Genomic DNA, 121,896 nt, shown 5'->3' on the forward strand with positions numbered 1-121,896 from the left:
TCCCATAGTTTCGTCCCAGACCCTTGGGTCATTTTCAAGTCCTCCCCTGCCAACCCTAAATCATGCTCTGTGGTCCATGGAGTTCCTGAGTTTCCTGAAAACTCAACAGTGAGTTCCCCCAGGATCTGTGCTCTGCTCCCACTGAGGAAACTAAAGGAGATGATCCTAAGCCTGATTACTTCTGGGAGAGGTCATTTGGGGGCTTCTGTGGACTTGCAGCATCTGCTTCCTACATTCCCAAGCAAACACACAGCAATGACGTAGTTCCTTTCAGAGAACAAGGCACAGGCAAGAGGTTCTGGAGAAGTCTTCATCTCCCAGAAGGATGAGGCCACATACCCCAAGCTGCTAGCCAGCACCTGAACCAAGAACAGAATTCAGGTCCCAGTGCCAGTGCTCTGACCGTTCAACCATAACGTGCCCTTTTGGACAGCAAAACTAGCACAGGAAGGAGGGGGCATTCCCAGATCACAGCCCCAACACCAGAACGGGCCACACCCCCGTGCTCTCTGTTGCTTGGTAAACAGCATAGAAATAGACATGGTCCCGCCCTGGAGCTTTCTAAAATAAATATGCATATCGTGCATTTGCATTTCCACAGCAAACAGAAGCAATAAGAAGAAATAACTTTCAGCTAGAGTGGGAACAGAGCAGGGTGAAAATCAGTCATGCAAAAGAATATATTGGTTTAGGGGAGTGGTTCTCAACCCTGAATTCATGTTAAAATCTCTGGGGCTTGGGACAGAGTGGCACTTTTTTTCTTAAAGACCAAAGTAAACCTGTAGAATGAGGTCCAAAAAGTAATACATAAAAAAGATCCAAGGCATTACCAAGGTATAGCCAAAGTTACTAACCTCTGGCTTAAAATAGTGATTTCTGGCCAGGTACCTGGTGGCTTACACCTGTAATCCTAGCCTCTCTGCTGAGGATCCTGGTTTGAAGCCAGCTTGTGCAGGAAAGTTAATGACACTCAATGCCAAATAACAAGACAAATTGGAGCTGTGACTCAAGTGGTATTAACACCAGCCTTGAATGAAAAAAGCTAAGAGACAGCACCTGAGCCCTGAGTTCAAGCCACAGTAGTATTGGCTGGCACACGCATGCATGTACACGCACACACCCGCACCCACCCACCCACCCACCCACCCACACACACACACACACACACACACACCTAATTTCTGAAACTCCCACCCTTCCTACCATTGTTACAATGGTGCCTGGTAATTGTTCAGTTGTTTCTATAAACCAAATCACTTTTTGGGGGGAGGGAGGAGAAGAGTAGTAATGAGGTTTGAACTCAGGGCCTTGCACTTGCCAATCAGACATCCTACCACCGGAGCCACATGCCCAGCCCAACTCACACGTTTACTTCAGCTTAACTCTACATGATGCTGAGAGATCCTCAGGTTGATTTGTTCATGATATGTTTTCTGCTATAAAGTCAGCAGCCTGGTTATTCATAATATTGAACTGCCATTATCTCTCCCTCCAATCGTCACAAGAAACACCCACAATGCCTCTTCTGATTTGGGGGGCATTATTTACCAATAGGCAGAGAAACAACTGTAATGGAAATGAACAAAAACAAGAATCAACATGGTCTCAGGATTCTTTAAAAGTCCTCCTGATAGTACCCTGGCCTTCACGGAGTCCTACTCATATGAGGCAGTCTGACTGCCATGGTCCTCCTATTCTATCGGCTGATCAACCCTATATCTTCCACGCACTGTGGCCAAGCACTGAGGGTGACACCCAGGGTACAGAAAAGGCGTAGGCCAGGTCTCTGCTGATCTTATGACCTAGAAGAGTCAGAAAGTACAAGCAGTAGAAGCTCAGAGAGATGTGGGCTTCAAAATGAAGTCTGGTTTACCCAGTACTTTGTGGGGCTGGGGGGTTATGGGGGTCCTGGGGCTTGACCTCAGGGCCTGGGCACTGTTCTTGAGCTTTTTTGCTCAAAGATAGCACTCTACCATTTGCGCCATAGTGCCATTTCTAGCTTTTTGTAATTAACTGGAGATGAGTCTCATGGGCTTTCCTACCTAGGTTAGCTTCCACTGCGATTCTCAGATCTCAATCTCAGCCTCCTGAGTAGCTAGGATTACAGGAGTGAGCCACTAGCACCCAGAACAGTGTCTTCTTTCTGCCAGCTCTGAACTCTCCAGCATTTTGCCATACCCCATCCCCCACTCATCCCCAGATGTGCCCAACTCCTCCATGTCCACCATCTCTCAGGGTACTGACCCCTGCTCTGGAGACATTGGACATAGAGCTCTCTGTAATTTCTCCTTGCTATCTAAACTCTATCATGATTCATTCAACCCAGAGAGCATACCAACAGCCATCTGCTTAGTTAGCCCTTGATAGAGCATTATTCAATACAAAGAAACAGTTCCGACAAAATTAAAAATAATCCCAGCAGCAGTCTCAATATTACCTCTTCCTGCCAGAACATAAATCCTACTGATCATTAACAGAGTCTTACTTTGCCCAAATGTTGAGTCATGCAACCGATCCAATTCTCTCAAATTATCATATAATTTATTTATCTGGAAACAAAATTCCTCACTTCACATTTCCTAGTTTGCTTCACTAGATCCAACCTTCTGTTGAAGGCCACCAAAATCTGTTTATATTGTTTTCAACCACAGCTTCATCACTAGCTGTGAGTAACCTTTGGTACAGATGCCCTTCAGTTTTGTTTCATCTTTCCTTTGCTGCTTAAAATTCCCTTTGAGAGCTCCAAGTGTCAACAAGCATGATCATTATTGCAGTCACCTGATCCAATACAAGAAGAGATGTCACGCCACCTGCCAAATGGGACACATTAGTGCCAGCTTCTGTGCCCTAAGGGAGGGGTGTAGGGCAAGGCAAGCAGATGGCCTGTGAGCTCTGACAGTCAGAAGCTGTCACAGGGGCTTCGGGTGTCTGGAGTGAGCTGAATCCCCTATGCAAAAAACAAGGTGATGACAGCTACCCTGTTTGCTCAAGGTAAAATAAGGGCCTGAAGTGGCTTTAGATCTGTCCAAGGATAGTGAAAGTTTTGGGTAGCTGCCCAAGATTCAGCTCAGAGAGCCCCAAAAGTAGACATAATATGGCGATGGGCCTGATAACCCTTGTTGGAAGGGGTCCCCTGCCACCTTTCATACTCTCCAAAACATTTCCAGTCCAAAGAAGCTGGCACTAGGGCTGTTCAACAATGTACTGTGGCTCTCAAGTCCTTTCTAGTCCTGCATCCAGGATTGTGCCATCACGACCAGATGGGGCTCCTCTCTACACCCTGAAAAGGCCTTAGTAAAGAAAGCAAGGCCCCTGAGAAGGTAAGGCCTGAGGCCTGGCGAAGGGGAAGGCAGGGAAACACAGGAAGTACTAGGGCTTCAGAGGAAACTCCAAACATCCCAGAATGACAGACCCTGACCATCAGGCACAAGCCAGGCCCTGCTACATGAATTTGTTCTATGGCTTTGCCATTTGTCTCTTACATACCCAGCGTGGCCTCCATCCCCCTCCTTCCTGATCCTCCTCAAGGCTCCCATGGTGGTAACCTTTCAGTTGCTGCAGCCTCCTTAGGGCGACTTAAAACACCCACAGGTGCCTGCCATGAGTAGTCAGAGCAAGATTCCCCCTCCCTCCAACCAGGCGCCAACCTCTTATACAGCCCCTCCCCCATGATGGGTAGTGATCATTAAGGGATGGTTTCTAAAGCTCCAGGTTCTTACTGCATATTCATCTTTACCAGCTTAGCAACATGAAGCTACCTCTGGGCTCTACCTTTCACTGACGTTTCCTCCCCTCCTGTTCTAAGGAAGCCATCCTAACCCACCTGTCAGGACTCATACCCCTTGTTTCTCACTGTGCGGTTGAGGAACTCCCACTCTTCTCAGCTACTGGCTGAAACACAAATGATTGACAGAGCTGTGCCAGTGAAGGGTCAATTCTTCCAGGTTTATGGTGTATGTGGGGGGAAGGGAGAAGGGGTGGAATCCTTCTTAAGGGCCCTAGGAATTCCCAGACCAAACAAGAGTGCCCAGATTGCATCATGATCCAGGAGGAGCATCAGATCCAAGCTGTGGGAGAAAGTAGGGTTCCCACATGCAGGCACTCAGCCTAATCTGCCTGTGAGTGGATCCACCTTTGTGCTTTGCACATGTCCTATTTTCTAGGCTTTGCATTTGACCTTCACTCTGGTCCTTGGCAAAGCTGTTTTGAAATTCCACTTTGCCTTGGCCAATCTAAGGAAAAAGGGATTTTCATCCTCACATCAGCTATGCAAGTCGGCCCGTAGCCAGATGAAGTTAGGGACACTGTGGCGCCAGAGATCAAGGGAGCGGGGAGGATTATCATCAAGTGTCCTGGATGATAATCCGGGGCAGCTGGAAGGCTCAATTCTTCCTTAGGAACACAACAAACAGTCTCACTGTGGGTCCTAGACCAGCCTTGGGAAACTAGGTACAGCCCTGAACCCCTGGAAGTAAAAGAGCAAAAGTGTAAGGAGAATACAGGGGCCAGCTCTAGAGGGAATGGCCAATGTGGGGAGAGGGGTCCTCAACCCTGATGCTCAGCACTGCAGAGTTCCATGAATCTCCCTGACCCCCTGTCCCTCCAGGAGGAACTGAATGAGATCTAGTGGGGTTGCAGCAGATCCACCAGGTGGCAGCCTAACTCCTGCTCAGCTGGAATAGGACCTGCAGTATGCGAGAATGACCACCAGAGGGCCACACGGGGACAACAGCTGCTAGTTGCCTAGCAACCGTGAGGCAAGGGGCCGTTCCACCCTCCTCAAGGCCTCCCCAGGTTATTTCTGGCAAAACAGAGATGGTTGCACAAGGAGTAAGCTTCAGGAATCCCAGAACTGCTCTTAAGCCAGGAAAATCTAAGATGGTCCAAAGGGCCCCAAATCCAGCACTAACCCTGGCGTCTAGGAGACTGGGCTGCCAGGGAACAAGAAAAAAAGATAAGTGTTTTCCCTCCCTGCTGTAGCCCCACAAACCATGGAAGGTGAACTGATTTCTCTAGGGGCTAAAGTGGAACGAACGTTTCCCTCTCCTCTCCCTGCCCTTCCCCCCCACACACACACACTTTCAATGACCTTGAGCAGACTTTGAGCTCCTCCAGCTCCCCGCACTGGAGTGGATCTAAGAGGAAGGAGAATGATAAGATGCAGCTTTAACCTTATGTAGTATCGATTCTTTTCTCCCATCCCCACGGCCCCTCCTGGCCTCAAACCCCTCCTGGTTTTAGTGACCCTGATAGTGAAATTCTTCCAATTCTTCCAATTCCAGAAGGGCCAGGGTCCTGAGAAATCAGAGATGGAACCAAGAAAGTGAGGCAGACACAAGACAAGGAGTGTGGTTATAATGAGCTCAAAGCTTGTGTCGTCTGGTGTGTGAAAGGCCCAGCCCCAAGTCAGGGAGGCCATGGGCTAAGCATGAGCAGTAGCTCTGGACACATCCCTGGGCCATGAGGAGCCCCTGGCCCTGGTGCTGGACCCTGCCTGGGTCCTGGGGTCCGCCAGTCACTAAGGTGGGGTCTCCAAGGGGGGGTCACACGGGCATGTGAAGCTCGTTGTACTCATCCTGGCCATCCTCGTCGAAGTTTGGCTGCGCATCTTCCGAGTCCAGCTGTAGAACAGAGCACAGGGTTGGGGAGGACTCGTCCCCTCCTGCCTCCATGTTCTCCATCAGTCCTCCCTGCTCCCAGCCCTGCCTTGGGCTTCACTGTCCACAGGGACCAGGACCCCAGTGAAAGCATCGCCTGTGCCAAAAATCTTCAGGTCACCCACCCCCTCCTAATCCTATGAATAATGGTAGTGGCCACTACATAGGAGGTCTTTCCTGAGGCCACTGCTGGTTCCTGCAGTATCGCTGTATGCCATGTCTGAGTGTGGATGAGTGGCACAAAGACGTCCTTTCCGTAGCAGACAAAAACAGCCCAGGGTGGACGGCATGCACCACATCACCATACTCATCCTCAGCTAGGTGCCTTTGTTCAGGGCACAACCTGCCTAGCTGTTCACAACAGTCCTGTGCTGAGCTTCGTACCAAACAGTCACACAGAATGCTTCACTGGCCTGAGTATTTACTCCTTCCAGCATCCCTATCAAGGACAGAAACTATTACCAGCCCCATGAGACAGATGAGAATCGGATTTTAGATAGAAGGTTAGGTAACCTGCCTAAGGCCACACAAACCAACAGAAAGCCAAGCAGAGATTGCCAACTCCACCTGAATCCTGCCACCCCAAACTGTCACCCCTTACCGCCTGCAGCTCCCTGTCCTGGACCACCCCTTACCGCCTGCAGCTCCCTGTCCTGGAAGAGCCGAGGCAGAAGGCAACGCCTCAGAGGCACGGTGAGCAGCAGCAGGAAGGGAAAGGCCAACGAAGCTGCCGTGGACTTCACCACCCAGAGCAGAGCAATGCAGCCCAGCTGGATGCAGGTGAACAGGTGCATCCGCCACGTCTTCACCTGAGGGGGAGGGGCAGCAGGCCTCACCGCCCGGCAGCCACAGTCTGCACCTACCCACACCTTTGGGAATGTGGCTCCAACTCCCAACTCACCTTACTGATCCTGTCGGTCTCTGGCGACCTCTCTACCGCCCCCCCCACCTCCCCACCTTCATGCACCCCCCTCTCCACCTCCCCACCTTCATGCACCCCCCTCCCTCCACCTCCCCACCTTCATGCACCCCCCCACCTCCCCACCTTCATGCACCCCCCTCCCTCCACCTCCCCACCTTCATGCACCCCCCCACCTCCCCACCTTCATGCACCCCCCTCCACCTCCCCACCTTCATGCACCCTGGCCTGACCTTGGTCACATAAGGCTGCTCAGGATGGTGTTTTGCTGGCATGAGGATAAGCAACAGACGCTGGGACAACTGGATACCAGACAGTGATGTGACCCCCATGTAGAGGAAAATCCCAAAGAGCACAGCCAATGGGATCCGACGCAGCACAGCCCCCATGACGATGGACAAGCCTGGAGGAGGTGACACAGACCTACCTGACCCCTGAATGGCCCCTGTGAGGAGAGGCCTGGGGGATGGGAGGCTACGACTGACCGGAAATGGAGCAGGACAGAGAAGACCGGCCGACACTCAGTGTCAGCAGGCTGGAGGGAGGGCCGGACATGACACACCTGCAGATTCAGGAGGGACCTGGGCAGAACCTCAGGTGGAGAGGCTTTCAGCCACGGGGCTCCCCTGGGAAGGCAGGTCTGAGGGAGACCAGGCTCTCACCCACGAGGCAGGCGATGAGCACCCCGGTGACCCGCTGCTCCCGCACCTCCTGGATCTGGGGCTTGTCGCCCGGAGCTATGGCAGTGCGCATCACAGTCAGTGCGTTGACGTGGGTGACGGAGCGGACGGTGGCAGCGGTGAGCCAGGGCAACCCAAAGAGCCCACAGAGGCCACCCAGGGAGCCAATCAGCAACAGGTCGAGGTGGAAGCCGGAGCCCTTGAGCAGCCTCCGAGCTTTCTGACTGACGATGAGCCTGCAGAGGACAGGAAGTGAGGGGCCGCGGCGGGCACGGCACGGGCGCACACGGACGGGGGGGGGGTCCTCTTCCCGGACCTGCCAGCTTCCTCTTTCAGATTCCCAAATTGAAGTTCTCACATTGCAGCAAATCTGAGCCAAATTCTCATACTGTGAATATTTAAAAGCACCACAAAAGCCAGCTGTCAGATCTCACCGTGTTATTTTGGGTTAACCAAAATGAGATACAGGCGAGCATCTCTGGGTGCGAGAACACCCTGCCAGCGATCTGAGCACTGTCAAGTGCCGCTCTGCGAACGGTGGTGGTGACAGATGGGCATCGTGCCATTTCCTCACAAGGAAACCAAGCCTGGACCCTCAATGCCTCACCCCTGCCCCAGCTCCCCCCACCTCCTCACCCCTGCCAACTCCTCAAGGCCTGCTACAGCAGCCACGCACCTGGCACCCCAGACTGATAGCTATCCCCTCCTGAACCCTAAAACTCAGCCACAGAGCGAGCCCCGACCCTCCCCTTGCCCCCACACCTACACCCCAGCCCTCTCACGCGGTGATCTGTGTCTCCATGAATATCAGGATGAGGACGAGGAGGGCAGGGACGGCAGCTGCCACCATCATCCAGGGTGGAAAAGGGCGGGCACTGCCCAGAGGTGGAATGAACCACGTGCGCTTATGAGGGGACGTCACGGAGAGCCCTGTGGGCACTGTCAGCTTCTGCAGGGCACACAGGAAGACAGCGGTCAGGGACACCTGCCCACTGCTTCTGCCCGGGCCTCCCACATGCTGAAGGCCCGCGCAGGAGCTGCTCCCTCGAGCTCTGATTCCACAGGGCCAGAATTCTGGGGGGGAACAGGAGGAGAGGAAGAACTTGTTCTGCATTCCCCAAAGTCACTGTCCCTCCAGGGGTCATTTTTGGGGCAGGGAAATAAAACAGTTTATTCCTAAACTAAACTCGTGTCAAATCTGTCATCCCGCCCCAACTCACACCTGCTCCTCCAGATTCCTGTCTTCGGGTCACCCACGGCTCAGATGCTCTTGGCTGGACTTCACAGCGGCTCCCAGAGACCCAGTCCCACCCTCCCTCGCGTGGCCCCAGCAGGCCGCCTCCTCTAAGGAGAGTCAGGCTGCAACCCCAATCTTGACCCCAGGCGAACGCCAGCTCCTCCACGGCCAGGCGCACTCACCTGCGTGTAAGTGTCCGTAATGGAGTAGTCCACCAGGACCATTACCAGAATGGAGATGGGGATGCCAAAATCCCCAATGATACGGCGAGCCTGCAGAGGGTTGGGCCAGGGAGGAGGTAGACATGGAGGGAGGCTCAGCAGACTCCCTTGCACCCTTCCTCAGGCCAAGATGGAGCCAGATAGCCCCTAGCCTGTCTCCCGAGAGCCCCCCGCTCTGCCTGGAAGGCATTCCTGTATTAACTGAACTATGACCAGCTAGTAAGAAGATGCCCAAGGAGGAGGCCACTGGTGGGCAGGCGGGGCTGTCAGACTTGGTTGGCCTGAGAGGGAAAGAGGGACCGCCTCCCTCAGGAGCCAAGCTGGACAGTGACTGCAGGAATCAAGCACGGCACCGCTCCACACCCAGCAGCCACACACCTTGCCACCCAGGAAGCGGCTGTTCCTGAACTTTCGCAGGAAGAAGGCGATAAGGAAGGTCCCCAGCATGAGGATGAGGGACAGCAGGGCTGTATTGGGCTGGTTCCTCGGGCCTGGGGGTCCATCAGTGGGGGGCAGGGCACTGCCATTCAGTTCCAAGCCAGCCTCCAGGCCCCCCTCTAGATCCCCCTCAGGGGGATAGAATGGCAGCAGAGGGTGCTCTGTGAACACCTGTGAGTGGAAAGCAAGGATACCTTCTCATTCACCCTGAGAGGAAGAGGGGGGCACCTCACCTCTTCCTGCTCTATCTTCCTCCCCTTTTTATCTTCTCTCTCTTCTCCTCTCCCTCTGCCTCCTCTCCCCGCCCCCCCACACACACACACACACACATTCACTTCCAGGACACAGAGCCTCTTAGTGCTACCTACTCCATCACACACAAGTAAGTCCTCTCTGCTGAGTCTAGAACCTGAATTAACCTGCTCTGGGCTTAACTCCCTCTCCTTCAGCTCAGCAGGAGGCCACACCCTCATTAAACAGAGCCCCTTCTGTCCCCTTGCCCCCAGCGCTCCATACCTCCCCCCCTTCTGCCCTGCCTGGGGTTCGGCCCAGGCCCCAGCGCTATCTGTCCCTTGGACCCACTACCTTGTAGAGTTTGTGGAAGGTCTCGTAGATGAAAATGAGTGAGATGAGGAAGGCGAAGATCTCCTGGGTGAATGGAGAGATGTAGCGGACAAGGAAGCTGCCCTCCGCAGCCACCAGGGCCAGGACGAAAACCACCAGCCAGAGGCCGACCCACACCCGGCCCGTGAGATACTCCAGGTCCTGGGCTCGGCAGAACTAGGAGCAGGGGAAGAATGATTACTCCGACGCGGTCTGCCCTGGACATCAGTGCCCCAAGAGATGGGCAAAGGAGGAGAGTTCAGGGGTCATCACCTGGGCTAGAAGGGCACAGGGCTGGAGGGGGGGTGGGGAGGATTGAGGAGGGAGAAGAAGGCAGGCATCACCTTGAAGAAAGCTTCTTCGAAGACAAGCAGAGGCCCAGAAAAGCCAACCACAAGGAGCGGCTGGGCCCCCAGCAAGGAGAAGAGAACACCGAGGACAGCGGTGGACACGATCAGCTCAGACACACCCATCAGCCCCTCAGTCTTCTCTCCTGGGGCAGGGGAGTGGGTGGGGCAGGGGTGTTAGTCTGGCTTTCTACCTGACTCCCTCATCTATTCTGCAGGAACAGACAGACAAGGCTCCTGCCCACCCTCCTTCTTATCATTCCCTTCCCACCAGTCCCAAGGTAAAGACAGGGTCCCCCACCCCTCGCTCCCCTCCTACCCTTCTCGCCTGGTTTGCTTTTGCTTGTTTTCTGAAGCACCGTCTCACTGTGTAGACCTGAGTTCTAGGCTGACCTGGAACTCCAGCCTCCTGCGTGCTGGCATTACAGGCATACAATACTACATAAAGCCCCCGAAAGGAATCACTGGGGCCCCCCTGAACCAGCTGCTCCCTAAGACTCCCTAAATGTCCACGGGAGCCTCACTTCTCCCCTGCCCTCACCTAGCAGCCCCCCGAAAGTGATGGCAGGACTGAGGGCAGCAAAGTAGATGAAGAGCACAGCAGCCACACACTGCGAGTGCAGGGCGTCCCGCAGGTCGCTGGGGTAATGTGGGTACCGCCTTTTCACATCCCGGATGAGCCCCCCAAACACCGAGCCTGTCCGCCGCAGGGGGTCATCTTCAGGGGCTGCTTCCGAGCCCCCCATCTCTAAAGCAAGCTCTGTGGGGAAACAAGGGACCGCTGGAACAGACCATTCCCTCCTGCTTGGAGGCCCCAAAAGCTCAGTGCCCCCATGCAGCCTGGGACTTGGAGGTCAGAGACAGAAAGCCAATGTGGCACAAAGGACTGGGGGAGTCAGGACAAGGCTAGTGTCACCGCTTCAGGCCCCGGGAGGGGGGTGTATGTGTGTCAGGAAGACTCGGCCCCAACAGGTCTGACCTTTGCCAGGGGCCACGTAGCCCCCCCGAGTGGTCATCTCCACTTTGGTCTGCTCCCGCTCCCGCCTCTTCCTCAGGAGCTCGCGCTGGAAGGCAGCCACGGAGCGCAGCAGATCTCGGCCCTCCACTTCGGATGGGGGAATCACAATGCTGCCATCCAGGAACTCGCTGATGGCGCCCAGCAGATCCTGTCGATCATCGGCCTGATAGGCAGCTTCGTGAAACAGCTGGAAAGAAGAGGCAGTCATGTCCTCCTGGAAGGGCTGAGGCAGCTTGAGGACTTGAGAGAGGCAATGTGGGGTCACAGAGCTAGAGCAGGGTGGACAGTTGGCCACACAGGCCAGCGTGGTCTAGCAGTATCAGTTGTCAAAACACTGACACACTTCCCTGCAGGCCAGCAGGCAGCCACTGCCCTGACCTGCCCAGGTTTCCTCCCTTCCCCTCAGGGCTTCCTGACATTTCCACGGAAAACTAAAGTGGTGGAAGTGGTGCTGTGGCTCAAGTGGTAGAGCACTAGCCTTGAGCTGAAGGGCTCAGGGACAGGACCCAGGCCCAGAGTTCAAGCCCCACAACCGACAAAAATAATAATAATAGTAATAATAATTAAAAACTAAAGTGGTATTGCATGTGTAGTGGGGACCTATAGAACCATTCTGATTTGGCAGCGCCCACACCCTACAGGCTGACAGGTCTCCAGAAAATCACCCCTGGTAAGAGGACACTTCTGTGTCCACTTCAGCCCCAGGAGAAGCCTCAACAAAGGCCAGTACCACCAGCCCTCCCATTCACATCTCCTGCTATTTGGGGTCTGGGTCTGCAGCACCACCTGCTTCCCAAGCCCTGGCCCAGGGTTTCCATTTCTACCCTGGGCCAACAACTCCTCCAGTCATCTTCCAGAGCACAGCCTCCAGCCGGGAGGGCCTCTCACACCCTTGCTTTCATAGGAACACTGTTGGCAATGGGAAGGCCAGGGTACAAGCAGGGGCTAGGAGGCCTAGGCTAAGAACCCAGCATGGAGTGCAAGGCCCACCTTGTCAGACATCAGGGTAGCAATAGAGCGCCCAAGTTCATGATAGTCAGTGCTGGTGTGGCTGGGCCCCAGCATCACAAAGAGGAAGCGGACAGGCACAGGGACCTCAAGCACAGACTCCAAGAGCACAGCCTCGCTCAGCCGCACAAAGGCCGCTGCTGGCTGCTCCAAGAAAGGCACACAGCCTGGAGAAGAAGGCAGAAGAGGATGCTGGGTAAAAGGGAGCTGTCAAGGCAGATCCTAGAGGGGAGACTGGGGTGTTTATGCACAGGTTGTACACTGCACTAAGAAACATCAATCTATTGGAGTTCCTATTCATTTATGTATTTATATACTTATTATAATTTACTAATAGATGGCAATTAAAGGTAGTAATTAAAGGCTGCTTTTGTCTAAGTCTCACAATGGTGCCGAGTAAACCAGTGGCCATCAAGATGGCCTAGAACTGGATGGGAAGCAGGCAGGGAATGGGGAAAGAAGGGATTAGGGATCCAGCCTCTATAGTGGGGCACATGCTCTGCAGACCCCGCCTCCCACACCCAACCCTCCCTTCTCACCCACAAGCACAACAGTGGCTTCAGCATCTTCAGGGATCTTCTCCAGCAGCTTCAGGCTTTTCCCCCGATGACCATCTCCCCCGGGCATGTGGAGGGGCTTCTGAGGACGCAGAACTGGAATAGGGCTGGGACCCAGACCGGAGGCCATGGCAGGCCCTCCCACCTTGTGCTCCAGCCCTGGATTTGTGTCCTGCATACTCCCTCCCCACAACAGGAAGAGACCAGCCTAGGATCTGTACCCCACCCTCTAAACCCTATACCAGCCCAGCTTTCTCTTGTGTTCACAGCTCCCATGTGCCAGCAACCCCTTTGCATTGAAATCCTGTGCCTTCCTGGAAACACAACACCCATCACACATCACCCACAGATCCCCTGCATGCCTAGCGTGGTGCCAGCCAGCCAACCTTCCCTCTTCCCTACACACGCAACAAAGCCACTGAAGACCTCAACTCAAACTGCATGTCCTCTCAGGCTCAGGCCACAGCAAGGCCACTGACCTCCTTGGCATCAGGGTCGTGTGGCCAAAGTGGGGCTGGCTCTCCAAGGTCATCGGCTATGGTTGGCACTGGGCCATCAGGGCCATGGCTAGGGGTGGGGTGATGATTCCCCAGGACTGAGTTCACACTGGAGCTCGATGGGTTCCGGGGGAAGAAGCCACTGTCCTTGTCATCATTGGGATGGCTAGAGAAAGGAGTGAGGTGAGTTAGGAGGAGAGAAGGGGCAGGATCTAGGCCCCCACGCCTCTCGGCAGTGTAAGAACTTTCTAATGATTGGAGGTGTAGAAGGAAGGATGGGGTTTCTGTCTTCAAGTGGAGGCTGAAGGAGAGCCACGTGGCGGATCTGTACCTCTGGAAGGCAAGCTGAAGCAGATACTTCCTGGGCACCAGGTACACACCTGTGTTTGAGCAACAAGGTCCGCAGGACACTGGCCCTGTCCTCTGGCCGGATCTGGTCAGATACGATCATGGTCTCCACCACAAGGTGTGCGATGCCTGGTAGAGTTGTTTGCTCCAGGTCCAAGAGGGCCGCTCCTAGATCACGGGAAGAGCAGGAGTCATCTGTCACACAGCAGCCCCGGCCCCTGCTATGCTCCCAAGGGCAGGTACGTATACTGGAGAGGATGCACAACCAGTCACTCCAACAGACACACAGTCCATGCAGCCATGGGAAGAGGTGAACAAGAGCAAGCAGGCCCCTCCTCACCAAGGAAGGTGAGTCACAAGTTAATTTCCAGAGGGGTAAATTAAGACTCACTAAGTACCAAGGAGCCCAGGCCAGCCCTGCCTCTCAGAGTATATTATGGGCTGCTCAGACACTGGAACCCACAGCCCCAAAGTGGTGGTCAGGTGTGGCCTAGGTATAGGACTCCAGGAAGTAGTCCGAGAGCCCTGGGCAGCCTAGTACAGGTACAAGCTAAGCTCTGTGAACATGGGGAAGGCAGGCAGACCCAGGCCACCACGGAGGACCCCTACCATGGGCAATGGTCCTTCTGAGCTCCAAAAGGCTTCGGAAAGAAAGGGAGGCAACATGGGGCTTGCCCCAGCGCTCGGTCTCCTCCTCCACATCTTCCTCAAACTTGATCCAGCGGGCTGTCTCCCGCCAATGAGGCTCCTGGCTGCGGTCCAGCATCAGTTCATTCAGTTCCACGAACACCTGGGGTGTAAGTCCAAGGTGAGGGCCTGGAAGCTTCCAGGCCAGACGAGCTGGCATAGGGGAATGTCACCACCACAGAGCCGGCCCGGGAGGGGAAGGAAGGGCAAGGCTCAAAACTGCAGGCCCACACCTCTGGGATCCCGTACCTCATGAGGTCTCCGATCCAACTTCTTCTTCTTCTTCTTCCTGCGCAGCATGGGAGCCAGGCCACTTGGGCTGCTCCTCCCTCCCTGCGTCCGAGATGGCTTCTTCACCAAGTGTCGCCGAACACCGGGGTTGTCCTCCAGCCGGTGACCTATGTATAGAGATGGGGGGGAGGGGTTAGGGTTCCCAGGGGTCCAGCCTGAGGCCTCAGGTCATGACCCGAGCCCCTTGCCCTGCCCAACCAGTCCACTTGATGAGCACTAGGACCACAGACCCAGGGTGGCCCTTTTATGGATAACGACATTGATACTCAGGAAAGCCACCTAAGGGATCGAGTCCTAACAAGAAGACAGATCCCAACTCAGTTCACAGCCCAACTGGACCCTCTAACTTCATCCGTGGCCCACTCCCTATGGGGCCGCATGACTGACCAAATCTCCAAGAGTTCCATACCCCAGACTCAGGCAGGGCTGCTGGCCCCTCCTTCCACCAGCCCCCACCCAGTCCAGCTGTTAGGGAGAGGTCCTCGGCCCAGTTACTCACGAGCTGGTGTCCCTGCCATGGCGCTCAGCTGGCCCCTGTCAGACTCCCACAGGCCATAGTCCTCCAAATCCAGCACAAACATCTCTATGTCCTCGGAGGCCACCAAGTCACAAGGGCTGGGGGCTAGATCCCTCTCAGGACCCTGGCCCTCGGTGTCCCCATGTGCAGGGTTCACTACCCCATTGGGCTCCATGGCCTCATCCAGCCAGCTCATCATTCCCCTAGTGGCCAGGGTCTCAGGCCCTGTTCCCTCTCCGAATCCTGGCTATCCCAAGAGTTAGGAGTCCAGGCAAGAATGGTCTTTTGTCCACACGAAGCTGGACCTGACCCTGACTCCCCACGTCCCCAAAGTCTGCTCCTGGCTGCCACCAGCCTCCAGCCTGGGCCTGTAAACACGCCCTCCCCATGACCGCCCCCCCATTCCACTGCTGCTGCTGCTGCTGCTGCTGCTGCCATCGGATTGTTCCTGTCCCTGTCCTCAGGCCCTGGCAACTTTCCATGACGTACTGAGCTCAAAAGCCCTGCCCTCCTCTGACCCCCCCCTTTCTCCTACCCACACCCTGTAGTTCTGAGGACGAGGAGGGCGGGGCCAGTGATGCCCCTGGCCTGGGCACAGAGCCCTGTGGGTGATGACAGGTGGCACTGAAGCCAGGGCACTGATAAGATGGAAGGAATGTGCCGAGATCACAGCCAGGGCGGTGGGATGGATTGAGGGCAGCTGTGACGCTGGCCCAGGGAGAGGCAGGGGCCTGGCAGTATGGGAGCCAGTGAGAAAGAGAGTCAAGAGCTAGGGATAACAAGTTTGCTGAAAAGAGAGGCCCTGGGAGAAGAAGATACAGTGATGTCCTCAAATACCACGTAGGAGAGAGGGCTACCTTACACCACACTGACTCAGAGGACAGAATCAGAACCTGAGGTGTCACAAAGGGAAATCTCAGCTGTGTCCGTGGTGGTTTGGTGAGGTAATGAGCTCCCTGCCACTGGCCTCATTCCAGCAGACAGGGACACCGCAGAAGGGACTGGACCCTGGGTGGGGAAGAGCACGGGGACTTTTCAAGGTCCCCAGCAGGTTGGGAGCTTGTGGGTGGTGGGGCTGCCACTGGGTCTCACTCACTCTTCATGTCATCCAGGTCTGCAGAGCCCAGCATCCGGGCCTCTGCCTCATCAGTTGGCACCCGTTGCTCTGTCCCACCGGGGTTACCCAGGGCACTGCCTGGGCACAGTCGCTCCCTCAGGTCATAGCTGGCCGATGGACTCCACGGCCGGCTCTTCTCTGCAGCAATTCGGGAAGCCCGGGCCCGGGGGCTGGGAGAGCTAAGGAGGAAACATGCAGTCTTGGACTAGACAGGGAAAGATGGGGAGATAACCAGGCTAGCGGGTTCCCACACCTTCCCCCAGCCTGGGGGCCCGGAGTAGAAGCCTAGGCCCAAGACACAGGCCTTCCCTCCCTGCCATGTCTACCCTTCCCCTACTCACTGACCCTCCTCCTCCTTCCTGTACCCCAACCTCTTTACTCTGACACCTTGGTCCTGAAAAACTCTGGGCCTCTTGGCTCTGCTCCTCCCTCTTTCCACCCCTCTTATTCTCCCCCGCCCCTTGTAATGGATGGATGGAGGGCAGCTGGCCCAGGGATGCCTCCATCTCCCCTGCTCTCCAGGTCACCCCTGGGGACAGTTCTCAGGAACAAGGACTTTGGGCTAGCTATGCTGAACAGAGACCCACCAAATGAGGCCTGGGGATAGTACCTGATGGAGTGCTGGGGGCTCTGTTCAGAACGTGGGCCCACCGAGGGCAGAGGCTTGGTGCAGGAGGCCCTGCCAGAGAGGCCAGGGCTGTCATCTTCATCGCTGCCAATGGAGAACTACGGAAACATGGATATGCCTGGGCCTCTGCCTGTACCGCCCAGCCCTCTCCCACAGCTGCGTCCTCCTGTGTCCCCTCTGCACCTGTTCCCCACCCATGAGCCCCTCTTTCAGAGGCAGGTCCCTACCTTTGCTTTCTGTGGAGGCCCTGCGGGTGGAGGCTCCACAGGTTCTGCCTCAGATTCCCCTTCCTCCTCCTCCTCTTCCTCCTCCTCCGCTCCAGCTCCTCCCTCTTCCTGGATGGGAGGGGTCCCCTCCGAGGGGGGAGCTGAGGTTTTCTCCTTCTTCTTCTTCCTCTTGGTGTGCCGGGCAGAGGTGGGGGGCAGGCGTCGTAACTTGTGGGGTGGAGGCAGGCGGGCCGAGAGCGGGTGGTGGGTATGGTGGGATGTGTGCCGGTGAACTGGGGGTGCAGGAGAGCCAGTTGAGGCTCCCACAGGAGAAGGGGCCCTCCCCATTCCAAGGGGCACATGCCCTATTTTAGCTCAATGCTTCAAACAGGGGTCCCCTAATCCTTCCTCCAGGCCAGTCTTGCTCCACCCACCCCCCACACCTGTGTCCATGCTCCTGGCATTGGTGAGGCCTGGTAGAAGGAAAGCAGGAGTGGTGGAGGGAGAAAGTCATGAAAGGGGGAGGGGAGGCATGATGCGACAAGGAGGAGAAAGAGGAGCTGAGGGGGGACAAGATGGGGCCATGGCAGAGGAGACAGAACAGGACCAAAGGGGGAGATGAAGGTCACTGACACAGGCCGGGACTCATCTCCCTAGATCTCTCCTGGTTTGGGGCCCAGCTCTCCTGGCAGGTGAACAGGCAATAGACCAGGTAGGCAGGATGACTTAACATGGCATAGTGGCCCAGCACAGGGTCCAGCACAGGATGGCACTGGGTGATCAAGCCGGAGGTGAGCGCAGTGATGGTGGCGATGATGGTGATGGTGATGAAGGCAGCCGGCCACACTAGGTAGGGGTCCCCAAGCTACCCACACTCAAAGTCCCGCTCGCTGTAGCTGCGGCTGGGCTTCTCAGGGTCCCAGGCCGGAGGCTTGCTGATGAGGTCCCCAAACCTGCTCACAGCCAAGGTCTTGCCCAAGTCATCGTCGTCCTCCTCGACGTCCGGACTCAGAGGGGGCTCCTCCAAGGGCACCCGGACCTGCAGGCCCAGACAGCCCCTTCTGAGGACTTGGGCTCAGGAACACCCCATTCACCCACCTTAAGTAACTCCGTGCCCTACTTGGGGGCTAAGAAAACCAGTAGCTCTATCTCTTCCCTTTCCCCTTGAGCCCAGGCCTGGGTCAGCAGCCCGGAAAGCCTCTGCAGGTTCCCAGGCCTTGGTTTGGGGTGGGTGGGGGTCGTCACAGATCTGAAAAAATACCAAAGACACCCCCTTTCTCCATATCAACAGCCCAGCTCCACTCCTGGATCTGGGGGTCCCAGGGTCAGCCAGAGGACACTCGGCCCCACCCCAGGGTCCCTCCCATCTCTCCCCCCTCCCACCCCCGCGCGCATCAATCACCTGGGGGAGAGGGGAGGCGCCCCCGGGCGGCGGGATCACTCCGTTAGCCATGGCAGGGGGGAGCGGCTTTGGGGGTTCTCGCTCAGGAAGAAACCGGGGTCCGGGGAAAGAAGGGGGCGCTGCGGTGGCCTAGAGAGCAGCCTTGGGCGGGGGGCGGGGGGAAGCGGGTCAGGATCCCGGCGCTGACGGCCCCCGCCTCCGGGGCTGGGGTTCCCGCGCCCCGCCCGCGCGCCCCCCCTTCCCAGGCCCAGCCACGCCCGGGACAGCCCGGTGCCCCCCTCCCAGCCCCGGTGGCTTCGCCCCGCCCCGCAGTACCTCCGGGTTCTGCAGCCTGCGGGGCCCAAGCGGGTCGCCGCGCCCCCTGTCCCTCCCCGCCGGCTCCTGGGCGCGGCCTCTGGGCTCCGGTCCGGCCGCTCGGCGGGCGCGCACAGCCCGGCCCGGCGGACGCAGGCGCCGGAGCCCGAAGCCCGCGGCTCCACCTCCTCGCGCTCCGCGCCGCCGCCGCCGCCGCCGCCGCCGCCGGGCCGCACAATGGGAGCGGGCGGGCTGTGACTCACCCCGCCCCGGCCGGGCTCCGCGGGCCCCCGCAGGACCCCACCTGCCCGCACGCCCTCTCTCCTGGCGCCCCACGCTTTGCTGGGGCGGGTAGAGGGTCCTACAGCCCCACAATCCTCCGCCCCACCTTATTTTAGCCTCTCCTCCCTCCCCTGGGCTCTGGAGGCGACCCCCTTCCTATACACAAGCCCCTCTTGGAAACGGAGATCAATGTGGAGGTACCCACCACCTCGCTCTCAATGCCCTCTAAAGACCTACACTTGGCATCAACATTTGACCTTGGCACATTACCTCCCCGTCCTGGACCTCTGTTTCTCCATCTGTAGCTGGGGGGGGGGGGGGGGGGGGAGAAACAGGGCTATCCCAACGTTCCATCCAATTCTAAGACTCTGTGGTTCCGTTTCCCCATTTGCTCTCTCTCCACCCTCACTCCCGAAATCACATTTCATCTTTCAAGGACAAATGTCTTTGGAAGGAATGCTGGACCCCGGTCTGACCCTCCCTTGATATCTCTGAAACTGAGCACCTCGCACATCAAGTCCATAGATCTCTACAACCATCAGAAGCCCACCCTGGACTCTTAGGAAGAGGGAAGGGTGAGGGATAGGTGAGCCTGGATTTGAAATAGCCAGGGGGTCAGAAAGGTGAGGTAAAGAAGGGAAGACAGGACAGGCCCCATTGACCTTGAGCACGTTCTTTTGACCCCTGTTCTCTTAGGATCTCAGCCCAACTCAAGGACAGCGTTCCAGTACCCAAGGGAACTGAGGGAAAGCAGCTAGGATGCCCTGGATACCCACTTTGCTTTGTGATCTTGCAATGAACTGAGTCCCCTCCAAATTCCCTGCCACGTCTTGGTAGAACTGTTCTTGTTCCCAGTCGTGCCTTCAGGCACGTATCTTTGTAATTTTAGATGAGTGAGGACTCAGGGCAGCTTGTTAATCTGGTCACAGCTGGGAAACAGGCTGCCTGCTGACTTGGGCATCAGTGGTGAGTTGAAGGTGACTGTCCCAACCATAGCAATTTAACTGCTCCATACCTCCTCCTGTCCTCAGAGCTCACAGGATGGTGCAAAGATGAAACAAGATGCCAGTCATGGGAGTCAGCTGGGTATGGACAAAACATGTGACTTGTGTCCTAAAATTCAGACTGGGAGGCCCATCTGTTGGGGGTTGTAGTCCTCAAAATTTATATGTGAAATCTTAACCTCCAGTATTTCAGATATGCCCTTATTTGGGAATAAAGTCATTGTAGATGTTAAGATAAAGCCACAGTAGAACAGGGTGGGCTCCTTATCCAATATGGCATGTCCTTATTTAAAAAGAAATTTGGACACAGGCACACACAGAAAGAACACCATGTTAAGTTTGGAATTATGTTCCCACAAGCTCCTGGAAGTAAGCTGGGACTGAGGCCTGGAACAGGTCCTTCCCTAGCATCTCCAGGGGGAACTTGAGTTCTTCCATTTGTGGAGGAGCCAGAAGCCCTGGTAATCTAATCCACTATGTTCATGCTTTGTTTCTCTAAGCCAGGTAACTTGGTTCCAAGTCTCTGCTGAGTGTGTTGTTTCCAAGGGGCCTTCACTTCCTTGGAGCCTCCCCGTGTTGGGAAAATTTCAACAGAGCTCTTGGATCTTCAGTCTTCACAACCTTTATGATGCCAGGCCTTCTTTTATATCACTTTCATTCCAAGAGTGCCTATGGTGGGTCTTACCAACCTGGGAACCCTGGTGTTCTGGGCCACCTGTACACTGGAGGGTATCACACAACTGCTCTCCCCCCGAAGCCCCACCTAACCTTTGGGAGCTTCTGAGCTCAGGTTAGAACCAAGGTGAAGACCCTTATCCCACTCAGAGTCAGCAGTTTTCCATCTCTATCCTTGTAATCACCTTTTCCTATGGTCTGTACCTCTGGGATGATGGAGTAAAATCTCTCCTGGGAGGGACTGTAGAAATCTATGCTCATCTCTCATTCTGAAGCAGGATAGACCAGGGAAAATGAGGCATGGTAAACAGCAACCAGGAATTTTTTTTAAAAACTCAGCTTAAAGCAAATAAATACAAGAGACTGATCTACACCCATCAACTTCCCTTACGATTAAGGGACCACAGTCGTTCTAGAGGAAAATGAGGCAGGAGGCTACGGAAAATCAGGGTGAATGGCAGCCAGGAATTTAGAAACAGTGTATTTAGAAACATATCAATCTTCTTGGTTTTAACTCTTGCACTCCTTCTTAAGCTGCAGTATTAACAGAAGGGGAAAAATAGCAAGAGCAGCTTTCTCTAGCTGACCTTGCCTGCTGGCCCCAAGCAATTAGTGTGCTCTAAAAAGGACATCAGAAAAAAAAAGATATGTATCCTGGAGAAGCAAATGCTTGGAAAAATAGTTCCTCCTGGCACAAAGTGCTTATCTCAAAGGATAAACCTTTGTGTCAGGATGCATTCTATCTCAAGGATAAAATATATGGCAGAATGCATTCTTTCCTAAAAGGGATGTCCAAACATAATGGTCATATATTTAAAGTACAGGTCAGTCTCCAAGACCATGAGCCCATGTGGTACAAGTGTAATACCAAGAGTGATTAAGAGCAAAGATAAACACCTATCTGCATGACTTTAAGTCAGACCCTGCCCTCATCATATAAATATCCCTGATGTGAAAGAGCCCAGTATCTCTCTCCCTTTGAAAGTGCCTGTATAGAGTATGCCTCTGCTTTTGTCTGCTGCTTGTCTGCTTGTCTGCTTGCCTACTTAATAAAGTTCTGCCAAATTTTCTTAGCATTCTAAGTTGTCCAGATTCTTATTTATAACTGAAGTCAAGGATCCTAAGAGTCCCTACATTTAGAGGGAAACTTCACAAACCCTCACCTGCATCCAGTGACAGTTCTCTGACACCCACCTATTGTTCCCTATGTTTACATTATACTTGAAGATCTCCTGGGCCCTTTCAGTACACCTGTACTTGTCAGTCTCCTACAGTGTGTTCCTCCTGTGGTCTCCATTATTATGTCAAGGGTGCCTTGTGTATGCACCAAGAATGGCTGCTCTGAGTGTCAGCTCACATCTGAGAATCTGTAGATGCTCAAATAGGAACAGGAGAGGTGACCACAAAGGCAGAAGCCAGTGCCAGGCACGCTTGGAGTAGCAGCCATTCTTTGCATTCTTCCTGATAGCCTAGTCACCCTGAATGTTGATAAGGATGCTTCACTGGTACATATAGCACCACCCCAGCCCACCTCCTCTGTCTGTAATCCACATGTCCCTACTTAGTAGACAGGGACAAGGCTTAGATGCACATCCAGTCTGTAGACTACATTATGTACCAGATGGTTATCTTGACCCACAGAACCTAGCCTCCAATCCTGTTCTAGGTGGCATAAATGGCTAGGCTGGCAGTTTGAGGTACAAATCTGAGGAATTTCATACTCTTCTGTCACCCCTGAGCAAATACCCTGATGTTTTTGGGAAAATGAGTAGGGAAGAAAGCAGAAGCAGCCTACTAGCCTTTCTGTCATTTTGTTCATCAAGAGGATTGGGTTATGGGCCTAGTACACTTCCATTCTACCACTCTGCTTCATTAAGAGGTTTGGAGGGAAGAAAAAGGAAGAGGGTTAGGAAGAAAGGCAGTATCTTGGCCAGAAGGTGGGAAAGCATCAGGGAGTAGAGACTTTGCCCTCCCCTGTCAGCAAAGCACGAGGCTTCTCAATGTAGAGTGGGGAGACAATCAAGTTTGGGGGTTGAAGTCAGTTTCACTGTTTTCCCACATACATCTAACTGTATAAACAGACACATTCTCTCTCTACTCCATGCTAGGGGTTGTGTATACTTTGGTGGGTGAAAAAAGCAAGCCTGACATGGCCTCTAACCTTGGGCATCTTACAGACAATAAGCAAGCACATATTTTTAAAATTATGAAGCATGGCCAGGTATTGGTGGCTAATGCTGAAATCTGGAGCAAAGCCATTCTGGACAGAAAAACCTGTGAGACTCTATCTGAAAAATAATCAGCAAAAGTGATAGAGTACTCAAGTGATAGAGTACCAGCTCAGAAAGCAAACTCAGCAAGGGAAAGATTCCAGGTTCAAACTCCACTACTGGCAAAACAAAGTTACAAAACATACCAAGTATCATAAAGGGAAAGCATCATACTAGGCGCAGGAGTAGGAAGGAGGTGACAATTAAGCCATCTGAAGGATATACCATGTATCACCCATACAATGAAAGTGAGCTAGAGTGGGGAAGAGAAGGACATTCCAGCAGGAGGTAGAACCTGGAAAAAGTCCTGTGGCAGGCCCACATAGACATTTGGAAATTAATGATGACAGAGCACACATGAAAGGACCGGAGGGTAAGCCAGGCTGGATATACTGGACAGCCTAAAAGGCTATATTGTGTAAAGAGTACAAATTCTGTGGACAGTTTCCTCACTTGCAAAATCAAGATCGACTTCTCCTTCAGGGTAGTCATAATGAGTAATATCCAGGAAACAAGTGGGCAGATCAGCACTAAGTCCTCAAAAATCATCATTATTAGCCGGGTGCTGGTGGCTCACACCTATTATTCTAGCTACTTAGGAGATTTAAGGATCACGGTTCAAAGCAGGCAGGAAAGCCCTTGAGACTCTTATCTCCAATTAGCTACCAAAAAGCCAGCAGTGGAGGTAGGTAAGTGGTAGAGTGCTAGCCTTAAGCAAAAACCTCAGAGACAGTACTCAAGACCTGAGGTCAAGCCTCAGGATCTGCCCTCCCACCCCACCCCCAAAAACAAAAATACATCATTATGCCTAGTAGAATGGCACACACCTGTAGTTCTAGCACTCAAGAGACTGAGGAGGAAGATTAAGAGTTCAAGGCTGTTCAGTATCTTTAGCCGTAAAGGAGATGCAAATGAAAATTGGTGCTAAGATTTCATCTCAGCTCTGCAGACTACATCTTGTGCCAGCTGACAGTTCAGTTCTGCTAATAAACTCTCTCTTCTGCCTGAACCACCACATGGACGTCTCCTTTCTCCAAACCTTACATAATGGTGCCGAAACCTGGGAAGGGATAGGGTCAGGAGTCAACAGACCCTCTCCTTTCTCTCCTTCTGAGAGTTAGTCCACCTCTTGGCCTCCCTCCACAGACCCAAACTGCTGAAGGCGCTCCATGCCAGACCTCTCACCTTTACCATTGCCGGCCCACATTCACTATACCATCTTCTGTTTACAGGCCCCTCTGTTCCCGGCGCCCTCTCTCATTCTCTCTCACTCTTTCTCTCTCTCTGGCTCTTTCTCTTTCCACGCCAGAGGAATCCTCTACGCCTTTCAGCCATTACTTTCTACATCTTTCCCTAACTCCCTCTAAAGGACTCCATGAAACCCAAATGCCTGACTGTTTATTGTGACAGTTTCTGCCAATGCAATGGTAAATGCTCAGAGGTTCTATATGTCCAGGCTTTCTTTGCTCTCCTTGTTCATCCTTCTGTCTCTCTCCTGTCTTCCTCTGTCGACTTTTGCCCCTGTACCTGCTGGGCCTGTGTGGCTGACACACAGGATGGGTGTGGTCATTAAACCTCCCAGCTATCTTCTCTAGAAAGCCCATGAGGCCTGGGCTGGGAAGGTGGCTCAGTGGTAGAGTGCTTGCCTTGCATGGCTGGGAAGGTGGCTCAGTGGTAGAGTGCTTGCCTTGCATGTATAAGGCCCTGGGTTCAATTCCTCAGTATCACATAAGCAGAAAAAGCCAGAAGTAGCTGGCTCAAGTAGTAGAGCACTAGCCTAGAGCTGAAGAGCTGAGGGACAGTGCCCAGGCCCAGAGTTCAGGCCCCACGAAAGCCCATGAGACCATAAGATTTCTTTCAAATTTCATCCAAAGACACATAACTTGTTCATCACCTAGGAAAACTCGTACAGATGCCTTATCCTGGACCTGATAACATCTCTGCCTTGTCAACACCCCTTGCAAGCAGAAAGTAGCCAGAGAATCAGTGCCCCTTTAGAACTATCAAAAGGCTGGAATGTTAGATCTGCTGGGGAAAAAAGAGCCCCTTCTCCTCTGTTCTCCCTCCACGCACACATGGCCCTCTCTAGAAGTCCCCTGTAGCCCAGGTAACTGGCACACCTGGGGGGCAGTGGGCTGTCCCCCAGGCTCTGAAGCCATACCTCCTCTCACCTTCCCCCTATATAACCTTTCTCCCTGCCATAAGTTCTCTCTCTGCATACTATATCTCATACAAACTGGCAGTTTGTTTCTGCTAATAAACTCTTCTGCCTGAAGAAAAAAAAAATATTTCATTTCAGCCTAGTCAAAATATCATTCATCTTGAAAATAAACAACAAATGCTAGCAAGGATGTGGGGGAAAGGAACCCATATATACTGTTAGTGAGAATGTAAACTAGTGCAACCACTATGGAAATCAGTATGGAGGTTCCTCAAAGAAATTAAACTAGACCAATCTTATGACTCTTCCATACCACTATTGGGCATATATCCAAAAGAGTGCAAAACAATTCACAAAAAAGACATCCGCATGGCCACGTTTATTAGAGTGCTGTTCACAATAGCCAAAATGTGGAATCAGCTGAGATAGCCAACAACAGTTGAAAGGATAAAGAGGATATGAGATATAGTTATATTACGCATAATTAGTATATATGACATATGTGTCTATATGTATGAATATATATACAAATTTACACACTTATGTGGAGAACAACCTGTTGAACAAGCCAAGCTCAAAAAGCCAAATACAGGCTGTTTTCATTCATATATAGAAGCAAGACCCTGTCTCAAATAAGAAGAATGATGAACAGGTCAGTATTAGAATATTCTCCTACTATAATCTTTTCCATTCCTTAAGAGCAGATCCAGAGTACCATTTTCCACTCTGTCCAGGGGACTTCTAAGTTCCCTGAAAACAGGAGCAGTTTGATTCTTCCTATATTCCTCCCCCATCTCACACAGAACCTGTCACATTTGAAGAGCTCTGTAAGTATCTGTAGAGTTGAAAGCAAGTGCACAAAGTAATTATAGTAACTAATAAACTGAAGAATGTTTTTGTAGAGGACAGAGAAGTCACTGAGTCCAAAATGATCAAATGACAAAGGATGGGCCAAGGAAAAACATGCTGTGTGACTCACTCCAGGAGTGTCTGAGGCTTCCTCAGAAGCACTTTGGGGAAATATCCACTCATAAATACATGAGCAGTAAAAGGTGTTTGCTCTTCTGATCACATAGAGTATTCAATCTTAGGTGGCAAAGCAGCAAGTAGCAACTAGCAGGAATGCTTTAAAACAAGCACAGAATGCTTTATGCTTTGCACAGTACTTCAGGTATAACTGTAGTCAACAATTGAGAACTAGGTAGGTTGATTAGTTTCCTGCCCACGCTGAAGAATGAGAGAGCAAGAATAAGTTATTTGCCTGTGGTTAAATGTGAACTACAAAATTAAGGCACAATCTTGAGTCCTTTGGACCTAAATACTCTGTGCCTTTTCCTATACCACAACTACACCACCCCATACCTTATTAGATGGATGGGCACAGCATCATATGCAGAACTGTGCCTGAATTTCCAGCTGTCACTAAACAACAGGGGTAGGATCTTTTTTTTTTGGGGGGGGGGTCTGGTCATGGGACCTGAACTCTGGGCCTGGGCACTGTCCCTCAGCTCTTTAGCTCAAGGCTAGCGCTCTACCACTTGAGTCACAGCGCCACTTCCGGCTTTTTTTCTTTATGCTTATGTGGTGCTGGGGAATCAAACCCAGGGCCTCATGCATGCAAGGCAAGCGCTCTACCACTGAGCCACCTTCCCAGCCCCAGGGGATAGGATCTTTTACAAGCTACTGCAACATCCAAACAAAGGAGGACGGATGCCACCCCTCACTCCATCTGAAATGCCTCATCTGAAAAATGGACCATCTCTTGCCAAGACATAGCCAGGCTCTTCACTCAGTTCCGTTCCTCCTTGCTGGTATCTTGGGAATCAATGTTTATTGATAGTTGACTGCCCTAGACAAAGAGCTTCATGCAGACTTATGTGAGTGTGTGCGCCAGTCTGGGGGTTTGAACTCAGGGCCTGAGTGCTGTCCCTGAGCTTTACTGCTCAAAACTAACACTCCATCAGTTGAGCCACAACTCCACTTCCAGCTCTTTGGTAGTTAATGGGACATAAGAGTCTCATGGACTTTCCTGCCTGGTTGGCTTCAGACTTTGAACCTCAGACCTCAGCCTCCTGAGCAACTATGGTTACAGGCATGATCCACTGGTGCTTGGCTTAAATTTTTAAATATAAATTTTGAATCTATAATATATTCAAAGGCTTTCAATTTTAATCCTTTTTTTTGGGGGGGGGCTGGTCCTGGGAACTGTCTCTGAGCCTCTCTGTGCTCAAGGCTAGCACCCTACCACTTGAACCACAGAGCCACTTCTGGCTTTTTCTGCTTATGTGGTACTGAGGAATTGAACCCAGGGCTTCATGCATGCTAGGCAAACACTCTACCACTAAGGCACATTACCAGCCCTTTATGCCATTTTTAAGCCCTTCGTCATCACTCCATTCCCTACTGCCTTGTTCTTATTTTCATCTCATTCCACCCAGGTATCTCTCTAAGATTTAGAAGTAAGTATGCACACATACTCCTCCCACCTCCTTTCTACAGAAAATGTGGCTTGGTGTTGTGGTGTAGTTTCAGCAAAGAGAATCCCTCTCTCTAATGCTTTCCAGGAGCCACAAAGCCTCCACTGAGCATCCTTCATGCCAACCCAAGGCCAGACAGAGGCAAAGCAATCAATAAGCACTTGCTAGAGGGGAAAGACCAGACAAGGGACAATTGATCCCTGGAGGCAGTCCAGGGTGTGTGAGGCAAGTTCCTCCCATGTCTAGCATCTGCAACAAAGCCATCATTCCTGAGATCACAGGGTCTGGGGAAGAGTGCAACCACTCCAACCAGGACCCCTGTTCCGGGTGAGTCACAAAGCTAAAGCATCAAATTCCTCACTCCAGAGAACATTTCTGTTTTTTGGATCCCCAAAGACAGAGTAGCTTTGCACAAAGGCTGCTGATAACTGCTGCATTGTTCCAAGAAACAAGGACAGTCCCAGAGACCAGAAGCATGAATTAGAACCTTCTTTGACACCCTAGCATTATACTTCTTTGCAAATGACCAGATACTACTCTGGGCCCACTCTGGGCCATAATGCTCGTTTCTGGGAGCTAAGGGCTTCTGCTTGCACTGGGTCCTGTGATGAAAGGCAGTTTTTAGCTAAAGGTCGGGAAAGCCTACGTCATGGCCAGCATCGGCTCCTGTTCACAGATGGTGCAGTCACTAATGGGAAGGGGCTGTGCACATCACTGAAAGTAGACTAATGTTTTGGGGAAGTTTTAATTTGCTTCAATTAAAAATTCAGGGCAGCTCTAAGCAAGACAGAAGTAGGTGAATTTATTTTCTGAGCCTATGCACAGGCCTCTAGGCCTCCTGCCCTTTTCAGGCCTATCAACAAGGGACCTCAACCCCAGCCTAGCATCTCCCCACTGGCATATCTCCAGAGCAGGACACTGCCTGGGGAGAAACTAATCTTAGGAATCTGTCTCTTCTTAGGGAATTAAGTGGCTTAACTACCTGATTCTGGGAAAATGGGTACAAAAATTAATAGACAGGCATTCAAATTTCTGGAGAGATACAGGGAAAATTTTCTAACAAGTTTGATTCGAGAAGGGACTGGAGAGGTCAGCAATGACAACTCACTTTTTGTAATACGTCCTTAGTTCCACTGTAAACTTTTTCAAGTATGTTTATATTGTTCAAATATATTATAAAATAAAAGCTTGAAAAATATCCCATTACTTTTAAGTACTTCAACTCCAAGAATATAGAGGTAGGGATGGGCTGTTCAGGCCTAGAAGACAAAGATTCCAACAGTGAGTGACACAGTCCTAGTTCTGCAGTCCCATCAATCAGGCCACAAACTTGTCAAGACCTCAGGCTGGTGGCCTGACACAGTGACCTGGATTAAGTACACTGCCTCACTCAGGAACTGAAACCAGAGCCAGGGCCTCTCTGCACAAATCTGTGGGCCTCACTATACTTGCTATATTCACTCTTGGGTATAAAGAACAGCTATCCACCACCACTACCCCCCAGAATGGTTCAAGTCAGAAAAGGAGTCTACGCAGTCACAATTCCTTTAACAGCTCATGCTTGATTCAAAAACAAAAAAATGTTTCCTCTAGTTCACATAATCTAAAATCACAGAGCTATGTGCCTTCAGACACAACTTGACTGAGGCCCCAAAGACATCACCAGGATTACATCTGGCCCTTCCTACCTGAGTTCCATCTTCCTCTATGTGCACTGTCCCGTGGCCAGCAGCTCCACCTTGTCCTGCCAGCAACCTTCAGGAAGGAGACTTGCCCCTACGTTGGCCACTCCAGACAAAAGCCAGGGCTGGGACTCAGTGGGCCACACTAGATCACATGAGCATTCCTAAGACAATCGCCATGACCAGACATGGAGACAGGAGGACTGAAAGATACTAGGCTGAGTGAGGCAGTGCGGTGGGAAGGTGACAAGTGCAGAAGGCTCTAGATGCCACACTCTTCCTCCACACACCCTCTCCCAGACACCTTCTGCAATGGCCTGATTCCCAACTGAAATGTGAGCATAAGAATCTGAGAGACTCAGCGAACTGACTGGCAAGACATTCCATGGCCATGTAACAGGTCACTGCTGGCTAGCAGACTGGATGCCTATGGGTCAGGAGTCAGGAGTCCTACTTGGGCAGAGTAGTAAGAACAAGGATGCCAAGGGCTGCCCATTCAGGAAGAGGTTAGGGGAATGGCAAGCCTGCAAGCAACACATCTAAGTTACACCATGACATCTGGAATAGAAATAACTTTATTCATACCTGAGAAAAGTGTAGGAAAACCATTCTCACTGACCACTTAACCTTTCCCCTTAGGCCAAATCACCTGGGGACCAATTTCACTCACCCTTCCCTTATGTTATGGGTCATTTGGGGCCTCAATTGCCAGTGCCCATAGGCTGGAGGCCCACAGGCAGTCTGGAAGCCAGAGCCCAAGACCAGGAGGAGTGTCTGCAGCCTGACTCCTGAGTCAGAGTTGGGGTCAATGTGACCCATTATCAAAGTCCAGAGCCTCCTGGGTCACAGTCCGGAGTCCAATTGAAAACAACTCCTCCCAGGGGGGCCGGATCCAGGCCAGCAGGGCTGTCAGCTGCTCCCCACATACAACACGAAGAGCCCAGAAACTCTCTAGCCGAGATACCTGCAGGTCAAACAGTTAGCAAGGTGAGACACACAGGGGCTCCCCCAGGTAGGTACAGGAGGTGACTCATGAGAGGACTTACCACCCTCCTTGGCTCACTATCTTTTTCTCTCCCTAAGCCCGTCATCACTCTTCATAAAAGATGCTGACCCTGAGCCATGTACAGAGTTCAGCTGGCACTAACTGTAATCCTCTACAAGGCTCAGCCCATCTCTAGTCCTCCCAATGTGGCCACACAGGCTCTGGAGTCACCTCCAAGGAACTGCATCTGCATGGGTTCAATTCCTGATTGTACAACTAGTGACCTGGGAAAGTTGGTTATTGTCTCCAAGCCTCAGTTTTCTCATCTATAAAACAGGGCCAGTAACAGTACCTCCCCCCTCATGCTGTGGCTGTGAAGGTAAAATGGCTGTCACACAGTAACCAACCACACAAACTCACAGAAGCAGCTGCCTCACTACAGGCCTCCCAGCAAGAAAGTGGCTGGGCTCCAGGCCAGGGTGTTCCTACTGACAGCCCCGGCCTCCTGCTCAATCAACTACTCATCCAAACCCACCCTCACACCCCAATCTCATGTTCCCTCCACTATGCCGACCCACCCCTCAGCTTCATCCTGCCCCCAATCCTCAGCCTTCCTAGACAAAGATCCCCACTGTCCTCTCCACCCACTCCCCCTGGACTCACGCACCTCATCGTAGAAGACCAGGCGCATGTCTTCAGGGGCTGTGCGATAGAGCAGCACTGAGCTCAGGCTGCTGAGCGGCTGCTGCTCCCTGACCCGCAGGGAAGGGTTGGGCCTCAGGAAAGAGGCCTGCTCAGAGGCTTCACCAGATGATGCTAGGAGGTGTGTCTCCAGCTGGGACCCTGCAAGATCCTCGTCTAACATGTACAGGGTGGACAACGTCAACAACAGGGACACAGGGCAGGTAGAGAGGCCTGGCAGGTGAAAGACAGAGTAGGACTCAGAGTGGAAGGCCAAAGACAGTCCAGATGTTAGGTGTCCCAGTGCTGCTCCAAAGAAGAGCCAAACCCAGTCTGAGGGTGGGTTCACAAAGCAGCTTGGGCCTGTGGGAGCCAAGGCCCTATCTAGTCCAAATGCCAGCAATCTCTAGATTCTAAACCCTCTGATAGCCTACACCAGTCACCCTAAACCATGATCTACTCTCCCTCTGACTGGTTGAGGGGAGCAGACCAACCAACACACCCACTTCAAGGAAACCTGGACCTCATAGCAAAGGTCTCTGGGCAAATGAGAATCCAAGGTGTCTCCTGTCCCCACCTGGAACACCCAGACTGTAAGGGAAGTGAGTGTTACTACAAGGGCTCTGTGGAGGCACACCAAGGGGCTGGTCAGTGGTACTAGGGGGCTGGCTGGTGGTTCTAGAGGGCTAGCTAGAGGCTTGGGGATATAGACTGGTGACAGCTGCAGCACAGAGCCCTCACCTTCAACCAGGAACACCTGCAGGTAGAAGAATTGAGGAGCCTCTGAGGAAGTGTCTTTTTCCAGCAATGGCCTGGGATGCATGGAAGACACAGGAAAAGGGTCAGCCAGGGGTGAAAAGGGCTTCAAGGAAGGGAGGGAGGGAGGGAAGGTAGGATATGAAGTTAGGCAGCAGTCTCAGGGCCTGATCAGTCCAGAATCACGTTTTGGTTCTGTGAAGACTGGGCCTTTACCTCCCATTAACTCACCACAGTCGGTGCTTCGGCGTCACCTCCTCCTCCTTGGTGCAGATACAGTTCCTCTGAGGAGGGGGCAGAGACTGCAAGATACCTGGACAGAGCCAGCCGGAGACTGGAACCCTCAGAGGGTCCTGCCCTCCTTTATCCTAGCCCCTCCACCTCTCAACCCTGCCCAATTCTAGACTTAAGAAACTTGCATAAAAACAAGTCCCATGACCTCTGCTCACTCTGAGTTCTGGGGGCCCTGCCCAGCCCCCCCTTCTCCACCCTCCCTGAATCCTCCTCACCAACAAGCTCCTCAAGAAAGGCCTGGCACCGCCTGGCATCTCGAGGCAGCAGCACACAGCTGCCCAGCCCAGCCGCCCACTCCATCCGCAGGCTCTGGCCTGCCAGGCCCAGCTCCATGCCACTCAGATCCTGCAGGGGAATGGCCAAGGTAGGCTGGAGCCAGCTGGCTGGAGGCCCACTGTGGAGGGGGGCAGAGTTACCAAGAATAAGAGGAGGACAGGGTGAGACTGACAGGGAGGCACAACGCTGCTGCCCTGGCTACAAGTTTGGCTCACTCACCAGATTGGCCCTGCAACCTTCAACAGGTAAAGCCTGTGGTCAGACACAACCACAAGACACTGAAACTCCTCCCTGTGGCCTGCCAACACTACTGGCACCTAAGAGGAAAAAGAAGTAGATGAAGAACCAGAAAGTGATTACAGAGGCTGGAATAAATGCCGAGTTTTCCTCCCCATTGCTGATTATCAGTCAAGGTGACCCTGAGCTAAAGACCCTCTCCTCCTATGCTAGCACTCTCCTCCCTAGTCCCCACTCCCACTAAGACCCAGAATCTCTCAGTTGGATCCTCTCGCCTTCTCCAAGTGCCAGGATGACTATCCTAAATAATGAACACATCACCACTCTCCTGCTTCAAACTTCTCCGTGGCTCCAAGTGGCCCAAGTCCCATCCAAACTCCCTGGCAGACACACCAGACCCTCCTGAAACAGCCTGCCTGCCTCTCACACTCCCATCAAAGAGCTGCCCCTTATTCTGCACATTGGCTCCCAAGAAGCTACTCTCACTCCCCCATGCACTATTTATAGTACCCTTTCCCTGGAAGTTGACTTAGCAACACCTCCCATGAAGACTTCCTGACCCAGTCAAGCTGGAGTCAGTAGGATCTTACCCTGATTTCAGAACTTTCACGTTGTATGATCTGGCTCCCTTACACTCCTTACACCAAACTCTAAGGTCAAGGGCAAAACTGACTCCAGATCCCAGGGTCCCACATGCCAGGCTCCAACAGAGGGCCTAATGATGTGTTTGTTGTGACAAAAGGCCCAGGTACTGACTGCTGGGTGCTGTCCTGACCAGCTCCCAGACACTGACTCTCACTCAGTAAGGCAGGAAGGATTATCTACTGTGCTGGAGACAGCTAAGACTCAAGTATTAAGGTGTGTGTGCACAGCCACACAGCAAGTAACTGCTGCAGCTGAAACCCAAAGCCACAAGTGGTAGTTCCCAAGTGTTCAAACTAACTCATGCTGCCATGGTAGACAGCAGGCATCCTGGTGGTGGGAGGGGGTAGACAATGCCAGCTGGCACAGACCTTGATGCAGCACTGGAACTCCTCCTGAGCATCACTGAACACCTCAACATCCAGGAAGAGTCGGAGTCGGTGATCCACAGAGCGGAAGCCAGAGGGCTCAGGGGCTGGGAGCAACCAATGGACCATCAGCCTGCCCATGGCAGCTCATAGTGCCCATTCTTCCCCAAGCCCATCCCCATTTTTTTTTGGGGGGTCCGGTCGTGGGGCCTGAACTCTGGGCCTGGGCACTGTCCCTCAGCTCTTCAGCTCAAGGCTAGTGCTCTACCACTTGAGCCACAGCGCCACTTCCGGCTTTTTTCGTTTTGCTTATGTGGTGCTGAGGAATCGAACCCAGGGCCTCAGGCATGCAAGGCAAGCACTCTACCACTGAGCCACCTTCCCAGCCCCCCAGCCCCATCTTGTGTTGCCTATACCATACTCACGGGGACTAAGGCTCCAGCTGCTGCGGCCATGGGAGATGGTAACCTCAGGTAGGAGGCTATCAACCCTATTGGGATGGTGATCTTGTCCAGGCTGGTCACAGACAGGGGATTGGGAGACAGCTAGTGACTGCTCTCCGTGGTTCTGCTCCCTGTTGAGGGTTTCCCCAGACAGAGCCAGGAGAACCACATGGTCACTTCCACAGTCTGGACACACAGTAGGTGACTCTGGGGAGGGAGAGATATGGGTTCCATGACATAGGACATCCCCACCAAGTCACACACTTTCAAACGTCCAGTGGGCCATCTCCAGCTCCACACATGACAACCATTCCTGAACCTTGCCCCACGTCCATCTCCCTCTCCAGGCATGGTCACTGATGGATCCTTCCCCATCCCAGTGACAGCACAGCTAGGCTATGCTCCAGTCTCCTCAAAAATATACCCCACTTTCTAATTCCAGGCCCTGCTCTGATCCCCTCCCACAGCCTTGGGATGACCAATTCTTTAGTGCACTATCAGCACCAAAATTAATAGAATGAAAAAAGGTAGGAAGGGCACTGGTGCCAGATCTGGGTCCAATCCCAGGCTCTATCCATTAAAAGCTAGACTTCTGCATTCTCTGAGCCCGTAAATACAGTGCCTGACTTACAGGGTTGGCAGGACACAGACCAGCAAGGAGAAAAGAGCAGCTACAAGGTGAGAGGCATGTGCAAGCTCACATGCTAATATTATCCCACTTCCCACCAAAAGTCTATCTTATTTTGCAAATGAGGGAACAAAAGGTTAATCTACATTCCCTGCCCAAGACCACAGTTACAGTAACCCCAGAGGTAGGGTAGCTACTTTATATGGGCTAGCCACAATGCTTGGTTCCTTATTGTCATGTTTACATTTGTGTGTATGTATGTGTGTATGTGTTGTATGTTCTTTATATGTGTGTGTCTATGTCTGTGTCTGTGTGTCAACACCGGTACTGGGGCTTGAACACAGGGTCTGAGCACTGTCTCTTTGCCTTTTACCTCAAGACTGGCACTTTACCACTTGAGCCATAGCTCCACTTCTGGCTTTTTGGTGGTTAATTGAAGATAAGAGTCTTGACTTTTCTGTCCAGGCTGGCTTCAAACTGCAATCCTCAGATCTCAACCTCCTGAGTAGCTAATAGGTATGAGCCACCAGGGTGGTGTGAATGACCAGCTTGTTCAAATATCTTAAGAAAACCATTAGGGGGAGGCACTCATTTCCTTCTCAGTTCAGACGAGGTAACTGAGGCTCACAGGAGAATGTAGCATATGACAAAGTGCATTAATGCCACCACAGAAGGGACCCCAGAAACTGCAGGACCTATGGAATATAGCCAGGGAGGAACAGGTGTCTCAAGGTATTTCCACTCACACAATGTGTGTGCATGCTCCCCAGGCAGGCTCAGGGTGAGCAATGCAACATGGCACTATTTTAAAAATAAAATAAAAAATAATTTAAAAAAATAATAAAGCCCTGCTGCAAGTGCTGCCAAAAAAAAGAGGCTAATAAAATTCATACATTTCAACACAGTTGTTTTCCAGAGTATTCCTTTTTTCTCAATATCTTCAGAGACCTTGCTTTTTGATTGGTCTACAACAGAAAAACCCTTAAAGAGCAAAACATGAAGTGATGACATGAGGTGCTATTTGCTATCAAGCAGTTTCAAGGTCAGTCAATAAGGGACAAATTCCACCAACGCCCAAAGCATCTTACCCAACAGCTGCCTTGATACTGCAGGAAGAGCTCACTAGGTTTTATGTTATTCCTGAAAACTTTGCCAAAAATACTCAAAAAAGCCTTCAAGTTTTGAAAACATAATGAGTATGTTTAAACACAGTTATAGAATTGGCATCTCCTGACTTTGAGAGGAAAAAAAAAAAAGGATACCATTATATCATTTCCTCTGATATATGATACAGATGGCAGGTAGTTTTATTTCTCTTCTGTAGAACAGCTGGTCCCATACCCCTCGGCCTTCCTCCCTGGGGCTCCCCCACAGTCCCCCACTCAAAGCTGCTTTCCCTGAAGTAGGAAGCTGAGGTGCAGGGAGGTCAAGGGGAGGCTAGTACCTGTCTTTTGGAACAAAGGCCTCCAGCCTTCCTCACTGTCCAATTCCACCTTGGGCTTGAACTCACAGCCACAACGCAAGCACTGGAATCTGCCCCCCAGCAGCTCCCTTGCCTGCCCAAGCTGCTGCTGTGCCACAGTGGTAAATGGGGTCAGCACAGAAAGTAGCTCCTAAAAGAAGGCAGGGTGGAAGGCAGCTGTAAGCAGGTGGACCCAGATGAACACGCCTGGAAAACCTTTTTCCTGTAACCTGGAGCCCTCCTTCCACCTCTTCCCACCTCCCCCCACAGCTTGCTGAACCCCATTCACCTGGATGGCCACATGGGCATCAGGCTCCAATACCATGTAACGACGTAGTCGCCGGTCAGGGCAGATGTAGGAAAAGCGCAGCACAAGAACAGGGGCCCCTGGAAGCAGATCTGAGCCCTACACAATGAGAGGAGAGCAGGGGAGAAAGGAGTTGGGGATGGTACTAGCAAGAGGAAAACAATGACTCTGGACTCCATTCACATGCTGAGAACGTACCTCCCAGCCCAGCTTCCCAAGCCAACTGCAACTGCACTCTGCCCCAGATCATCCCTCCACCTGTCCATCAGAGGGGTTGGAAAATCAGCCGATGCCTTGTCCAGAAGCCCCATCCCCATCACTCACCCCGAGCACCGGTTCTCCCTGGGCTTGAGCCTCAGGCTCTAGTTCAGCTGCCACCAGACTCTGCAGCTCCAACCGCTCCATGGTTTGGGCTGCTTGGAGTTCCACCTCAAATAAGTGGGCCGAAGTGACCTGGAGAAAACACTCCCTGCCTCGCAGGCCTTCGGGCCCCTGCAGGGGACACACTAACATGGGCCGACAGAGCTCCGCTGTGGAGAGACCAGCAGAGGAGGCTCAGAGGAGGGAAAAGCACCCAGAGACTACCCTCCCATGAGGCAGCCCACCACAGCCCGGCTGTTCCAGCATCGCTCCACCTGACCCCGTTTCCCACATGCCTACAGGGTGCTCACCTTCTACTTCCTTTGGCTCCTGCTCCTCTTCCTCCTCCTGTTCCTCCCTTGTTTCTTTTTTCTGCTCCTCTCTCTCCTCTTCCTCCTGGCACTGTGGCACTACCCTGCTCTCCTCTGATCCCTTTGGTGGTGACTTTTCAGGGGTTCTAGCTTCCTTCTTTGGGACCAAAGGACTGGAGGGAGACTCAGGGCCCAGGGCACCCAGGGGAGGGACACTGATAGCAGGTGTCTTGGGGGCAGCCAGAGGGGGGTTCCCTGCGGTCTCCAGGTGGTTCCTATATTGCAGCCAGTCACAGCCAAAGCGCTCCCGGAAGCTGTTCAGGAGCTCTAGCTCCCGATGTTGTTGCACAAACCATCCTGGGGAGCAGAGGATATGGAGCTGAACAAGCCGCTAGTCCCACCCCATACGACAACCCTAGGCTCTTTCTATGGCGCCTCATCTTCAAGCAAGGAAAGGGCTACAGACCTTCAGGAGCATGTCCTATGGAACACTGTGGTCACATGCAACCCAGACCTCAACATCAAGTGCTACTTTGGGAGATTCACAAAATATGGATGCACACCTACGGGCCTGGAGTCTGCAGGGAAGAAAACCTACTCAACTTTGCACTGTTTAACTGCGCACTTCTCAGACTTATCTGGCCATCAAATCCTTTCTCTTAACACACCACAAAGTTAATGCTCCTTAAAAATCCCTAGAGACTGCTGCCCAGGAGCAGTTCTCCTCAACTAAAAGGAAAAACAAAGTATGGTGCCAGTGGTTCATTACTACTTTGGGGGCTGGAAATAGAAATATTGTGGTTCTAGGCCAGCCTGGGAAGAAAAAAACTCAAAAGACCTCTCAAAGGATATCCATAGCTGATTGTGGTGGTACACATCTGTCATCCTAAACTATGTGAAGGCTGAGACTGGGAGGCCTGTGGTTCTAGGCTAGCTTAGGCTGAGAGACCCACGAGACTCCATCTCAACCGAAAGAAGCTGGGTATGGTAGTGCACATCTGTCATCCCAGCTACAATACGAAGTCTAAAATAGGCAGACCACAATTCACGCAAACACATGGGTAGGAAACAAGATTCTATCTCAAAAATAACCAGCACAAAAAGGGTTGGAAGGCATAGCTCCATGGTAGAGCACATACATAGCAAGCACAAGGCCCTGAATTCAAGCTCCAGTACCACCAAAACAAAACAACAACAAAATAACAAAAAAGAACAACAGACTAAGAGACCCTCTACAAGATTCCATTCCTCCCAAGTTACTCCTCCCAGAACTGCATAAAAACATCATTAGAGAGAAATGGGAGGAGTGGGTGTGGTTAACTTACCAGCAGGAGAGGGGTCTAGAGTTCTGGGCTCTGGGTCTGTATCACTGGGCTCAGAGATGCTCGCCCGTCTCACACGAACTCGGCTCTAAGTTGGGTGGAAGGACAGAGCTCTATGAAAGCCAGGGGCATCTGTCTGCTACCCATGGTCTCCTACCCAACTGACAGAAAACCCCTGAGGATGAGGCCTTCTACCATCACTCCAACAAGAACTCAGCGCCCCAGGCAGCCAAGCACACCACTTACCTTAACCTTACGAAGTGGGGGCTGGGTCACAACACCCCCTGAGGAAAGACTATCACTCAGCTCAGGGCCACCTGAGGTTTCTGTGGTACTCCCCACTGGCCAGGACACAGGTGGGGCTATGGGGCTAGGTCCCGAGGATGCAGAGGTCTGGTGTGTGACAACAGGGAGAAGATGTAGTTCAGAGCCAGAGGAGCAGCTCTGCCCCGCCTGAGCTAGCTGAGAGCCGGCCCTTCCTTCCCTTAGCCAGGGAGATCTCTCCTGATCACTCCTATATCCCCAGCCAGTGCTGCTCTTCACTTCAGCCTCCATCAGTCCTTGCCATCCAGCCCCCACCACACTGACCTGAAGATCCTTCAGTGACAAGACCTTGCCGTCAAGAAGGAACTGCAGAGAGACAGAGGAGGAGGACCAGTGTTTGCAGTGGTGCTGGCCCCAGGGAGTGTCAGCATTAACAAAACAGAAGGAGCCTAGGTTTATGCTCTTCACCCAGGGGAAGGGGAGGCAAGAGAGTATAGAGATGGGGTAGGGCAGGAAAGAAAGGGAAAGCAAGTGGATACAAGATGATCACTCACTCCATGGGCAGCATTCCTGGCCTGGGGTGACAAGTACTGGGCAGTGGCCACACGGTGCTCAGGATGAAACCACAAAGGGTTCCCCTCCAGGTAGAGCTGCAGGGTGGGGAGAGGTGAATGAGGCCCCCCACCCCACTATGTGAAGAAGGCATTGCCCTCTGACACAGGAGAGCCAGGCTGGAAGGTGGCTCACCCATGTCTCACCTTGCGGAGTTCAGCCAGCAGCCACAGCGGTGACAGCTCCCTGTGTCCTTCCAGCAGGTTATAGGCCACATCCAGGTGTCGCAGGTTCCTCAGTTGCTCTAGGCCTGGGGCAGAGGCAAGAAGAGAGTGGGTCTGGTGGTACATGTGCTAGGTGCAAGGGTGAAATAGACAAATCAGAGAGCCAGCCCTGGCTGGAAACCCTCACAAAGCTTAAGAGGCACAGGTGTCTGTGTCACTCTGGGTCTCACGGTCCCCCAATTTCCTCCCATGTTTGCCCCACATGGTCCACTCACCTCGCAGGCTCTGAAGCTCATTGCCTCGCAGAATCAAGGTCCCCAGAGCAGCCCCAGAAGGTCCCATTCTTGGCACCAAGTGCAGGTGATTATAGGAGATGTCCAAGTGGTAAAGCTCAGATAAATCCTGACAGTGGGCGAGGAGGACAAAGATTCTCACCTTGACTAAGCTCTAGTCAAGGTCCTCCTCTGAGCCCTCTTCTTGACTCCACCTTGACCTATAAAAACTGCAGATTCTCAGCACAAATGATCTCATCCCCCTCCCCAATTAAAACACTTGAGCAAACAGTACTGTCATTCTTTTTTTTTTTTCTTTTGGGTCCTGTTGTGGGGCCTGAACTCTGGGCCTGGGCGCTGCCCCTCAGCTCTTCAGCTCAAGGCTAGCACTCTACCACTTGAGCCACAGAGCCACTTCCGGCTTTTTTCTTTTTGCTTATGTGGTGCTGAGGAATCGAACCCAGGGCCTCATGCATGCCAGGCAAGTGCTCTACCACTGAGCCACCTTCCCAGCCCAGTACTGTCATTCTTAACAGCTCTGAGCTACACTCAGGATGGTAATTCCCACTCTTTTAATTTCTAATCAGGAGAATGCAAGGCTACACAGTAATTTACTTTCTGTTCCTGTCAACACCTAAAAGTAGGATTGGTTTCAGTCTCAGAGGAAGGGAAGGAATTAACTTCACCATGTGCCAGTTAGTTTGCCAACCCAGATGGCTTTCCCATGAACCAACACCTCTCTTCTAGCTTTTCATAAATTTCTACTTCCCTGCCTGTGCCTAAACCTCCCAATACAGCTTTTCTTACTCTTCCTTTTCAATTTAAAATGCCCACTCACCTCAACACAAATTAGAGTTCAGTCTATACTGGACCATCTTCCTATTGATTAAAACCTTTCCTTACCACTTTAGGGAGTATCCAGCTTTATCTTTGATAGGGGATGGAAAGACACAGGGAAAAGGTTTGTCATTATCATTACAAAAATCTACCATTTTCTGAGTGAAGCACTGGGCTGAGGAATGCTGGGTATTCCTCACAACCAATGTACTATATAAAAGCAGGTACTCCAATAATTGCTATGTTATAGATGAACAAACCAAGAGGCTAACTCATTTGTCCTAATTAGAAGCTGAGGTTGGAACTCTGCCTTGTCTTATGCTAGAACCCAAACCCCCAAACAGTACTACTTCTTCAGATATGGCTTCCTCGCATGAGAAAAGAACAAGATGGACTACAAGCCGCCCAGGAAAGATAATAACAGAGTCACCCAAGGCCCAAGTGCACCAGTTGTTAGACTGCTCATGCTTACCATCAGGAAGCCTTTGCAGTCCTGGACTCGATTATGGCTCAGGTTCAGGAAACGCAGAGCTGACAAGAGACGCTGAGGACAGAAAAAGAGGCAGAGAATTTTTCATGAAGGGTACCCCCCTGCCAACTTTCCTTCCTTCCGAAAAACTCATCCTTACCCTTTCCCAATACTTCTGTCCCTCAGAGCACTCACCAGGGAGCTGTCTAAGGCGGTCAATGCATTGTAGCTGAAGTCAGCGGAAAGCAAAGCCAGCCAGGGGAGGGCAGAGCAGAAGTCCCCACCGCAGGCTGAGAGGAGCTCCTAAGCAAGGGACAGATTCATTACCCTCTCTCTACCAGTATTCCATTCTCATCTTCTTTTCATGCTCCATCCATTCTTTTTTTTTTGGTCAGTCGTGGGGCTTGAACTCTGGGCTTGGGCGCTGTCCGTGCACACTTCAGCTCAAGGCAGCACTCTACTGCTTGAGCCATAGTGCCACTTCTGGTTTTCTAGTGGTTTATTTGAGATAAGAGTCTCACGGACTTTCCTGTCCGGGCTGGCTTTGAACCACGGATCTTCAGATCTCAGCCTCCTGAGTAGCTAGGATTACAGGCATGAGCCACCAGCACCCGGCTATTTATTTATTTTTAATATATGTGGCTCCACCTGAGATTTAGCCTTAAAGAAAGTCCAAGTCCCTGTCCCCAAGGATTGCACCATCGGGAGAGGAAGAAAGCATACACTATACTATTTAATGGGGAATGACAGGTGTGACTATAAGTCCACAGACAGGCATAGAGTGCTGCAGGGTCACAGGGATGGAAGGGAAGGAGACCCTGAGCACTTGGGTTTTCTGTGTTTCTTGAGACAGAGCATGGAGCCCACCTCTTAAGCCTACCTCACCTCTAGAGCCTGAATGCTCCTGCTGCAAATCAGAGTCTCCAGTTGAGAGTAGATGCCACGGAGACCATGCAGGCAGTGGAGGGGAACACCTCGGAGCTGGTGTAAGGGAAGAAAGGGAATGAGAAAAAGCAGACCTTCCATAGCTGAGTCTCCCTGATGGGCTACAAGGAGATGACAAAGCCTACTTATGGTTCAAAGTGAAGTGTTCAATCAAAAACAGACTAAATACCACATTACTGCAAAGCAATAATACACTCAGGCCTGGCCTCCCCACCAAAAGTGCCCCTCTCCCTGTCCCCCATCCCCCAAATGGCTGCTTCATATTAGCTTTTGCGTACCAACATGCTCCAACAACCCCATACCTCCAGCTGCCGAAGGGACTTGAATGGGAAAATCTTGATGGGTCCTGGCAGACCAGGACCAGGGATGTGTACCAACTGAAAAACAAACACTCAGGTCAGAGGCCCAGCAGACCCCCTCTCACAGCACCCCTTCTTCAGCACAACCACCTGCACCTGACATTATGTGGATCGCAGCCCTGCACACTTCTTGTAGACCTAGCCTGTAGCCACCCTTCATCATTCCCTCAGTCCCGCTGCACACCTAGCCCGATCCCCACCCCTGGAACCTTGAGTGAAAGTGTTTTCTGTAGCACATCGAAGAGGAATTGAAGCTGGAGGATGACAGGTGAATCGGCAGGGTGAGAGGGCAGAGCCACAAAGCCTGTCTGGCCAGGACTCCATGGTCCTAGGTACAGCTCAAAGACACGGGTCAGCTGCTGCAGTGTTGTGGTCAGAAGGCTCAGTGTACTACAGCCAGATAGGACCCCATCCCCTAAAGAGAAAAGGACAGACAGGAGGATACAATGAAAGATCTTTTCCTTTAAGACTTTGTGACCCCAAACACACCCACTCTGATTATGGATCAGAGATACATATGGACCCTGTAGACCTTCCACTACATGACCAAATTTTTCTCCTCTCTTCCCTCTCTCACCTCTTTCTCTCTCTCTTTTTTCCTCTTTCCTCCCTCTTTCCCTCCCTCTCCTCTCTTGTCTCTATTTATGTATTTGTATCTAGCAGGACCAAACTTTCTATTTCCTCCCCAGCTTGAAAGTCTTCTATAGCTACCCATATTTTCAAAAAAAAAAAAAATACTCCTAACTCTTCAACCTGACACCTGAGACTACTCCACTGTGAGGCATCAACGCATTTTTCCAAGTTCTCTCACCTTCTGCTCAAAAAGTCCTGGTCTCCTTGCACCACTGGAACTGCAGCTACCCTAGCCCACAGCACTCTCATTTTTGATACATCCCCTTCTACTGCCTAGTTCAAGATCAATCTCACCCGGAAACCTTCTCAGTATTATTTAATACTGTTGAATTTCAACACTGCAATCGCTCATTTCTGCGCAAAAGTTAGCAGGTTATTTAATTTCTTTTTTTCTGATAGCAAAAATAATACCCACATATAAAAACTTTTGAACAACACTAAAACACATGGTACGGAAAGAATAACCATTCATGAAAGCACTATTGTATTGTTATTGCTATTTTAAACCTGCTCTCTCTAAAGACACCATCATCGATTTTCTGGTGGAAAAGGAGTTTGAAATCAGGATCTCCTCCTTATAGGCAATCACTCTACCACTCTACCACCTCCAACCCCAAGACTGTTATCCCCGAGGGCATCTTTTGGTCATCTTGGCACTTATTGCTCTACCTAAAAAAGTGCAGCTACAAATTAAGTATAAATAATTTTTTAATTTTTCCTAAAAATGTTTAATCTTTTTTTAATAGGCATGTGCTTGCAATCTCTTCTTGGGAAGCTGAGGCAGGAAGGTTGTGGCAGCTATATAGTGAGTTTGAGGTCAGCCTGAGCAATAGTGAGACAACTGCCCCCCCCAAAAATCCTCACACAATAAACAATAAATCTCCACAAACAATAAATCTTCTCACAATTTCCCCCACTTTATGTAACTGTAAGACAGTATCAAAATCAGGAAACTGACACTACTACATATACCAAAGGAACAGTGAGCTCTGGAGCTGTTTGTGTAGATTACTGGGCCCACCACTAAAACTGACATTACTATCCCATCACAAGAATCTCCCTCCTGCTGCTTCTTCATAATCACTCATTCACACATCCCATAAGCTCTAAACCTTGTGAGTCATATCAGATTTTTGCTGAATAGATTAACAAATCCTACAACCTTACATGAAGTATTTCCTATGTACTAGACACTGAGAGTAGAGACATGGTTCAGGGACTCACCACCTCAAAGGACTTCTCAGTATAGAAGAAGAAATAAGACATATGCTTAGTTATTAATTCAGGTCCAAAAATAAAACTGCTATATAAGAGAGATTCCAAAGATACCATCAATGGGAGTGCAGAGTAACAGAAGACAGCCAAAATTAACTGAGTGTGCCTGATTGGTACCCATTAAACTTCATCAGAATTAGAAAAGCACTATTAACCTCTTATCATAAACCAGGTACTAATAGGTCATGCCAGTAATCATAGCTACTCCAGAGGTTGAGATCTGAGGGTCGTGGTTTGAAGTCAGGTGGGGCTAGCCTGGGCATGAAAGTCCCTGAGACACATCTCCAATTAACCACCAAAAAGCTAGAAGTGGAGCTGTGGATCCAGTGATAGAGCATTAGCCTTGGGCAAAAGTTCAGGAACAGCTCCTAGGTCCACAGTTCAAGCTCCAAGACTGATGCATACGCACAAAGGACATTGTACGTGTGTGTGTACACACACACACACAAACATAAACACCTCCTATTACATATATGAAAACTGAAGCTCAAAGAAGTTAGAAATCTTGATGTGATCATATAGCATGGTAGGAAGTTGCTACTTCTGTCTTATCTCAAAGCCAAAGCTTGTTCTACTACAATTAATGCCAACCATCTATTAAGCAAATACTGGTTCCAGTGTGCCCAGGCACCAAAGGAAGCAATTAAATAATACTAGATACTAATTTTTGAGTACTTAATAGATGCACATACAATGTTAAATATGTCTATTAAAATTCTCTCAATTTGTTAAGTACAATCCCTATGGCCAATGTGCTGAACCCGGAAACCTGAGTTGGAAAGAGGGTTACGATTCCAACCTACGTGAGTCTGACTCCAGATCACGGGCTTTTTTTTTTTTTTTTTGTCCTAACTATACAGTGCTATACTCCGTGTCTCGCGACACGATGCTCGAGGTCCGTCCTTGGCCTTGAGGGGCTGGCAGTCATGACTGCAGCCTCTGAGGCTGTGTGGAGAAGGGGCGCTCGGGTTTGGTCTCTGAGTCTGGAGAGAGTTTAGACTGTCAGCGACACCGGGAGCTGAACAAACCCGCGGGGCGCGAGGAGATGAGTCAACTCTGACGCCTGGCGACCCCGAGGGTGGAATCCACAACTCCCGGGGCTCGTCTCCTGAAGGCAGGGGGCACTTCCAGCTCGCCAGAGGCCTGGGCAACCGGAAGTCCACTCACCGGACTCCCGCAGCAGCCCCGCCAGCTTCCACACCAGGGAGTCCCGCGGAACGGTCGTCATGGCCACAGGACGCTGGGGGCGGAGCCTGAGGAAAGAGGAAGCGGAAGAGCCTCATGAAGGGGGCGGGGTACCGAGAGCCCAGACGTTCGTGCAAATGGAGGTATAGCAAGGAAGGGGGGAAAGGCACGTAAGAGAAAGAAAAGACGTCCTTTCGGCTACCACCCTTTCGAGGAACGTGAGACCCGCCTGGCCGAACCAACCTGTGCGGACAGCCCTCCTACCACTTCTGAAGCCCGGTGCCTATGGACAGGAAGTCCCGCCCCGGAAGGAAGCAGAGTCAAGGGACTACCGGAAAGTAAAGGCTTTGCTGCCGGAAGCCACGCCCTAAACATGCACACGTGTCGATCGGGGCGGAGCATAGGCCACGCCCTGAAGGTCCAGTCGAGTCGGACTGGGGCGGGGCTTAGGCCAGACTGACGAATCCTCAGAGCTCCACCTCTTTCCAGCCCCAGCCCTCGCCCCCTGCAGGGCCCCTCCGTGCTCCTGCTGGGCTCTGCGCTGGAGAGGACTCGGGCTGGGCTCGCGGCAGCCCCTCGGGGCCACGAGGAAAACCTGATTGGCTGGTTGCACACGGGGCGGGGAAGCAAAGTTTGAAGAAAGGGAATTTTCTGGTGGTGAGAGAAAAATTCATCCAAATCCACCCTCGTTCTCCTTTAGTTGGAGAACGTGGCCGCCTTGGCAAGGAGTTTTTCACGGCGTGAAAGAGCCGAGGCTGAAGGGGTGCCACCCCCTGCCTCCCTGTGACTCAGTCTCCCGAATCCTCTGTGCTCTTTCCTTCAGCCATGCCAGGCCTCAGAGGACCCCCAGGCACCCTCCAGGCTTTGTTTTTACGGTGTTTCGGCTCAGCACACCGGCGTGCAGAAGTGGTCATCCCGGGTTCGTGTGGTCGTAAAGAAGGCAGGGTCGCAGAAGCGTAGCTTACTCCTGGAGGCTATTCAATCAGTGACCCATAGCGCCAACGGTGCCAGCGTTTTGGGGGTTCCAAGCTCCCCCTTGCAGGCTTTTACCGGGCTCCTGGTCCAATGCTGATGTCCACTGCTGGACTAGATTAAGAGAAAGAAAAGAAATACCTTGAAACAGGATTTCCTGGTTCTAAGAAGGGTTTGTTGTTGTTTATGAAGTGCCTCTTTGCTGCGCGGGAAAATCAAAGTAAGCCAGACCTGAGTAGGAATTAAGAGCTGTCATTAACTCAAAACTGTCAACTTTAAAGGATATTTTCTAAGGGAAAAAAATATTTGACATGGCATTGTATGCTCCTACACTATGTAGTTTAGCATTCATGGGATCCTATGTGTGTTCTGAGCCCAAAGCCTATGAAATGGTGATAAAGTGGGATTACACCCTGAACTGGAAAGCCCCATACAAATACAAAGTCGAGAGTAGGGGCTCAAACAATTCTTGTTAACTTGAGGATTAAGTCAGCCTCTCAAGAACCTTCTGAGTGCCAGGCATTGCAGTGCCTTGAAACATCTGTCTTTAAGCCTTAAAAATGACTGCCCCAGCCTGCAGTTGCTTTCTGAGAATGCTCCATCCAGATGGTGGTGGTCTCTATAGCTAGGTTTACTCTACAGCCCTTAACTTTCAGAAATGCAAAATGAGACAGAAGAAAGCTGAAACACTGGAGGAAAAAATAAATTACAAGAGAAGCAGCAGGAGACTTGAGTAGTTCTCCTTTCCATCCCCCTGCTCGTGAGGCCTACTCCCCTTTTCTGCCCTTGGCCTGAAGGCAAGGCCTTGGCTGTCTTCCAAAAATTCTACCTCATTTTTTTCTACATTAGTTTCAGTGTATTTCTCTAAATCACTACCATAAAAACCTTGACTAAGACAAAACCTTTATAAAAATTTAAAGTCAAAGAAAAAGTTCTATTTACTCCAGCAACAAAAAAGATTCACACACAGACACACACACACACACACACACACACACACACACACACAGACACAGACACACACACACACACACACACACACACAGACACACACACACACACACACACACACACACACACACATACCCCATTTTGAGAAATGTTCCAGAGCTACAAGAAGACAGGAGAATTTTAAATACATTGAAAGTGAGCTAAATAAAAAGAAATCATGTTGCTGATGGGAAGATTCGTGTTACATTGATGTCAGTTCAATACAATTTCAATTCTGATCCCAGTGGTTTTAGCACTTGAAAAGTTGATTTTAAAATTCATCTGGGAGACTAAACACATGTGCATAGCCAAGAAACTTTGACAGAAAGCAAAACAAGAGCCACAGAGACCTTGCCATACCAGACAGCAAAATGTCCTATAAAGTCATAGTGACCAAAGCAATGTGATAACAACAAAGACACAGACATATTAATAGATCAATGAAATGCACAACAGAAGTAGCCATGGTTGCCTGGTTATATTGTTTTATTATACATAATAAAACTGACTTTCAAATCCGAGTAAATAATGAGTTACTCAATAGTTTTGGAACTAACTGTTCATCTGGAAAGAACTACCTTCTTTCCCTTATAACCTGCACATTCAATCAAGAAAGATTTAAGAGCTAAACATTTTCTAAAAAATAAAATCTGTCTGGATGTGGTGGTAAGCACCTATAATCCTGCCACTGGGCAGGAAGAGACAAGAGGATCTCAGCTACACAGAAAGTTCCAGGCCAGCCTGAATGACACAGTGATAACCTGTTTTAAAGAAATCTAAACACACTAAAGTTTGAAGCTCAGATTCACTTGTTAAAGAATTACCTCTAAAAGGCATGTAAAGTCATTAAAAAATTGTCAGCAGTAACGTTGCAGTACGATGAATGAAATTGTGTGTTCAAAGAAATGCTATGACATCATGCTCCTATAAACACTCTTCTGAGTTTAGTCCCTAGAAACAACACACCATCTAAAATCAGACATGTAAAAATGGTTCTGTCAAACACAGCAGGACCACAGTGGATTTGATACTGAAATGCTTCAAGTTCCACTCCCTCATTACATGAAAAGAGAGCTGCTGTTGGTAGCTCTCTGCCACCCCTAAATTCCCTAGAGTAGCTTATATAAATGCTTACTTTCTTTTCTTTTCTTTTTTTTTTTTTTTTTCCGGTTGTGGGGCCTGAACTCTGGGCCTGGGCGCTGTCCCTCAGCTCTTCAGCTCAAGGCTAGCGCTCTACCACTTGAGCCACAGCGCCACTTCCGGCTTTTTTCTTTTTGCTTATGTGGTGCTGAGGAATCGAACCCAGGGCCTCGAGCATGCAAGGCAAGTGCTCTACCACTGAGCCACCTTCCCAGCCCACTTACTTTCTTTTTATTTATTCATTCATTTATGTTGTCGGCTGTGGGGTTTGAACTCAGGGCCTGTGCACTGTCCCTGAGCTCTTTTGCTCAAGGCTAGCATTCTACCACTGAGCTGTAGCACCACTTCCAGTTTTCTGGTGGTTAATTGGAGATAAGTCTCATGACTTTTGTGCCTGGGCTGCCTTTGAACTATGATCCTCAAATCTCAGCTTCCTGAGTGTCTAGGTTTACAGGAGTAAGCTGCCAGCACCCAGCTGATAATGTGTTGTAAAGCAAAGTTATATGTGTTACTAGTGTAGGTAGCAGGCATGAAAAGAAGAGAGAATAGGAAATCTTCATATCAAAATGACCAAATCGGCCACAGGAGACTACAGATCTCAGTTTCTGAGTAAAAGATTGATTGTTTTGGATAACTTAGAGCATGCAAGACCCAGAAACAACATTATAAAGCTGAGAGTCAGTGGCTAAAGCCAGTAATCCTAGCACCCTAGGTGAGATCTGAGAATCAAGGTTCAAAGCTCCAGGCAGGAAAGTCCATAAGGCTCATATCTCCAATTAATCACAAAAAGCCAGAAGTAGAGCTGTGTGTGGCTCAAGTGATAGAATGCTAACTAAGCCTTGAGCAAAATTAAAGTTCAGGAACTGCACCTAGACCCTGAGTTCAAGCTCCAGGATTAGTGCGAACACACACACACACACACACACACACACACACACACACACAAACAAAGTTTTGGTTCATTGTTAGCACACCAACCACTGCCTTGATCTTCCCCTATGCTGATGCCATAGTCTCCAACAGAAGATCATATGGTACAAACCTAAAGATTCCTGTAAAATGAAAATTTCACACTTGGGTTAGGGTAGAGGGGAGTAAAATTGGATGACCTACTTGTTTTTATCAACTTGCATCTTCATCGAGTGAGAAAAGGGAACAGATGGAAGAAAACCAAGTGTGAACACAACTTCCACAAATGGAGTTTTGGTAAGAAGAGACTACGCTACAAAAGAGTGCCTGAGTCCAGCATCTCAGCCCCAGGGTTAGGAAAATGGCCAGAGGCAGTTCTTTCTTCATAAGTTGCCCCATAGTGTCTCTTGGCTCTGCTACCAGACCTGGCCACAAAACACTGGCCTAAGAATTGGGTCAGCCACCCAAATCAGACGTGCAGGACCTAGCAGCAGCATTGCAGGAGGTTTGCCTGAGAACTCTGCAATAGACCATCACCAAGGAAGGTCAGCAGAAAGTTCTTCCTGGAGAGACTGGACTGCACTCGAGGCTTGCAGAGGGAAAGCCAGGAAAAGCAGAAGCCACGCCCAAATCACAATCAGAAAAGGTGGAGCCAAAGAATGGCTGACTAAAAAGGAAGCAGCGAAATTACAGTACTCCCAAAAGCCGGCATCAGCCTTTAAGGACTTTAGAGTTCTGCACAAAATAAAAGAGGGATTTTACAGTAAATTTATGGTAACCTCCGGTAACCTAAGACTCAAATTATTTTGTTATTTGTCTTGGAAACCCTTTGAGTCATCTGAGAAGTAGGTGAAGAAAGGCTATGAGGACTGGTGGAATGGCTCGTGTGTCAGAGTGCCTGCCTTGCAAGCAGAAGGCCCAAAGTTCAAATCCCCCATGCAGGGTTAACTTAGGGTAGAAAACAGAAAAGAAGAGATGAAACTGGGCACTGGTAGCTCCTATCTATAATCCTACTCAGGAGGCTGGGACCTGAGAGATCTGAGGGTCAGAATTCAATGCCAGCCTAGGGAAGAAAGTTCTCTGAGATTCTTACCTTCAATTAACAAGCAAAAAGCCAAAAGGGGAGCAGTAGCTCAAGTAGTGGATTTCCAGACTTGAGCAATAAAGCTAAGGGATAGTATCCAGGCTCTAAGTTCAAGCCTCAGTAACTGCAGAAAAGAGAGAGATTCCATTACTCATGAAAAGAGCAGAAGCTTAAGAGGAAATGTGGGTGGTGACAACATGGAAAAGAAAAGAAAACAGACAGAATGTGGGAGAGAAGAAAAGGACCAGCCCACAAAAGTCCTGTTGACAAAATTATGTTTTGATATCAATTCTCCCTGCTCTCGGGGCTGGAGAGAAGAGGGAAATGGTATGAGCAAGGGAGGAATAGCAATAGGACCTGCAATGTGACACAGTGGCCAATGGAAAAGGGAAATCAGCAAAGGGAGATCAAGGGCTAAGAGACTCTGGCTGGGGGCAGGGCACAAGGAGGGGAAGGACCTCAGAGCCTCACAGAACCAGGGAGTTAGAGCAGTCGATTGTTCTTTTGCTTGTTCAACAAATATTTGCTTAACCCTGACTATGTGCCAGAACCTGTGCTGGATTCTGGGTAAATAAAGATGACAAAGGGGTAGCTCTTTTCTCAAGAAGCTAACCAAGTAGTAGAAGAGACAGACCTGAACTGTCATGACAACAGTGTATTAGCTTCTTATTGCTGTTGTAACAAATGCTAGCAAGTTTAGCTTCCGAAATTAAAACAATTCATTTACAGTTCTGAAGCCAAACATAGGTGTCACTGGGCTAAAAAGAATGTGTTAGCGAGGACATGTCCCTTTCAGGAGACTCCAGGAGGAAAACTGTATTCTTGTCTTTTCCAGCTTCAGTTAGCTACCTGCTTCAGTAGCCCATGACTGCCTTCCATTTTCCAGGCCAGCAGTGGCTGCCTGAGTTTCTTACTTCACATCAGCTTGACCCAGCTATTTTGCTAACTTCAATATTTAAGAACCTTTGTGATTACAATGGGCCCACCTAGAAAATCCAGGATAATCTCCCTAAATTAAGATAAACTAATTAGAAACCGTAATTCCACTGCAATCTTGACACAACATATTCACAGGGTTTTAGGATTAGAATGTTTATCTTACACAAACATAGGGCACATGACAGTAGAGATTACACCATGGGAGATGGTTGTAGTCCAAGACTGCAAATTAAACATACATTTCAGCTTCTCCCTGCTATCCTGAGTGCTTAGAAAGAGATCCAAAAATAAAGAGATAAATTCATAATCACTCTAGACAATAAAGAGAGCCCTCTGTGACCCAGTAGCCATGAGAAATGTCTGAAAAATTAATGACAGGTGGGAAATGGTCAGAGAAGAAAACCACAGTCCACAGCTTGCATAGCAATTGACTGTCTCAATAATAGAAAACAGTACCAAGAGGGAGATGAGTTCCCAGGGCAGGAGTACTTGGAGCAACCAACAGGACTGGTTATTTAGATACTACAACAGATACTATAAATATGTCAACCATACCACACTCCCCTTCTTACCTCCCAGGCTTCAGAAATTCCAGCAGGCTATCTCTCTGCCAGTGGGAGCTATGGATATGAAATCATTAGTAAAGAGGACAACGCTGCTATTGGCTAGTAAGACCTTGGAGTAGAAGAAAGACAAGCACCCACTTTGGAAGTCCAAAGAACCCCACTCAGTAGTATATCCCGTCTGGCCAAAGAATCACTGACAATAGATTATGTCATACACCATGCTTTATCTGATATCCATTCCCCAAAGAGCATGCAAATAGAGAGGACAAGCAAGTTAACAACAAAAAAAAATCTCTAATAAACTGAGTGTTGGTGACTCACACCTGTAATACTAGCTACTCAGGAGGCTAAGATCTGAGGTTCAAGGTTCAAAGCAGGAAAGCCCATGAGACTCATCTCCAATTCACTACCAAAAAAGCCACAAGTAGAGCTGCAGTTCAAAATGGCAAATCACTAGACTTGAGCACAAAAGTTTAGGATAGTGACCAGACCCTGAGGTCAAACCCCAGGACCTGCACGCACGCACGCACGCACACACACACACACACACACACACACACACACACACACACACACACACACACACACATCTACCTCAGATAGAAACTCCCAAACCACTAAGTACAGAACATTTGAACAAAATTAACATTTTGGCAAATACATATTGTAGTCCAATATAGATACCGTGATGCTGTCTGTGGGAAGGGGAGACTGTTTTTTGGTCTGTCATGGGCCCAAACTCTGGGCCTGGGTGCTGTCCCTCTGCTCTTTAGCTCAAGACTAGTGCTCTACCATTTGAGCCACAGCACCATTTCCAGCTTTTTCTGCTTATGTGGTGCTGAGGTATCAAACCCAGGGCCTCATGCATGCAAAGCAAGCACTCTACCACGGAGTCACCTTCCAAGCCCATGGGGAGACTTTTTATGCAAGATTTATGTATATATTTAACCTCCTAGTAACATGCCTGGTGGAATATCTACCTCTGTGAAAACAACTGGACAGCAATTGGTACTCATGGTAAAGTTATCTTCTAATTTATCTCCAATATTTGAGTCATTAGTGAAGGACATCAACTTTAGGCCATAGCAAATACAAAGATGAAAAAAAGAAAGGGATCAAGCTGCAAAACTAGGTTTAGGATCAATTGTCAATGGCATTATAATGATTATTATTACCTCTTAATGATACTAGGCATTGAACCCAGAGCTTGGAACTAGGCCAGTACTCTACCATTTGAGCTGTGTCCCTACACAGTTTTTTATACCACACAAAGGAAGGTGAATTCTGTGTGGACAAAGTTTTAAGCCACCTAAGTAACACAGAGGGAACCTCTGGCAGCCATATGAAACATGAGTGGAGAAACAAGGAGTGACTTTTTTTTTTTTTGTAGGTCATGGGGCTTGAACTCTGGGCCTGGGCGCTGTCCCTCAGCTTTTCGGCTCAAGACTAGTGCTCTACCACTTGAGCCATAGCACCACTTCCAGTTTTCTGGTAGTTAACGGGAGACAAAAGTCTCACAGATGTTCCTGCCTAGGCTGGCTTTGAACTGCAATCCTCAGATCTCAGCCTCCTGAGATTACAGGCGTGAGCCACTGGCACCCAACGGAATGATGCTTTGACATTGGTCAAGGTAAGTGTGAATAGCCAAATGAAGAACTGCAAAACTAATACCAGGTGTAGTTACACATATCTAAAGTTCCAGAACTTAGAAGGCTGAGGCTGTCACCAAGTTTGAACAGTTAGAGCCCATCTTTATTTTTGGTCAGTTGTAGGTCTTGAACTCTGGGCCTGGGCGCTGTCCCTCAGCTCTTCAGCTCCAGGCTAATGCTCTACCACTTGAACCACAGCATCACTTCCAGTTTTCTGATGGTTAACTGGAGACAAGAGTCTCATGGCCTTTCCTGCCAGGCTGGCTTTGAACCTCAATCCTCAGATCTCAGTCTCCTGAGTAGCAAGGATGACAGGTGTGAGCCACCAGCGCCCGGCTGTCTTTCTTTTTTAACTGCAAAATAATGTCTGCTTAGGAAGAGAGAATGGACTTGAGAGATAACTAAGGGGAAGAAGCAACAGTATTAGCCCTTGTGTGGTTCCTGCTTCATGCTTTGTGATCAACACCCTTTTCCAGCCCTAGTATGTGCTATAGTTTTGATGTTGAATGTCCCCCAAAGGTATATAGGTAAAGGCTTAGTCCCCAGAGTGGGCAGAATTGGGAAGTGCTGTGGACCCTTGAAAGGCAGGGCCTAGTGAGGGGTCATTAGGTCATTGGGGGTGTGCTTTCAGAGACTATGATCTGCCCCAGATCCAGATGTGACCATTTGCCCTCTAAGTATTCCTACTATAATGTGCCGCCATACTCTGCCCTTCCCAGTCTTGGACTAAGAAACTTCAGAACTGTAAGCTGAATCAACCTGTGTTTCTTTTAAGTTAGCTGCCTTGATTTTTGTATTGTAGTAATTCAAAGTTGATTAATGCAGTACTTCACGCTCCCTGCTCCAGTGGTAGGAAACAATAGTTTATTAGCTTGTCCCCCAAGTCACCTTTCCTGAAAGAACATGTGACACCAAGGCCATGAAGACTCATCCTGAGATTATTTATTTGTTTGTTTGTTTTATTTTAGCAGTCCTAGGCTTGTTCAGTTGGCACTCTCACTTGAGCCATACCTTCAGCCAGGGGTGTTTTGTTTTGTTTTGCCAGTCATGGGGCCTGAACCCTGGGCCTGGGCGCTGTCCCTCAGCTCTTCAGCTTAAGGCTAGCGCTCTACCACTTGAGCCACAGCGCCACTTCCAGCTTTTTCTGCTTATGTGGTGCTGAGGAATCGAACCCAGGGCTTCATGCATGCAAGGCAAGCACTCTACCACTGAGCCACCTTCCCAGCCCCAGCCAGGCTTTGTGCTTGCCGTTTTGAAATTAGTCTCATGGACTTTTCTCTCTGATGAGATTTTTGAACTGTGATCTTTTAGATCTCAGCCTCCTGAATAGTTAGGATCGAAAGCATGGGCCACTAATACCTGGTTTGTTCTTTATGAGTCAACTTCCTCCTAGTGGATCAAGTGATATGATGATGGGACTCTGGAAGTTCCCAGAGTCATCATGGGCCTTGGGTGGAGCTGGACCAGGAAAAACAGCCTATAAATGGCTCCTGGTAGCATCATCTGAACTGAAAATCAGGGACCAGCTGTGCCCTTAATTTGTCATGAGCTAAAGACCCAGTGGTTAATTTATTTACTCTCCAAGCTAGTTTGAGTTGGTTTTCTTTAAACTGACTCTGAGTTGAGTGTCCAGCGTGTTCCTAATTAGCACTGAGAACAGGAAGTAGAGCTAAAGTTCACTGCTCTTAGGATGTTTTCATGGTGAGAAGGAAGGACACGATGTCCATTGCCACCATCAGATCTTTCTGAGGGAAAGATGGATACAGCTTGTGGGTTGTAATTTAGCAAACTCGAAGGATTCAGAGATGCTAGAAGAAGTAGCCTACACCAGTGACTACTACACTTTGGGATTTTACAAAGAAAAAAGAAAAAAGAGAGGAAGGAAAGAAGGAAGGAAGGAAGGAGGGAGGGAGGGAAAGGAGGGAAGGAGGGGGGAGGAGGAACAGAGGGAAGGATAGAGGGAGGGATAGAGGGAGGGAGAAAGGGATAGAGAGGGAAGACAGAGAAGAAAGAGAACAAGAAAGGGAGGGAGAGAGGGAAGAGGAAGGACAAAAGAGAGAGAAATTAAGAAAAAGAGAGAAAAGGAAGGAGGGAGGAAGAGAAGGAAGAAGGAAGGAAAGGAGGGAGGAAGAGAAGGAGGAAGGAATAAACGAAGGAAGGAAGGAAAAAAGACTAGAGAATAGGCCTTTAAAATGAAAACACTAGGCTGGGAATGTGGCTTACTGGTAGCATGCTTGCCTAGAATGCATGAAGCCCTGGGTTCAATTCCTCAGTACCACATAAACAGAAAAAAACAGAAGTGGCACTGTGGCTCAAGTGGTAAAGTGTTAGCCTTGAGCAAAAGAAGCTCAGGGACAGGGCTCAGGCCCCGAGTTCAAGCCCCAGGACTGGCAAAAAAATAAAAATGAAAACAGCGTTACAATGGATTTTTATTTATTATATTGTACTTGCTTTTTCCAGTTTGTCTCAGTCATATGCAAACATCTTACTTGCAACAGCAATCTGTTAACTGGCCTAGGGAAGAGCCCTGTGACCCTGAGCGTCCTCCACCTCCCTGAGACAGGACAGGGCTTGTGTGGGAGCCTGCTCTGGGGCCCTCCCATGCTGCTGGGAACAGTAGCTCCTTCAGTTTGGCTCAGGGGGGGGAAGGGCATTAGTTCCAGGGAGACACTGAAATGTTTCCCCTCCACACCCCTTGCTGGGGCAGGCACTTACTCACCCACCCCACAGAGCTGAACCTGTAGAAGGGGGGCCTTTGAAAAGTCAGAGATTCTGCTAACACAGAATTGTTAGCGAGCAAGGCCTGAAAGTGTTCTGTTTCAATCATGCAGCCCTCTCCCTCACTCCCCTTGCTTTCCCTCCGCACCGCCCGCCCCCCCCACCAATGAGACTGGATGGAACCAATGGGCTAAGAGCCAGGACCTTGGGATAGGATAGAAGGATAAGACAGAGGATAAGAATGAGGAACATGACAAAACCAGGGAGGAAGGCCAGAGAGAGGACCTTCCCAATGCCTGCTTCACTAGGTAGAATGAACTGACAGGAAATACATGGGGAAAAGATCATTGGTGCCATGCCCTTCACTCTCAGCATGTACACTGTGTGTGCACAAAACCACATGATATGTTCCCATTTGTGGGTTCTTTCTACCCTTATGTTATTAAATATCAAGTTTAAGGTTATATAAAAATAATGTGTCAGGGAGAGGAGGGGGAAGCTTCAAAGAAGCCAAGGATTCAAGAGCCAGAATTCCAGTTCAGCAAGGCCTCAGAGTCTAATCTCAAAGCCAGACTCATGAGAGTCTCAGTCAAAGCAGCCCAAGGATCCCTAGCATACTGAAATTTTTAGCTAGGTGCTGGTGCAATCCTAGCTACTCAGGAGGCTGAGATCTAAGGATCATGGTGCAAAGCCAGCTCAGGCAGGAAAGTCCTTGTGAGACGCTTCTCTCCAATTAACCACTCAAGAACCAGAAGTAGAGCTGTGGGTTGGGAAGGTGGCTCAGTGGTAGAGTGCTTGCCTTGCATGCATGAGGCCCTGAGTTCGAATCCTCAGCACCACATAAGCAGGAAAAGCTGGAAGTGGCGCTGTGGCTCAAGTGGCAGAGTGCTAGCCTTAAGCTGAAGAGCTGAGGGACAGTGCCCAGGCCCAGAGTTTGGGCCCTAAGAGTAGCAAAAAAAAAAAAAAAAAAAAAAAAGAGAAGTAGAGCTGTTTTTCAAAGTAGTAGAGTGCTAACCTTGACAAAAGAGCTCAGGCCCTAAGTTCAAACCCCACAATCAACAAAAACAAAAACAAAAAAAAAAGAAAAAAAAGGAAAAAGAAATTCTTGGTCTTTATTTTTCCCTCTTTTCCCTGGTCAATTTGTTTCTGGCATTGTCCATTTATATTTACTTTCTGCTCCTAAGAGATCCCAAGATCTGCCCAACTCTAACTGCCTCATTTTGACTCCAAAAACCATAATCAGGCCAGGCACCAGGAGCTCACACCTTAATCCTAACAACTCAGAAGGCTATGATCAGAGGATCATGGTTCAAAACCAGGCCAGGCAAGAAAGTCTATAAGACCCTTATCTCTAAATACAAAAAAAAAAAGGCCAGAAGTGGAACTGTGGCTCAAGTGGTAGAACACTAGTCCTTGAGCAAAAACTCAGGGACAGCACTCAGACCCTCAGTTCAAGCCCCAGGACCAGAAAACATTATATATATATATATATATATATATATATATATATATATATATATATATATATACATTATATCTTATATACATATATTTATATATTTATAATTTCTGACCTTGAGTGAGGCACCCATCAGCAAGGGCACAGAATGACCAGGAAAGGGGTTTCTGGCCCCCTCAGATGGAGGCAGGCAGTTCCTTTTAGATGTGTCGGGGCTGTCAGCCTGACTGATACATCAGGTTCCATTTGTGAGATGCCAATTCCATCTCCAGAGTGGCTTTAGGACATCTCGGTAGCTTCCCAACAGATACACTCCCAATGTCAAGTGCAGGTGAGTAACCTGAACTCCCACAATCCCATGCTCTCAGGGCCCAGACCTCCCTAATGCCCTATCAGAGAAGAATGCATGCCAAGTCATATGCATTGTGTTCTTTATTGCCACATGTTAGCTGTGGGACAGAGTGGGACTGGAGGGGGAGACCTCAGGCAGAGAGTGGAAGGAAAATGGAGTGGGAAGCACTTCTTTTCCACTTTCTATCCTTCCTCCCAGCTGAGGATTGGAGGGGGACGTGGCCACCAGCCACAGGAGAAGGAAGCAAGATGCCCATTAGATACAAGCACAGTGTTGAGTGAGAAGATTGGAGATTGTCTCATACTTGAAAGAATACCCTCCATCTGAGGTAGTGCGGACGTGTAAGGGCCTCCTGGTGGCAGGGACGGCAGCACAGCAGGGCTGGACCCCTGGTACAAAAGAATAGTGCTGAACAGGGGTTGAGGGACCCCCAGGGCCTGAATGGGGCAGGTCTCGTGGAGTGGGAAACCAACAGCCACCGTGGCAGTAGTGGAAGATGAAATTGGGAGGGTGCACGATCCATTGGTCCCAGCCCAGCTCCTGGAAGGAGATGTTGATTGAGGCTCTGTGACAGTGTTTATGCAAGCTGGGTTCCTCCGGAGGCTTCTGCAGCAGGTGCAGAGCAGCAGGAGACCAAGGCCAGGGCATGGAGGGAGCTGAGCGCCGGGCTCTATCCCCTCCGCTGGCTGGTCTTGCCCGAGTGTGGGCCACCAGGAAGGGTGTGGTCTCAGGCTGGGCCGAGCAGGTGCAGAGAGGACAACGTAGCAGTAGCACCAGGACTGGGTGGGTGAGCAGATTGAGGGCAGAGGTGGCTAAGTGCAGCACAACCCAATGAGGAGGCGCTTGGCCCAAAGACATGGGCACAGACATAGGCCCATCAGATGATAGCACCAGCAGGCCTAGTGGGAACCCTGAGCTATTGGAGGCCACCAGGACCTTCCTCTCTAGCCCTGTGTGGATCCACAGCTGGGCAGAAGTCACCTGGCGGCTGCGAGTGTGTTGAGATGGCCGGAAGACGTAAGTGAAGAGACCGTCCTCAGTGCCCTCCGTTAGCCCTCCAGCAGCTGGCTCGTCTTCACAGCTGGCACCTGCAGGGAACAGAGGGAGAGGGCAGATCTAACTGGCAGTTAACGGGAGGGATGTGGCTGCTATTCACAATGCTAGTCACCTGATGAGCCCCTGCCCAGATCTGGGGACATTTCACAGGCTTGAGAGAACTGAGCCCAATTTTTCACTCACCATTAAAGCACTTAAGAAATAAGAACAGGTATCTACCACAATGGAATTTTACACAACCATGTTTTCTCTCATATGTGGAGGCTAGATCGAAAATATACTGGGACATAATAAATTACACAGGTCTCTAGATATTCACATATCATGAGAACAAAGGTGGACACTCTTAGAGGAACATAAAGCACAATGCTTATGTGCATCTGATCATACAAAATGGTATTTACCAAAATGAACTTCAGAAAATGGAAACTATAGGTTATTTTTCTTTTAACTGTTTTTGTTTTCTTCTAGTCTGTTTTTCATTTATATGCCTCCAGGAGTATAAGAGAAGGCACAGAAATAGAGGGACAAAGGGTGAACAAATGCAGTAATAGTTCTCACTGACACCATGTTGAAAATGAGCTGTACGACTTGTGGGTGGAGGTGGGAAGAAAAGACTTGGGAGAGAGTGAGGAAAGGGTTGACATTGTCCAAAAACACATGTATTCTTTACCTGACTTCTATAACTGTAATCTCTGTATACATTACCTTTATAATAACAATTTGAAATTTTAAAAAAGAGCATTACCAACTTCCTTTTTTTTGCCAATTAATATTCCAAACAAGCAATGAGTGTAAGAGTCTCTGCCACTCTTGACCTTTTCCAACACTTAGAATTTTAGGCTTAAATTTTCAAATCATCAGATAGTGTGAAATGGTGTCCTGAATGCTGTTCCCATGAAGTTTTATTATTCTTTTTTTTTTTTTTTTTTTTTTTGTCAGTCGTGGGGCTTGAACTCTGGGCTTGGGCGCTGTCCCTCAGCTCTTCAGCTCAAGGCGAGCGCTCTTCCACTTGAGCTACAGCGCCACTTCCGGTTTTTTGGTGGTTTATTGGAGTTAGGAATCTCACGGTCTCTCCTGCCCGGGCTGGCTTTGAACCGCGATCCTCAGATCTCAGCCTCCTGAGTAGCTAGGATTACAGGCGTGAGCCACCAGCGCCTGGCTATATTATTCTTTATATCTTTTGTGATATCAGAAACACTACATGATCAGTTCCTTTCAATAATTACATTTTTTAAAGACAGCAAAACACCAAAAGAAAGGGACGAAGGAGAGGGGGAGAAAATGGAGAAGAAAGTAGGATATAATTCAGACTAGAAGCTACTCCTCCCCCCCCTCCCAAAGAGCAGTTGATATCCTTATCCTGACATACAGACTACAGGAAGTACTTAGAGGCTGGCCCCAAAGGATTGGCAATTGAGGCAATATCTTACAGCTTCTCATTATAAATTCATGACAATTGATCTGTTTTGCAGGTAAGAAACTGGGGCTTAGACAAATGAAGTGACATTCAACTAGTTAAATAGCCAGAATGAGATTCTATCTGAGCCAAATGCCATACTTTTCCTCCATTATGCTCCATTAGGACTGAAGTGATGGAGCAAAGGGGTCCCATCTGGAGGGGGTTTTATTTATTCTATGCATGGAACAAAGGGAAAGAGTACATAAGGAGATGAGGCAGGAACACAAGAGAAAGTAGATTAGCTTTCCAGAAATTTTCCAACCAATCATTCCTTTCAAAGACCTGGAACTAAAGAAACAGGCTGCAGGCTGAGAGCAGAGGCAGAGATAGGAAGGAAGATGGCAGGATGGAGCCTAGGCCCAGATATCACTTGCCCTGGAGACCCTTGATCTTCCACATGCCTCTATATTCCAGTCACTCTAGGTACATCTTTCACTCAATCCTGACAAGAGCAGTGGCCACTTGTTGCAACCCGGGATAGAGGCTCCGGGCGGTTTAGTAACAGGACCCACGCTGTAAAGACTGCTGAGGCGCAAAGCTGGGATTCAAACCCAGATCCATCTAGCTCCCAGGCCCTAGCAGTTCTAAGCTGCTTCTCAAAGTCATCCTGCCAGATCCCCACCTCCATTACCTGTGGCTGGGAAAAGGATGGCCTGGGAGATATCATCATCTTCCTCCTCCTCCTGGGGCTCAGAGGTCTTGTGCACGAAGGCTCTCCGGGCATGTCTTCGAGGCAACCGCCTGACCCCAGGGCTCCCACCTTCCCCAGGCACTGCTGGGGGGCCCAAGGCATCCAGAAACAGGGTCCTCACCTTGGCCAGGACAAGTTCCCGGTCCAGTTCTGGCCCGTGGCAGCCATGCCCATCTTGTGGGGCCAACAGCAAGAGCAGCAGCAGGAGCAGCTGGGGCATCATTGCTCACCTGGCTCTGCCAACTGGGAACCCACACCCTGCCCTGAGCCCCTTCTGTCCAAATCTGCTCGGGAACTCCCCCACTGTCTTTTCCCATCCCACCGCCCTCCCTCTTCTACCCTTCTCACCCCAATCATCCCCCCCTCCTTCCCACGCCCTGCAGTCCAAGTTGCCCCTGCCCATGGCATTGAGACCTCCTATCTCTGACGCAGATGTCTGTGTCCCTGAGCCTTATCTCCCACTCCCGCCAAGAATGTGGGGGAGGGGGCTAGGGAGAATGTTCACCCCAAGTGACCTGACCTACACACTCAAGCATGCCAACTTTTCCCCCTCACGTACCCCCCCACCCCCCTCGAAGCACCCAACACAAAGGTGCCATCAAGTGAGACAGGAGCTTGGGAGCCGAGGTTGGCCAGCTCCCTGCAAGTGGCATTTGTTAGGGAGACAGAATGCACCAGCCCCCCTCAGACCTTCTGGGGCCCCTTTTAGCCAAGCAGCTGCTGGGCCAGCCAGTGTAGGAGGAAGGGCTGAGAACTGGGGCTCCAGCGGGGGGCAGGTGGTCCTGCCTGCTCTATACTTAGCCCGGAGGAGCCTGTCTGGGCTCTCGTCCTCCAGCTGTGTCATCAGAGAATATTTTTGGGGATTGGCAGCTGCAGGCGCCTCTGCCACTCAGGCCCAAGCCTGGCCGGCGGTTGGGGACCTGGCGGTTGGAGGTGGGAGGGAGGAGGGGAAAGAGGCCCTGGCTGTGGGAGGGGGCTGGGGAGAGAGGCTCTGGAGAGCAGGAAGCCGGGCCGCGGGCAGGGGAGGCCGCGGGGGCCCCTGGCTGCAAAGGCAAACAGGAAGGACTGCCCCCTGAGCGCTGGGCTCGGGCCCGGGAATCTCGGCCGCTCCGCCAAGCTGTAGCTCGGGCCCGAGGGGTAAGCAAGCGAGCCGGGCGAGTGGGGGGAGCAAGCAAGGGCCCGGGAAGAGCCCCCCGCGAGCCCCCACGCTCGCACCTCCCTCCGGGCCGACCCTCTGCAGCCGCCGCGATGAAGGCGGGCTCGGGGGACCAGGGGAGCCCCCCGTGTTTCCTGCGCTTCCCGCGGCCCGTGCGGGTGGTAAGTGGCGCCGAGGCCGAGCTCAAGTGCGTGGTGCTGGGCGAGCCGCCGCCCACCGTGGTGTGGGAGAAAGGCGGGCAGCAGCTGGCGGCCTCGGAGCGCCTGAGCTTCCCCGAGGACGGCGCCGAGCACGGCCTGCTGCTGAGCGGCGCGCTGCCCACCGACGCCGGCGTCTACGTGTGCCGCGCCCGCAATGCCGCCGGGGAGGCCTACGCCGCGGCCGCCGTCACCGTGCTGGAGCCGCCGGCCCCGGAGCCCGAGCCCGAGCCCCGGCCCGCCGAGCAGCCGCGGCCGCCTCCGGGGACCGGGGAGGGCGCGCCGGTGTTCCTCACGGGGCCCCGCTCCCAGTGGGTGCTGCGGGGGGCGGAGGTGGTGCTGACGTGCCAGGTGGGGGGCCTCCCCGAGCCCACGCTGTACTGGGAGAAGGACGGGATGGCGCTGGACGAGGTGTGGGACAGCAGCCACTTCGCGCTGGAGCCGGGCCGCGCCGTGGGTGGCCCGGGCGTGCGCCTGGCGCTGCGCATCCCGGCGGCGCGGCTGCCCGACTCGGGCGTCTACGTGTGCCACGCCCGCAACGCGCACGGCCACGCGCAGGCCGGCGCGCTGCTCCAGGTGCAGCAGCCCCCCGACAGTCCCCCCGACGACCCCGACGAGCCGCCCGGCCCCGTGGTGGAGCCGCTCAAGTGTGCGCCCAAGACCTTCTGGGTCAACGAGGGCAAGCACGCCAAATTCCGCTGCTACGTGATGGGCAAGCCCGAGCCCGAGATCGAATGGCACTGGGAGGGCCGCCCGCTGCTCCCCGACCGCCGCCGCCTCATGTACCGCGACCGCGACGGCGGCTTTGTGCTCAAGGTGCTCTACTGCCAGGCCAAGGACCGCGGGCTCTACGTCTGCGCCGCCCGCAACTCGGCGGGCCAGACGCTCAGCGCCGTGCAGCTGCATGTCAAAGGTAGCGCCCCAGGGCTGGGGGTCCCGGGGCTGAGGCCTGGCCCCCAGAGACCTCTGAAGCCCTTCCTACTCCTCCCTCCTTAGGTGGCCAGCTGCCTTGATTGGGGGGGGGGATGTGTGATTAATTAGTATGATTACCCTGTTCCTACCTGCCAAGGACACGGATTTAGTGGGACTGCAGGACCCCCTGGAACTTAGCTGACCACCAGTTGATTCTGAAGGCAGGATGGGGTGGTGGTGGATCAAGTCAAGGAGTGGTTGATGCAGGAACCGTGGGAGAACTAGAACTCACGGTTTTCAACCTTGGCCATTTTAGTCCTCCTTCCCCAACCGAATTCCTATTGGTAGTTGTAAGAGATTTAAAAGAGCGTTGAAGCTGTAATCCTAGCTTCTCCTGAGGCTGAGATCTGAAGATCACACTTCCTGGTTGCAAAGACAGTCCTAGCAGAAAAGTTTACTGGTTATCTCCAATTAATCAGTAAAAGGTCAAATGGTAGAGTGTCAGCCAGTGAGCCTAAAACGCCAAATGAAAGCACGGGGTTCAAGCCCCAGTACCATCCCCCTCCCCAACACACACACACACACACACACACACACACACACACACACACACACAGCATTTGTCTATAAATTTATAACACGCTCCTTTAAGTCTAATCAGTGAGAACAAAGCGCTGTTGTATTGAATATACACATTTGTAGTAGAGGTTGTTTCATAGTCTCCTCTGAACTTTAGAGGAAAGCCCTGGGGACATCACATAAAAAGAGGTAGGCTTGACAGAGGAAAACTATCCTGCAGTTTTCAGCGATTCTTTCATTAAACTCAGGTTTGAAAGAAGAGGAAGGTGAAGGAGAAAATTATGTCACAGTTGAATCACCAATAATACCTAATCTATGCTTAGATTATTCACAAGCAGAAAATTCAGAGGAAACAAAAACTCCTCAAACTCACAGTAGATGCTAAAGTTCTCTATAACAGGGTTTTATCACAAATCAAGGGATTTCACGTTTACTAGTTATTACCCAACTTTTCTCCCTCTCAGGAAAAAATGTTGGCAAATTTTCTTGAGCCCTGCCTAGCGTGCAGTCAAGCATGTAGTACCTGGGCTATCATTGTGGCCTTGTAGTTATTACCCAACTTTTCTCCCTCTCAGGAAAAAATGTTGGCAAATTTTCTTGAGCCCTGCCTAGCGTGCAGTCAAGCATGTAGTACCTGGGCTATCATTGTGGCCTTGTGGATACAGCTTGGTATGCACAAACTTGCCAGGCCAGTGCTGAACTGGATCAATGTCAAAAAAGAAAAGCCCAGTGGGAAGGCAAGAGAAACTTCCCAGAGCAGTATATAAGAACTTGCTTCTCTGGCAACCCAATTAACCCTCTGGTTTCCTATTTTTGAAACACAATTTTGAAAACAATTAGAATTATTTCAAAACTGGCATTCAAGCCAGGCACCAGTGGACAATTAGAATTATTTCAAAACTGGCATTCAAGCCAGGCACCAGTGGCTCTTGCCTGAAATTCTAGCTACTAAAGAGGCTGAGATCTGAGGACCAGGTTTGAAACAGTCTGGGCAGGAAAGCCTGTGCTCTTATCGCCAATGAACTACCAAAAGCATTGGAAGTGGCACTGTGGCTCAAGTGGTAGATCACTAGAGCAAAAAAACCTCAGGAACAGGGCCCAGGCACTGAGTTTAAGCTCATGACTGGCAAAGAAAGAAAGAAAAAAGGAAAGAAAGGAAGGAAGGAAGACAGAAAGAAAGAAGGAAGGAAGGAAGGAAGGAAGGAAGGAAGGAAGGAAGGAAGGAAGGAAGGAAGGAAGGAAGGAAAGATGACATTCAATTCATGCCCTGGTAAACTTTGTGAAGTGCCTCTGAGGGAGTTTGAAAATCATGAATCTGGAATGAGTATATGCCTGCCTAGGCAAGTACAAGACCCTGAGTTCCAAACCATAGAAAGGGAGGGAAGGAAAGAAGGAAGGGAAAATAATGAAGGAAGGAAGGAACTTGCTGATCTGCTCCCACCCCTCTACCTTTCCCCATTTTACAAGTAAGGAAAAGGAGGCACAGAACCTTTAAATAAACTTGCTTTAGGTGATGTGTCTAGTGAGCATCAGATAAGAAGTTAGGCCATCTGATTTCCCTTCTGGATTTTGCTCCAATCCCATCTGGCTGCTGTCTCTAGAGAAAGCAAACAGCCTGAGCCAATGTATGTTGAGCTGTCTCCCTTTTAAGGTTAACCCCCTCTCCAGAGCCTTCTCTTTGCTCTCCTCTTTCTGCAGAGCCCCGCCTCCGATTCACCAGACCCCTGCAGGATGTGGAGGGGAGAGAGCACGGGATCGCAGTGCTGGAGTGTAAAGTACCCAACTCCAGAATCCCCACAGCCTGGTTCCGCGAGGACCAACGACTGCTGCCCTGCCGCAAGTACGAGCAGATCGAGGAGGGCACTATCAGGCGCCTCATCATCCACAGGCTGAAGGCAGATGATGATGGCATCTACCTGTGTGAGATGCGGGGTCGAGTGCGCACAGTGGCCAACGTGACAGTCAAAGGTCAGCCAGCCAGTGGGAGGACTTCAAGGCTGAAGCTGTTAGTGTCTCCACCCTGGGCTAATGGATTCTCATCCACATCTCAGGCCCCATTGTCAAGAGGCTGCCCCGCAAGCTCGATGTCCTGGAGGGAGAGAATGCTGTGTTGCTGGTGGAGACTCAAGAGGCTGGGGTTGAGGGCTGCTGGAGCCGAGATGGGGAGGAGCTGCCGGCCACTTGCCAGAGCAGCTGTGGCCACATGCATGCCCTGGTTCTTCCAGGGGTGACCCGAGAAGATGCTGGCGAGATCACCTTTAGCCTGGGCAACTCCCGTACCACCACTCTGCTCAGAGTCAAATGTGAGGGCATGAAGGCCTCTGGACAGGACAGCCAGGGGTGGGAGGGTGACCAGATGCCAGTGCCTGGGTTGGTAAAGTAGATTTCATGGGAAAGGGGGGTGGGGAGAAGGGACATAAGCCAGGCTCAGCGGGTACAGACCCTGCCTTTGTCTCAGGCATCAAGCACAATCCTCCGGGCCCCCCTGTGTTGGTTGAGATGTTCAAGGGCCATCAGAACACGGTCCTGTTGACCTGGAAACCGCCTGAGCCACCCCCTGAGACCTCCTTCATCTACCGGCTGGAGAGACAGGAAGTGGGCTCTGAAGACTGGATCCAGTGCTTCAGCATTGAGAAAGCTGGAGCCGTGGAGGTGCCAGGGGACTGCGTGCCCTCCGAGGGAGACTACCGCTTCCGTGTCTGCACCGTCAGCGAACATGGCCGGAGTCCCCACGTTGTGTTCAACGGTTCTGCTCACCTCGGTGAGTCCACCTTTTCAGACCCTGCCTTTTCAGACCCATCTCTTCTTGACCTTCAGTCCCTGTCCTCTTACGTCCTCCCATCTGCCAATTCCTGCCCTCTGCTACCCATTCTAATGGTCACACCCTGTTCCTACCTCAGTGCCCACAGCCCGCCTGGTGAAAGGGCTAGAGGATGTGCAGGTATACGATGGGGAAGATGCTGTCTTCTCCTTGGATCTCTCCACCATCATCCAGGGCACCTGGTTCCTTAATGGGGAAGAGCTCCAGAGTAATGAGCCGGAGGGCCAGGTAGAGCCTGGGGCCCTCCGGTATCGAATGGAACAGAAAGGCCTGCAGCACAGACTCATCCTGCAGGCTGTCAAGCATCAGGACAGTGGGGCCCTGGTTGGCTTCAGCTGCCCTGGCGTACAGGACTCGGCAGCCCTCACCATCCAAGGTTGGTGCTTGTGGGGACTTGAGTGGGTAGATAGGGTTAAGACACAGAGCCCTGTTGACCAAACATGGCAAATACTGTGGACAAGGAGAGTGAGGAACCATGATGGGCTCAGCTTGAGGTCCAGAAGTATAGTACACTGTGTTACCTTAGTAAGCATCATATTCCAGTTCCCTGGAGAGCTTTGTACTTAACAGAATTTGGTCATATTTGTCATCTCCTACAAAAGCTGTGGGTCCTGGGACCCTGTCCTTGACTACTTCCTGTTCTGTTATCTAGTTGCCACTAATCTGTTGTCTATAGCAGTTTCCCATGTGCCACACATAATCCAAACTACTTGATGTAAACTCATTAATTCTATAAGATAGGGTCTTCTGTCATTGAGGCACAGAACAGCTAAATGACTTGCCCAAAGTCACAAAGATATGAGTGGTAGTTCCTTTGTTTATTTGCTAGTCCTGGGGCTTGAACTCAGGGCCTGGGCACTGTCCCTGAGCCTCTTTTGCTCAAGGCTAGCCCTGGACCACTTGAGCCACAGCACCACTTCCAGCTTTTTCTGTTCATGTAGTGCTGAGGAATTAAACCCAGGGCTTCCTGCATGCTAGGCAAGCACTCTACCACTAAGTTACATTCCCAGCGCCCTGAGTGGTAGTTCTGGATTATGAATCCAGATAGTCTGATTCCAGAATCCCTTTAGGCCCCCTTTGAAACAGGAGAGGACATGAAGCATGCTTAAGGACGGTTGGTGGTAGGGGGAATAAAACTTTAAGGAACACTGTGGTATCAGCCATCCTGCCTTTGCTGGAGTTCATAAGAACATCAAGAAATCCAGTAGTACCCAAGAGCAAGTCCCTGAGGTTATACTGTCAATGTCACAAGCAGAGGACACAGTCAGAAATCACCAGTCACAAGAGCAGCATTCCCAGAGGGGGCTAGCTTTCAATGCACATTTCCTGGCCCCTGTGTGCTTGAAAGTCTGAGGTATTGTTGTCAGGCGGTTTAGGAATTATTAACTACACTAAAACCACTGCTCTTTTAAGTGTTGGCATAAAGTTTGTCTTAGTTCATTTTCTTTACAACAGAATACCTGATGCCTGTGCTTTGTACAGGAAAGAAGTTTGTTTAGCAGTTTTTGGGAGGCTGAATTGTTGGAGACCAGGCAGCCCCAACTGCTCAGCCTCTTGTAAGGGTCCCTGTAGGCTGAGCCACAACATGGTAAAGAAATAGGAAAGGAAATAGCTATGTGTAGAAGAAGCCAAGCACAGCCTCTTTACAACAACCCACTCTCTTAACCTACTGGAGTTCCATGAGAACTGCATTAATCACTTCCAAGGATGATACTTCTAATGATCTAACTCCCTCCCACTGGGCTTCACATCTCAAAGGTTCCACCACCTCCCAGTACTACTATACTTTTTTCCCCAAGGTGCTAGAGGTTAAACCCAGAGCCTCATGCACATACAAGGCAAACGGTCAACCACTGAGCCACAACCCCAAACCTATTTTTAATTTATTTTTATTAGCATACATTAGTTATACAGGGAGGGATTTCTTTATGGCATTTCCACTTAAATATTCCAGATCAATCTCATACCTTCTAGTACTGCTCTTTCTCTCCCTCTTCCTAAAACAATTTCAACTGGTTCCATGGTTGTTTTCATAAATGCCAACAGTCTACTTCAACCATATTCCTCCTCATTCACCCTCCTTGTTTGTCCAACCCCTTGCTGCTCGTGCCCACCACCATAGCCTGTTTCTGTGTGTGTGTGTGTGTGTGTGTGTGTGTGTGTGTGTGTGTGTGAACCTGCAAGCACGCATGCGTGCGCACGCACACACACACACTCGCGCATATACACATGCATACATGCTACTACTGGGGCTTAAATTCAGAGCTTTGCTCTCTTGCTTGGCTTTTTCTCTCCAGGCTAACACTTCACCACTTGAGCTACAGCTCCACTTCCAACCTTTTGTTGGTTAACTGGAAATAAGAGTCTCATGGACTTTCCTGCCTGGACTGGCTTTGACCTGCAATCCTCAGATCTCGGCCTCTTGAATAGTTAGGATTACCAGGCGTGAGCCACCTGTGCCTGGACAGCTTGTTTCTCTTCCCTTCCCTGCCCCCAATCATCTGTTGATCAACAGCTTTCCATGAGGTTCTTTATGCTGTTTTCTTGTGCTGTTTACCCTCTGTCTTTTTGCCTCTTTCTTCTCCTTCTCTTTCTAAATAGTCCCTTGGTTAGATACCTACCTGTTATAAGTGTGTGTGTGTGTGTGTGTGTGTGTGTGTAACTACGTATATATGGGTATATATACTTATGCAGATGTCCATGAATATGTATGTATTTTAGGTCTATCCTCCATATATGAGGAAAAACATAGGATATCATGTTTTTTTAGCTTGGCTTGTCTCGCTCAATATGCTATCCCCCAACAGTTGCTTAGATGGCAGTTGTCTTCTCTGATGTAGCCACCTCCATAGTGAGCACATGCAGTGAGGAGAGGGGTGCTCATCTGAGACAGAGCAGACTGAGGATGCACTGTGTGATCAGACTTCTCCCCATACAGAGAGCCCAGTGCACATCCTGAGTCCCCAGGACAAAGTGTCACTGACCTTCACAACCTCGGAGCGGGTGGTGCTGACCTGTGAGCTCTCACGGGTGGATTTCCCAGCAACCTGGTACAAGGATGGGCAGAAAGTTGAGGAGAACGAGTCGCTAGTGGTGAAGAGGGATGGGCACAAACACCGTCTGATCCTGCCTGAGGCCTGTGTCCAAGACAGCGGCGAGTTTGAATGCAGAACAGAAGGAGTCTCAGCGTTCTTCAGCATCACTGTTCAAGGTCAGGAAGGGCTCCTCCAGCTGAGGCTGATTCAGGGCCATGAAAGCTCCTCTGGTCTGTCTGTTTGGAGGGAAGGGTTCCCTGACATGGAGGCCTTGGTGGGCCATGATACATATTTTACATCTCTGTGCACTTGTATCTTTACCCTCTCCAGTGTCAAAACCCTCTAGTACACTTGCCTTCTCCCCACTTTTCTCTGCTGAGCTGGATGAGGAAACTACTATTAATGAAAGGAGAAATGGGGGCTAACATTTTATTGGATACCTACCCTGAGCCTTGTGCGGTACTAAGTACTTCATCTGTATATTCTATTGTCTAATATTCAAACAAGATGAGGCACCATGTATCTTCAGCTCACAAAGAAACAGGCTCAGTGAGATAATGCAGCTTACTCATTATCACATGCAGCTAGCATGACAGCCCAGATTTCACACCAGGCCTGGCTTTCTGCTGGAGGAGGACAGGTCATACACTGTTGAGGCCACTGGTCTGGTGGCTTTCGTGAGTCTTTCTCTCCTAGTGCAGACTTGTGTCTCCTGGCCTCAGGGCTTGTCTCTCATGTGTGTGATGTCTATGTGATCCATCTTTGCTCCCCATCCAGACCCCCCCGTACATATCGTGGACCCCCAGGAGCATGTATTTGTACATGCCATCACCTCCGAATGTGTCATGCTGACCTGTGAGGTGGACCGAGAGGACGCTCCTGTGTGCTGGTACAAAGACGGGCAGGAGGTGGAGGAAAGTGACTTCATGGTGCTGGAAAATGAAGGGCCCCGTCACCGGCTGGTGCTGCCCACTGCCCAGCCCTCTGATGGGGGCGAGTTTCAGTGTGTTGCTGGAGAGGAGCGTGCCTACTTCACTGTCACCATCACAGGTGGGGACCAGAGGGGCCACAGCCACTCCTGTGTCACTCTTCACCCGTTACCCTCTCCCTAGCTGTCATACCTCCTCCCTTCCCTTTCCTGAGCGTGGTCTAGCCACACTGGGGAAATACATTGTTACAAGCACTGGCTATGTATGTCACCAGAAAAGCCCTGCCTTCTCCATTCTTCTGGAGATCCCAGTCAGCAGTAATCTTTGGGGTTGGCAGGTCTGTTGCAGCACAGATGGTCTCAAGCACTAGAGGGGTCAACAGGGTCATACCATCCCTGTTCCACCCATAGAAACATGAAGCCACTGGCAATACAAAGCTGACGTGTGTGTGTGTGTGTGTGTGTGCGCGCGCGCGCGCCTGTGTGCGTCTGTGTGCGTGTGTGCGTGCGCACGCACATGTGTTGGTACTGGGGCTTGAACTCAGGAACTTTCACTTTTGCTTAGCTTTTTTTGCTCAAGGCTAGCTCTCTACCACTTGAGTCACACTTCCACATCTGGCTTTTTCTGAGTAATTGGAGATAAGTCTCAGCTTTGTCTGCTCAGACTGGCTGTGAACTGTAGACCTCAGATCTCAGCCTCCTAAATAGCTAGGATTATAGGCTTGAGCCACTGGCCCTCAGCTGTGATGTTTGATGACTATTATTGTTTGTTTCCCTAGCTTTTTTATTATATATTTTTTATTGTAAAGATACTGTACAGAAGGGTTACAGTTACATGAATAAGGCAATGAGTATATTTCCTATCGAGCATTGTTACCACCTCCTTTGTTTTTCCCCTACTATCCATTCCCTCCCAACCTCCCCAACTCCTCCCCGACCCCGAAGTTGTAAAGTTCTTTTCAACATAGTGTCTTGTACATTTCCATTAGAAAGAATGACATTGCCTCATTTGCTAGGAAATGGAAAGACTTGGAAAAATTTATATTAAGTGAAGTAAGCCAGGCCCAAAGAAACATAGTTCCCATGGTTTCCCTTATTTGCAATAACTAGCATATGTCTAGGACAAGCAGAAAAGGTCAAAAGCTATGTACATAATGACCATGTAAGATGATGCTAAGCAAAATGAATCCCAAGATAGGGACACGAGGTTTTATCTTTGTTGCTGTTGTTTTTAATGTACTTATAATTTGCTATGTGATTTTTTTTTTTGCTCCTTTTGTATGTTCTTCCCCCATGGTATAACCCCTGTTTTCACTGTTTTTGATTCCGGTGCCCTGCATCTTGTATATACATTTTTCTAATTTGAGGAGGGGAAGGGAAATAACAAAATCCCTAGCTTTTGATGGTTGTATTCAGAATACTGTGAGCATTTGTCTAAGACTGCTGTCTACTACCACTTGACCAACTTCTGAGGCGAGGGAACAGATGTGAATCGGGAAAGCAGAAGGGCATTCCAGCCCAGCCTCCTGTGCCCTGCAGATGTGTCCTCATGGATCGTGTACCCCAGCGGCAAGGTGTATGTGGCAGCTGTGCGCCTGGAGCGCGTGGTGTTGACCTGTGAGCTGTGCCGACCCTGGGCTGAGGTGCGCTGGACCAAGGATGGTGCGGAGGTGGTAGAGAGTCCAGCACTAGTCCTGCAGAAGGAGGACACCATCCGCCGCCTGGTGCTGCCCGCCGTCCAGCTTGAGGACTCCGGCGAGTACTTATGTGAAATCGATGACGAGTCAGCCTCCTTCACCGTCACGGTCACAGGTGTGGGCCCACCCTCACTCCCCAGAGTCGCCAGAGGGCCACTCTGAGTCCTGTGGGGAGGGAGAAAGGGGCTGTGGGGTACATATACCAGGGTCTCTGCTGGGGAAAAAAAAAAGTCTGGTTCTACCCTGGTGCTAAGGCTAGGCTATGCTGTGCTTCACCAGCTCACCGAGCATTGCCTTGGCCAGATGCAGGGTCATGGGCTTGACCAGCTGGTGAGTAATACAGGCTCGGTTCTGGTTCTCTGTCAGGGGAGGGGTGGGGAGGGGGCGCTGCCAGTCTAGAGGGGGAGGCAGCTGTTAACCAGGGGTCGCAAACAGGCAGTCCCTTGAAGCCCACAGATGTGTTTTGTTTGGCCTGCAGAGTCTTACCAAAGTCAGGACAGTTCAAATAACAATCCGGAGTTATGCGTCCTCTTGAAAAAGCCGAAGACCCGACGGCTCTGGTCTCGCTTCCCCCCATGGCGACGAACAGCTGGCACTGAGTAGCAGCTTCCCCATATATGGGCCCCCTTTCCTCTGTCCTGCCCTCTGCTATTCCTTTTTTTACCTCTTCCCACACTGCTTCATCCATTGACCTGCCCTGCCTGGCCCCTGTGGGTCTTTTGAGTTTGCGACCCCTGTGTTAAACAAATAAACACACGAATAAATGTGCAGTGACACCTCGTGATAAGTGCTGTGAGGGAAGAGGGCTCAGCCCAGAGAGCAGGGGAGACGCAGGCAGGGCCTGGGGAAGAGATGCCATTCCACACACAGGTCCATTCCTGGGCCAGGCTCCAGTCATTCAGCGGCATGCACAGATGAGATCACTTCACTCACAGAGCGCACAGCCTGGCAGGAAAGCTCAGTGCATTAAAGACTCACACTGTGTGCTGGCTATGGTCACTGTAGGAATCTCAAGGCTATCCTGGTTAGGAGGTAAGGAGTACCTTTAGAGCCAACACTGAAACTGGGAACAGAGAATATCCTAGGTGGGAAAAGTACAGACAATTATGGAAGTGATAGGTCTGTGCCAGCGACTTCAGGGCTGTAGCTCACAGTGCCAATCCCTGTGTGTTTAGGCAGTTCTGGGTGGCCAGAAGAATTCAGTTCCGATAGCTGGCTTGGATCATCCCACTGTTGGCCTAGTCCTGTTGCCCTGTCCCTGACCTCCCTAGGAACAACGGCAGGCTGAGCTGTTGGAGACCTTACTCCCTGCCCCAGACAGTGTAGCCTACAGTGCCACATTCTGTCATGTATAGATGCAGCCATCTTCACCTGCTCCTGTCCCACACAAATTCTAGCTCACACGGGTTTCCCCACAAAATACCAGACTCTTCACATGCTGTTCACACAGACGTCACCAGAGCAGATCAAACCCATATCTAGCTGAGGTCCCAGTGCTGTGCAGGCATCCCAGTCCATTTGCTACCCCCCAGCACTCCTCTCCCATCATCACATCCTTGGGCGGCCACCTTCTAAAGTCTCCTGGTCTTGCCAGACCCCAGAGAACGACTCTGCACTCTCCAGACTCTAAACCAAGCCCGGGGAAGGCTGTGTGAACTCACTAGCATGGTGGTAGTGAGTTCAACGATAGTGTGGGTGAATCTGCCCAGCCCTCCACACTGTGAAACCTGAGACCAGGAAGCTAGCAGTTCTCCAGCCATCCACAAGGGGGCCAAAAATGCTCAAATCTGCTAGAGACTTGAGGATCCTGGGGGCTCTAAGAGTGTTGGCAGACTTGAGTTCAATGTGCTGGTCACCTGCAGTATTGCTTTGGCTTCCTTTCTATGGAGGAGTAACCTGAACTTGGAGATAAACTCTCAGAATCAGCATGTAGCGTCCCCAGGGAACACTTAGACAGATGTTGGCAACTCACATGCACAGATGCAAAAACATTCTGAGTTCCTGCAAGCCTGGGCTAAAAATCCCTGTTACTGCCTGCAGAGTAGGATCCTGCCTCAAACAGATGGTATGCCTTCCTCTGGCCCTAGAGGAGCTGCAGCCAACTGTGACCTTAAGAACATTGCTTTCTGACTCTGTGCCTTAGTTCCTCCATCTGGAAAATGGAGGGAACATAATAAATACCTAGCCCCCAGGGTTGCCGTGAGGGTTCAGTGAGTAGTGTGCTCAGTACTGATCTCAGAGCCTGAGGGAGTGTTACACACTGTTCAGATCCACCGTTCTTCACCCACAATTCTGAAATTCAGAGTACTGGCAAAATCAAAAGGCTTCTTTTTGTATAAGTTTAGTGTTCAAAGTCATTTCAGCAAAAACCTGAATTTAAGTGCTGTGAAGCTATTTCTACTCTTTAATTATCCAGTAGGGTTAATCTATCTGTATCTTTACATCAATAAGAGATGAGCAAACCCTTCACTATATCCTGCTTAGGGTAAATCGTTACACTGCAAAATGTTAATGTGATTGATTGTGGTGAGAAGAGCTCTGGAAGGGGCTGAGGATATGGAATACATGAGAAATGCATCACTTCTAGAATCTAAAGCATTCTGGATTTTGCAACCCCCCTGGACCCAAGGATTTAAAGACCATCATAGACCTTCAGTTGCTTATTATGATACTTGTTACCCTTATTATTGCATGTGTGGCAGCGACTTCTTGTCACCAAATAGCTCCAGGGAGGCTGACTTTGGCTCCCTTCACTCTGCAGAGCCCCCAGTTCGGATCATATACCCCCGGGATGAGGTGACCTTGATCGCCGTGAGCTTGGAGTGTGTGGCGCTGGTGTGTGAGCTCTCCCGAGAGGACGCGCCTGTACGCTGGTACAAGGATGGCCTGGAGGTGGAGGAGAGTGAGGCGCTGGTGCTGGAGAGCGATGGGCCCCGCCGCCGCCTGGTGTTACCCGCTGCCCAGCCCGAGGATGGGGGCGAGTTCGTGTGTGATGCTGGAGATGACTCTGCCTTCTTCACGGTTACTGTCACAGGTGGGCAGTTTCTGGGGCGCTCCCAGGAAGTAGACAGATGGATTAAAGGACAGACACCCAACTATTCCTTCTTTGGTAGGGGCTAGTTGTAAGCTCCTGACAGTGTCCCCTGCTTCCCAAGCATCATAGAACCCTGATTGCCCCAAATCAAGTTGGGACAGGGACACAGGCCTGTAGGGAGAGAGCCTAGCAGTTAGGAGTCATTTAGTCACCAAATACTTAGCAAGCAACTAGTTTGTGCTTGGTACTACTCAAGATACGAGATGTTCCGTAGTAGCTGGACACTGGTGGCTCAGACCTATTCTAGCTATTCAGGAGGCTGAGATCTGAGGATCATGGTTTGAAGCCAGCCTGGGCAGGAAAGTCCATGAGACTCATCTCCAAGTAACCACCAGAAACCCCAAAGTGGTATTGTGGCTCAGCGTGGTAGAGGGACAGCACCTGGTCTGGGAGTTCAAGCCCTATGACCAGAAAATCAAAAAGTTCAGTAGTGAACTAGTGAGCTAAAACTTGTGGCAACTACATACCTTACATTTTATTGGTGGATCGACAAGGGAAGTGGTGATAGATAAGCCATCAGAGACAAAGAAGGAGAAAGAGAAGGCAGACGGGTGGAAGGGCGGGTTGGGATAGGACCTAGGTGTGAGTCTGGCCTCCTCTGTCTGTGTGGCCTTGGACAAGTCACTTTCCTCTTTGGACACCTCAGGTCCTCATCTGTGAAGTACGGGGGGGGGCAGGGAGGGGCCTGCTGGCTGAACCCCTGTGACTCTGTCTCTGCCCACCCACCAGCCCCACCAGAGAGGATTGTGCACCCCACAGCACGCTCCCTGGATCTGCAGTTCGGGGCTCCAGGGCGTGTGGAGTTGCGCTGCGAGGTGGCCCCAGCAGGGTCCCGGGTGTGCTGGTACAAGGATGGACTAGAGGTAGAAGCATCGGATGACCTGCAGCTGGGGGCAGTGGGACCCATCCGCACCCTCACACTGCCCCATGCCCAGCCTGAGGATGCTGGGGAGTATGTGTGCGAGACACGCAATGAGGCAGTCACCTTCAACGTCAGCCTGGCTGGTGGGTGTGCTTGGCCAGCCCAGGGCGGAGAGGCTGGGGCACACACCTGGGCTCACACACCTTCCTCTCTTGGTGCAGAAACCCCAGTGCAGTTCCTCGCACCAGAAACAGCTCCTAGCCCGCTCTGCGTGGCCCCTGGGGAGCCCGTGGTGCTGTGCTGTGAGCTGTCCCGGCCTAGCGCCTCTGTGTCCTGGAGCCACAATGGGAAGCCCGTGCAGGAAGGCCAGGGCCTAAAGCTCCAAGCCGAGGGACCCCGCCGCACGCTCTGCATCCTGGCTGCAGAGCCAGCCCACACAGGCCTCTACACCTGTCAGTCTGGAGTAGCTCCAGGGTCCCCCAGCCTCAGTTTTACCCTCCAGGTGGCTGGTGAGTATAACCTGGCCAGAAAGCTTGGAAATACCCCCTTCCCCTCCCCCCCAGCACCTCAACCCTAGGCTTCCCGGCTTTCCTAACACACCCTGTCCATCCCTTGCCCCTCTGCTCAGCACTTTTCCCTCTTGCCTCCTGCTACCCTCCTCCGGTGCCTGTCTCCCAGTGACGCCCAGCTCTGACCCCACAGAGCCCCCCGTGAGGGTGGTGGCCCCTGAGGCAGCCCAGACGAGGGTTCGGAGTGCCCCAGGCGGGGACCTAGAGCTGGTGGTGCACCTCTCCAGGCCAGGGGGCCCCGTGCGCTGGTACAAGGACGGGGAGCGCCTGGCGAACCAGGGGCGGGTGCAGCTGGAGCAGGCCGGGGCCAGGCAGGTGCTACGGGTGCGGGGGGCACGGAGCGGGGACGCTGGGGAGTACCTGTGTGATGCTCCCCAGGACAGCCGCATCTTCATCGTCAGTGTGGAAGGTAATAGTGAACCCCCTAACACCCTCTGGGCCCTGGCACCCCAAGGACCACATCCTACTTCTAGGCTCTTCCCATTCTCCCTCTCAGCCTTGCTTCCAACACGTGTGTGACCGACGCTAGGATACGTGCACAGGAAACATAGCTGAGGAAGGGCATCTGGAATTGACCTGCAGAGGTTCTCCCTGACTCTGTGTCCCAGGATTTGTAGGACATTAGCCGAGCTATCTAATCTTTGCGAGCCCCAGCTCTGAAATGAAAGCTGGGGCTTACAAGCTGTTGTGCCCATCCAATGATATAAATCGGGTAAATGGGCCTGGCTGAAGTAAGTGGGCTTTGGGGACATCCCATGACCAACACACACTAGACTAGGCCTTTCCCTAAGGTGTGTTCAGGGATGGGGAGTGAGGGCCTCTATACCCTGAGGACAGGACAAAGAAAGGGAGCTCAGCCAGCTCACAGCCAGATGCCTGCCTCCTCCAGAGCCACCACCAGTGAAGCTGGTCTCCGAGCTGACGCCCCTGACTGTCCATGAGGGTGATGATGCCACGTTCCGGTGTGAGGTCTCGCCCCCAGATGCAGATGTCACCTGGCTACGCAACGGGGCCGTTGTCACCCCAGGGCCTCAGCTGGAGACGGCCCAGAATGGTTCAAGCCGCACACTGACCATACGAAACTGCCAGCTAGAAGACGCAGGGGCCGTGACTGCCCGAGCAGGGGGCACAACAACAAGTGCCCGGCTCCACGTCCGAGGTCTGATGAGGACACAATGTTCCTACCTCTATCCCTACCTCATGGCCCTGGCCTGGCAGCCTTGCCCTTCTGCCGAGCTGGGGCAGGGCCAGCCTGCAGGCTCCATGGCTTCCTCTCATCTTCCTCTCCAGAGACAGAGCTGCTGTTCCTGCGGCGGCTACAGGATGTGCGGGCGGAGGAAGGCCAGGACGTGTGCCTCGAAGTGGAGACAGGCCGGGTCGGGGCTGCTGGGGCTGTGCGTTGGATGCGAGGTGGGGAGCCTCTGCCTCATGATTCTCGCCTGTCCATGGCTCAGGATGGCCACATCCACCGCCTCTTCATCCGTGGTGTCATCCTGGCTGACCAGGGCACCTACGGCTGTGAGAGCCACCACGATCGTACCCTGGCCAGGCTCAGCGTGAGGCGTGAGTGCCCTGTCCTCTCCTAACACGTCACCTGCCTTTGCACAGCCTCTGCTGGCTGTCCTAGAGTCCCTGACACACTCCCCCTCCTACCCCCCCCACCACCAAAGTGCCCCTTGTTGCTGAGGGACGTCTGCCCTGGCCATCCCAGTCTGGGGTGGGACCCGAAGCAGTCTGCCCAAAACGAAAACCTCCTTTTTACCTCGTAAGTCCAAAAGGACTTTGCATTCTATTTCCTATTTCCTAGTTGGCTTGGCTATAAACATAAATACCGTACTCCAAAAAGATTCTCTGTGTTTATCCTTAAGTCCAGTCACATACCCCACGCATACTCATGCTTGTTTAAAAAGCAGGGATGGCTGGCACCACAACCCCAAGCCACATTTTAGCTATGTGACTTCATGCAAGTTACTTAACTTCTCTTGAGTCACATAGCCTTAAAAACTGGGCTGGAGCCGAGCACCGGTGGCTCACTCCTGTAATCCTAGCTACTCAGGAAGCTGAGATCTGAGGATCATGGTTCAAAGCCAGCCCAGGCAGGAAAGTCCATGAAACTCCTATCTCCAATTAACTGAAAACCGAAGTGGCACCATGGCTCAAGTGGTGGTAGAGTGCTCGCCTTGAGCTGAAGAGCTGAGGGACAGTGCCCAAGGCCTAGAGTTCAAGCTCTACAACCAACCAAAAAAAAGGGGGGGGGTGCTGATCTCTGCCACTAGGAATTTTAAAGATATTATCTGAAATCATAGGAAAAAAATGCCCTCACAAAGCTTGATGAATTATTTTGGTCAGCAATACATATTCTCTAATTTAATCATCATAATAAACCCATGTTTCAATGCTATTCACTTTGTACAGTTGGGGAAACTAAGGCCCAGAGGGGTGAAACTGCCCAAGATCATACAGCACACAGACTGTGTGGTGTACCTAGGTTCCAATCCCAATGTGTCTAACCCCAGATTCCTTGTTCTTCCATTGTCACAGTACCCTGCATTCAGATCCCAAAATCTCCTAACCTAATTTCACTCCCTTCATATGCCCTCCTTTCCAAACCCCAATATGGTCCTCTCCCAATCAAGTCCAGTTAGTTGTTCTTCCTTCTTCCTGCCTACTTCCCACGTGCGACCTTCTCTAACCAGGGCCTTAGATTGGGGGGTTGAGGGTGGCTCCGACAGGATGAAGGGGGAGAAGCTAACCCTTATACTCTCTGCTTAGAGCTGGAGCACCCCATCCTCCCTCTCTCCCCATCTCCCTCATACCAGCACGGCAGCTACGAGCACTGAGGCCTCTGGAAGATGTGGCAGTCAACGAGGGGGGCAGCGCTACCTTCCAGCTGGAACTATCCCAAGAGGGTGTGACCGGGGAGTGGGCCCGGGGTGGAGTCCGGCTGCAGCCAGGGCCCAAGTGCCAAATTCACACAGAGGGCCACATACACCATCTGGAGCTCAGCGGCCTGGGCCTGGCAGATGGGGGCTGCATCTCCTTCACAGCTGATTCCCTGCGCTGCGCGGCCAGACTCTCAGTGAGAGGTGTGGCCTCTGGGCCTACCACTGCCTGCTGATGCCTCTGTGTGACTACTGATCCCATTGCCTGTGTGGCCCCTACTGACCCTTCCTACCCCATTGTGACCCTCACTGACCTCCTAGCCAGAGTGTGAGTCCCCTAACCTGGCTCGGTGTGGCCCTTGTGATTGCCCTAAGTGTGTGTGACCATTCCAGACCCATACAGCCTGAATGTCCCATTCCAGACCCATATAGTCTGAATGTCCCACAGTTGTCTGCCTGCCTGAACATAGTCTGCTGATCACTTTGGAACCCAGTGTCGACACCGTCTTCTTGTGGCCCCCTTTGCCTGCCCGAATGTGGCCCCTGTGACCATTCAAGTCCCTCCAGGCCTGTCTAAGGGGGACTCCTCTGACAACTCTGCTTGGTGCTCCCATTCTGGTTTCCAATCTGTGTTTCCCAGTGCCTGCCTGCTGTAGGGTTCCCCCCACCACACACACACCCATTGCGCTGCTGAACCCCGCTGTCTTATGCTGCCCAGTGTCCGTTGCTTTCCACTTCAGTCATGTACAATCCCCACTGAAATGCCTGGCTGTGGGTGACCCCTCTATTACCTCTATTCCTGCACTGCCCCCTAGACAGCAGCATGTCCCTCATTGCTCACCTTAAAGAGTGACTCCCTTGGGGCTAGGAATGTGGCTTGGTAGAGTGCTTGTCTAGCATGCAAGAAGTCCTGGGTTCGATTCCTCACTACCACATAAACAGAAAAAGCCAAAAATAGAGCCTTGTAGCTCAAGTGGTAGAGTGCTAGCCTTGAGCAAAAGATGCTTAGAGACAGTGCCCAGGCCCTGAGTTCAAGCCCCAGAACTGGCAAAACCCCAGATGGCCACGCCCACCCCACTGGCCTTCTGGCCTCTGCTGTATCTCCCACTGTCCAGCATCCCCTTTGAGCGACTTGTGTCCCTGCATGTCCCCCACTCACTAGTGGCCTCCACTGATCACTTTTTCTAAGTGTGCCTGCCACTGACCCCTTGTGCCCAAGTGTGCTCTTCATATTGCCCTTACCATCCTCCCTTTCCCACCCTCAGAGGTCCCAGTGACCATTGTGCGCGGGCCGCAGGACCTAGAGGTGACAGAGGGTGACACAGCCACGTTCGAGTGCGAGCTTTCCCGAGCCTTGGCTGATATTACCTGGGAGAAGGTCAGAGCCTGTCTGCACAATAACAGTAATAAGGCCACCTACAGAAACAATATCCAACCCATAAAGCTGTCACTGTGCTAAGATTGAATCCTTCAAGCCTTACAATAACCCTGTGCGGTTATTATGTTTGTGACCCATGAGGAAACATGCTTAATGGGATGACAAAGAGGCAGATGAAAGGAATTTGCCTAATTCTAGAATGTAGGCTCATATTCAGTGTGAGTGGTAGGTACGTGAATCTGGATGCCAGGGGCCCCTAGAGCTCCTCCTGGGGCCTAAGGTCCCCACATGGTGACACCAGTCTCAAAGGGGCTTCTGATAGGATGAGGAAGGGAAAGTGTGGGCCAGCGGGGCCGCGGCTGGGGAACACAGATCACCGGTAAATGCTGATGGCAACTGGGTCAGGGCTGTTCTAGCCAGGCTGAGCTCAGCCCGACCCTCTGCAACTCCGGTTTACAGGACGGGGGCGAACTCACCCCCAGCCCCCGGCTCCGGCTCCAGGCCCTCGGCACGCGTCGCCTTCTCCAGCTGCGGCGCTGCAGCTCCTCGGACGCCGGGACCTACAGCTGTGCGGTGGGAACGATCCGCGCTGGGCCAGTCCGCCTGACCGTGCGTGGTGGGTACAGGCCAACTTCGGACCCGGGTTTCCGCTCCCACCCCAGCGGCCCACCCCCAGGCGCCTCGGGGAGGGGCGGGGCCGGGGCGGGGCCTCGCCGCGCCACGCCCTCTCACGCCCCGGGCTCCGCCCTCAGAGCGCACGGTGTCGGTGCTCCGCGAGCTCCAGTCGGTGCGCGCCCGCGAGGGCGACGGAGCCACGTTCGAGTGCATGGTGTCGGAGGCTGAGACTCCCGGGCGCTGGGAACTCGGAGGCCGCCCATTGAGACCCGGAGGACGCGTCCGCATCCGACAGGAAGGTTAGGCCGCCTTCCCACCCTCTCCCGGCTCTTGCCTCCCGGGTGCCCGGTTCAGGCGGACCCCGCCCCCCGGTAGGCCCCACCCCCGGGCAGACCCCGCTCCAAGGTCCCCGGAGCCGGGCCTCTCCTGGGCCTCCAGCCCCGCCATCCGCGTCCCGCCGGAGGGCCCCAACCTCATCCCCGGCTGCCCGGGTCTCGCCTGCACCTCCTTAACCTCCAGGGAAGAAACACATTCTGGTGCTGAGCGAGCTGCGCGCCGAGGACGCCGGTGAAGTCCGCTTCCGAGCGGGACCCGCCCAGTCCTTGGCCCAGTTGGAGGTGGAGGGTAAGCTGCCGGTGCCACCAGGGAACGGGGCTTCGACCGACTGGCGATTGGTCCTGGGAACGCTCCTCCTCCGCTCTCCCCACCCTGCACGGGGCTCTCTTCGGGGCCGGGCACGGAGGGCAGCGCGTTTCCTGCAGACCGGATGGGGAGGGAGACTTGGGGAACCAGATGCCAGGAGTGGAAGCCATAGGAAGGAAGGGAACATCTCGGCTGGGGGCAGGCTGTTAACGCACACCCCTGCTTCCACCCCCAGCATTGCCTCTCCAGATGTGCCGCCGCCCCCCTCGCGAGAAGACCGTGCTGGCTGGCCGCAGGGCGGTGTTGGAGGTGACTGTCTCCCGCTCCGGGGGACACGTGAGCTGGTTATGGGAAGGGGTCGAGCTGTGCCAGGGGGACAAATACGAGATGCGCTGCCACGGCCCCACCCACAGCCTGGTCATCCATGATGTACAGCCTGAGGACCAGGGCACCTACTGCTGCCAGGTGGGCGAGGACAGTGCCAACACGCGGCTGCTGGTAGAGGGTGAGTAAAATGCACTGGGCAGAAGTCAGAGGGGCAGACTAGCTGGCCCGGAAAGGGGAGTACCGTGGAGCCACCAGACTGATACACACCTAAGGAAGGTTTTCCAGGGCTTAGGACAGACTCTTGGCAGTCCTGGCAGGATTGGAACTGGAGAAGGGGTGTGGGGGAGGGGGCAGGGAGCCCACACCAGGGACTGAAGAGGAGCGATTCCTGAGTTCTCAACAACAGGGGCGGAGTGCGTGGTTCGGGTTTGCTGCCTCCTTTCTCATGCTCTTCCATTTCTACTTACCCACCCACTACTGCCTGTGCCCACATGGCCCCCTCCCTGGCTCCTGCCCATCTAAGTTCACCATGAGCCCAGGCAGAAAGTAAGCTAGTTCTGTTTCCCACACAAAATCACCCCACTCTTTTCCTTCACCCCCTGCAGTCCCTTCACAGGGCCTATTCTTCACTACCCTAACTGCTCCCAGAGACTCTAAAAGAATGGGGCCCAGCAATTCCCATGTAGTGTCCAGGCCCTGCTAGGGGGATGGGGGTGGTGGCACCCACTCTCCCCAAGCCCCACGTGGAGTCATTCCTCTGCAGGTGACTAGGAGACTGAACCAGGCCAGGCGGGTGTCCTCGGACAGCTTAGAACGCGTGTGCCCTTCTCCCAGGCAGGGCAGGGAGACATGGGAACCAGAGGTGTTTGGAAACAATAAAAAGTACTGCCGTTCGTTTCCCTGCCTGTTTGTGTGCCTTGGGAAGATGGGCCTTCCCTGGAGCCCCTGTAGTAAATGACCCAGGATCTTGACGATACAGAGCTTCCAGCTTGACCTATGGAAGTACCAACCACTGAACACCACCACTCCTGGCCAAGGCCACAGAGTTTGGCACATTTATAAAAGATGTAAAATAGGGGCGGTGGTGGGGAGACAGAAGCATGAGGTGTCCAGAGTGGTATGACAGACACCAGACATGCACCGTGCATTTGAGCCCTCTCCCTCCACCCTCCTCCCCAACCCAACCCAGAGCAGCATCCCCCACCCCGTTCCCTGCCACTGCCCTCAGGCTGGTGGTTTTGCAGAAGCCAAAGTACCAGGGTGAGGGGGGCAGTGGTTTGCCCTGTGGACAAGGACAAGAACTCTTAGATGAGTGGTTGGAAGGCAGAGCGATCAGGGAGGGAGGCAGGCCTCCTCCATGTAGACATGCAGGAAAGTGGCCTGAGAGTAGCCCGTGGGACCCCAGCAATGGGAAAGGAGGCAGGCCAGCCCTGGAGAACCCTACCAATCAGAAATCTAAGGCAAGGGTCCAGAGTCCCTCCAAGCCTACCCCCTCATACAGACGCATACGCAGGCCACATACTTACAACCCTGAGCACACCCCAATGAGGCTCACACCCCCAGTTCCTTAGGGGCCCCTTGGGAACTTGAGAGGGGTCTTTCCTCTCAGGACAAGCCTAGCCTGAGACAGATGCCCTCTTCTTGTGGCCAGGCCAATTCTCTCCAGACAGAGGAAAGAGACAGCTGAAGGCCTGGGTAGTGACCTGGCAGGCTCCCACAGCTGGCAGAGCTGGTGACTACAGAGTCTATAAACAGGTGGGGAGACAGTTACACCCGCACAGGGGGGCCTGAGCAGGCTGTCAGTGGCCCCTGGGATCCATACTCATAGTCCGTATCTGTAGGCGAGGCCATGAAAGAGCTCAAGGAGCTCCCTGTCTGCCGGTCCCGGAAACTCTGGATGTAGCTCTGTTGGGACATTAAGCACAGATGTGAGTTCCACTGCAGACCCTACCTCTCCTTACACCCCACAAGTATGATTTTCTCCTTGCCTATACAGACCCAGGAACTCTCCATACTGAATCCATAGTCCAAGACCCCACCATACACTCCATCCCATTCAAACTCCATATTCAGGACACCTTTCCCCAGCCCCACCCAGGCTGTGGTGCAGAGGTTCTCATAGATAACCACCACCAGTGACCAGCCTGCAGGAAGACCAGTCCTGCCTAGACAGGACTCCCATTTGGGCTGAGGGCTCAGAGTGCTCACCGGGGACAGGACATCTCCATTGAAGCGTTTAATGGGCACTGGCCTGCGTCTATAAGGAGGATCGGGGGGTCCAGGCCTTGGAGGAGCCCGAGCACCTCTGGGTGGAGCTCGAGGGGGTCTCTTCTTCCTCCGCTTTTCCTTGCGCTCTTCCTGCTGTCGAATCCGCATCAGTTGTACACGTCTTCGCTGCCGGCTGATGACCACTGGAGGGACAGACAGAGGGACTTAGAGGCCTACCTGCCTCTTCTCCCCCAGTCCCTCACCCTCTTTCCACAGAGTGGCTTCAGGTTTCCAGATTCCCCTTGTCCACCATTACTTCCACCCTTCTACTTCCTTTCCTGGCCTTCCCACCTCCCAGGTGAGACTTCGTGCAGTTCTTTTCTTGTGAAAGTCTTTTGTAAGATTTCTAGTTTTCCAAGTACCCCCTCCCTCCCAATCCTGTGCCATGGGTGATTGGCAGTCCAGCTACCCTCATATTTAATCGGACAGCTTCAGGTCTGCTGCTCACTGCTTCCCCTCTCTGCTGGCTTCCCTCTAAGATTTCTGCACACACCAGAAAAATAAGCATCCCAAACAGCAAGTTGCATTACATCCTCCCTGGCTTTAAGCCCACCAATGGCATCTCACTGCCTTCTAAGAAAAATCCGATTCCTCCGCATGGTCCAGAAAGCCCACAATATCAGCCCATTTCACCTGCATCCTCCAGCCCCATTTGCTCAAACAAGCCAGGCTTTCTCATCTCAAGCTCCCTTTCAGGTCTCTGCTTCCATGTCTCTCAACTAAGCGGCCTTCCTTGACTATCCTAGACTACATAGCCTAACATAAAGTCACTCTCTTCTATGACCATGTGTATCTCCATGGTACCACTCTGCACAACTGGAATTTCCTTGTTTGCTTTTTGTTCATCTGTCTCTCACCTACCCTGGGTGTATGCTCATGGAGCAGAGACTTTTTCTGGTAGATGTAGGTTTGTTTTATGGTGCCAGTGATCAAAACCAGTATCCTGTGCATGTCGGGTAAGCACATTACCACTGTTGCCACATGCTCAATCTCTTCCCTTTTTTTTTTTTTTTTTTTTATTGTGGTGGTACTAGAGTTCAAACCCAGGGCCTTATGCCTGCTAGGCAGGCAGCTGTAACACTTAACTTGAACCCCAATCTTTTTGCTTTGTATCTACAGTATCCATATGTAGTGTGGCATGAAAGGTCGTACTTGGTGGTACTTGATCTTATCCTCCCAGACCCTGAGCAAGTCAGCTCTCTAACCCCACTGAAGTCCTCTGCTTTTGGTGTGCAGCTTCTGGCCCTTCTCCCCCAACTCCTCAGACCCACAGCCATCTGCACAGCCCCTTCTCCCATGCTCACCCTAGCCTGTGCCTTCTTACCTTCTGTGTGGGAGTCCCTCTCGGTGGTCACCCTCCACTGCACCAGAACGCCCATCAGGCTGAGCAGGGGCCAGAGTGCCAGCAGGGCCCAGCTCCGCCAGCAGAGGGGGGGTACAGCAGCAGCCCGCAGTCGCTCCACCACATAACGGCCTAGCAGTAGCAGCTCAGCAAAGTAGTCCGCTGCCGTGGCAATGAGTGCTGCCCCTGTCACGGCGGTTGCCAGGGTGGTGAGTAGACGCGGCCAGCGCAGGGTAAGGAGGGCACAGAGCAGGCCGCCCCCCAGCAGCAGCCCCAGTGGGCCCCACACAGAGCCTGGCTGGTAGTAGGGTGCAGAGCCCAGCAGGGCGGCAGCGGCGAGCAGCAGACCGAGCAGCAGCCCCACCAGGAAGAGGCCCACACTGCGCACCAGCATGGCCACCAGCCCGCAGAGCAGCCCAATGCCTAGTGCGATGCCTGCGCTTGCCCCAGCACTCAGCTGCGTTTCCAGCACCCGCTCTCGGTAGCATAGCAGGAAGATGACCACTGAGCCAAACAGCAGCCCCGTAAGGAAGAGCACTGCCTTGAAGCAACGGTAACCTGCGGGGGGAACAGGGCCAGTGAGAAGCCAAAGTAAGGTCACCTGGCTGAGGGAAGTCAGAGAGTCTGAGAGATGGGGACACAGAGGAGTCAGAACATGGTCACCAAGACAACAGAGAATTGAGGTTCACTGGAGTCGTGATGGCATCAGTGATGGGGATTGGAGGGAGTCAGAGAGCTATATTCATTGGGATTCACTAGGAAAACAAATACGATTGCGATAGGGGTCACTGGAGGGAGTCAAGAATAAACATGTAACAGGACATTCGGGGTTTGGATCATAGGACACAGTAAAAGTCACTGGAGTTAGAGGACCAGAAATAGAGTCAGTGGGGTCTTTAAGGAGGAACTGTTCAAAGATAGGGTATTTGAAACTCAGAATTGAGATGGGGGGATCACACAGGTTCAGAAAGACTCTGGAATCATCACAGGGTTTCAGAGATACAGCAGTGTTAGAGGAGAGAGAGCTGGTTGGTTGGGGAGGAGTTCTGGAAGATGATGTCTTTGTGAATCAAGAAGACTGATAGAAGTAGAAGTTAAAAAGTTTCTGAGGGGGCTGGGAAGGTGGCTCAGTGATAGAGTGCTTGCCTTGCATGCATGAGGCCCTGGGTTCGATTCCTCAGCACCACATAAGCAAAAAGAAAAAAGCCGGAAGTGGCGCTGTGGCTCAAGTGGTAGAGCGCTAGTCTTGAGCTGAAGAGCTGAGGGACAGCGCCCGGGCCCAGAGTTCAGGCCCCACGACCGGACCCAAAAAAAAAAGTTTCTGAGGGGATGGGAAGGTGGCTCAGTAGTAGAGTGCTTGCCTTGCATGCGTGAGGCCCTGGGTTTGATTCCTCAGCACCACATAAGCAGGAAAAAAAAGCTAGAAGTGGTGCTGTGGCTCAAATAGTGGAGCACTAGCCTTAAGCTGAAGAGCTGAGGGACAGCGCCCAGGTCCAGAGTTCAGGCCCCATGACCGACAAAAAAAAAAAAGTTTCTGAGAAGGGGAACACTGAGAGAAATGAGGATATTGAGATCCCAAGAACAATCCACTGGTGGGTGTATAGAGATCAGAGTTAGGAGTGACCAGGGATCTGAGCTTGGAGTCATGAAGGGGCTGAGGGGGATGCATGGTAATGAGATAATGGGGTGAGGTGGAGGGAGGCCATTAGGGCTTATACAGGATCCTAGGAAATTAAAGAGCAGTGTAGAGAGAAATGGTTGAATTGTGGGATTTTATTTTATTTTTTTAATTTTTATTTTTTTGGGTCCGGTTGTGGGGCCTGAACTCTGGGCCTGGGCGCTGTCCCTCAGCTCTTCAGCTCAAGGCTAGCGCTATACCACTTGAGCCACAGCGCCACTTAGGCTTTTTTCTTTTTGCTTATGTGGTGCTGAGGAATCAAACCCAGGGCCTCAGGAATGCAAGGCAAGCACTCTACCACTGAGCCACCTTCCCAGCCCCTGAATTGTGGGATTTTAGAAGAGTTGGTTATAGGGCCAATATACCTAATAACAGTTCCTGAAAGAGTGAGGAAGGTGTAGATCTAAATACTTGATAAGATAGAAGTCAATGAGATCAAGAAATCAGGGTGAGCCAAAGAGAAAGACAATAAAAAGATGATTTGGTTCCAAAGTGAGGGTAATGGAGTCCAGGAGTTCTGGGGTCAGAGAGAGACCAGGTTTAGACAAGGGCTCAGAGTCTAAAAGCAAGAACATCAAACAGGGTTGGATATTAGAGGGCTGCAGAGAGCCATGCAGAGGGAGTGGTATGGGCAGTGGAAAAGGAAAGGTCATACAGACTCTTAGGGGACCCCTTAGGAGGGGCACACCCTCCTGCCCACTCTTCAGGTATGTAGCCCAGAGTTTGGAGGTAGGAGGGGAGGAACCATCTGACTCCCACCGCATCTGCCCGCCCATTCCAGGGGGAGATATACATGTTAGAAACAAATCTTTCCAGTTCCCTGCTCAAACCTGCAGCCTACTTTGTTTACCACCACTGATTCTGGCCACTTATAATCCTATGCTGTAAGCTTTCCTCAGGCCCCTAACTCTAGAACCCATTCTCCTACCTGAAGTTGTGTAGTTGGCTATAGAATCGCTAGGCACTTACCCTGAGCTGTCATTAGCTCATTAGGCATCATTGTGGCAAGTTAGAAAAAGATGTACTTTCTTTTTCTGGACCTGGGCGCTGTCCCTCACTCTTCAGCTCAAGGCTAGTGCTATACCACTTGAGTCATAGCACCACTTCTGGCTTTTTCTGCTTATGTGGTACTGAGGAATCAAACCCAGGGCCCCATGCATGCAAGACAAGAACTCTACCACTGAGCACAAGCTGGATTTTAACACCCATCTGCCTATTCAGTTGAGCTACCTTACACAGCACCCATCCTGTCTAATTCGCTTTTAAGACATTTACCTTTGTAGAGCAGGCTGGCCTTGAACCCTCAATCATCCTCCTTCAGCTTCCCTAGTGCTGGGGGTTCACATGTGTGCACCACCACACCTACCCCACCCCCGTACAACTCTTCACAGCAGCCTTCATTACAAGTCTGCCTTGTAGGCGATTGCCATGTGTGACTACATCCAGCCCACTCTAATATGTATCACAAGTGTGAATATTCCAGGAGTCTCTCCCCCGTCATACAATATGCCCTGTTGTAAAGGACTATGTTTAATCACCCTAAGCGTCTTCAGTGCCTACCTAGCAGTATCCAAACACATCTTCAAGACAATAGCTATCTATTGAGTGCCTATTGAATCATATGCCTACTTCATGTAAGATAAAAATCATTGGTCCCTTTGTTCTGCTGAGAAAACTAAGGCTCAGACAGGTTGATATGCCCAAGGCATCACAATTACAAACTTACAGAGCCAAGTTCAAATTCAGGAGGCCTGACTGAAACACCTGTGTCTTCTAGAATTTAGAGTGTAGATACATTACAACCTTGTTAGATCACAGAGAAAAACAATAACTATTTCATGGAGGGAGTCTGGAGATTTGGGGACCCCATAAAAAGGACTTAGGGAAACAGGAGTTTAGGTGGAGGATGATGGGGGGGGGGAGCTCTCACCGAAAAAGCAGTAGACGATTCCAAACAAACAGCACATGATGCAGACGAGGGCCGGCAGTGCCTGGTATCTGCGCTCCAGGGGCTGTTCACAGGGTGCGCCCCAGAAGGCATCATCGGGTTCAGGGGGCAGCAACTGAAACCGCAGTGTCTCCATCGTGCCTGGCATGGTGCTGAGACCCGAGGGGTGTCACCCACCCTGGTCAACCTGACAAGGAGGAAGTTGGGGTCAAGTAAGAGTCAGTTCTGGGTCCCCACTAGGATGAAAGTGGCAGTGGGAGAACTCCGGCAAGGACACGGTGGACAAAGGAGTGGTGCCCACATCACGCTGCTCTGAAAGCATCCCTGGAGTGGGGAGCGAAGACAAAGGGAAACAAAAGTGCCTCGTTACAGAGGGCTGGGGAAAAGTTAAAATCGGCTGGGTTGGGGGGAGGATGAGGGCAGCGTGCTGCCGGCGCGGCGGCGGCGGCCAGGATACCCATCAAGGGGGGGAGGCTGAATCTGTCATTGTCCAAAATCTACCTGGACGGGAGGCGATCTGAGCTTCTGAGCGAGAGAGGCTGTGCAGGGGCCGGAGAGGACGGGGTTGAGGGGCGCCAGAGACTCCCACGGACTGGGGTCCGGGGCAAGTCCGCCGTGCGGGGAAGAGGGCTGCTGGGCCGGAGGGACCGGTCCCTGGGCGACGGCGGCGCCGCTGCACCTCCTACACCGGCTGACACTGAGGTCCTGCGGCGTCCGGGGCCTCACGCGGGGTCCGTGGACCGGAACGGAGCAGGAGCAGGGGCTCGAGCCGCCCCAGAGCCGCGGCCCCATGCCCTAAGCCCGCCCGCGGCCTCTGGTGCTGATGGACAGCTCCGGCCTCTGCTCCTGACGTCACTCAGGGCGCACCATCCAGGCAGGGGCGGGCAGCTTCTGACGTCACGCGGGACGCACCAACCACGCGGAGGGAGTCTGGGGACTCCGCCCCCGCCGTCTTCCTCTCCGGCACGGAGGAGGGGGCACTTCCGGGGGTCCTTCCCTTCCCTCCCCCCACTTCCAACCTCCCCCTTCTCCTCCCTCTCCGGTAACTGGGGCCGAGGTCCCGCCCCGGGGGCGGGGTCCTAGCAGTGACACGTCGGACCCTGGCGGCCGCGGCTGGAAGCTCCGGCCCCCAGGGCAGCTGGAGGGAAGTCGGAGCCACGCTCGGGAGAGTCGGCTCGGGCCGCTGGCTGCGCTCGGTGAGGGGGGCGCGGGCTCGTTCGCGGGGCCCGGGCCCTGCGGATCCGCCCCTTCCCCGGTCCCGCCCCCCTCGGAGCCTGCCCGGGCTGCTCTGGGGCTGCGCGGGGGCCGGGGGCCCGCTGTCCGGGCGCCATGCGGGCGTCGCTGCTGCTGTCGGTGCTGCGGCCCGCAGGGCCCGTGGCCGTGGGCATCTCCCTGGGCTTCACCCTGAGCCTGCTCAGCGTCACCTGGGTGGAGGAGCCGTGCGGCCCGGGGCCGCCCCAACCCGGGGAGTCTGAGCTGCCGCCGCGCGGCAACACCAACGCGGCGCGCCGGCCCAACTCGGTGCAGCCTGGAGCTGAGCGCGAGAGGCCCGGGGCCGGCGAAGGCACCGGGGAGAACTGGGAGCCGCGTGTCTTGCCCTACCATCCGGCACAACCCGGCCAGGCCGCCAAGAAGGCCGTCAGGTACTGGATGAGCTCCACCCGCCCCACCCCCGGGTCACCGGCCGGGTCGCGTGCGCACGGGAGTCCCCGGGGGCCGGGTCAGGCTCCGGAAGGAAGGGGCTTCGCGGGCCAGGAAGTCTTTGAGCCCGATGACTTCCGATGGCTCAGCCTTACCGTGAGCTGTAGGGCTAGTTTGGGTCTATCCCTGCGTTTCATGCTGGCCTGAGCTGAACTCGCCTCTGTGCTAAACCAGCTCCACCTGGTGGTCCCCCAAAGGTCCTCTTAGGACCCTAGCTGGTCTACTGGAATTAAAGGACTGCTATATTAAGTGAGTATATAAAGAAAAAGAAGAGAAGTGAAATTGACCTCCATCTCATTCCTAGATGGGTCACAGGGACCACCTCTGGGTGAGGCTGGAGAGGCAGGACTGTGCTCATCTACTGAGATGTCTGCCCATGAGTTGAACTGATTTCCCTTAAGTAATAGGAGAGTTCATATTCCAGATCTTCAACTACCTTCTGCCTTAGGAAGGTGAATTGCTGTCATAGTTTGCCCTCCTCCAATACATTCAATACAAATCTGTGCCATGTATTTTCTTATTCTACTTATGCGATATACTTTTGGTATAATGGGAGCATATTTATATAGAAACAAACATGTAAATGGTGCACTGAAGAATTGGTGGCTTTAAGCAGAGAGGATCAGTTCTGCCTTACAGAAGGCTTAGATTAAATAATGTACTCAAGAATATGACTAAGTAGGGGCTGGGAAGTGGTAGAGTGCTCACCTTGCATCCATGAGGCCCCAGGTTTGATTCCTCAGCACTACATAAACAGAAAAAGCCAGAAGTGGCGCTGTGGCTCAAGTGATAGAGCACTAACCTTGAGCTGAAGAGCTGAGGGACAGCACTCAGGCCCAGAGTTCAGGCCCCACGACAAGAAAGAAAGAAAGAAAGAAAGAAAGAAAGAAAGAAAGAAAGAAAGAAAGAAAGAAAGAAAGAAAGAAAGAAAGAGAAAGAGAGAGAGAGAGAAAGGAAGGAAGGAAGGGAGGGAGGGAAAGAAAGAAAACGACTAAGTAGTGAAAGCAGGACTCCAACCTGGTATATTTCCCTCATATCTGCATGGATATTACCCTCTTCCAAAAGTATAACACCTATGTTCTTAAGAGGTCAGATTTGTGCTTAAATCCTGACACTACAAGAAAAAGTTATTCTCATCCTATTAACTGATGAGGGAACAGGCCCAGAGAAAATAAATTTATTCATATGTATGTGTGTATGCTGTCTCCCACTGCCTTGTTGGCATGTGTGTACGTGTGTCTGTGTGCACACATATGCATGCCAGTACTGAGGCTTTCATTCATGCCTTATATTCTCACTTGGCCTTTTCACTCAAGGCTGGCCACACTTCTACTTCTAGTTTTTTGTTGGTTAATTGGAAGTAAGGGTCTCTTAGACTTTTCTGTCCAGGCTGACTTCAAACTGCAATCCTCAGATCTCAACCTCTTGAGTAGCTAGGCTTACAGGTGGTAGGCCACCAGCACCAGGCTCTTTATCTTTTTTTTTTTTTTTTTTGTACTGGTCCTGGAGCTTGAACTCAGGGCTTGGGCTGTCTATGAGTTTTTGTGTTCAAAACTAGTGCTCTACCACTTGAGCCACAGTTCCACTTCTGACTTTTTTGAACTTAATTGAAGAATCTCATGGACTTTCCTGCCCTGGCTAACTTTGAACCACTATCCTCAGATCTCAGCTTTCTGAGTGGCTAGGATTACAGGCATGCGCCACCATCACCAGGCTCTGCTTTGTCTTTTTAATAACTCTATGGCTTTCTGTTTTCCCAGGACTCGATACATCAGCACAGAGCTGGGCATCAGGCAGAGGCTTCTGGTGGCAGTTATGACCTCACAGGCCACATTGCACACACTGGGTGTGGCCGTGAATCGAACTCTGGGGCACCGGCTAGAACGCGTGGTGTTCCTAACAGGCGCTCGTGGTCGCCGGATACCTTCAGGAATGGCAGTAGTAACATTGGGTGAGGAGCGGCCTATTGGACACCTGCACCTGGCATTACGCCACCTGCTGGAGCAGCACGGAGATGACTTTGATTGGTTCTTCCTAGTGCCGGATGCCACCTACACCGAAGCTCATGAACTGGCACGCCTAACTGGCCACCTCAGTCTGGCCACTGCTACCCATCTCTACCTTGGCCGGCCCCAGGACTTCATCAGTGGGGAACCCACCCCAGGCCGTTACTGCCATGGAGGCTTTGGGGTGCTGTTGTCACGCACACTGCTACAGCAGCTGCGCCCCCACCTGGAAGGCTGCCGCAACGACATTGTCAGTGCACGCCCTGATGAGTGGCTGGGACGCTGCATCCTTGATGCTACTGGAGTGGGCTGTACTGGTGACCACGAGGTGGGACCATCAGCCCCCCTACTAGTGCCTCCTATCTGAGCTGCATAGAGAAGCAAGGGGTGACAGAGTTATAGGCCTGGATTTCCATTCCAGTTCTGTCATCTTTGTCCCTGTGACCTGGGGGAAATTGTGAAGTCTGAGCTGTAATCCCCTCATGCATGCCAGTGGAAATAATTATTACCCAGAGTTATGATATGAATCAGAGAAAATAAGGGAACCTTGAGCATAGTAGGTAGTCCATGTTAGTTACTATTTTATTTGTGCCTCATGAGCATCTCTGAGGCAGGCTGCATTTCCAATTCACAGGTGAGCAGGCACACAAGCACAACTGGCTATGGGAGACTTAACCCCACAGAAAACGCAGTCCAGACATAAAAGTTCCTAAGAATCTTTTTTTTCCCCTAGTCATGGGGCTTGTACTCAAGGCCTGAGCACTGTCCCTAACCTCTTTTGCTCAAAGCTAGCACTCTACCACTTTGAGCCACAGCTCTACTTCCAGAGTTTGAGTGGTTAGTGGGAGATGAGTCTCATGAGGACTTTGCTGCCCAAGCTGGTTTTGAACCACAATCCTCAGATCTCAGCCTCCTGAGGAGCTGGGATTATAGGCATGAACCACCAGCACCCAGCTTCATGAGACTCTTATCTCCAATTAACCACCAAAAAACTGGAAGTAGAAGCTGAGGCTGAGGTCTGAGGATTCAAGCCAGTACCAACAGGAAAGTTCATGAAAGTCTTATCTCCAATTAACCACCAGAAAACTGGATATGGCACTGTGGCTTAAAGTAGTAGAGCTCTATCCTTGAGCAAAAGAGCCCAGGGACAGTGCCTATAGTCTGAGTTCAAGTCCCACAACCAACAACAACAACAAAAAAAAAAGTCTTGGAATTCAGCAAAGATGAAGGGAAATCAGTTTCATCATTTTCTCCATTGTGGACTCCTCCCATTACTTTCCCCAGGGGGTGCACTACAGCTATCTGGAGCTGAGCCCTGGGGAGCCTGTGAAAGATGGGGACCCTCGTTTCCGAAGTGCCCTGACAGCCTACCCTGTCCGTGACCCTGTGCACATGTACCAGTTGCACAAGGCTTTTGCCCGAGCAGAGCTGGAGCGCACATACAAGGAGATCCAGGAGTTGCAGGTATGACCTGGAGGCCGGGGAGAGAAGGGGTAGAGGAGATATCCCAGTGGGAAAAAGAGGTAGTACTAGAATCACAGAGCAGGCCTGCTTCTGAGTCTGTCTTTGATCTTCTCCAAGGAACCATCAGAAATCCCCCTTTTTGCCTTTTTGGCTGCTTCCAGGCATGGAAAGGATGTGGGAGGAGGGGAACTGGGTGGGCAGAGACTGGCAGCCAGCTAGGGGTTTATCCTGAGTGTCACTGAGTGTCTACATAGACACTGCCCCTCCCCCCCTCCAAGCTATAGGCTGTCCCAGGGACCTCCTCGTTCATGGCTTTTTTTTTTTTTTCTTTGTCCCAGTGGGAGATCCAGAACACCAGCCAACTGGCAGCTGATGGGGAACGGGCTGCTGCCTGGCCAGTGGGCATTCCAGCCCCATCCCGCCCTGCCTCACGATTTGAAGTCCTTCGCTGGGACTATTTCACAGAGCAGCATGCCTTCTCCTGTGCCGATGGCTCACCACGCTGCCCACTGCGTGGGGCCGACCGGGCGGATGTGGCTGATGTTCTGGGAGCAGCCCTGGAGGAGCTCAACCGTCGCTACCACCCAGTCCTGCGACTCCAGATGCAGCATCTGGTTAATGGCTACCGTCGCTTTGATCCGGCCAGGGGTATGGAGTACATGCTAGACTTGCAGCTGGAGGCACAGACCCCCCAGGGTGGCCGCCGGCCCCTCACCCACCGGGTGCAGCTCCTGCGGCCTCTGAGCCGCGTGGAGATCCTGCCTGTGCCCTATGTCACTGAGGCCTCGCGGCTCACTGTGCTGCTGCCTCTGGCTGCAGCCGAATGTGATCTGGCTCCTGGCTTCCTGGAGGCCTTCGCCACTGCAGCCCTGGAGCCTGGAGACGCAGCAGCCCTGACCCTGCTGCTGCTGTATGAGCCACGCCAGGCCCAGCGGGCGGCCCATGCGGATGTCTTCGCACCTGTCAAGGCCCACGTGGCAGAGCTAGAGCGGCGTTTTCCTGGTGCCCGGGTGCCCTGGCTCAGTGTGCAGACGGCTGCACCTTCCCCACTACGCCTCATGGATCTACTGTCCAAGAAGCACCCACTGGACACACTGTTCCTGCTGGCCGGGCCAGACACAGTGCTCACTCCTGACTTCCTGAATCGCTGCCGCATGCATGCCATCTCTGGCTGGCAGGCTTTCTTTCCCATGCACTTCCAAGCCTTCCACCCAGCCGTTGCTCCACCACAAGGGCCTGGACCACCAGAGCTGGGCCGTGACACAGGCCATTTTGATCGCCAAGCAGCCAGCGAGGCCTGCTTCTACAACTCGGACTATGTGGCGGCCCGTGGGCGGCTGGCCGCAGCCTCAGAGCAGGAGGAGGAGCTGCTGGAGAGCCTGGATGTGTACGAGCTGTTCCTGCGGTTCTCTAACCTGCACGTGCTGCGAGCCGTGGAGCCAGCCCTGCTGCAGCGCTACCGGGCCCAGTCGTGCAGCGCACGGCTCAGTGAGGATCTGTACCACCGCTGCCGCCAGAGTGTGCTGGAGGGCCTCGGCTCCCGAACCCAGCTCGCCATGCTGCTTTTTGAGCAGGAGCAGGGCAATAGCACCTGATCCCCACCCTGGGCCCCTGTACCCTGGCATGGCCTCGCCTTGCCCCACTCCTCCCCAGCAACAACCCGGAGTCAGCCTGCCAGCCTTACTGGACAGGAGTGGCTGCAGCCTCAGACTCCGGGGCAGCCCCCTAGTCCTGCCTGGGTTGTAGGTCCCTGGACTCAGGACAGCCATGGGGAACATGTCTCCCCACCCCCACCCCCAGCCACCCCTCTTGACCCAAGCCTAGTCTCCCTGCCCTCTTGACGCTGCTGATTCAGGCTGTGGCCTTCGTGTATTTATGCAGTACTGTCTGCCCGCCTGACGCCAGCCACACCTTCAGGGTCTTGTTCTGGAGGCTGGGCTGCAGATGAGTTGTTGGAGAAGGGGGAGCCAAGAGAAAGGAGAGGACATCTTCTCCCTCCTAGACCCCCTAATGAAGTGCTCTGCCTTTAATAAACTGGCCGAATGTGGACTGGTAATTGGAGTTGTTGGAGAGTTGACTGAGAATGGAGGGGCCAGTCCTTGCTTGGCCTGCATTTCATTTTAAAGGGACCCAGTCACCCAGATGTCCAGCCCCGCCCCAGACCACGTGCACGCGCACGCTGGGTCACACACATAACAGAGAATTCTTTATGCCTCTTTATTCCCAATTTCGTCAGCACTTTATAAAACCAGTCTGGAGGGAGAGAAGCCTGAGAAGGCTCCCTTCCCACCCCCAAGCTCAGCTAAGGTCTGAAAGGTCTCCTGTCCCGCCTGTGGCGGGGACTCCGGTGGGGCCGGTACAAGGGGCATTGGGAGCTGGGCCAGGCCTGCTGGGCCACCCACCCACCCCGTGCCAAAAGGGGTGCTGGGCCTGGAGAGCGGGAAGTAGAAACCAGCCCAGCATGCCTGAGGACCAGGGACCTCCCCTCCCTTCTGCTGCTATTAGGGCTGGGACCGGGGCTGTCCCCCACTCACCCACCCGTGTAGCCCCACCCACTTACATCTGTGCCCCACCCCCACCCCGTCTTCCCTTAAATATATACAAATGTACAGAGGGGCCAGCCATGCCAGGGTGGCCTCCACCTCCCCCCCCTTCTCCCCTTCCCCAGGGGCCCTCCCCAGACACCGGGCTGGGGGTAGGGAGTGTGGACAAGAAGGACCCTTGTGCAAGGCAGCTGAGTCCCAGTGGGAGAGCAGGACTGAGCCTGGTCCTGTCAGTGAGCACCGCCCCTCCCCTCAGCCCTGGCGGCCCTACGCCTTCTGTCCTAGGAGCAGGAGGTATGTGGAATCCTGGAGGGGTTCCAGCCTCCTGGGTCCTTGGCCACAGCACCATCCTAGCAAGCGAAATCTTCGAAGAGGCCTCCTGGGGGGCCATGGGGGTGGTGATGGTTGGGGAGCAGGCCACTAGCCCCCCCTCCCTCAGCATGGCCCCGACTTGGGCAGGGACTCTGCAAGACAAAAAGGGAGTGGACCGGGGGCTCAAGTGGTGCCCTCGAGCCTCACACGGCTTTTCCTTGTTTCCCGAGCACCCCTCCCACAGGTTAGTTCAGAACTCGGGGTTGGGGGCTGTCGGTTCTGGGGAGAGTGCGCTGACTGCGGCTCTGCTCATCCTCACCTGCTCCTTCAGCTCCTGCAGCCCCAACGTGGAAATGCCCCCAGTGGAGGTCCGCAGAGGCGTCTTGGGCCGGCGCCACACCCGCTTTAGCCGGTCCCAGGACACCTTGGGGAGTCAGGGTGGGGGTAGCAGTGGGCTCAAGAAATGTGGCAGAGCAGGGAGGGCCTTAGCCCACCCATCCAGCTACTCAGGAGACCCACAACAGAGCTCCCCAGGCCCAAACCCAAAGGGCTTCTGACTCCTCAGCAACCCCCCTGCCCTGCCCTCTAGTGACATCCGGAGATGGCACCAGTAGTAAAGCCCCACCCCACCTTGCAGCCAACCAGGAGTAGACATTGCAACCCTCCCACCCCCCTCACCCCCAGCCTTTCCCACATCAGGTGCTCTCCAGGCCCCTTGCCTCATAGATGTAGTCAAGGATCTCCAGCAGGGTGAGGATGCTGGCCCCGATGAACAGCCCCATCTGGCCCCCAAGGTCTCCTGGGGAGCAGAAGGACCGGTAAGAGGGAGTAGGCAGGGCATCTGATCTACCCCAGGTAGGTGGGGCCAGGGCTCACCCAGCAGAGCTGATAGGCCATAGGCTGCTCGCTGCTCCATGGCTTCAGATGTCAGGGCCTCAAAAAAGACATCTAGGACCAGGAAGTTCTCCCTGTGGAGACAGGAAGCAGGTCATCTGGGTGGGGCTGCTCTTCACAGCAGCTGGCTGATAGGGGCAATTCTCAGGTCCAGCTGATTGTGATTTGAGACCCACCCCCACCCCTGTGGGTTGGAGCCCAGCTTCCTAGATTTGAGGGGTAACTAGGGGCTAGAGGAATAAATTTAAAAATCTCTGGGTCAGGCACCGGTGGTCACGCCTGTAACCCTAGCTACTCAGGAGGCTGAGATCTGAGGATCGAGGTTCAAAGCCAGCGTGGGTAGGAAAGTCCATGTCACTAATCTCCAATTAACCACCAGAAAACTGGAAGTGATGCTGTGGCTCAAATGGTAGAGCACTAGCCTTGAGCTAAAGAGCGCAGGGACAGCACCCAAGACCAGAGTTCAAGCTCTACAACCAACAACAACAAATTCTGGGACCTTAAGTATTGTCCCCTGCCTCCCCTAAAGCACCAGTTTTCACATATCTCTCTAGAACTTTCAGTGGCTCTCTATTGCCTTTCATTCTGAGATTCCTGTTCTCAGCTTTCAAGTCAGCCTAGGACCTGTTGTATGGCATCTTCTTACCCAAACTGTTTCTCAGCCACTACTGTCCTCCTCCAGCTCCACACCACACGTCTCTACCTGGCTAGCTCCCTTCTCTCATCCTCTTAGGGACCCAAGTTCAGGGTCCACATGGGCTCAGCTCAAGTCCCTCCTGCTTCCTCTCACTGACCAGGGCCAAAGATTCAGGACCGCATGCTGAAATGTGGCTTGTTTGAAAATTGTGGCATAAGTTTCCCTAAGGGACCCAGGTAATGCTCAGCATTGGTTGACTGGATGCAGGATGCCCAAGTCCAGGCTTCGTGTGGCCTCTCAGTTCCTTTCCCAACCTTCCCATGAGTGTGTGTGTGTGTGTGTGTGTGTGTGTGTGTGTGTGTGTGTGTGTGTGTGCGCACGCACATGTGTGTGTATTGGTACTGGGATTTGAACTCAGGGCCTGGATATGTTATCCCTTAGCTTTTTGTGCTCAAAACTAATTGGAAATGAGAGCTTCAGGGACTTTCCTGTCTGGGATGGTTTCAAACCTCGATCCTCATATCTCAGCCTCCTGAGTAGCTGGGATTATAAGCATGAGCCACCACACCTGGCTCCATCCTCTCGCATCTTCCTCTCCAGTTGAACACTGTTACCTCAACTAGCCTGAAAGAGCTCCCAGTTTGCAAGGGGGAAAAGACATGAAAAGTTCTAAAACAGAGAGGTCCATGCAGCAGCAGAGATTTTACAAGGTGCTGTGAGAAGTTCAGAGGAGCAACATTTGAATCCATTAGGCCTTCCTTGGAAGTAGACACAACGTACAACTTGAAGAATGGGTAGTTAACAGCAAACCGCATTCTTGGTAGAAGACCCAGCACACCCAAAGATCAGCCACTCCCATTTTCCTCCATGAACCAGGACTTCGAGGGCAGCCTCCACCCTGCCCTGCTGCCCCCAGGCTGTAGGAAGCCACATACCGTATGTAGGTCTCATTGCGGTTGTACTTCCTCGCCAGGTACCTGGCAGAGCCCCTGTTGGGTATCCTGACCATGGAGATCTCTTTCCCATAGCGGGTCAGGTTGCAGGGAGTGGGGCAGAAGCATGGACCCTCGGAGCCTCCACCAAGGGAATCTGCAATACAGAGACACCAACTGCAGAGGGGGAGGGGGCTCCACGGGCCTTCCGGGCGGCAAGGAGGGCCTACAAGGGCTGTCCTGAGGCAGGCGTATCCACTCATAGGGACAGACCTGGCACTTCCTAGAGGATGCTGGCCACCTCCCCCCACCACATCCTGACTGCCTTTACACTTCCCAACAGATCCAGTGTAGATAGAATCTTCAGATCCCCTCTCCTCGCCCCTCCTTCTGCCCCTAGTCCCTTGGAACAGGGAGGCCTCCTGGCTCAGAAGGCTGTCAGAGCCCATCTGTCAGACCACACAAAGGCATGGCGAGCATGCTGGGAGGGAGGGATGGAGGAAGGGATGGATGGATAGATGAATGGATGGATACACCGGTGGATAAGTAGATGGACAGGATTCACGTGCTGGGTGCGCTGTCTTTCTCTATGTAGCCCTTCAAGTCCTTCTCCACTCTGCCTTGCTTCATGCTCCAGGAAACTGATTTCTGCCCAACAACCCATCGCCTTGACTTCTTTGCCCTCTGGCCTTGAGTTGGGCAGGGTCAGAGGGTGGGAGGCAGAGATGCTAGTGTATTTCTTCCCCTGCTTCCTCACTGCCAGGCTGAATGTAGATTGGCAGAGGCTGCATTCCTCCTCTTGCGGCCACACTGCCATCAGTCAGTCTGCTCAGACAGCCCCAGGATTCCACAGTGTTCCCTTTCTTTTCTCCTTTTTGGGCCTGAGAGAGTGAAGGCTCCCTGGTGTGGAGAGTTCTGTGAACTCTCCACATCTTTTATGGCTCCTTCAACCCTGATTACACGTCTGTTCCTTCACTGAACATCCAATCACTCCTTTGATGGGTGCAGGTGGATGCCAATCAGTCTTGCTAGCATCTCAAACCCACTGCAAATCCTCAGGCCCTACCACATCTGGATTACTGCAGTGAGCACAAGCTTGCTGAAGTAATGGTGTAATTAATAACTTCAAGTTCTACCCACTGTCTTCATGTCATCAGTTCACTGTCAGAAAATCAGATGGCTTTCCTGCCGTGCGTTAAGCCCTTACTGGTGTCCCAGAGCCTCCTGCTCCCATGCTTTCTGCTCCCTCCAGGCTCTCTGCTTCCAAACACCCTGGCCTGGTATGCTGGTCCCAAGGTCTTCAGCATATGCTGTCTTCACCACCTAGAGTATGCCACCCTGAACACGTGGCTGACTCTCTGATTTCCCCTACAATTTCTCCTTGCCTCCCCAGGTTGGGGCTACATGCCCCTGCCCAGAACCCTGGAGCCCCTTGAGGCTCCATATCCAAGAACTACCATATTGTTACACAGACCTGCTGGACTGAACACTCTTCCAAGGCAAGAACACAACATATAATATAAAGATATTTTTAAAGGGGGGTGGGGCTGGGAAGGTAGGTCAGTGGTAGAGCGCTTGTCTTGCATGCATGAGGCCCTGGGTTTGATTCCTCAGCACCACATAAGCAGAAAAAGCCAGAAGTGGCACTGTAGCTCCAGTTGTAGAGTGCTAGCCTTGAGATAAAGAGCTGAGGGCTGAGGGACAGTGCCCAGGCCCAGAGTTCAGGCCCCACAATGACAAAAAAAAAAAAAAAAAAAGACACGAAAAAAATCAATCGATGATAGATGGATGGATGGGTGGATAAGATGCAGATCAGACAAGACCTATGGACAGACAGAGTTTGCCTTACCTATACTCACAGCCAGCAATGTGTTTTCCCCAGGACCCAGAGAGAAATCACTGACTGTACTTTCTCAGAGTAGGTCAACTCAACTCATCACTCCCAAGTTGGGGGTGGTCTGCAATCCCTCATATCTGTCCTCACTTACCAAAGCGCCTACACTTGCAAAGGTCCTCAGACCCCCCAAGATATGAGACAGAGGGTTCAACCTCTGAAAGAGCCCTCCAGGAAGACATTGGAAGAAGAGACAAGACAGTGAGGGGAAAGGTATAGGAAAGGTGATGGAGGGAGGGGAGGAGGAGGCAGCACGGACCCAGTATGTGGTCAGCACACTCGATGTAGATATTTGGTGGGCAGATGGTCTCATTGCCTGAAAGGAGAGAAGATTATTCCTGAGATCTTTTTCTCTCTCCATCACACAGCCAGGTGTGGGAGTGCACACAAAGGTGCATGTTTATTTCACATGTGAACTTACTCATGCATCTAACCATGAAAAGTCATGCATGGATATATATACATCCATGAAAACATTTACATTCATTGGTATACATGCATTTGAACGTACACATCCAACTCCTCCAAATATACAAGCGCAGATGTACACAGCACCATGCCCAGAGGCACGCATTCCCAAACGCATATATGAAAACATGCATACAATCCCGCACGTAGCTACAAATGCACTCTCATAGGTAAGATAGATATACACATTGTACACATGCACCTGTTTGGGAGCATACAAGCAGTACTCTGCCTCTAGAGGCTCTGGAACCTGGCAGAGTGGCACAGAGGACTAGTTGGGGTGAGATGCTCACCTGGCATGTGCACCATCCTACAGTGGCAGCGTTGAAGTACAGCTTCCTTTTCACAGCGCAGCCGGCAGGCAGACACGCTATAGGCTGAGTAGCCCTGCAGTTCAGGCTCCCTGAGTTCACTCTCTGCCCGGCAGTTACCCCAGGGCTGGGGCAGATAGGTTAACTGCAGAGGTGGGGTATAAGGAAGTCCTGGTGAAGGGTCTCACTGAGCGTCAAGGGCCTTGAACTGTTGGGTTGTGAACTTCTGATGGGAGACAGATCTGGCCAGCATCTTTCTGGGCACGGAGGCCTGCCCCATTCCTAAGCCAGGCCCAGGCCCAGCTTTGTTGGGGGGAGGGGGATTCTCACCCGCTGTTCCTGGCAGGACACAAAGGTCTGGAAGCCTGGGGACACGCCAAACCCCAGCTGGTGAATGTAGGGAGGCTCCTCCTGGCTGTGGATCTGCACCCGGATGCCTGCCTCAAATGATGTCTCATCTGTACAAGAGATGAGGACCTTTGGAAACACATCCCAAGTAGAGGACCCAGGCTCAGATCCCAGGAGCCTAGACTGGCCCTTGCCCCTCTCCCATCTGTGTACTTGTCTCCCTCCAGATAGGCAGGTACTCTTCCTGCTGGATGTCCAGCATGATCTCCAGGCCACTGCCCATGCCCCCTGCCCGGCTGGGCAGTGAGCTCTGCGGGTCCGCATTGAAGGTGTAGCATTTCCCATAGCGAGTGTAGACCTGGGGAGAGGTGGCGAGAAAAGAGGAAGGGAGAGAGAAAATACCAATGGCAGAACTCTTGGTAACTTCCCAAATCCTGCCCTCACCCTCGCCCCCAACTCTCTTTTCAATTAAAAACAAAACAAGACCAAACAAAAAAACTGATTATTCCTACCCTGTTTTTCAAGTCAGGACCTCCAAATTCTGTATCCCGCTCATCCTCACATCCAATTCAACAGCTGATCCCTGGCAAGTCTACCTCTGAAAGTGAATCTATCCACTTTCCTTCTATGTCCAGTGATGCTCATTCTCACCGTAGTCTCCCAAACCTGTCAAGCAGCCACAGCACTTTTGAACACAATCAAGTCACCTGCTGGATTTTATGATCTGTATCCCATGCCATCAAACTTACATGGTAAAATTTATTTTTAAGAAACAACCATGGGAATCAGGCATTGGTGGCCCACACCTGTAATCCTAGCTACTCAAGGAGGCTGAGATCTGAGGATCATAGTTCAAAGCCAATCTGGGCAGGAAAGTCCATGAGACTCTTATCTCCAACTAACTACCAAAAAACTGGAAGTGGCGCTGTGGCTCAGGAGGTAGAATGCTACCTCTTTTTCTTTTGCTTAAGCAAAAGAAACTCAGGGACAGCATCCAGGCCCTGAGTTCAAGCCCCAGGACTGGCAAAAAGAAAAAGAAACAACAATGGGAGCCAGACACTGGCGGGCTCACCCCTGTAATCCTACCCACTCAGGAGGCTGAAATCTGAGGGCACAGCTGGAACCAGACCAAGTAGGGAAATCTGTGAGATTATGTTCCTACAATTAACTATCAAAAGGCTGGAAGTAGAGCTGTGGCTCAACTGGTAGAGTGCCAACTTTGAGCAAAAAAATCCTAAGGGACAAGGCTGGACACTAGTGGCTCATGCCTGTAATCCTAGCTATTCAGGAGGCTGAGATCTGAGGATCACAGTTCAAAGCCAGCCTAGGAAGGAAAGTCTGTGAGACTCTTATTTCCAGTTAACCACCAGAAAACCGAGAGTGAAGCTATGGCTCAAAGTGGTAGAGTTCTAGCCTTGAGCAAAAGAGCTCAGGGACAGTGCCCAGGCCCTGAGTTCAAGCCGCACAATCAAAAACAAAAAAATAAAACAAAATTAACTAAGGGACAGTGTCTAAGCCCTGAATTCAAGCCCCAGTGCCAGTATAAAAAAATAGTTTTTTGTTTTCTAGAACATGCAATCAAATCTCTTCCCTAGTGTGAAGTCTCCACAAGATGGGACACTTGCCTCCCTTTTCTGCTCCTCCTCCATCCTCAGAGACAAAAATCAAACAAATCAAACATCTGGTGCTCCTCCTTGGTCTTCATCAGTTTTGCTCCTGGTCCTGGAACGCCTCTCTCCTCTTGGCAGCCCCAATTTTAGTGACACTTCCTACCATACACCTTCACATTCCATTTATGGGTTTGCTTCATGCACACATGAAGACCTGACATGAAGTTGTTCATTTCCTTGGCTCCCTGTCTCCCCATCCATCTCCCCTGCTGGACTACATGCTACACAGAAGACACAGAAGCACGGAGCTGTCCTGGCATTCCTAGCCCCTGCTCCAGTTAGGGGCCAAAGGAGCACTCGCCTGAAGCCCCTCTGCAGAGTTCTCCAGAATAGCCACCAGATGGTGCTAGTGCCCCAGAGATGAGAGTCCAGGCTCAGGCTGGGAATTCTAACTGCCTACAGGGACTTGAGCAGCAGCTGGGTTGGGAGTGGAGAGCAAAGAGAGGCGAGAGACGGATTCTAGTTCCCTCCGCCTGTCAGGTTCACCCCCAAAGAGACCAGCCCCTGGGTCAAACCCATCACCGGCAGCACCTTCCCTTGGGGCAAGGGGTCAGTGCACTCAATCACTCCCATCCCCCACTTCCCCCACCCCTCTCCTCTTCTGGGGAACAACAACAACAACAAAAAAAACCAAAACAGCTGGGGACTAGCAGGAAGCTGAGTGGAGGGAAGGGATCTCCAGGAGGCCCAGCTCCAAAGGGAGGATGAGGCTGAGCTGAGGGCAGCGAAGGGCAGAATTCTGAGCAGATCCAAGGGGCCCTTAGGGACATCTTGTGAGACAGGGTTAAGGCCTCCCTCCTCAGCTGGGCCGGAAGCCCAGCCTCAGTGTTCCAGAAGCCCTAACCCTGATCATCACCCCCACACTCAGCCACCCTGCCTCCTCTTCCAGAAACAAAACCGCATGTAGAACAAGCATGACGTTCATGGAACATGACATCCACAGCTGTCCTGTTTCCTCCACGCAGCACACTGCCTTTCAAGCAGGTGTCAGGCTCTGTTCCAGCAGACAGAGCTGCAGCTCAGAGAGGTGAAGTAGCTTGTTCAAGTCAGACACCCAGCTCATCCAGACACCAGGCTCTGGCTGCTCATGCCATCTATATCTATGGCCTGCCATCCCTCACTCCAAGCCTGCCCCACTTCCCCTCATCCTGCCTCTCTTCTTCCCCATTCCTCTCTCTATCTGCTGCTTTTCAACTCCTCACAGGCTTCCTTATCAGTAGCCCTCCTGTGCCTTCCCTGCTGCATGTCCGTCTGAGGGCCAGAGGTGGTCATCACAGACAGTCGGCAGTGTGCTGAACGTGCTAAACAACCAGCCGAGTCCTCACAGCTACCCTGAGGTTAGTATTATCTCCCCATTCTACAGACGAGGAAATCGAGACTCAGAGAATTAAGCGGATTTGCCAAGGTTCCCCACGTCAGTGGTCTTCAGACTCTCATGCGTGCACAAATCACCTGGATACCTTTTTCTTTTTAAGTGTCAACTTTGACTTAATAGATGAAGGTGAGTGGAAAGGGCTGACATTCTGTGTTGGTCCATGGAGCACACATTGACTAGAAAGGCAGTAGATGGATGTATAGGAGTCCAGCAAGCCGGCCGGCTCCAGGCCTGTGCTCTCATGGCTGGGTGCAAGACTCTTGGCTCCCTGGTACTGTGGGGAAGGCCGGTGAAGGGAATATATACACATTTACAAGAATCTCAAAACATCCAGCCTTGTCCTCTTGCAGACCAGGAAGAGCCTAGAATCAGCGCCTGCCCACGCAGCTGATTCTGAGTGCATGCTCGAGTTGTGAGGCTAACGGGGGCCTGGGCTGTTCAACAGACCCAGATGATGAGTTACTCACCATAGCGTCCCTCGGTATTCACACCACCTTGGTGGGGCCTTGACTGCCATGTGGCCAACACCATTGTCTCTCTGATGGTCAGCTTTACACATGAGGACCAGAACTCCCCGAGACTAGGAATCTGGCTTTCCCCTCTTGGCACCCCCAGAGCCCAGGGAGATTTGCAGAAGGAGCGGTAAAAGGAGGGAAGGAAGGAGAACAAATACTGTCAAACACCTTAGCTTTGGGACAGGTCTAGTTGCTTTTGATCTTTCTCCTTGGAGCCTCCAAAGAAAGCCACAGGAGATCATTAGGTATCCTTACCCTTGTGTTTAATGATGAGGTCCTTGAAGCCCAGAGAAGGAAAGGGGCCTGGCTAAGAGTGCACAGGGGAGATTCAAACAGAGCAGAGACACTCGCGTACACACACATGAAAGCAGAGGTGTCAATAAAACACCTGGTAGGTGGTCAGGATGATTCTCAGAGGCCTGAATCTGGGTGGTGAGGCACAGAAGTGTGAGTTTATATCCAACACAGAGAGAGCAAGAAAGAGGAAGGGAGGAAGAGAGAGAGGGGAAGGGAGAGAGAGGGAGAGAAGGAGGAAGGGAGGAAGAGAGGAAAGGAGGGAGAGACAGAGACAGAGACAGAGAGATCCTGCTTGCTTCTGGCAGGATACAGCAAAATTCGAGCTTGGGAAGGGAGTGATTACCTGGCACAGATGTCCTGGAAGTGGCTGGGGGGTGGGGTGGGGGATGGACACAGGGAGGTGAGTGGAAGTAGTGTCCAGGTCCTAGGGAATACTTCATAGGGAAGTGGACAGCACAGACTTGGGAGGACCATGCCACCTGCACAGCCCCGGTGAGGGCCCACTGCTGGGCAGAGCACACTGTTGCCCCGGAGACAGTCCCTGGCCCCTGCATCCATCATGGAGCTGGCCGCTGGCTCCTAAGTGGCAGAACTCGGGTGGCGGCACAGCCAGCAGTTTCTTCCATGGAGACGGCACGGCTGTTCAGCCACAAGGTCCCACTGGTTGTCCACTGCTCCCTCCCTATGGACTGGCCCTGGCCAGGAAGGGGGGAGGGTGTGCAGGAGCTAAAAGTCTGGGGCCCAATCACAGACAAGGGAGGTCCTCATGGTCCAGGGCCATTTCCAATTTCCACATCATCTCTGCCCCTGAGCTCTGTTCCCACCTCAGATCAATAGCATTTCCCTAGGCTGGTCCACCCTCTCCTCTGCCTTGGGTCATCCTCCAGGCCTTGCCAGGGCTGTGTGGCCTTCCAGAACCCCTCCAGATTGAGGGATCGAGACAGGATCCCCTTGGATTCCCTTCCACTTTCCTTGTGGCCCCTTTCCTTGCTCTGCCTGTCCCTCTCTGACCACCTCTCCCCTTAGCATCTGACCAAGGTCTGTTTCCTGATCTCAGCCTGTCTCTCCCGTGCTTCTTATCTGTTCCTGGCACTTGATCGACTGTCCCTCTGGATGCTGTTTCTCTGCCCCTGGCCCTCTGTTAGCCTGATCATCAGTCTGGCTCTGTCTTTCTTTCCCATTGCCTGGATCCCATCCTACCCTATATGTGTGCATGCACAAGCACACACACACACACACACACACACACACACACACACACTTTGCCCTGAGCATATCTACCACACTCACTTTCCTCTCTGTCCATCCATTAGCCTGGGTGCCTAGTCTCTGTCTCTTGTCATCCTCCTAGACTTCTCCCCAGGCCTCTCTGTTCCCAGATGCCTCTCCTTTCTATCCTCTCCATCCCCCAGACCCCCCCCCCACACACACACCTCTAGGTCTGCCAGAGACAGTGATCAGCAGTGGGGGAGAGATCTGTCCAGTGCTTGCTTCCCTGAACGATGACTTCTCTCAGCCCTCTGAGCTCCATCTATCCACAGCTTCCATTTCCTCAGATAGCTCGCTCTCTGCCTGGCTGCCTGCCTTTCTCCCTGAGCCCTTCTGGCCTCTCTTCCTCCTGCAGTGACAGAACCCACAGGGTTAATAGGCAATTAGCAGGGCCAGGGCTCTGAGCAGTGGGAGGAGAGGGCCCTGGGCCTCCAGGAGATAAGAAGCAGCCAGGAGCACTGAAGACCAGGCTGGGCTAATCCCACAACTAATCTGCATCCTGGGCTTTATCTCCACTGCCTTCTGGGAAGCCTGTTTCTGCCAAGACCATGGCACCATGCTCCCTGCCCCACCCCGACTTTTCCATGGGTGAATACCCCTTCCCCCTAATTCTCCTTTGTTGGAGTCCACCCCATGCCTCTCAGGCTCCCTGGAATGAACTCCTCTTCACCCTGCACTGCTCACCTTCATCCTGCCTGGACCATGACTAGCACCCCATGACTAACAATCCCAGGCCCTGACTTTACTCAGGGGTGACCCAGTATCCAGGCTCAAAGCCTTCTTCTCTCCCTCTACAAAGAAGTGAAGCAAGGAAGACATACCAATTCAAAACCCCTGGGTATCTGCTCTAATCAGAACATCAAGGTCACTGATACCAGCCCCTCATTGTACAAGGGCTGGAACAGAAGCCTGGAAATAGCCAATACCATGGACACACACGTGAAAAGGGACAAATTCAGCACTGGAATCCAGGTCCCCTCCGCCCCCAGTTCTAGCATTCTCCTAATTTCAACCTCTTCCCTCAGATTCATTCCAACCCCAGTCTCATCACTGATAACCTGTGACCTTAGTTTTTGGTAGTGATTTATCAGCAACTCTAGACTTCAGTTTTCTCATCTGTCAAAAGGTAATAGAAATTTCTGCCTGACTTCTTTCAAGGGGGTAGTTTTAAGGCGCACACGAGATAACGTTGGCCCCATGCACAGTGGTATACACCTGTAGTCAGGGTTCCTCAGAACATTGGGGTAGGAGGATCACCTGAGCCCAGTTTGAAGCCAGCCAGAGCAACATAATGAGATTCCCATCTCAAACAAAAACAAGTGCCAGGTGTCCCCAGTGGCTCGTACCTATAACCCTAGCTACTCAGGAGGTTGAGATCTGAGAACCTCTGTGTAAGCCAGGCAGGGCTAGAAAGCCTGTGAGACCTTTATCTTTTATTCACTACCCCCCCCAAAAAAACACAAAACCCAGAAATGGTGCTGTGACTCAAATGGTCTTGAGTGTCTAATGAGCTCTTTGAGCCTCAGCTTATACCTCTGCAAAAGGCTAGCAGCTCCTTCCTGGATTAGGACTGAAGGTTAGAAATAAACTCAGGGTAGTATAAGGCCAGGACACAGAGAAGGGTTCCCATTTGGGGAAAGGATGTCTTGCCAAGATGGCAGGCCTATTCCCAGGCCCCTGCGTAAAGGCTCTCTATGCAACTTGGGAGCTGCTCAGAGCATAGAGCTCTGTCAGAGGAAAGTCCCCAGGCTCTGAGATACAGCTCTCTTCCAAGATGGAAGACCCAACTAAGCTTACCTCAGGGACTTACACTTACTCAAGTCTTGGGGGTTTGAATTTATTTAATATCTCTGGTCCTCCATTTCTCATCCATGAAATGGGAATAAAACTAGGCTTCCTTCTGGAGCAGAAGATAATTACATGTTAGTAACAGCTTCTCTGGGCCTTCTCTGGGCCAGGCACAGTCTTGGGTATTTTACCTAAATTTTACTCCTTAACAGCCAGGCACCAGTAGCTCACACTTGTGATCAAACAAAAAGATAACAGTGTTGGTTCAAGTCTGAGTCAACTTGAACCACGCCTTGAGTTCTAGTGCTAGGACTGGCACAATAAATAAATAAATAATTCCTTCACACAGGAGATGTATTTTCATTCCACAGAAGAGATAATGGAGACACAGAGAAGGTAAAGTATCAGTGTCACATAATGTGGCAGAGCCAGGATGGGGGGAAATGGTGTTTAAACAACATATATGCCCGGGCACCGGTGGCTCACCCCTGTAATCCTAGCTACTCAGGAGGCTGAGAGCTGAGGATCAAAGCCAGCCCAGGCAGGAAAGTTGGTGAGACTCCTATCTCCAATTAACCACCAGAAAACCGGAGTGGCACTGTGGCTCAAGTGGTTAGAGCACTCATCTGGAGCTGAAGAGCTCAGGGACAGTGCCCAAGCCCAGAATTCAAGCCCCATCCATGACTGACAACAAACAAACAAACAAACAAACCTATATGGCCAACGCCATCTATTGAGCCTGTACACTGTGTCACTGTGACTGTGATCGGTGCTGGGGTTATGTCCAAGAACAAAGTAGTCTCTGTCTCAAGGACTTTGCTGCCTGGTGTGGAGGCATGCATTCATTCAAAAAGTGTTTATTGAGCACCTACACTAGATGCCAGGCAGGTTCCAAGTGCCAAGTCTACAAGCAGGAACAAAATACACAAATCCAACATTCGCACAGATAGATGTTACTGGCTGTGATCCACCGCTGGGATGGAAAGTCCCCGCCAAGGCCTTCCATGGTGGAACGGGTTGGATTTGAGTTGGAGGTTCAGGGAAAGCTGCTTTACACAAGCCAGGAAGGACAAAAGACAGTGGCCTTAGTCAAGACAAGGTGCACACAGAAACCCCTCCCCCCGCACACACGCCAGCAGGCTTGGCTACAGTGGGGGAAAGGGGGACAAACTACAACGTCATCAACACAGTTACCCCCAAATCAGCACGCCCTCCCCAGTGCTTTTCTGGATGACTTCGGGCACAAGGTGGGAAAAGTGAGTAGTGCTAGGACGCGTAAATGCGAACAGCAGGGGAAGGCGGTCAGGCATCCTTGGCCAGGCCAGGCCGTGGGGGGGGGGGGGGGGGCTCAGGGACCCAGGTGAACCGTCCAAACTGCTTCCAGGCAGCCTCGGCCCAGGCTTGCTTAAACGCTAGAAAGTCAGTTTTGCTGGCGACAGTATTTTTAATTGGTAACCCAGGCCTTTCCCGCCCTGCCCGCCCCTCGCAGCGAAGTTGTGGTTGAGTTGTGCCTTCAGGCACACACCCACGGCGGGCGCGCGCTCCGGGCGTCGGGGATGCGGGGAGGGGGGGGACCCGACCGAGGTGCGCCCTCGGGAACCCCGATCTCCCTCATCGCGGCTCCCTCCCCCCCCCCGCCCCGGGTGGCACCGGCCTGGCCACCCGCGCGGCGAGGCCGCACCCAGCAGCCCCGCTCCGCACGGGCCCCGCTCCCTCCCGCGGGCCAGGCATCCATCACGGCGCCCTCCCTCCGTCTCCGCGGGGCCTCGGCTGCCCTCCCTCCGTCTCCGCCGGGCCTCGGCTCCCCTCCCCGGGTTCGCCTCATTTGCATTCCCTCGGCTGCCGGCTCCTCGGCAAAGTGACCTCCGCGCGCGCACAGCAGCGCCAGAGGCTTCCACGGCGGCGGGGACACCGCGCCCAGCGCGCGCGCCTCGGCCGCCACCCGGGAAGGGGCAGGCCGCGGGGGAGGGGCGCGTCCCCAAGGAGGGCGATGCGGGGGCCGGTGCGGCCCGCGGGCCTGGCCGTCGCCGAACGAGCTGCTGGTGCTGAAGAGACACTCGGGTGGGCTTTGAACCCGGGACCTCGAGCTTCCCCAGCCCGGAGGGAGCGAGAGGTGGCCGTCAGCTCTAGGCCCGGGAAGCCACGTTCCAGAAACAAACAGAAAAACAACACAAAAACCTCAGCCAGGAACACCCTCCTCGCCAGGCCTTCCCCCAGCACCCCGGTGGGGAGGGGCCGGCGCGGGGGGGGGAGTCGCCGGGGGGGGGGGAAGCGGGGTCCCCAATCCCGCCGTGCGGCCCCGTCCCTTCCCCGCCGGCCGAGCAGCCTCCCCTCCCCCTGCTTGGTATTTACACCTTTCACACATTTGTAAGCTATTATCCTGTCCACGCTTAGTCACCGCTGAGCCAAGCGCCACGGATTTAGCTCCTTTAATCTTTCCTCCTAAATCAATCCTCCATTTCCCCTTAATCATCCCGTGGCTCCTCTCTGAACTCTCGCTGCTGCCACGGCTGCCGCAGCCCAGGCCTCTCTCTCTGGAACTGCTCCCCCCCCCCCCGGCCCCCGCCCCAAAGCCGCGGTCCCAAGGGCACCGTGAGCACTGGGGGTAGGGGGTGGGGACGGGCTGCAAATCCAGCCCCCCCCCATCCCCATCCCCATCCCCGGGAAGAGGGGCAGACGCCCAGAAAACACACAGCGTCGTACCCCTCCTGTTCCCGCCTCCTCCTGCCTAGCCCCCCTCCCCGTGCCCCATCCCCCATCTCCCCACCTGGGGGGGAGGGGGCTCCGAGGCCTTTTAAACCTCAACGGTGATTTCCCAAAGCGCAAACACAAAAACCACCCGGGGCCTCCTGCCCCCCGGGCTGCTGGCCGCCCCTCCCGCTCCCCCTCCGCCCCGCGTTTTCAGACGACTAGGAGAACAGGGCTGGCCGTCCACCCCGAGGTGGCCCGTCCACCCCGAGGTGGCCCTGTCCCGTCCTCCGCATGGCTGTCCATCTCCCCTGGACCACCCAGATCTCTCGGGGCTCCACCGCCCCCATCAGTGCCCCCACCCCCACCCCACCCCGGCCCCCCGGGGCCCTTGGGCTGGCAGCCTTGAGGCAGGGCATCATTCTTGGTTACCCTGGGACCCTACTTCTGCCTCCCGATCCTTGATCCTTTCTGCCCCCGCTCTTCCCCAGTCTTCCCCCCCCCCCACCCTCCCTACACACACTTGGAGGAGGCAGGCCCACTACCACCACAAGAGGGAGTGATTTCCTCCCAGGAAACAGAAGGGCAGGGGAGGGGGGGCGGGGTCCAGGAAGAAGCACCCCAGAGAGAAAGAGGGAGGACGGGGGGGGGGGCGGGGGGGGGGAGAGGTAAGTGAGGGCCATTTCTTCACATGCTAATCAGCATCTTCCGGCAGTGCCATAAGAAGCTGAGCTGATAATGAGCCCAGCTCGGGGCTGATTCCTGATTAATGAAGAGGCCACAGGACGGCGGCGTGGGGGGCCCTGTGGGGCATGTCCCTCATGACCCTCCCCACGGTCCTCCATCACGGTCACCGTCTCTGCCCGTCCCCGCGGGCACACTGCCCACAGCCCCCTCCATCGACTCCATGGCGAGAGCGCCCCCTCCAGGAGGGCTGAGAAGCCGCAGCCACTGCCCATAGGAAGAGGTGGGCAGGACACTGACTGGGCTCTGCCATCTAAGTAAGCTGCAGGCAGCCTTCAGCATTTTTAAAAATCGGAAAATTTGTTGAAATAAGTACTATTGGCAGCTTCATTGGGCAAGTGGAGACCTACCAACCCTGGACACCCTCACACAGCACATCAGTTAAGCTGGATTTGAGAAGCGGCTGCCACGTCAGGGCTGCGGGTTAACTCTGGTCTGCCTCAGACCTTCCCCATTGTGTGCGTTTACTGACACAACCCCACTCCCGAAGGCAGGCCCACCCCTAAACTAGATGTTGAACTAAATGCACTCAGGGTTTACATCTTAGGAGAAGATGGGACCAGAGGGGTCCGAGGAATGGACAGAGGATAGGGGACACAATTAAACTCATCTACTAAATAAGAGAGACTTGGACCAACCTGGACAAGAACCCCTGCCCCTTCCTTAGACCTAATGGTAAAAGTATGGAATTGGGAGCGAGCATAGAGTTACTGCCTATGGCCAACAAAGGGCAAGGGGCAGGGGCAGACACTCAATACTGATCTGACTGTACCAGGTAGGAAAAGAGGAAGCTGGATTAGAGGGGGTGGGGAGAAGGATTGCAGAAGAGCCCCAAATCAGGGGCTGAGGTGGACAGAGACTGCAGGGCTTTTACATGTGGTCCTCCTTGTCTCTGAGCAGTCCTGTGTGGCGGCTGGGTAGGCCTGGGAGGGGAGGGAGGAGGGCAGGGAGGGGGGACTGCCCAGCTGGAAGAGGCCTTGTCTAATTGTGCCTGATTAGTAGAGAGGAAGAGAACAGGGCGAGTGATTAATAGTCACGGCAGTCACCAGCGTGTGGGGAAGGAGGGTCGGGAGGGGGAGGGAAGCCTGAGAGCCAAGAGAGGATACAGACAGGAGGCGCCCATAGGGCTCTGTCCTCTTGCCACACTGGGGGTGTCAGGACCCCTGCCTCCTCAGGGAGTCTCTCCCTCCCCATGCCTTAATTTTCCAGATAGTGGGATGGAAGAGACCAAGGTCGTGGCTGTACCTGGGGGGCGGGGTGGGGGGGAGATGTCTTGGCTCACCAGGTATTCCCAGACACCCAGTGCCCTTCACCTCCTGGCGGTAGGTCCCCTGCTCAGCTCACCCTGGGACCTCAGCCCAACAGCAGACAACCAAGTTCCAATCACAGGTGGCATCCAACCCCTATGTCCTTGGTCCCAGCTGTAAATTCCTGCTCTGTCTCTGACGGGCATTCTGTACCTCATTCCTAGGATCATGAAAGCTGAGTTGTCCAGGAGAGCAGCCACCAGCACATGCCTCTGATCCCATTTCAAATGCTCAACAGCCATGGGCAGCTAGCGACCACACAAGACATTTCCACGATCACCAGAGGAAAGTATACACAAATGGGACATTCCTGGATACACACATGCCTATTTGGAAGGGTTGGATAGAATGATGGGAGAGAATGAGAAGGCTACAATAACACAGAGGAGGTTGTGGGCCTGGGTCACAAAAGGGAAGACTAGGTGATGGAGAGCAGAGGTCAGAAAACACTGCATGGTGCTGAAAACGATCAGGTTCAAGATAGCCAGGAGCTGGGATCATTATAATAGCTGACCCTTGTAAGAGTGCATTTTATATGTAAGCCAGTCCACATGCTAGCTCTTTACAGGTCTCTCTTTAATCCTCATGACAACCCCAAATATTTAGGTTCTCATATCCTATTTAATGAACACCAGAACTGAGGCTCACAGATATATTTTGGTTTCCCCAAGACCATACAGTTGAAGGAGTAGAGTTGAGGTTCAATTCTGCATGATCAGGTAGGTCCAGAATTCACACTTGTCCTGTTCAGTGAATAGTCCCAGCTGAGAGGAGATGGTGCATTGTACAGGGAAAGAAATGAAGGCTAGAAAGAAAGAGTGATGTCTGCCTTCTAGTAAGTGGGCAGGCCTAGAATGAACTAAGGTGGGGAAAGTAGAACTGGGGTTTGGAACAGGAGGTTAGGGGAAGCTGGTGGTAGTAGGGAATCAGGGTGGGAGAGCTGTCTACCAAGGAATATCGGTGATGGTAAGAGTAGGAGGTGAGGTAGGAGTGGCTTAGTGTGACACTGAGCATGGAAAGAAGAGAAAAAGAAGAGAAGAGCTGGAAGGTTGAGGGGAGGAGAGCAGGCTAGAGTGGCAGAGAGAACCTCCCTCATCCAGCTCCCTCTCCTTTCTTTCTTCCCTCTCTCCTCTCCAAATCTTGGCCAGTCTGCCTCATCCCTTAAGCTTCTCAGACCTCTTCAGCCCAGAGTGGCCTCTCTCTCTCTCTCTCTCTCTCTCTCTCTCTCTCTCTCTCTCTCTCTCTCTCTCTCTCTCTCTCTCTCTCTCTCTCTCTCCTCTGAACTCAGGCTCTTACCAGCCATGCACCTCATCTGGCAATTAATCCTGGCATCTTATGACACTGCTTGCATGGCTGATTAACTCTTGCATGGTTGCTTAAGCTTTTGAGAATCTCTGTCCCTGCTCTATCACAAGATTGTAGGCAGCCTGTGGACAGGGGCTGGGGACTAGAATTTTCCTCTCTCTCTCTCTCTCTCTCTCTCTCTCTCTCTCTCTCTCTCTCTCTCTCTCTCTCTCTCTCTCTCTCTCTCTCTCCTTCATTTATTTATTTTTTCTGTCCCCTTAGATCCTAGCAGGAAGCTCCACACATAGTAGGTTATAAGAACCCCATGCTGAATGGCTGGCTGACTGAGAGCCAATGAAGGGACATTTGGGAGTGTGATTGCAGTGGTAACAGAGGCAAGAGCAGCAGCTTAGGGGACTGGGGGAGGGCATATTACCCAGAGTAAAAATAGGCTGGAAAATGTGACATTTATTAACTTGGATTCCGGAGGAAAGGTCACAGCAGAGTGGGGAGTGGGAAGGAGGAAACAGGGAAAGCAACAGAAAACACATAACAGCCGGGCACCGAAGGCTGTCTGTCTCGGTCACTGGCCATTTCACCATTCATTTCCTGGCAGGTTTTCCCCACATGGCTCACATACCGATCTACCTACCAAAGACTGTTGTGTCTCCATCATGGACATCCCAAGGACCTCATGTTCTTAGCAAAGACTGTGTCTTCATGTCCCTTCTCCAGTCTCACCCAAGCAACACATCCCATTGTCATGGGCATGGCCTATCCCAACCTCTAATTCCAGCAGACCCAACACTGGTTGTTAAGTGTTATACTCAGCAAATGAGGGGGTGGTGTGTGCAAGTCTAGACTGGAGATGCGGGATCAGAGGTCCCTAAAGGGCTAGAATTCTGTACCCCAGTGCTTGCTTTACTCCTATCTTCAGCATCTTGCCACAGCCCACAGCCCCAGAGCTGAGACCCACAAACTCCCATTCTCCCTCCCCAGCTCCAGTGTATCAAAGTGCTTATGGGAAATGTACCTTTACTCCACCTGGCCTTCCCCAGGATTCCCAGAGACTCTCCAGCTTTGATCGGGAGATTCCCTGTCCCTGTATCCTCCTTCCCTGGAGCTGGCAGGAACCCCGGGTCTTCCTCCCTTTACTTCTTCACCCCCTCCATCTCTTCTTCCACCCACATGTGTCATTCCCCTTTCCCTTTTCCTGCCCACCCCCAACCAGGGCCTGATATACAAACTCCTGCTCAGAGACACAAAGACCCCATTGATTTCTGCCCAAGCAGCACCTGCTGAGACTGCCCCCACCCCTACACTCAACACAGAGGGGTGAGGCTATAAGAAGAAGCCCCAGGGATCCTAAAAGCTACATGCACACTCCATACCACACCTCCTCTGTGGACACCCACTCAGCCCTTGCTTTGGGGAGCAGTGATTTTTACCCCCCTAGAAGACAGGGTGTATAGCTGGACAACAAGCGGATATCTGCTCTCTGCTCCCTGACTCTGCCTCTCAATCCGCTCCTTCCTGATCCTCTGTTTCCACCTAACTCCCTCATCCCTGACAGGAGCCCCTAAACACGGCAGCAGGCATAGTGGGGATCCGGAACCCCGTTGGCACCTGTTTCCTGATGACACCGAAGCAATGAGTGAGCATGAGCCTGGGGAATGGGGGCTGAGTCCTAAGGAGGAAAAGCCTGAGTGGGCACCACATTAACACCACATATCTGCACAAGCATGGGGCAGTGGTGGTAAGGATGAAACCACAGACACACAGACACACACACAGAGTCAATAGGGGACTGGGGACAGGCATCTCAAACCCCATGAATAACAGTCTCTGACTGTGGGTGAGTGGAGTCCTGATAATCAGAAGGGATGCGAGACACACCCCCACACACACCTGACAGTGGTAGGTGTGCAGGAGACAGCAGCCAGAGCTGATACTACGTGTGCCTGTGTTTACACCGACGTGAAGGATGATGCCGGCATTCCCCAAATGGAGAATAGGAAACAGTGGCCAGGATAGACGGGATGGCACCCACAGTGTGACCCCATCCTTGGCAGCTAGGAGCTGGGAAATGGACACAAACACAAGTAGCTCTCTGGGTGTGTGGGTGTGTAGCTGTGCACGTGAGTATAGTGATGGGGACACTGAGTGTATGTGGGAAACAGTGTCCCCAAGCAGGAGTGTGTGTGTGTGTGTGCACGCGCGTGCGTGTGTGCACGTGTGTGCGTGTGCCAGCACTGAGGCTGAGATGCACATAGAGTGAATGAGTGATTCCCAGTAAAGAGTCAGAGCTGGGCAAGGGTGCAGCAAGAGCAGAGGGTGGAGGGGGTACTGGCAAGCGGGAGAGGCCGGAGGAGAGCATGAAAGAGGGATGTGTGGGGTGTTGTGAAGGGGGTGTGTGTGAGAGAGAGAGACACAGAGGCGGAAAAGACTGGAACCTAGTGTCCATGAAGACCATCTCCGTGCAGCCTGCTGGCCAGGCTAGCTCGCCAGTCCTAGCCAGAGACCCCCCCCCAACCAGGCACTTCCCTTTATGTCACCTTCACTGGTGGGAAGGAAGAATCCAGGAGCCCCCAAAAGAAAAGGGGGGCCAGGATCAAAGTGAGGTCCAATCCATCTGGCCTTGGGATCGTGGCCAGCTTCAAGACCCCTGGGCCCACCCCCAGGATACTCCCAGATTCTATCCCCGGACACGGGACCAAGAAGATGAGCGAGCAGCAGTCTGGCCAAGGAAGCCCCCTCTGAGGATCCACTGCTCCAGGATGGGAAGCCAGAGGGAAACACACCAGCTGGGGGAGACACGAGGCCTGCCTCTGGTGGCGGAAGGAAGGGAAGCCCTGTGGAGGATGCCCTCACGTACCAGCCCCCCCCCCCCGCGCCAGCCTCTGGCCACCCCAGGCCAGGCAGCCCAGCTGGCGGAACTCACCACGGAGAAGTTGCTGGCAGAGCAGTGGTGCCCACTGAAGTTGCAGCTCTTGAGCATGTCGGCAAGCTGGTGGCCAGTGCGGTTGAGGATGTCTACCATGTCAGGCTCTGGGTAGCGCAGGCCGGCCGCACGGTGTCCATCTCGGTCTTTTGGGGGCAACCCTGTCAGATTGGCCAGGTGGAAGATGTCAGCATCGCTGAGTGCCGAATGTCGGAAGCGGTTGATGTTGCAGAGGGTGACGGCCGGGAAGCCCGCCGCTGGGGCTGGGGCAGCGGGGTCCATTGCTACCAGGTGAGGTCGGGTCAGGTAGCCCCGGGCCAAGCCAGCCGCCTGGTACAGGAAGGCAGCCAGCGAGGTGAGTAGGGCCAAGGCCCAGAGGGTTCTTCGAAGTCCGTAGGGGCCTGGACCACAGGCCCGGCCCAGCCCATGCAGAGTGCTGGTGCTGGCAAAGGTGGCCAGGTCCCGAGGGGCTGCTGCCCCGCGAGCAGCACCCAGGAGGCTCTGCTCATCCCCTGCCTCCTTCTCCTTAGGTTTTGCATCTTCCTCAGCAAATTTGATTTTGCACACAATCTCGATCGGCATCTGTCCCCGGCTGCTGGGACTGGCCAGAGCCTTACTGCCACTGTCCCTCCCTGGCCAGAAGCCCCGGTGCCCTCCGGAGTGTTGGTGGTGGCAGCGGCTTGCTCTTCTAAACTCAGGGCAAGCGGGAGGAGGACTGGGACAGGGTGGGGGCCCGAGGTGGGGGCGTCACTCCCACTCCCAGCCGCTCCGCAGCCCTAGGTGCTGCCTCTGCCGCTGCTGCCTCTGCCGCTGCTTGTCTCTCTCCTCGATCGTCTCCTTGTGGCTTCCCTTATCAGCACCAGCACAGCTGTCAGCCCCTGCGTGTGTCCCTGCGAGCGAGCGAGCGAGTGAGCGAGGGAGCAAGCGCTGCTCCGCCACGCCGCGCAGCCCCAGCCGCTCGGCTCAGCATGTGCTCCGGAGCCCACCCCGTGCTTAATAATTCAGGACATGTCAACAGCGTTTCACCGGCAGCACGGGCGGCAGGAGCCAGGCCAGGGAGGGGAAAGCCCCCCCACCTCCCAGCCCAGGCTAGGGATCCCTGGATTAGGGCAGTTCCCTAAACTCTTGGTCCACCCTAGCCACTCATGGGGGGGCTCCAAGAGAGCCCACTCCTAGGCCACCCAGGGAAAAGTGCTGTGTCCACAGTACCCAGTGGACTCGTGGCCACTTTTCTGGACCACACCCAGCGAAGGCTCAACCAACTCGCATCTCCTACCTCCTGGCCTCCTTGACTCCTGACTCCGGCTACCACCTGATTCCACTGCCTCACTCACCGCAGCTTCCAGAACTCCTTGAGAGAGAAAGAGAGAGCCACTTGTTTGAATGAGAGAGGAAGGAAGAAGGAGAGGGCAGGCGAGACACATTAGAGACAACTGTGACTCCGAGACTTTTAGCTTCCCTAGAGCTTTGGCGGCTGATTTCATCACCCTAAGGTACCCTGCCCCCGCAGGGAGGCTGTCTCTTTTTCCTCTCACCTTACCTCTAACTCTGCTATCACAGTCACTCACGCAGCCCGGATAGAGACCACCCTGGCTAACTTGCCGCTTTGCACCCCCCAAAGGTTCTCCAAATGCTTTGCCATGACCAGGTTTGGGGGAGGGGTGCTGGATGAACGGGCCCCCGAGCAAGGGGGTGGGTGGGGGCTCTCAAACAAGGAGAAAGGTATAGAATAGAGGGAGAAGAAGAGTCCTAGTGGAGGTATTGGGGTGGAGGGGGAAGATCGTGCCTGGCTCCAATCAGAAGGAATGCTCTCCTAAGGACAATGATGCCAGGGGTGCACTGTGGCCTGGCTGAGTGGGGTAAGGGGAGCCCCAGCAGGGGTCTGCTCTCCTAGGTGGAGGGGGGAGGCAGACATGTGGGTGTCCATCACAGGCAGAGGGAGGGAAGCTATCAGAGGGAGGCTGATCAGGAAGGGATACATGGATGCCCCCAGGGTGGGGGTGGCTGCCACGCTCAGGGGAGCCCCCGTGTGAGAGTGTGAGCCCGCACAGGGGAGAAAGCACTTGTCCCTCCGAGGAAAGGGGGGTGCTGATTAATCGGGGCGGGCGCTAATGAGCAGCAGGGAGAGGAAGCTCGGAGGGGCGGGGGAGGCTCCATCGATCCAAGCCTCGGAACCAGCAGCTGAAAAAAAAAAAAAAAGTGAGAAGGGAATCGATCTGAGGGAAACGGCAGCTGCTGGGGATTAGAGCCCGAGGTCCAGCCACCGCTGCCCAACGGTCAC

The 121,896-nt window shown here is 52.5% G+C and overlaps 7 protein-coding genes and 1 long non-coding RNA gene across 19 annotated transcripts; 2 read left to right on the top strand and 6 right to left on the bottom strand.

The window, feature by feature from the left end:
- Positions 1-5,340: 5,340 nt before the first annotated feature.
- On the bottom strand, positions 5,341-18,776 carry Slc4a3 (solute carrier family 4 member 3). 4 transcript variants are annotated; one of them, XM_070016172.1, is made up of 23 exons: positions 18,694-18,776; positions 18,379-18,519; positions 17,850-18,015; positions 16,998-17,269; positions 16,753-16,868; positions 16,122-16,321; positions 14,467-14,615; positions 14,140-14,320; positions 13,563-13,698; positions 13,165-13,348; positions 12,668-12,767; positions 12,111-12,295; positions 11,082-11,307; positions 10,644-10,862; positions 10,100-10,248; positions 9,738-9,932; positions 9,093-9,323; positions 8,676-8,765; positions 8,039-8,205; positions 7,239-7,492; positions 6,810-6,979; positions 6,293-6,466; positions 5,341-5,621 (listed from the first exon to the last, which is right to left on the bottom strand). In XM_070016172.1, exons 2-23 carry the CDS (start codon positions 18,427-18,429, stop codon positions 5,544-5,546), a joined length of 3,693 nt encoding a protein of 1,230 aa, XP_069872273.1. In that variant the 5' UTR covers positions 18,430-18,519; positions 18,694-18,776; the 3' UTR covers positions 5,341-5,543. The 4 variants fall into 4 exon arrangements, with proteins under 4 accessions (XP_069872273.1, XP_069872290.1, XP_069872282.1 ...); XM_070016189.1 differs by lacking the exons at positions 18,379-18,519; positions 18,694-18,776 and adding an exon at positions 18,097-18,241; XM_070016181.1 differs by lacking the exons at positions 18,379-18,519; positions 18,694-18,776 and having other exon boundaries at positions 17,708-17,907.
- An 11,011-nt stretch (positions 18,777-29,787) lies between these two features.
- Stk11ip (serine/threonine kinase 11 interacting protein) lies at positions 29,788-45,680 on the bottom strand. 2 transcript variants are annotated; one of them, XM_070016223.1, is made up of 25 exons: positions 45,643-45,680; positions 45,293-45,378; positions 42,427-42,632; positions 42,161-42,235; positions 41,799-41,894; positions 41,109-41,216; positions 40,917-40,988; positions 39,611-39,737; positions 39,318-39,421; positions 39,114-39,209; positions 38,884-38,925; positions 38,542-38,688; positions 38,299-38,383; positions 36,974-37,330; positions 36,627-36,832; positions 36,285-36,401; positions 35,978-36,146; positions 33,888-34,112; positions 33,466-33,569; positions 32,435-32,532; positions 32,155-32,333; positions 31,877-31,958; positions 31,631-31,701; positions 30,876-31,123; positions 29,788-30,187 (listed from the first exon to the last, which is right to left on the bottom strand). In XM_070016223.1, exons 2-25 carry the CDS (start codon positions 45,351-45,353, stop codon positions 30,029-30,031), a joined length of 3,234 nt encoding a protein of 1,077 aa, XP_069872324.1. In that variant the 5' UTR covers positions 45,354-45,378; positions 45,643-45,680; the 3' UTR covers positions 29,788-30,028. The 2 variants fall into 2 exon arrangements, with proteins under 2 accessions (XP_069872324.1, XP_069872313.1); XM_070016212.1 differs by lacking the exon at positions 45,643-45,680 and adding an exon at positions 45,554-45,612.
- A 12,470-nt stretch (positions 45,681-58,150) lies between these two features.
- Inha (inhibin subunit alpha) lies at positions 58,151-63,932 on the bottom strand. The gene is made up of 3 exons (XM_070016285.1): positions 63,712-63,932; positions 61,238-61,540; positions 58,151-59,176 (listed from the first exon to the last, which is right to left on the bottom strand). The coding sequence occupies exons 2-3, from the start codon at positions 61,518-61,520 to the stop codon at positions 58,344-58,346; spliced, it is 1,116 nt and encodes a 371-aa protein (XP_069872386.1). The 5' UTR covers positions 61,521-61,540; positions 63,712-63,932; the 3' UTR covers positions 58,151-58,343.
- Obsl1 (obscurin like cytoskeletal adaptor 1) lies at positions 62,285-83,889 on the top strand. 5 transcript variants are annotated; one of them, XM_070016237.1, is made up of 21 exons: positions 62,286-63,563; positions 65,840-66,109; positions 66,193-66,444; positions 66,600-66,902; positions 67,042-67,338; positions 69,901-70,173; positions 70,775-71,047; positions 72,465-72,737; positions 75,384-75,656; positions 76,446-76,721; positions 76,800-77,087; positions 77,281-77,556; positions 78,037-78,306; positions 78,438-78,710; positions 79,967-80,233; positions 81,295-81,407; positions 81,867-82,023; positions 82,160-82,321; positions 82,542-82,646; positions 82,900-83,169; positions 83,755-83,889. In XM_070016237.1, exons 1-21 carry the CDS (start codon positions 62,546-62,548, stop codon positions 83,760-83,762), a joined length of 5,697 nt encoding a protein of 1,898 aa, XP_069872338.1. In that variant the 5' UTR covers positions 62,286-62,545; the 3' UTR covers positions 83,763-83,889. The 5 variants fall into 5 exon arrangements, with proteins under 5 accessions (XP_069872347.1, XP_069872338.1, XP_069872356.1 ...); XM_070016246.1 differs by lacking the exon at positions 82,542-82,646 and having other exon boundaries at positions 62,285-63,563; XM_070016255.1 differs by lacking the exon at positions 77,281-77,556 and having other exon boundaries at positions 62,288-63,563.
- On the bottom strand, positions 75,279-80,955 carry LOC138823216 (uncharacterized). 3 transcript variants are annotated; one of them, XR_011370762.1, is made up of 3 exons: positions 80,871-80,955; positions 78,345-78,663; positions 75,279-75,827 (listed from the first exon to the last, which is right to left on the bottom strand). It is a non-coding gene; the product is annotated as an uncharacterized lncRNA (long non-coding RNA). The 3 variants fall into 3 exon arrangements; XR_011370760.1 differs by lacking the exon at positions 80,871-80,955 and adding an exon at positions 79,964-80,051; XR_011370761.1 differs by lacking the exons at positions 78,345-78,663; positions 80,871-80,955 and adding an exon at positions 79,964-80,050.
- Positions 83,890-84,175: 286 nt separating the features above from the next.
- Tmem198 (transmembrane protein 198) lies at positions 84,176-90,809 on the bottom strand. The gene is made up of 5 exons (XM_070016340.1): positions 90,729-90,809; positions 90,210-90,414; positions 86,584-87,159; positions 85,200-85,402; positions 84,176-84,896 (listed from the first exon to the last, which is right to left on the bottom strand). The coding sequence occupies exons 2-5, from the start codon at positions 90,373-90,375 to the stop codon at positions 84,759-84,761; spliced, it is 1,083 nt and encodes a 360-aa protein (XP_069872441.1). The 5' UTR covers positions 90,376-90,414; positions 90,729-90,809; the 3' UTR covers positions 84,176-84,758.
- A 435-nt stretch (positions 90,810-91,244) lies between these two features.
- On the top strand, positions 91,245-97,454 carry Chpf (chondroitin polymerizing factor). Of its 2 annotated transcripts, none has more exons than XM_070016315.1 (4): positions 91,245-91,870; positions 93,689-94,262; positions 95,219-95,398; positions 95,737-97,454. In XM_070016315.1, the coding sequence occupies exons 1-4, from the start codon at positions 91,557-91,559 to the stop codon at positions 96,991-96,993; spliced, it is 2,325 nt and encodes a 774-aa protein (XP_069872416.1). In that variant the 5' UTR covers positions 91,245-91,556; the 3' UTR covers positions 96,994-97,454. The 2 variants fall into 2 exon arrangements, with proteins under 2 accessions (XP_069872416.1, XP_069872426.1); XM_070016325.1 differs by lacking the exon at positions 91,245-91,870 and adding an exon at positions 92,127-92,177.
- Positions 97,455-98,080: 626 nt separating this feature from the next.
- Asic4 (acid sensing ion channel subunit family member 4) lies at positions 98,081-120,964 on the bottom strand. The gene is made up of 11 exons (XM_070025426.1): positions 120,892-120,964; positions 119,616-120,505; positions 103,951-104,095; positions 103,720-103,847; positions 103,372-103,534; positions 102,870-102,926; positions 100,720-100,873; positions 99,130-99,221; positions 98,973-99,052; positions 98,573-98,677; positions 98,081-98,405 (listed from the first exon to the last, which is right to left on the bottom strand). Exons 2-11 carry the CDS (start codon positions 120,195-120,197, stop codon positions 98,292-98,294), a joined length of 1,620 nt encoding a protein of 539 aa, XP_069881527.1. The 5' UTR covers positions 120,198-120,505; positions 120,892-120,964; the 3' UTR covers positions 98,081-98,291.
- Positions 120,965-121,896: the final 932 nt, after the last annotated feature.

Source organism: Dipodomys merriami, unplaced genomic scaffold (assembly GCF_024711535.1).
Source record: "Dipodomys merriami isolate MVZ:Mamm:240054 unplaced genomic scaffold, mDipMer1.0.p SCAF_1, whole genome shotgun sequence".
In the NCBI taxonomy this organism is placed as follows: Eukaryota; Metazoa; Chordata; class Mammalia; order Rodentia; family Heteromyidae; genus Dipodomys; species Dipodomys merriami.

What these genes read in the sequence shown, in the direction of transcription:
- Slc4a3 (XM_070016172.1), bottom strand. Translation starts at nt 18,429, where the DNA reads ATGGCTAACGGAGTGATCCCGCCGCCCGGGGGCGCCTCCCCTCTCCCC. An exon ending in AGCCCCCAGCACTCCATCAG is followed by an intron (nt 16,322 to 16,752) that starts GTACTATCCCCA and finishes TTTCCTCCTTAG; the next exon opens with CTCTCCCAGCCCCCGGGCCC. An exon ending in AGACCTGGATGACATGAAGA is followed by an intron (nt 14,616 to 16,121) that starts GTGAGTGAGACC and finishes CTCTATACATAG; the next exon opens with GTCACCGGCTGGAGGACAAC.
- Stk11ip (XM_070016223.1), bottom strand. Translation starts at nt 45,353, where the DNA reads ATGACGACCGTTCCGCGGGACTCCCTGGTGTGGAAGCTGGCGGGGCTG. An exon ending in TCTAGACCCCTCTCCTGCTG is followed by an intron (nt 37,331 to 38,298) that starts GTAAGTTAACCA and finishes TCTGCTCCCCAG; the next exon opens with GATGGTTTGTGCAACAACAT. An exon ending in AAGGTTGCAGGGCCAATCTG is followed by an intron (nt 32,334 to 32,434) that starts GTGAGTGAGCCA and finishes CCCCCTCCACAG; the next exon opens with TGGGCCTCCAGCCAGCTGGC.
- Inha (XM_070016285.1), bottom strand. Translation starts at nt 61,520, where the DNA reads ATGATGCCCCAGCTGCTCCTGCTGCTGCTCTTGCTGTTGGCCCCACAA. An exon ending in CATCCTTTTCCCAGCCACAG is followed by an intron (nt 59,177 to 61,237) that starts GTAATGGAGGTG and finishes TGTTCCCTGCAG; the next exon opens with GTGCCAGCTGTGAAGACGAG.
- Obsl1 (XM_070016237.1), top strand. Translation starts at nt 62,546, where the DNA reads ATGAAGGCGGGCTCGGGGGACCAGGGGAGCCCCCCGTGTTTCCTGCGC. An exon ending in CAACGGTTCTGCTCACCTCG is followed by an intron (nt 66,903 to 67,041) that starts GTGAGTCCACCT and finishes TTCCTACCTCAG; the next exon opens with TGCCCACAGCCCGCCTGGTG. An exon ending in CGTCCGCATCCGACAGGAAG is followed by an intron (nt 82,322 to 82,541) that starts GTTAGGCCGCCT and finishes CTTAACCTCCAG; the next exon opens with GGAAGAAACACATTCTGGTG.
- Tmem198 (XM_070016340.1), bottom strand. Translation starts at nt 90,375, where the DNA reads ATGCCAGGCACGATGGAGACACTGCGGTTTCAGTTGCTGCCCCCTGAA. An exon ending in AATCGTCTACTGCTTTTTCG is followed by an intron (nt 87,160 to 90,209) that starts GTGAGAGCTCCC and finishes TTCCCCCCGCAG; the next exon opens with GTTACCGTTGCTTCAAGGCA. An exon ending in ATGGAGATGTCCTGTCCCCG is followed by an intron (nt 84,897 to 85,199) that starts GTGAGCACTCTG and finishes ATGTCCCAACAG; the next exon opens with AGCTACATCCAGAGTTTCCG.
- Chpf (XM_070016315.1), top strand. Translation starts at nt 91,557, where the DNA reads ATGCGGGCGTCGCTGCTGCTGTCGGTGCTGCGGCCCGCAGGGCCCGTG. An exon ending in GCTGTACTGGTGACCACGAG is followed by an intron (nt 94,263 to 95,218) that starts GTGGGACCATCA and finishes TACTTTCCCCAG; the next exon opens with GGGGTGCACTACAGCTATCT. An exon ending in AGGAGATCCAGGAGTTGCAG is followed by an intron (nt 95,399 to 95,736) that starts GTATGACCTGGA and finishes TCTTTGTCCCAG; the next exon opens with TGGGAGATCCAGAACACCAG.
- Asic4 (XM_070025426.1), bottom strand. Translation starts at nt 120,197, where the DNA reads ATGCCGATCGAGATTGTGTGCAAAATCAAATTTGCTGAGGAAGATGCA. An exon ending in GTGTGCTGACCACATACTGG is followed by an intron (nt 100,874 to 102,869) that starts GTCCGTGCTGCC and finishes TCTGTATTGCAG; the next exon opens with ATTCCCTTGGTGGAGGCTCC. An exon ending in TCCTTGACTACATCTATGAG is followed by an intron (nt 98,678 to 98,972) that starts GCAAGGGGCCTG and finishes TGACTCCCCAAG; the next exon opens with GTGTCCTGGGACCGGCTAAA.